This window comes from Gossypium hirsutum, chromosome D05 (genome assembly GCF_007990345.1).
Source record: "Gossypium hirsutum isolate 1008001.06 chromosome D05, Gossypium_hirsutum_v2.1, whole genome shotgun sequence".
NCBI classification, from domain to species: domain Eukaryota; kingdom Viridiplantae; phylum Streptophyta; class Magnoliopsida; order Malvales; family Malvaceae; genus Gossypium; species Gossypium hirsutum.
In genome coordinates, this window is record NC_053441.1 from 9,030,591 (window position 1) to 9,170,741 (window position 140,151).

Sequence of the window (140,151 nt, forward strand, 5' to 3'; positions counted from 1 at the left end):
TTTTCAATCTCAACAAAAATTTAAAATTTTGAAAATCAAGTCGGCCCATAGTATTTATGGTATATAACTCTTTTTTTTTCAAAAAGTACATGTGTTTTGCATAAGACGGATGTGTATCATTCTCGGTTTTCAACTGAATGACCTTATTTATCTAACTTCATAATTTCCATTCATTTTTGTTCATATAGGTTTACATGTAATTTATTTATGGTTTCAACGAGCTAGCAGATGAACCGATTAAACATATATAATTAAGGCTCAAATAATTTATAATTAAGTTTTAGATTTTTGCCTATTAGTTATAAACATAACTAGTCACGAAGTCATTCCACTATAGTATCGTGATTGAGCCCTCCCTAATTACACACCATTACGAAGGTCAATTACTATCAAATAGTAATCAAATCATTTATCACAAAGACAAACAACCAATGGCCACATTTAGTTTTCATCTATCATATAATGCCAATTAGAGAGTATGATTTACCCATTAGTTGGGTTATGAATTCCACTATTGTAAATTATGCTACATACTACAGATGTAGTATGCCCAACGCACCAACTTTTAGTTCATTATCTATTTGAATCAGGTTTTTACTTGCATAAAAGTATACACATCATGCATACATTGTCCATCATCCACTCAAGATTAAGGTATGCCACATTATGATTGCTATAAACGAATAAATCCATAAACGGATCTATTTTACTTGGATCTTGTCCAACGCATTGCCAATCCATTCAATCACATCTATATCTCTATTTTTTGGGAGCCATATGCTTTAATGCTCAAAATAAAACATCTCCCCAATTGGATTTGATAGACGACACATTAGTTTTTCAATAAGTTTGCTCATTTCCAATTAGACTAAGGACATATTTAGGTTCATCTATTAATACAAAATATTTTTTTGTATTACGATCTGACCACGTAATATCACTTAGTATTAGTTAAACATTAGATAACCAGTGAGTCAATATTTAGTTCTATTTTTATTTGTAATAAAAAATATCGAATATAATATATAAAGGGTATTAATTTATAGACTTACGATTTAGTGGAACCTGACTATAGCCAACAATCGCTTTTGTGGGATCGCCTTATGCTAGATCAACACTTCTCAATGGCAAGTCCCGCGCCATTTTATCTCTTTGGCTCGCCAACCTCTAACGCAGTAAACTAACGAATCGACTATGCAACATTCCCAAAACATACAAAGCGGCCGCCTTTACATACGTTGAAAAGCTTACTTGTTAAGGGACATAGATGGAAGCATCAGCCCCATAGTGCGGAGAAATGATGAATACTCGGCGAGGAGGCTAAGTACGGACTCTAAGCCTCAAGAACCCTTTTTGGTGAATATCAAAAACCTTTGGCTAGATGGATTTAGTAGCTCATAGTTGTGGTGGAAAAGAAAAAAAATAAAATAAAAATTGAGATTTTGTTGAAAGGAAATACGAGAAGAACAAAAACCCAGACTTTTGGGGAGAGAGTGTTTACAAAAAAAAGATGTATGCCTTTTGAGTCACTTCTCCCCCTATTTATAATACTAGGGGAGATAGTCTAATCCTACTTAAATTCCCAAAAGATAAATGCATTTAATTGAAGATAAATAAAATAAAATCCTAAAATTAAACAATCCTTAATAATTATCTTAATATTAATTATCCTAATATAATTAAAATAGAGTCTGATAGAATAAAATCTCTTCTTTTTGCATTTCAACCCTTGTTTCCTCCATGCTTGCACTTTTAGCACAAACTTTTTCTTGTGTCTCACATTGGCCCATTTTATCTCTAAATTCACGCTTTTGGCCCTTAATTTTGCTTTTGCCTCAAATTTAGTCCCTATGAGATAAAATAACATAAATAGCTCGAATTAACAAGATCATACTCAGAATAAATACATAATTAATACATAAAAATACGTTATTCTAGAGTGTTATCATTTCATTAAATGAAGCTATTCTTATCCAACAAGAGATAAAAGAATGGTCAAATTTAGCAAATTAAGCTTGTGTCATTTGCATCCGCGAAAGATTAATAATTTAGTGAATAGGAGCGAAGCTAGAAAATTTTTTTAGGTGGGGTCGAAATTAAATTGTAATTTTTACGATAGTAAAAATGTAATTTCATCATTTTAATAGCCTATATTTTTATAGTTTTTAACGGTTTAAATAAAAAATGTATCATTTTTAGAGGGGGCAAAGTACAATTTTACCATTATTAATTTAAATTTTTTTATAAAAAACTAAAGGGCTCAAAAAAAAAAATTCATTTCAGGGGGGCCGGGGCCTTGCCAACCCCCTAACTACGCTCCTGGTAGTCAACCGCATAAGGGACTTCAAACCTTCATAATTAACATTCAAATTTTGTTGATGTAATTCCTTCTCTTTTAATTTGTAATTTGATTTTGTATAAAGAAATACCATCTTAAGCTGAAGGTGGTATTAAGTGAATTTCTCGTAACAACAATTACTCTAAAAGTCAGATTCAATGTAAATGCTCAAAAAAAGAGAGAGTCTACTCTCACTTCTTCCAGTTAATTAAGTCTCCTTGAAAATTAGAAGACTACTATGGTAATGAGAAATTAAATGAGGTGTAGCATACTTGTGATATGTATGTATCCTTATAGCAATTGTCAGGCTTATGTCCTGTCTCGAATCCAAACTGCTACCAATCAATAAAAACTCAAATCATGTTTAGTTTTTCAAATGCTGATTGATCAAACCAACTAATTCCAAACAAACATTTCAATTGTTTATTGTTATCACAATGAACACATGTGCGTAGAGTTGACGACCTGTTCAACTCTTTAAGATAGGTAGATTCATAAATAGGATTGTGTAAAAAAAATTGGGAGGGATGCTGCAAGTCATTTTTTAAAAGCTTCGCTTCCTCCATAAAATTCCAAAACGTCCACCATCACCTTTTTATGTTTTTAAATACATGGGAAACAAGTTTCCAGCTTTAAAGTCTGACTTGGTTCAATAAAATAAGGTTCTTGGGCTTTCAATACTTTGGACAAACAGTGCCAGCAGAGAACCTAAAAAGATCCTACTGCCCTTCGTTGGAAGGATACAATTATTTTCTTGTTCAAGGATAATTAAATCACTGGCTAATGTCTTGAAAATCCACTAACAACATTGAATAAATTAAAAGCAGAAAACACAAAACAGTGCATGCTTGGGTTTATCTTGATATCAGAGATTTTGTGTGCTTCAACGATGATGCTTACTTTTCTAGCTTTCATAAACATTGATTTTCAATTGGGGGTTCCACTGACCGTACAACATTAACATCATCACCATCGCGTGTCTAAAAGAAAATTGCACAAAATAAAAAAGCTTAGTGCTTTACCATGTACTGTCAAAAGTAGAAATGTTTCATTTCATCAGAACACAAAACCCCAGAAACTGAAAGTCTTAAATCTGAATCTCTACACTGTCAATCCATCTCCCTCAGCTTTGCCCCTTACCCCATCAAAATCTTTCTGATTTTACACCTGCCGTCAGTCCATTCAGTAGTAGAAGTACATGACTTTCTCTTGTGTCTTGTTTTCATCAATGACGTTGTTGTTGCAGCAATTATTACTGCTAGAGCTAATCAGTCTCTTGAAATCTTCAAGATCATTTTCTAAATTGTACTCCCTTGGCTTCTCAGCCCATTGGTTAACATTTTTACCTCCATTATTGGTGCCAGGATTCAGCATGAAGTTGTGATTATCTTCATACCCATTAGTGGCACAAAAACCCTGAAAATAACTCATGTTTTCTTGCTTCATCTCTCTGCCAAAGCTGATGTGGCCGGAGCTACCGTCAGACGAGGTGCAGCTTGATTCGCTCCCAAACATGAGAAAATTTTCTTTCACCGGATAATACTGCATGTAATTCACCAAAGCCTCCGGGGTGTGAATAAGAGAAGAATTGGTAGCCAAGGTAGTGTTGTCATTGTTCAATAGGTCAGATTGAACCGATGACATTGGTTCAAAGGCTGTGAAAGATCTGGTTGGATCCTGATAAGTAGTGCAGTCTTTGTACAGAGATGATAAAGATGAAAATGAAACAGATGGAGTGTGATGAGAAGTTGGGAATGGTGGTGGTTTTCTATGGGGTTGAGAAGTCATGCTCATGGCCATGAGTTTCTTCTTAAGCTTGGTGTTCCAGTAGTTTTTGATATCGTTGTCTGTCCTTCCTGGTAACTGAGCAGCTATTATTGACCATCTGCAAGTTGCATGTTAGAAAAGAAAAAGTTCCATAAGAAGTAAATAGAATCCATGCTTTTTTGATACAGTTGTAAGTAGATGATGGTGTTGAATCCGAACTTGGTATGCAAGCAAAAGAATAAAGAATTATCTGCAAATGGCAAATTCTTGATGTAAAATGGTTCTTCAGTTTAAGTTTTTTCCTATAAAAACCCTTTCAAAAAATCTCTCTTTCTTTTTTTTGTTACCCTTTTAGGTAAATTTCATTAATCATCGCTCATCAAGGCAGCTGATAGTTTTGGTTAAAAGGAAATGAATTAAACACCCTTACAAATTTGGAGTGTTTCTATAGTACTTAAAATATTTTCCTTTGATATCATGACAAGTTAAGGAAAACCTACCTGCTTCCAATGCTGGCAAACAGGCTGCAGATAATCCTATCTTCCTCGTCAGTGAATTCACCATGTTTAATGTTGGGCCTGAGATAGTTTAACCATCTCAGTCTGCAGCTCTTCCCACATCTTTTCAGACCTAATTTAAAGACAACAAAATTAACTAATAAGAAACTACAAGAAAGAGAGAAAGAGGCGTATAGATCTGTGTTTGTGATTCTATATATATAGTTACCAGCTTTCTGTGGGAGAGCAATCCAATTCCCACCAGTTCCATATTTCTCTATGTACTCCCTGAGCTTTGAGTCTTCTTCAGTGGACCATGGCCCTTTCTTCACGTTTGCCTTGTCGCAGCAAGGAGCTCTCCCCATCTCTCTCTCTCTCTCTCTCTCTCTCTTTCAGTCTTCCTTATCTCTCTCCAACACGATCTCTTGGATATATACGCTGACCTCTTTAAGAAACCAAAGGATCTCTCTTTCTAAGTAAATTTTGGTGCATGGGAGATCTGGTGTGGTGCCTGCTGCCTTTTAATAACAAAGACTGGTTACAGTAGAAAAAATATATATATAAATGATTAAGTTATTGAGGGGTACATCGAAAGTCAAAATGATAGGCACCTTTTAATTAGCTAAGTTAATACAACTTTCAATCTCAAATTTTTGGTTCCCAGAACTTTCTTTATTTTTTAAAAAAGTATTGCTTTTCCTTCTTTTCCTCAAAGTATAATGCAAATCCCATGAAATAAAAGGTTTAGTATTAAGGCTAACTATTAGCAGTGGAGCATATATAGTATTAAACTTCGACTACATACGTCAATCATTCACATTCTTTCCTTGAAATCAGACCAGATAAAAGAATAAAAACTAGGATAAGTAATTAGACCTTCTTAATTTGATTTGATACAAGTGGGGTTATTATCATTAATTACCTTCTCTTAATTGTTTTATTCATTTATTAAATCCAATACCTTCTGGTTGAAATCATGTTTATTGCTGCAAATCTTATCAATGTAACCCATCAAACTACAAAATGAAACCTGTTTGTGGGAGGTTCATTAAATCCATTCGCATATGCCCAGTGACTTAAGGAGTTGAAAAAATTGACCAAAGAGGAGTTGATAATGAGCACAACAGTGAAACGAAGGGTCCCCATGGATCAGATTAATTGTCCGGAATTTCATCTCATCTGATCAGGTGTCTCCGACTGATTCATCGATGCTACCTTTCCAACTATTGAAGCATCATAAGCTATTGCTATAGCCGAGAAAGTAGATAAAAGTAGGGCCAACACTACTGATTTCCAAACTAGTTAGCCCATCTTGGTTGGAATAGAGCCCTTCCCCCTGGGAATTAATGATGACCCTGCAACTCAATATTTTGTATGTCATAATAAAAATTCAACTTAATTTTCCAATTGTGTAGTGCGGTAATTAGACTTCCTTGGGGATGTTCTAAAACCATCCTAGAATGATAATTACGTCTATACATTTTTAAAAATGTTTAAAATGGCTGAAACATTGTTTCTTTAATAACTTACGAGTTAATAATTGTTGTCGAATATATGCTTTAACATGATAATCTTGTCTTATTATGTTTGCATTCATACTTTTTAATTTTTTATTACTATACAACATACTTAGTGCCTTCACATTACAACATGTACTGTTATGTTTGTTTGTATGTATCAGCGTATATGCATGCAGATAAGGAAAAAGCATATGATTGAAAAACACCTAACCCCCCAATCTTACTTGTAACAAGATTCTAATCGATCTCAAATGAATTGTCTAGAAAAGGAGTAGTCCTTTTAGCTTTGTCTCTTGTTGTCAATGGAATCTTTGAATTTGTTTAAGAAACTGTAAAATGTTAGTAATCAATTTAAAAGAGATGGTTAATTAGTCAAATCAATATATGATTGGGTTAGTTAAAAGTAAGCATCGAATACAATAAACCCTAAAAAATGTGGAGTGTCATCCACTCATCATCAGCATTGACCCTTGGAAAAGATCACTCTCGTTTTTCTTGCCTTTCTCAACGGTTGGCAAACTATGGTAGAAAATTTTGCATGCTTTACCTGCTTCTTTATTATAATAATTTGGTTACTATCACCAATATTATGAACTAGTTATTGACTTTAATTTTTACATTTAATCATATTCAACTTTTGCACCGTTGCCCTCTTCGCTTCTAGAAGTTCCATATTTAGTATGCCCTATACGAAAGAGTAACTACGTCGTGCATATCTCACATATTGTCTTCATAATCAAATTTAATGACGACAATGTGGTCAAAGGTCTATAGATTATGAGCCCTTAATATTTTTTAAGTTTTTAAGATTTTGTAAATGGAATTTTTTGTTTGGAGTTCAAGACATTTTTTATACCGTAAATCTTAATTCTATGAATTTATTTAATTCTTTTTTAATTGATCCGTTTATTCATTTGGAAGAATATCATTTATTACACAAGGGATGTTAAAAATTTCCATTACTAATTTGTCAAATATTAATCATAAATACACTATGAGTCATTCATAACTTAAGATGCATTTTTAAAAATAATTTTATTTAATAAGAAATTCAACATTGTAATGCACGTAAGTTGAAAACAATTATAAATTGACATGTATACTAGTTATTAATCTATATAAGAAATGTACCTAAATCTTCTTAATTTACTCTTCTTTTCTTTTTATTTCATCCCAGAAGTTTGTAGGTTAAAAATAAAAGGAATAGTTAATACTAAGAATCTGACATTCAACCATTCAAAATTTGTAAACAAAGCATGGTATACAATGATGAAATTCGTTTTTTTAAAGACTTGAAATATTTTATTCTTTTTGGGTACATGAAATATGATCCCTTGGATTGCGTATACAGACGCAGCTTGAAAAGACTGGTGAAATCATGAAAATCTTGATTAAACGATATAGCTTGACGGAAATGGTTTACTTTTTGTGGCCCAAAATGCAAAAAATATATACGCAGAAATTCGACCAAATATTGGCATTACTTGACGATTTATCCTTTCCTCACATGTTTTTATTAACAAGTGGAATCTTCCTTTTTGGGCTTCAAACACTTAAAACGATAACCGAAAGTTCTTGCTTTATTGGGCTTTATATAAGTTCAATAGAAATGAAAACTTTATAAAGAGGTTAAAGCAGCAGCAGCGCATTACGAGCTAATGATGACTTAAATCAGGGTTAACCTACAGTTTGTGCTTCCTTTTATCATCCAAGTTGTTTTCCCAGAACTGGACCCCTTTCATTTCGAACACTTATTCTACTTGAATTGCGAATTATGTCCCCAACCTCTTTCACTTCCTCCATACAAACACAATCAAAGAAAATGAGCTTACCTTCCCTTTTTACCAACAACAACAACAACAACAACAAAAAAAGATCAAATTTTCCCTGCCTTCTTTTTCACTGATACCAAAACAGAGAAGTAAGTAGATTGTAAACTGTCATGTACATGATAAGAATAAAATGTATATATTATGTTATATTTTTAAAATCTTAATTTTCAAACACTACCTTATCTACTTCAGCAATAACAAGTTGGGATTGGAAGTTTGGAGCAGGGTTGATTTGGTTTTAAAGCCAAATCCTGTATTAAGGTGCTGGATTTGTTCAGCATACATAAATTTCAAACGTTTTAGGGTTTAGATTAGGTTGTTGGTTTGTCGGCAATGGAAGTAGGCCACAGCCGTCCAAGCACTCGAACTAGACAGTTTTGTCAACTTCTTCATGGTATTATAGTCTAAGAAAGAGGCAATCTCATATACGTGCCGAAAATTATTAGATACCCAAATTAATATATGAAATTGATATGATGTATCAATTAAAACAGTCGTAGAGTTTACTGCACAAAATGTAAATGCTTGTATTGAAAGTTTCATGTAACTTTCATTTTGATTTTGAATGATGTACAACACTGTCAATTTATTGATTCGTGGGAAATTTTTAACTACTATATCTTCGCCTTTAATTATTACCCTTTTCCCTTTCATCAGAAAACCTATATATATATCATAATTAGTATGGTTTCACGTTACGTTAATTATATGTTTATGTCAAATTACGAAGTAAATAATTTAAATATTAAGGTATGCTTCAAGTCTCTATACACTTTGTATATTTAGAATTTAGTTCCCTACTTTTATATTTGGAATATAATCTTTTATTTTTTAGATTTAAAAATTTAGATCTAATTAATACCATTATTAAAATTCTTTTATTAAATTATCTAGCGTGACATTTTGAAAATTAAAAAAATTCATTTGGTAACCATGTGACAAAAGATAATAACATTGAAATACCGATTATAATTTTTTCTTAAAATACCCATTCGATATCATCATCGTGATTTCTTTTTTATTAGAATATTGTTCTTAAGAAAAATTGAAGTTAGCATTTTGATTGAAATAATTAGCAATATTGACTATTTAGAATATTGTTCTTTAAGAAAAATTTGACCATTCTCTTGTAATATAAAAAAAGCAATGCAAATGTAAAAGAAATGGAAAGCCACGTGTTAGTCCCTAAGACTTAGGATATTCAAAATACATATAACCACATAATGTTTTAATCAAAAAGTTAATAATATTAACTATTTGGGCTAATTAATAACATTATAAAATTATAAAGACCAAATTGTGTTAGAAATTAAAGTATATAGATTAAATTTTAAATTAAGCATATTAGAGGGACCAAATCTAAAATTTAACCATATTGATCTGCCACGTGTAAGAAAGAAGAAAGTAGCTTCGTTTTATATATAGATGAGGGGACAGGGGTGATGGAAATGGATTACCCATACCAAAGCATATATAGTTTTTGCTCCATTGGAAACCCAAGTTAAAACTAGAAAAAGAGAATGGAGATATCCATACATCGTCGAGGGTGCTGTTACTTTTATTCCCCTAGCCTTGGGAAGGAGACCTGAGTTTTAAATTTATTAGGTGTTTTGTTATAATCGGTGTTTATTTCCTCTGATTATATGTTTTTGAGTGGTTGATGCTTCCAAGCAACCATGGTTATGGTTATGGTTATGGTTTTGCTTTCGCCGTCCAACCCGTCTTTTCGGGTAACATCGATCCCCTGGTGTACTCATCATATTCCGTTTATCTGTCAAACTTGACACTGCCGTTTTTATAGGGTAGGTTAGGTACTCTAATTACTTACATCTCTCTGTATATAATTAAGTATGAAAATGATACCCCTGTAGGAATCATCAAGACCGCCTAGCCATTCACACATGTAGTTCAACAAGTTTGAATTTTTTACATCGAAATATTGACAACCACTTTGTCCCCCGTTCTGTCCCCCCACAAAGTCCACCTCCACTTATTTTTCTTAATTTCAATGAACCTCCACTTGCATCACAAACTCTCGATTTCTGCTTCAGCAACCCCAAAACTTAAATTGACGGGGTTTTTCCTCACTGATAACACCTAGTGTCGGTACGGGACTTTTTGATCAACCGATATGTGATAGAAAATTAGGATGCGGCCAAGTCAATCTTCTTGCCAATGGAAAGTTGAAGCCATAATTAATCTAAAAATTAGCCAACAAATCAGACAAAGGGTGGGAAAATATGATACATAGGGCTGTAGCAGATAAGGGAGTTTGATGAAAACCTATCCAACCCTTCAATTTTGCACTAAAATGTTGACTATTTATGTATCAAGCTTCAAATTACAAAGCAAAGATTTAATATAACTCCAACGTGCTTTGTTGCTTCATCTTAATAAATAAAATTCTACTTTTCATGAGTGAAAATGTTGGTCATCGCAAATTTATATAATACAAAGTTTTCCACTGCGTAGGATAATTCTTTATTTAATTATCAAAAGTTAATCGCTCTGTCTTTCGAATGAACAGATTTGCTCTTTCTTGTAGGCCATAAAAAGTTACTTAAGTCAGCTTCACACCAACATGATTATATAATATTACAAGAATTCGGTAATTGAATCACTCCTTTAACATAAGTAATATAACATGAATAATCAGAGAATCAACCTCATCATGCCAACAATTCTACAACAGTTACAGATAACACTACAAGCGAAACGTTCAGATTCGATTGTATTCGTAATATAATCCAAGAATTCATTGATCATACATCCTCTGCATTTTTTGTTTACTTTACTTTCTACCTGAGCAAACAGACGTAGCAAATTTTCTCAGAAAAGCAAAAAGTACAATGTCACAAGATCAACGACGCATCTTAATTTCCTCATATTTTATCATCAGCTCCCCTCTCCCCCCTTTTATTTTCACCGTGTATAACTTCCCCATCAGGCATCAACCGACTTGTCACCTTACCTCTATGTTGGGTCCTTCAATCTGCTTATTTATACCCACATTATAGCCACATTTTTCCATACACAAACCTAATTTCAAAACCATCAACTTTTGGTCCCAATCTGCATTTAACCATACAGTCCTTTCTGCTTCATTACTGGTATAGACTGGTACTCAATGCCATCTCTTTTCTGTCTCCCCTTTATGGCTCCAGTTTTCTGTCTGCTTTTAGCTTTTTTCATGATTGCCTCAGGCAATGCTCAGGGTCCACCTTCCCCTGGATACTCCCCCAGCTCCAGGATTAGTTCTGTGACCTTTAACCAAGGGTTTAGAAATCTATGGGGTCCTCAGCATCAGAGAGTAGACCAGGGATCATTAACAATCTGGCTTGATAAAACCTCAGGTTTGTCTGCCACACTCCATTGTCCTTCTTATCTTCTTTTTCATGATGTTCTTCTCATGGTCCTGGACATGATCACTCATTAGAATTATGTGCTTATTCTTTGCATTCATGGTGAAAACAGGAAGTGGATTCAAGTCACTTGAGCCGTATCAATCTGGTTACTTTGGCGCTGCCATGAAGCTCCAACCCGGTTATACAGCAGGAGTTATTACATCTCTCTATGTATGATGTTCTAAAATTAATGAGCTAAAAATTGATTTAACTAATTAAATATGATGTTCTAAAATTTGAAAAATTGGCAGCTTTCAAACAATGAAGATCATCCTGGAAACCATGATGAAATTGATATAGAGTTCCTTGGAACAACACCAGATAAGCCCTATACTCTGCAGACCAATGTGTATATCAGAGGAACTGGGGATGGAAATTTAATTGGGAGGGAAATGAAGTTTCATCTATGGTTTGATCCTACAAAAGACTACCATAACTATGCAATTCTGTGGACACCAAGTGAGATTATGTAAGTGTATCACCTAATTTTCGATATTCTTCTCAACACTTTAGCGGTAAATTTCCATTATTTACACACACGCAAAAAAAAAGAAAGAAAAAACACTTCTTTTTTCCTTCTAGCTTTTCATTAGCTTCTTCATTGGCAGTTTGGTGCAAAAGATTGAAGATATATATATTTTTTGATAATTTCGATTATATAAAAATTAAAATTTTAACGTAGATTCATATTTTGTAATGATAAAAAAAAATTGTACTGTTTATAATCTTATGAGCAAAATTGCTATTTCTAAATTATGTGCTTTAGATAGTTGGGTCGCAACTTATTACCTTGATGGGTTATTATTTATGTTACTGTTGCTTGTGCATTTGTATAATTATGAAAAGCGATGTCCACATTTTGTAAGTTTCCCTAATAAAAATATATCCTAATAACGTAACCCACTAACACTGCCTATAAACATTTGGAGCAAACTTGTAATTTTGGTTATACCCTGCAAATCGTTTCATGAAGTTTTATATGGTTTATGACACAATGAACAGATTTTTGGTAGATGATGTGCCCATTAGGAGGTACACAAGGAAGAGTGACGCCACGTTTCCGACGAGACCAATGTGGGTGTACGGATCAGTATGGGATGCATCATCATGGGCCACCGAGAATGGAAAATACAAAGCGGATTATAGCTACCAACCTTTTGTTGGTAGGTATACAAACTTCAAAATAAGTGGTTGCACCGCCAATAGCCCAGCCTCATGCCGCCCGCCCTCTGCCTCTCCATCTGGCTCCGGCAGCCTCAGTCGACAGCAAGTGTCGGCCATGAATTGGGTGCAAAGGAACTATTTGGTGTATGACTATTGCCATGACCCTAAGAGGGATCATACTCAGACGCCTGAGTGCTAGTTAAGATTGCCATAAACTAGTCCACGAATTGGGGGGGGGGGGGAGGTTCTTCAGATGGGCCCTGCTTAGCGGCTGAAGCCTCTATGATTTGCTTCTCTGGTTGTGTTGTTAATTTGTATTGTTTGCATTGTTTGTTGGATTAAAATGATAAAAAAATGTGCTTTTTAATTTTATATTAGGAAAGAAAAGTGCGTGGGAGAAATTGAGATTGATATTAAAAGAACAAAAAAAAGGCCAAATGGGGCCTTCAATGAATGAATGTTGTTTGTATTAAGTTTGCTACTAAGTTTTTCACCTATAAGTTTGCTACTCTTAATGGCAATGGCAAGGGCTGTTTTTTTTTTTTAGTATAGAAAGAATGTGAATTTATTACCCCTTTTTGCCAAATCTGAAACAGTGAGGATAATAGTTTGTGTACTTTGGATTTTATCTTTTAAGTAATTTTAATGGGATAATGTGATATTTGGTACTTTAAAAATGTTCAATATGATATTTGAACTATTAGGTGAAGATTTGAGATGTAAAATTTTTTTTATTCAAATAATCAAGTACACAAAAACAATATAACATTAGGTGAAAAATTAAATAAAAACACAAATATGTTATTAATAAAAAAATAAATATTAAACTTACCAATTTGAAATGAAAAGGAATAATTTGAAATCTAAGATATCAATAAAATTGAAAGAAGTGAAGGTTACCAAAATAAGAGTTTTGGGTAAGAATTTTTTTAATTAAGAACTTGAACACAAATTTTTTATTAGTTTCCTTTTGAGTCGGTCAACAAAATAAAAAGCTTTTTGTAATTTGAAATATAATAAATAAAGAAGGAGAAGATCAACTTCATGCAAGTGGCTTTTGTTTGTCTGAACTTACAAGTTTACAGCCTACTCTTTTCTTTGAAAGAGTTCACAGCCCACTCATTTCTGTTTGGGCCATTATATACAAGTTAAATGCTAAGAAATGATTAATATGTCATTTTATGGTATTTTAATCTTTTTATTTTAAAAATATTAATAATATATATGGCAAGATTTAAATCCATATTGGTTGTAATGGTAAAACCTTAAATTTACTAACTCAGCCAAAATTTTATTATATTATTTGAGAGATTTTTTTTTTAAATTTTAACAACAATTTACTAACAGGTTTTAATCCATTTCCCTCCCTCTTCATATTCATGAACTGTTTGAGAAACATTTTCTTAACAAGACAATTAAATTTCTCAGGCTTGAGAGTGAAGAGCTACTTGGGTTCCATGCATGTTTCAAACTAAGCAAAGTCCTTCGATGCTTTTTCAACAAAACCCAGCATGGGAGTCAGCAGCTGCCGTAGATCATAAATAGAAAAATCAACGATCCGTCTTAGAACCGACCTTAGCTCAGTTGGTAGAGCGGAGGACTGTAGTGGGCTATACCCAGCTGATCATCCTTAGGTCACTGGTTCGAATCCGGTAGGTCGGAAACCTTTTTCCCCCACACTTGCTCTGAAAAGAATCTTTTAACATTCTCCAATTGCCAAATAGGATTTGGTTGCATCACCACCGCTCCCAGTATTTCCAATATGAATGACACACACTGTATTTTTACCACCAAATATGGTAGGAGGTAACGTGATTGGAGTCCAATGCCCGTCGTTCACTCAACAAGTGAAAGAGGAACCGTTGCAGCTGATACAGAAAGCCGCAAAGAGAGAAATCCGAAATTCAAAAACTCATCTGCTGCTAAGTGCTAACAACGGGGTGTTGGCCCCGCTAACCCCTCCATGGTTCTGTTGGATTGTTTTAGTGACACCCTCACCTCTGACTCCCCATCCCCTCATTATTCCATTTTAGTTCCCTCTCCAACAAATTCTGCTATCTACCCCCTTCTTTTCCCCATGACGTTTTCAATCATGTTCTTCGATTCAAGGTATATATACTCTCTTTTTTAATTTCCAAACATTACAGGATTTGAGCAGCTCAAAACTTGAACATGGATTCAAATTTAAATCACTTTTTCAAAAAAAGGAAAGTACAGAATACCAACTAAATGGTCATACAGATTGCCTTAACCAAAAATTATTCCATGTGTGTGTTATTTATCACGAATATTTGTTTCTCTTTCTCCGTTACGTTAGGTCATCTTGTATTAACCACAGTAGTTTGGGCAAATATTTAACAAATGAACAAAAAAATTTCTCATGCTTTTATGTAGGTCCAATGACCCACCGTATAGGATATAATTTCATCAAGCTTTCATTATATGACACCGGCGATCCAAGCAACCTCCACAGCCAGCTGTCCTCCATTCATGCACGGATGCACCCACATCCACGTTGCCAATTTTACCTCTCTAGCTGGCTACTCATCCGACCTGTCTTCTTTCTATTGGCTTGGAGCCCTTGACCTCCTGTACGACCGGTTCAGTTTTTTATAGAGCGAAGTTAAAATCTGCCACGTAGCATCCCCTCTTTGCATGTGATCATTGAACAGTAGGGCTCGCCTGACAGCGGGATCCCACAAGTTCTTCTGAATGGTAGACAAATTGGTCGCGGCTACGTGCTCCAGGATCTGCCCCAACTTCCCAACCTCCCTTTCCGCCACCGTGAGGGAAATCTCTGACCACTTCACAGCGGAGGAGAACGGCAACCTGATACCGTCTGCTATGATCACCGGTACACAGCCCAAAGCCACGGACTCAACAAGCCTTGGACTCCAGGGGGCCCATCCAAGTGGACACAAACAAAAAACAGACCGTGTAATTTCTGACTGGTAACCGGTAAATCTATGTCTTTGCAAGTAAAACCTCCTATCTCCTTTATACCTTCGCCAAATTTCCGTCCTCACCCTCCTAAAAGCAAAACAAAATGACATTAAACATGAATAAACACGTAATTCTACATGCAATGAACTTTGATTTTGGAGCTTACTTGCTATAAAATTTTCCACTAACGTTTTTGGGGTGGACTTCCATTTTTCCCCTGAAAAAGACCATGATGTCTCGATTCCCAGTCAACGGAGCCTTCTCGAGGGTCTTCCGTATACTTTCCGGCGATATATAAGGCGGTATAAGAACATTTTCAACGTCCTGACAAGGGTGCTTGTAATTAGCTCCGAATGTTTGTAATAGTATCGAGTTCATCAAAAACTCCGGAATCCCGTTATCGATGGCTCTATCCTCCTACAAAAAGAAACAAAATATAATATAAGACAGGTTAGAGATATTAATAAGGATTTTTTTTTTTGGAGGAACAATTTTTGCTTACCATGGCGTGAAAGCAGGCTCCATAATCATGGGAAGCAACGAAGATGTGGTCAAAACCTTGGGAGCGGTTCCAGAATGGGTAGTTTTTGGTGATAAATTGGATAGCCGAGAATAAAAGAGAGCGAGCATGGACAATGGTAGGGAAACCATTAACGGTACTGAAGTTGCAGGAGACATAAACAGGCACGAAAAATAAATCAGCTTCGTTAGGGTCAAATGTTCTAAAGTCGTCGGCGTTCAACAAGGCTCTATGAATGGCCACTTCCGAGGCAAACAAATGGTTGCTGCATCGCTTGTTGGAAAGCCAGTTTTCATTGTATTCCGATGGTAACTCGTAGATGAATATCTTCAAATCTTTGAACATCGCTGCCAGAGAGAGAAAATAAACCATTAATAACATTGGTTTTCAAAAGAAAAAAGAAAAGCTTGATGAAAGAGGCAAAGAAAAACCTGAGTTTTTGAGATAAGGTTGTTGACTAGTTTTGTTAACAGATTCAAACAGGACACGAGAAGGTAAGGATAATTTGGAACCAGAAGCACGAGGTTTAGACAAAGTGATTGGCTTGTTAGTAATGAAGAAAGAGGTGAGAAAATAGAGGGTAAAAGAAAACCAAAGAATCCATTGGTAGTATCTAAAAAAGAGGCTTTTCTCGGGTTGTCTGCCTTTGTGTAATATCCTCATCTTAACATAGAATCCTCTGTTTTTCTTGATGGGTTTTTGCAGTTCTGAAGCCATCATCTCATTTGAAATACATCGAAGAAACCAGAAGCTGCAAACAGAAGTGTTTTTTTTTTCCCTGATAAAGATCAAAGGACTTAGCTTGGTCCAAAACTAAAGCAGTTGAGATGGGGTTCTCAGTTTCTGGTTTTGACTAGGAAGTGGAATTTAAGATTTTCTGTTAGAAGATAGATGCATACAGGTTGGTTCACACTTCGCTTTTGCACCAAAAACAATTGAACGACTTTGTTGTTTATCTTAATAAATAACAATTCTGGTTAGTTCAGTTTTTATCACTGGAAAATTTTAGAGAAATGGAGAAAAACAAAAACTTTTACACACACACACACACACACACACACACAGGAAAAGATCACATGGCGGTGAAGAAGTATGGAACTCCGCTATGCTCTGTTTTTGGCCCCGTGAGGATTTTGACGTGTTTAATGACATGAATGGCCTTGGTCAGCTAGTATGAAAGTAGCATGTTGGGCCAGTTTTTTGGTAAAACAAAATGGTGGCCTTGAGAAGAAAATTAAACCTCTGGCTGCTTGGTTTTGATGAAATGCTAGTTTAGGTATGGTCAAGTTCTGTGGTGTTAGATTTTGTTTTTGATCAACGGTTGTGATGTTTTTTACTCAAGGTTGCCACTGCCAAGTTGGAGAGGGACGGCTTTGTGGTATTTATTAGGTTCTTAAATTTGGGAATTATAGTAGTCATACAATTTGTCTTATCGGTTTCCCAAACGACCCAAAACTTATTAATTTTTATCTCTTTATTCTTCAAGTACATTTAAAATTAAGGAGAAGGGGTTTTATATGATTTGAACTTGTAGAAAATATGTTAAAAATCTCACTTGTATCCAGTGAATACAAGCACAGGTATGCTTATAACCAACTATTCAAAGAAAGAGAAGCTTTAGAACTAGCCATTAAAACTTGAATCACAAATCCCAAAGCATTCAAAAGACGAGATCTTAAGCTTCATCAATTCTTCACCAGTTACAAATGAGAGAGTCTACAATATATGCCATCTTACCTACTGCTTGTTTGAAGCTTAAGTTTTTGCTCTTTACCAAATGTTAATATAATGTTTCATCATATCATACCTAAATATTTTGGGCATAAAAGTTCAGCAGCATGACCAATGCCATTGGGGAAGTTTTAAATATTCTTATTTTCTTTTTTCTCATCTTCGTTTTGAAAGGTTTTTTATTTAACAAAATACTACTTTCATAATTACATAATTAGCCTATGCTTTGACATATATATACAGGGGAGGGAATTGGTCCCTCTCGAGGATTAGATGCAAGAAAAGAAAACTTTGTTGAGTTTGAACAGTGTAGAAAAATTCAGCAAAAGTGAGAAAATGTGGATAAGATTAAGTTTGCAGAAATTGTCCACACACTATTTTACCTAATATTATGGGCAGCGCCCGCGGCCTGACTTGTGCTTCTTCATAGTCTGCGGGTCCTTTGTTTTTTTTAGTAACCTATACTAAGAAATCATGATGATCAACCAAATACTTCCTCCACAGGAAGACAATGAGAATGGGGCGGCTTTAATTTTCTTTTTTTCCCCTTTTTAAAATATACAAACAAAGACTAGTTGACAAAAATGAAGATCCTACCTTATCAACTTAACTAACATTCATAATTATTATCATTCTTCTTTTTAATTTTATAACCAAAGTAAATGGTAATTAATGCATTAGTTTCAATAGTCTTGCTCTAGGTGTGGCATCTAACTTTAAATTTTGTATCCCACAAATTGATTCTATAAGTTTTAGTTAAAGCAGATGGTTGTGAACTGAATTTGACCGAAACAAGTCATACAAATTCCCTAATTAACGTTGAATAAAAAGAAATGGTAATTTAATTGTGGGAGTGTCCAAAACAAGTTCTTCCACAAATGGGTCGGCGATTCTGCAGCTGTATAAACTGGAACTTGGGGGACCCAAAATGTTTTCAGATTGCGTTTCTTAATGTTAGTCAACCATTCCTTATCTCCACGCTCAAGTGAGGAGTAATCAGGATCATATTGTCTCTTTTCTATCTCTTGCTGCCAAACCAATGCCCGATGTCCATATTTCACAACGCCTTCCTTTACTTTTTCATATTTCTTTTTTAATTAAAGAAGCTGGCACCCATACTTTCTTCTGTCACAAAAGAAGAAATATCGAGAATTGGAATCTTAAACCTTGGAATTAAAAATTATACATTCAACTAACATAGCATATAGTTGTTGGGTATCTAATAAAGATTTGAATAGTATAACTCCATAACCAATAATCGGGAAGCAGTATGCCAAACATATATACATTTTTAAGGGTGTGTGATATCAAAAACAATTCAACGAACCCTGGAGGTAGGAAGCAATCACTTCAACTTGAAAGTTGAGATTCCAAATACAAGTCAAGGAATTACTTTAGCATACCACCTAAATAATGCCGTGACCCCTCCCCCACCCCCAAATAGATTCAGTCTTGATGAAGTTATGCCAATTTATCAGTTTCATTTCATCATCAAGAGTGTAATTATGGAGCTTTTGATTTAGACATATCATTATCATTGTGGTGGTCTTGAGTTAAATTTTGCTGGCATATATAAAGGTCTTTGAAATTAAACTACAAAAGAATGGATTCTCGATGAGTTTTATTTTTGTTTTGATAATATTATAGTATTAAATTCTTAACCATCTATTTTCAAACATTAGTCACATTACAATAAGCCATTTGAAGATGATAAGCACAATATGAAGCAGTGAAAAGGAAAGAAAGAAGAAAGACCAAAGCTTAAGGTGATTCGATCCAGGAGAAAATGTAGACATGGAACAAGAGGTTGCATTGCGACGAGTGGTCGTTGTGAACTTGTAAAGCCAGTGATGACACTTTTTAAAGTAATTAGTGATGACACTTCTAAAGTTGAAGATTTTGCATTCAAAAAATTATTCTTAAACAGAAGTTGATACACCTCAACAAAGCTTAATTGACCTACAGCTAGCACAACGTGGAAATGGTAGTTTATTCTATATTCATAATATAAACAAAATTTCCCTATCTTACATGATGAGATAGATGGATTGTTGTAGATTTCAGTCTTTTGCTCTGACATGATGGAGTTAGAACAGAGATGAATGGAGCTTCTGGTATATATGTAAATATATTATATATTTGTGCAACAGAAAATAAAAGAAAATTATGAAACAGATGAATTACCTTCTGAAGCGTGAAGGGCTAAAAGCCGTCATAGTATATTTGTATGAACCAAACTGTAATATCAAGGCAGATAGAGCAGTTCTAAGCTTGGATCTTTTCATATTATTGCTCTCACTGGACCCATCTTGGGACCATTGCTATTAACCTTAAAAAAAAGGTGGAAACATGGAGGCCCCCTCTACTGTTTATTTGGATCATATTCCTTTGTCGAATACTCTACAACTTGCATCCATCAAACAGCTTGAAATAGCTAGCCAATAATAACCTGTCAAATGCAGGGCTGCTCCCTGCCCTAAAAGTTATCAAGGCATTGGAGAAAGAGGCTTGAAAGGGTCCCCATTGGAAGACCATGAATATGAAGAGCTGAAACATTTTTGTGGGCGCTGACCATGAATCCTAAGCTTTGAAGTGTGAGTTGTCCATGCACATGCTAGGCCAAATGTTTGTATGGGAAACTGAAAAAGGAGTGTGGTAAACTATCGGTAACGGGGGAAAATTATAAGCATATTATCATGTTTCCTTTGCTCGTGTTAGGTAACAGTAAGGCTTGAAAATTTAAATGAAACAAGGAACTTGATCATCCATCCATGGCCCAATTGTTTGTTATGTTTGCCATTCTTTTCCTTCGCGACTTTGATGAATGAGTATGAGTGGGTCGTCTGCCAGTCTGGTATTTATTCATAGGCCCAACAGACCGTGCTGAAAGGCCGGGAGAATAGAACAAAGCCAACTCCTTTACCAACATCCATTAAACCACGAATCTTTATTAGAGTCGGTATGAATAGAAATGAAGGGCTCAATTTTATGGACCTTTGCACCTTTCTACACAACTAATTAATGGACCACCTTCCTCCTTAGCTCATACATACCCATGACCTACTGGAATTGCTAAAATCCTTTTATGTGATTCAGCAGGAATCACAGTTGATAGAAATGGACTTGACTAAATTTCTTTCTTAGTCTTTTTGACTACTATTTCATACCAAAAAGAAAAGAAAAAATTAATTTCTGATAATCTCAAGTAAACATATACATATATAAAAGAGAGTAGGAGTGAGCATTATTAAAAATAATGTGCCATCTTATGCTTTATTATTATAATACTCGAATTTCAATCGCAGGAGAAGAGAAGTTCAATCCTTAAAATCTAGGATTGGATATTAAGGTAACATCATAACTCAAACCTTTTATTCTATTATAACATCTTTTTAGAAATAGAGAGAGAGAGAGAGAGACATATAGTTTGTTACATGTCTTTACAAAAATAAAAACAAAAGCATAGACTGAAGAAAATATCCATAAGAATAGGGCATCCGTCTGAAACTGAACCGAAATCAAATGATAGGAACTCGGAATGGAAAAAGTTTCTACCCATGTCATTTTTACAGAATGCGGCCTTCCAAATATTATTGCAGCACACAACAGACATTTTCTTATTTGTATTCCTTTTCTATACAAAAAAAAAAAACCCCTGTGTATGGATATATATATCAATTTCCATAACCATAGCCTCAACAAATACATAAATTGGAAAATATGGATGACGATAAGGGGAGCATGTCGAACAGACAAGGGCCCGAAGGCAATGAATTGCTGCCTTTTACGGTACAGTTCCTGAGAGGCCGATGGTTTCAACTTTTTGCTTCTTTTCTAATCATGGCTGGAGCTGGTGCAACGTACTTATTTGGCACCTACTCCAGCGAGATCAAGACTACTCTTGGTTATGATCAGACAACAATCAATCTCTTAGGCTTCTCCAAGGATCTTGGTGGTAATATCGGGGTTCTTTCCGGGCTTGTTGCGGAGGTAACACCCACCTGGTTTGTGCTCCTACTTGGAGCTGCCCTCAATTTGGAGGTTATTTCATGATACGGTTAAAATCCCCAAGCCCAAGGTTTGGCAAATGTGCATTTACATCATTATAGGAGCTAATTCTCAAAACTTTGCCAACACAGGAGCACTCGTTGTCAGTGTTAAGAACTTCCCTGAAAGCAGGGGTTCATTGATAGGTCTGTTAAAGGGCCATGCAGGCTTAAGCGGAGCTATTGTGACACAAATTTACTTGGCTGTATATGGAAATGATTCCAAATCTCTCATACTTCTTATAGGATGGTTGCCAGCCGCGATTTCAATAGTATTTGTACACAATTCGACCTTTGAGGCCTGTTAAGCACCCCAATGAAGGGCGAGTGTTTCACCATTTCCTCCTAATCTCAATTGTTCTAGCAGTTTTTCTCATGGCAATCACTTTGACTGAGAAAGTCATTACTTTCTCCAAAGCAGCTTATGCTGGCATTACCACCGTGGCTTGTGTTCTTCTCTTCGCTCCTCTCTTTATTGCAATTAGAGAAGAACTACTGGTTTGGAAGCTTAAGAAACAACCAATCATTCCGCCACCAACCAAGACAACAATTAATACGCCAAAAGGAGAAGTAGATAAATCAAAACAAGAGGCTATGTTTGATGATAAATCCTGTTTCCTTACCTTGTGTGATAAGCCCAAGAAAGGAGAGGACTACACAATTTTGCAAGCACTAACAAGCATAGACATGTGCATTCTGTTTTTTGCAACATTTTGTGGACTCGGCTCAAGCTTAACTGCGGTAGACAACCTGGGCCAAATTGGTGAGTCGTTTGGATATCCAAATAAAACAGTAACTAGCTTTGTGTCGCTTGTTAGCATCTGGAATTTCCTTGGGAGGGGTTTTTCTGGATTTGTTTCCGAAATCCTGATTGTGAAATACAAGCTTCCACGCCCACTCATGATGGCGATAGTGTTTCTAATTTCATGCGTTGGCTACCTATTGGTTGCCTTTCCAGCCCCAGGTACACTCTATGTAGCATCCATCATAATTGGATTCTCGTTTGGCGCACAGCTGCCATTAATTTTCGCCATTATTTCTGAACTTTTTGGCCTCAAGTTCTTCTCTACATTGTTCAATTGTGGGCAAATGGCTAGTCCCCTTGGATCATACATACTGAATGTGAGACTTACAGGGCCTCTATACGATAGAGAGGCAATGAAAGATCTTACAGCAAAAGGTCTAACACGGTCGCAAGCGAAAGAGTTAACTTGCATTGGTCCTTGGTGTTACAGGCTACCTTTTATAATTTTGACTTCTGTTACATTCATTGGTGCCTTGAGTTCTCTGGTTTTAGTGGCCAGAACCCGCACGTTCTACAAAAGTGACATATACAAGAAGTTCAAAGAAAATACTGATAATATATAGCGAAGTTTTTATTTCAATTATAAAAAATCAACCCATCATCTCATGTAATATTAATATATTTTGAATATTTTTTCATTCTATTGATTTTTCCAAGAAGAATTGCTCGTGTTGCTCAAACAACAAGCAAGCCATTTCAAATCCATCCATCACGTACGTAATTAAATCATTCTTTGGATTGCACAATTGCAAAATCAACTGCCCTTGTATATATCAACCCTCAATTTTTGGACCCAGACTTTTTCTTTTCCTCGTACCAACCTACATAATAATTTTATTTATATTTTTAAGCACTAATTTATCGGATATTATCCGTGCACCAAATCAAACACAAAACCATTTCTATATATATAACACTAAATTAGAGTTACTACCATTTTTTTGAAAGTAGTGTTACTACCGATATATAGGGTATATTACATAAACAGTTATTCAACTATAAAAAAATTCTTATTTTAGGTATTTAAAATAAAAAAATTTGTGATTTAGACACCTACGTTACATAATATGTTCATTTGGTCAATCCTGTTAAAAAATCTAACGGACATTTAAAGTGAAAATATTTCTAAAATTTTGATTTTCTTAAAATAAAAAATTATCATTTTAATTCTCAATCTTTTAATATAAACGAGGGTTCGATCCTCACCCTGAGCATAGAGTAACATTAAAACTCATGACTAATGTCTACCGCTTAATGAGCTTTCCGAACGCAAAAGGTTAGTCATTGGGCTTGCTCCAGTGGATACCTTAGACAACCAAAAAAAAATATAAATGAGGTTTAGCCTTAATTTTTTTAAAAAAAAATCACATTCCCAATTTTCCATCACCAAGAAAAAAAAAACTCAAATCCATACATTTCTCTTTTGTGATCTGTTTTAATCTACTTAGCTAATACTATTGATTCATTTTTTCTCCCTTTCAAGTTTCAGTCTTGTTTGATTCGTAAACTTTTTGAAAAAATTCCTCTTAAAATAAATTGTTATTTTTTGTCTGCAAAAAGATTGTTTTTTTTTAAATAAAACTCTAGGTTTTCTCTGTTTGTTTCTTTAAACATTTGTTGTTGGAGAAAAAAAATGGGTTTAGAGAATTGAAATTGAAATTGAATTCTTACAAAAATAGGCCTAAAATTTCAATTGCAAATCTCTAATGGGTATTTTTTTTTCTTTAAATTTAAAGCAAAAACAAAAATTGATAGAAAAAAACGAATCAAGAAAAATTGAAGGAAAAAAAAATGAATGCTTCTTTTGGGCTGATCTAATTTCTACATAGCTTGTTGTGGATGAAGGTCATGTTTGAGATCACTTTTTTTTTAAGTTGTAAGTTAATATTTGAGGGAGGAGATGCATTTGAATTTATGGGGGTTTTCAACTATTTAATTATTTTTTTTATTTTGATTAATAATTAGTATTAGGCCAATTATATTTTAATCCTTTAAAGTAGCACGCAACACTTATGATGTGGTAAATTTGTCATGCGGCATCCAATAATTAGTCCATATATTAAAAAAATGTCATGTCAAATTTTTTTAGAGTTTTAATGGTAGTAACCAAAATAAACATGTAATGTGGGTGCTCAAATTGTAAAATTTTTATTTTAACAATCTAAAATGAGAATTATTTTATAGTTGAGTGATTATATGTGTAGTTTACCCTTCCTGACATTATAAATTTATCTTTAAAAATATTATTATAATAAAGTTTTAAATTTTTTTAATTTATTAGCATGCTAATAATAAAAATAAAGTTATCACTTATGTACTAAATTATATTAAAATTCGTATTACATAAATAAATAAAAAAAATTAGCTTATGAATAGTAGAAATCTCAAACTAGCATATAGTATAACATTACATGTAATATGCTTAAGCTACAAATATTTCTGACGAGGAGATAGACATTGACATGCATGCCTTCTGTTTATGCAATATTTGGGACACAAATCTTAATTATAGCTCAGTTAATATTTGGGACAAGAATTTTGTAGAGTAATACGTAAAAATATGTAGGTGACATAATTTATTGAATTTGTAAGTAAATTAAAAAAAATCTTTTGAAACAAAATATTTATCCAAACTTTAAATATTTTATATTATAAAAATATTTATCCAATTTATCTAATTTTAGTTTTATTTCGAACCTATAAATAATGACTATGCTATCTAGTATTAGTATGGGATAAAAATATGTTTAATATCATATTATTTGTATTCATATATATATTTTATCAAAATCCAATATTAATTAAAAAAAATATGGCGCATGTGATTATATAATGCTTACTAAATTATTTTAAACATGGATGGATGTAGATATAAATTGATTTAAAAGGTTTAATATTATCAATTTTTGAATGAAAGGATAAACACCAATTTAAATATATCGCAATTTTTACAAAAATCTCTTAAACCATAATTAATCTAATATAAAACATTTGAAGTTTGACATCAAATTACTTTCTCATAAACAAACTGTTTAATTAGAAATTGAACTTTGCTTTATATAAAATTCTTATGAACTAAAACTTTAATTTGTGACTTCCTTTCCCTTTATAATTTTCTCTTTGCTTTATGAATTTTTCTTCACTCATAATTTTCTCTAAGAAAGCATCGACAAGTAGGTATGACTGAAGAAGCAAAAGAAAGCATCTCTACAAAAAGAGGACTCAGACGCAACGAAATATTACCTTTTACATTAGAATTCCTCCGTGGTCGATGGTTTGCACTTTTTGCCTCTTTTCTGATCATGGCGAGTTCTGGTTCAGTCTATTTATTCGGAACCTACTCCAACGAGATCAAAACCACTCTTGGTTATGATCAGACAACCATCAATCTTTTAGGCTTCTCCAAGGATGTTGGTGCTAATGTTGGGATTCTTACTGGCCTTATTGCGGAGACCACACCCACTTGGTTTGTGCTACTACTTGGGGCTGCACTCAACTTTGGCGGCTATTTCATGATATGGTTAGCCGTGACAGGAAAAATAGCCAAACCCATGGTTTGGCAAATGTGCGTTTACATGGCTATTGGAGCCAATTCCCAGAATTTTGCCAATACAGTAGGCGTCGTTACCGCTGTCAAGAACTTCCCTGAAAGCAGGGGTTCTTTGATAGGTCTCTTGAAGGGCTACGCAGGGTTAAGTGGTGCTATTATAACACAGGTCTACTTGGCTGTATACGGTAACGATTCAAAGTCTCTCATCTTTCTTATCGCATGTCTTCCCAGTGCACTTTCACTAATATTTATATACACAATTCGGACAATGGGGCCCGTTAAGCATCCCAATGAACATCGAGTCTTCAACCAATTCCTGCTTCTCTCAATTGTTTTAGCACTTCTTCTTATGGTAAAAACTTTAATAGAGAGAAAAATCACATTCTCTAAAGGAACAAATGCTGTCATTACCACAGTGCTCTGTTTACTTCTCTTTGCCTCTCTTTATATTTCCATTAGAGAAGCGTTAGTAGTTTGGAACATCAAGAAACAGCCTCCAACTGCCATAACAATTGAGCAGTCTAAATCACAAGTAGTTGAATCAAGTGAAGAAACTTCAACGAAGCCTACTTCTTCAGAACAGGTTGATGAAAAGATAGAAAAATCATGTTTCCTTACCGTTTTCGATCAGCCGGAGAGAGGAATGGATTACACAATTTTGCAAGCACTCACCAGCATTGATATGTTAATTCTCCTTGTTACCACAATTTTCGGACTTGGGGCAAGCTTAACTGCAGTAGACAATTTGGGTCAAATTGGTGAGTCGCTTGGATATGACAATAGAACAGTGACTACTTTTGTATCAATTATTAGCATCTGGAATTTTTTCGGAAGAGTTTTTTCTGGATTTGTTTCCGAAATTCTGATGGTAAAGTACAAGCTTCCACGGCCACTCATGATGACGATGGTGCTTCTTTTTTCATGCATTGGCTATCTCTTGATTGCCTTTCCATTCCCAGGTGCACTGTATATGGCATCAGTTATAATTGGAATCACGTTCGGGGCACAACTACCATTAATATTTGCCATTATATCTGAGCTGTTTGGCTTGAAGTACTATGCTACATTGTTTAACTGTGCCCAAATTGCGAGTCCTCTTGGGTCATATATATTTAAAGTGAAGGTTACGGGGGCCATCTACGACACAGAAGCATTGAAGGATGTTGCAGCCAAAGGCTTAGCAGCGAAACAATTGACATGCATTGGCAGTCATTGTTACAGACTGTCGTTTATAATACTGGCTTCTGTTAGCTGCTTTGGAGCCTTGTGTTCTCTAATTCTGGTGATGAGAACCCGAAAGTTCTACCAAAGCGATATTTACCAGAAGTTTAGAGAAAATGCTGATACCTTATGAAACAAATGGTTGGAGTCTTTTCATAGTCATTATGTTATTTCTTTTATTATCATTGTATTTAATCAAAATAGTTATAACATGTTTCATGGATCCTTAATTTCCCCTTCAATAACTAAAACAATCCTTAATTTGTTGAAATCATTCAATTTTTTACAGTGATTACATTGTGCCTTCAATTCATTTTTGTTCTCGCATTCAAGCTTTGTAATTTCATCCCACACCTTTGAAGTGGTAGACTTTTGACGTTTGACAGCACTTTCGTACTCATTAAACACATCGTCCACAAGTAAAGGAGTGTTCGAACTAGCCATAGTCATAAAAATTTAAGTCCTGAAATTCAAAAATAATCTTATTTATAACTCGGTTACTGAATATATATATACAAATATTTTATTAAATAACTGAACATAAATATTGTACAACAGCCACGATTGAGCAACCAAGCATGAAGGAGAGCAAGGCAATAATATGAAATTTCGAGCACAACAATGTCATTATGCCAAACAAATAGGTTAAAACAAATAGGATGATGCAGCTACTCTAATTAATGTACCTGCATTTTATTTAGGGCAATGATTTTTCTTTCATTTACTTCATATTAAGAATCATTATTACCATTATATAAACAATAGGCTAATGTTTCATTTATAATTTTAAAAGGTTGAGCATAATATTTTATTTGCTTGCTTTTATAATATATAGAATTTTAAATTAATAACTCTTTAAACTACTAATTAACTTGCTGTTATATTAACAAAAAAAACACTACTCATCCACTTAGATGCATACTTTTATAATATATAGAATTTTAAATTAATAACTCTTTCATTTTTTTATTTGAACTCTTTAAAATAATAAAAATTAATTTAATCTTTTAAAAATTATAAATATATAATTTGTTATTAAATGTTTTTTTAATAAAATCCATACTAACTTTTGAAATAATTTTAAAAAGATATCATGGTCTACAAATGAAAACTAGATAAAATAGTTTAACTTTGAAAGTCCGTTACCGTTATGTGGAGGAAAACGCAAACAAAATTAAAATGCAAACAAAAAAGGAATAAGAATTGAATGGAACAAAAACATTTATTAGATTTCAAATTTATATATAAACAATAGGCAAATTATTAAATATATAATATAAACCTAAACTAGAAAACATCCTTTGCGTTTAAACAATTGAGATAGTCATACTTATTCTATAAGCTAAATTACATATATACCAAAAAAGAAATTAATGAAATTCAAACTGCATAAATCCAATCCAAAATCATAAATAGAAGCATCTCTATTTCTCAATCCCATTATTTTCCTACTAGTAGATAAGTAATTTTAGCTTACGGGAAAATCTGCTAATCTGCAAAATGTTGTACAAAGTAAAATAAAGGAAAATCAAATTAAATTAAATTTTAAAAAGAAAAATGTAAATGAAAGCTTATGGGAAAGGAAGCTAAGGTAAGCCAAATTGATTTCAATGTCGTTTGTTTTTGCAATAAAACAAAGAAAAAACAAAAAAAGATGAGATTAAATGAAGAAACTAAGCTTGTGATCTCAGTAAACATTATAATAAACTCATTAAACTCGAATCCCATGCAATTTCAAAATTTTGAGAACTTCATTTCCAGATATAAACATATAAACAAATGTTTACCGCTTAATTATTTGATTTAATCATAGATTAACAGAAAGCTAATTGACAAATTTCATTTCATAAAAGAAGAAGAAGAATAAGGAAATGAAGTTACCCGGATTAACCAGAAACAAACAGACAGAAAATGGAAAGGATCCATTGTTAATGATTTCTTAAAAAATTCAAACATTTTAATCACAAAAAAATTATCCCCCTCCCAAAAGCCTCTCTAGAGAACAGAGCACACCTGATAACTTATTTGTTCTTTCAGCAGACGCTCCGAAATTTAAGGCAGCTTTTCCACTACACAGCTGAAAATACACAAGAAAGGGATTAAGAATAATCCTGATAGGAGAAATGTACACCTCAAGGTTGCGTAGCACTGACCCGTTGTCTGGAGCTACCAGTGAGTTGTGGATACTTGAGTATGGTCCAGTCATACACAAAGTCAAACTGATATCCTGCAAATAAAACCACCTCAGGAATCAAACAAGGCCATATGCATTCCACCATCATCCAAAGAATTATTTGCAAATGATGTTTTCTCATGATATTACAGGCAAGCAAACATATCATGTTTCCAACATCTTGAAAGCAAGCTAGAAAAGAACGAGCCTCAGACACGTTATTCATATTGCTACAATGAACTGTGTTCACCACATGTTTCAAATGCATCAGAGCAGGAGTTCAGACACATCTCGTTTTGTCCACTTTCGTTACTAAATAAATCCTTGTTCAATTTCAAGGTTTGTAAGTTACATACAGATATTGGGTACATACAAATATGGCACAGCACCACCAATGTACATGCAGTTTATTATACAGTTAAATCACCCTAACACAAATGGAAGAAACCAGAAAGCAACCCAACTTTCAATTTCTTCCCACTATAATGCACAACACTTTATGGGTATTCAGTCATACTTTTGACAGTAACAGTCTTGTTTAGACCTACAGAGATTAGGCCATTCATAACTTTGAAAACATTATTACCCAAAAATCAAAATAATTAACATAAAAATTCATATAAAGTTATGAACAATTTAACATGAACGAATAAACAAACGGTTTACCTTAAATACGAATTTGTTGGGATTCGAGAATAAACAAACCCTTAAATGTTTGATTCTGGAATTGGGTAGAGGACCGGAGGTGGATCGGTGGAGGTCTTGACGGTGGAGGTGGATCGGTGATTCGGTGGTGGCCAAAAAAATTTTCCCTGAGGCCCGAAAACGGGCCTCATTTTTGTCCAATCTCATATTTCGGGCCTATATTTTTACTCGAACCCTCCCATATTTCGGGCCGAACTGGGCCGCCCAGCCCATGGACATATCTACTTTCCACTGGCTATGACAGCTAAGTTGATGAATGATATCTCTTCCTTCGTACGGATGGACTTAGAGACCCTATATGATGCTTGAGAGAGGTATAAGGATTTATTGAGAAAGTGCCTTCACCATGGGTTACCTTTATGGCTACAAGTTCAAACCTTCTACAACGGTTTAAATCCCTCAATTAGGCAGTTAATCGATGTAGCAGTCGGTGGTACTTTGAACAATAAAACATCTGAAGATGCTTATGAGTTTATAAAGGAGATGTCACTGAATAATTATCAATGGCAAGTCGTGAGGACGAAGCCGACAAAAGCAGTCAGTGTTTTTAACTTAGATGCGGTCACCATGTTATCGAATCAAGTAGAACTTTTAAATAAAAAATTGATGGTTTATGTGTTTCTGTGCAGGTACATTCGGTGATACAATGCGACGCTAATAGAGGTGAAATAAATAATTCAGAATATTTACCCTTCGGTCCTAGCATGGATGTAACACCCCTAACTCGAATCCGTTGCCAGAACAAGGTTACAGAGCATTACCAAAATTTACAAATTTATTTCCAGACATTTCATTTCATCTAGCATTCATATTTGAAACCAACCAAAATCAAAATATTAATGAGCCAACGTTGGCTAAATTAACTTATACATGCCATTATAACTAGAATCAAATCATCCAAAATTACCGATAAAACTAATGGATAGTGTGATATATCTCCGACAAGTTTCCAACCCAATCGAGCTTCCGATAATCTGTAGGGTAAATAAAAAAAACAAATACGTAAGCAATGAATACTTAGTAAGCTCGTGTAGTCTTTAATCATATTAGTTCTTTTAAAATATGAAATCTATACAAATCAAGGATAACCCAATATTGATACCACAATACCCATGAAGTTATATTCATCAACTTACAAGGTGAATAAATCCACAGTATCACTTAAACATATTATCCCAAGCTTAGTAGGATTTTATATAACTTTAACTCTTGATAATTTCTTTATTTTCATTTGCATTTCTTTACTTTCCACGCTTGTTCCATATGCATGTCACACAGGTCATAAACATATCATTCAACCATGGTCACAAGCTAGTGCATTTACCCAAAGCCTTTCCCGAACTGATCACATGATAAGTCATTTCATAAGAAAATTACTTAATTTAAACATTAATACTTTTTCATGAGCAGTAGCATATTTTCACTTAAATACTTACCAATTCAATGCATCATATAAATAATTATATTACCATTCAAGATAACTCCCGGTATTTTACCTTTCGAAGAAGAACTTACGGATATGAGTACATCATTTTCAGAAGCCCGAAGGCTGAACTTAAGCTTATAAGAGCTAAACAGATAGTAAACACGAAAGTCAGCAATAAATTCTGAACCTCGGTTTACTTGGGTAATTTGCCGTCAATTCATCCTTTACATTTGTAATGCCATAACCCAGTTATGGTCTTATCCGTCAATTCATCCTTTGGCACAGAACGATTGTACTCAATCCCGTGTTCAATCCAAACTGGGTATTAAATTCTATAATATATTTCCAATAATAATTCAATTCCATGTTTTCTATTACCCTTATTATTTTTCATATTTATCCCGTTGAATTTTTCAGAAATTTCGATGGATTTTCAGATGTACACTTTTAGTGTACAAATCATGGTCCGTTAATTCATATTCATGTGAGCACATTTCCATTTCAGAGAGCACACTCCCACGAATCTCATCCTTACAGTGGGATTACTAGTCCAGGCTAAATCCCCTGCAATGACAATTACTCTAATGAGCTTGGATAATTGAGTGGAGTTGCATGCAATCTTAGAAATAGGATGACATAAATCTACCGGATTAGAGTCAAATCTAATAGGGGAATCCATAGATCGAGTTAATGCGACAATAGGGGTTTTTAATTAGAAAGAGATTTCAATTAACCAACCTAGTGTCAGTTGTTCTTACTCTCGAAAGAGATATTAACATAATTTAGGAATTTCTACGGATTAAGACACAAGTGAATAAATCGTTTAATTCAGATTCAGAATAATAAGTGAAGTCTAGGTGGATTCTTTCCTTGGTATTGTCTTTTTCTTTGGTATCTTCGATTATTTCCTATTTCATTTTCTGTCGCGTTCTTAGTTAATTTAGATTAGTAAATTTAGATTAAAAACAATCATATCAATTTATCGGCTAAATAATAGAAAAACAGTAATTACTAGTACTTTTAGTCCTCGTGGATACGATATTCCTTACTCACCATAGCTATACTATTATTCGATAGATGCGATTGCTTTTGTCGTAATTATAGTTGGTTTAGTGACCATCAATCTTGAATATAGATTAATTATGAAAATGAAAAATACAGAATACAGAGTAAATTTAGATCCCCACATACACAACAATTAGGATGATAACAAATGTGGATTAGAGTAAAATAAATTTACAAAAAAAAATGACAATTTTTTAACTACTAACCCATGTTTGAAATCTTAAACTACAACCAAAATTAATTATTATAAATATTAAATTAAATAATTAACTTCTGATTTAACCTCGTAGAAACTTAGAACATCAGTGCTCCTGATTGCCATTCGATTCAAGTCTTTGTTAGTGGAAAAGTAGGCAAGAGAATAAGGTTCGGAAATTTAAAATTAGGTTCGGAGGAATGGGGAGCCACTAAACAGCCTTTCTAGGCTTTTTGGCGCTTTGCTTTGGTAAGCCGTTAGAGTTCTCATGCCGCCTATCGTATCTTCTTTTACTTAACCACTTTGCCTTTACTTCTTTGCTTTTTCTTTTGTTTTTCTCTTTATTTCCCTCTCCGTTCGTTTCATTTAATCTGTCCCTTATTCTCTGGGAATCCAATCTTTTGTCTCACATTCAAACTAGACTTCAAATTTTGCATCTTTATTCTTCATTCTAGAGAATAAAGTTGACCCGCTTCCTGGTTAAAACGCCCTTTTTTCGTTAAATTGGTCTTGTTTAACATAGCGAGTTTTAGGGGTTTCTGGGTTGCAGGATGGGGGGCGAAAGAATGGCGAAAAGATCATCTTTAGGGAGCTTAATGAGGAAGAGATTGTCTGATATCACCAATACACAGTCACAGCCAAAGCCTTCAAACCAAGAGGAAAAGCCTCAACAAATTCCCCCTGCTGCTGAAGACTACATTAATCAGTTAATTAAGGTATTTTCTTATCCGGGTCTTGTTTACTTTTTTATCTTCTTTTTACTCGTTGTGTAACGTTCGTTTAACTTTGGGTTACTCTTTTCTTTTTTCTTTAATGGAGTTGTTTACATTTGAACCAGGAAAAGATGACATTGATTGAACTCGTTGAGGAGAGAAAGTATCCTTTTTTATGTTCTACCAAGTCCTAAAGTTTTTTTCCCCAGTTTTCTGACATTAAATGATTGGTAGAAAACTTTTGTTTTCCTTCATTTTAATTTAACAGTAAGATTATTGAGCTAAGTGGAACTGAGTTGCAGAATCTGAGAACTAGTTTGCAAAAATTACAGCTACAGAATTGGAACCTTGCTCAATCCAATAGTCAAATATTAGCGGTCTGTTGCCTCTCTTGATTTTTCCAAGTATGATTTCATTTATCAAGTGTTTACTTGCTATATTATTAGTATTGATTTCCTTTTTCTGGTTTTTCAGGAGCTTAATTTAGGGAGAGATCGGGTACATTTGTTGGGAAAAAAAAACTGCTTTATGACTTGCAGGAGTATTGAACCTATTCATTTCAATCTGGATAATTGGGTTTCAATCTTTTTCAGGTGAAAGCGCTACAACATGAGCTTGTATGCAAGGATGCTTTACTTAAAGCTAAGAACCTGGAAAGAAAGGTGAAATTTAATCTTGCTATTATTTGTTAGAATTTGAGCCATTTTAGGCTCTAACGAAATTTACCCTTTTTTGAGAGCAGGGGAAAGCGGATATCAACGGTCAAAATACTGACCACGCTGCTGAGGACGATGACAAGGCTTGTACCCGCAACAGAAGGCGCAATGCTAGAAGTCAATGTAAGCTTTTAGCATTCTTAGATGATCGATCGGCTTGAAATTTCCCAATACTTGCATTTTTAATTTTAATCTAAAATCCGTTGGATTGTAGCTATGGGCCCTTCAACCACAAGCAGAAGAAGTGGAGATAAAGAGAAGGCTGAAAATAAAAGGTCAGCTAATAGTATTCACATGATGGATTAGGTTCCTACTTCAAACATAGAAAACCAAGTTTTGCTTAATCAATCTCATTTTCTACTTCATACGATGTAGGCGTTGTTTGAGACGTCGAACAGGTAGGTTTAAATCCCAAGAGGCAGAGAATCTATTTGAGATTGATGACCTCGACTATGTGGGCGCTCAACCTGATACTCCGATGCATGAATTAGCAGCTTCATCTCTTAGCATGGAAGAAGCTTGTAGTAACCCAAGAGCTGAAAACAGAAGTTCGATCGCTGCAAGGCCATTACCATTACGCAAAGCAGTCGAGAAAGTGCAGTCATACAAGGAAGTTCCACTTAATATCAAAATGCGGAGAAATGAGTGAACATCAACAACCAACCGCTTCATCCTTCTGATTTAATACTTGTAACCTATGTAGAACTTAATTCTGTCGTAATCTATCTATCCCTACATGCTGTTGTTGATATTCCAAACATCTAGTTGACTGCAGGATTGTAAAAGAAACAAAATGTGGCATTTTGAAGCAAGTTTTTGTAATCAATTTCTCCAAGGATCCGACAATCCTTTTTCACTCCATTTGGGATTTGTTTGTGTTTCTCCATTTTTGGATTTGATTAGCCCAGTTAGAAACCCATTCTCCATTGGGCTTCTGTTCAAATGCTTCTGGCTCCAATCTATTTCATTTTCTATATCAGATCAAGTTCAAATGAAATTTGGTTTTACTTCAATCTTTATTCTTTAATATGTTAGAATTTTTTATAGCAAGTAATAATTAGGTATAATAAAATATTTTAGAGAAAAAGATATATAACAATATTTTAAAGGTGATTGTGGAATAAAAAAAAATATAAGGAATGATTATTTTAGTTATTTATAAAGTGCAAGTATTTTTGGTGGGAGTGTGTAATTATTTTAAAAGTAGTGAAATCTTTAGAATAAAAATGGTTTAGCTTCTTTATAAATTATATAAAATACTAAAATAGGGATGATGTTTTATAAAATTAACTAATCCATATTTTTATACATGGGACAGACACCATATAAAATATTATATGTTTGTTGCACTACTTTATATTAATTTAAAAAATATACTATAAGTGGGTATTTACCAAATTCGTAATTGTGTATGGCATGTGATCCTCATTACATCACAAACTAATACTTGATACGATATTATAGAATAATAACAAAACCGTGTGGGACCCACACCTTTCTCTCTCTTTTTTTAAACATTTTTGGATCCCAATTTTGTCGATGGAACGCAACCCCATGTTACCATTCAATATAACCGTGGAAATTAAACATAGATTAATTGAAAAATATGCCCATTGAGAAGAACAAAAATAAATAAAAGTAACATACCACGTTGCACATTCCCATTCCTCATGATTATATTAGTTAATTAAGGCTACTTTGAAATGACATTCAGGTAAGGGGACAAAATGGGCCGTCGTTTTAATTAGACTTTTGAGACCCAAACCGCGTCACTTCACCCGACCGTTCGGACTTGTTTTTTGAAATAAAATCTCAGAAAATATTTTAATATGTTGTGAATAGAATTTTGAGAAAGTGTCCAATAAAACATGGATACGTAGTTTTTAGATTTTATTAAAATACTTTTTTTTAAACAGATACATGATAATTTTATAAGCTTACTTCTTAAATAAAATATTTGGTAATGTTTTTAGAGTTCGAGATTGACAAGTGTCTTATAAATGTATAGTAAAATATACAAACAAAAAATGTATGAACTCTTTTTAAAACTACTTAAGAATAAAATAAAGTACGTGATTAATGTATCAAATATTAACTCTGAAAATAACTATATAAAACACATAATAATTTTTTAAATTTACTTGTGAAATTAAAAAATTATACTATCAATTTAAATAAATCCTCACAAAAGTTATTTCTGCAACTTCTCTTGTTTTGGAAATTCGATATATTTAATACTTTACGTGACTTAATTTTCACTTGTCATTGTTTGATAATACGAATCAACTAGTATAAGTGGAATTTTAAATAATTCTCTATCTTTTTTTTATACAAGGGAGGAGGTTATTTAGATTTAATTTTTTTAAATATTAATCTCATTATAGGTTGTTATTATATTTATTATTTTTTATACTAGAAGTAGAACGAACTACTAATAGCCCCTCTCTAAACCTTAAATAGGAGAATAATGTGATTCAACGCACTCAAACCCACGTCTTACACTGGCAACAATATCAATGACAATCGAGCTAAAACTTAATCATTTAGGTTTAAATCTCTAATTTGGTTTCAATTGATTTCGATGAAGAATTCAAGAGAATAACAAATATATGAAGTAGGATATAGTTACGTGCATGAATGGTGTTGTAATATGAGTTGACTTCCTAATTCTGGTATAACTCTACTATGCTACTCTTACTTTTGACTTTCAGCCCAACACAGTGGCTACCGCTCACCAGGCGCACTGGCGAACCCCCAGCTCGTCAGGTCTACTGGTGATTACAGTTTGCTTAGTCTTCTGGCGAATACCAGCTCGTCCAGCCTTCTACCAAACACCAACTCACCATGTCTCGTGGTGAACTCCAACTCGCCAACCTTACAGGTGTACACTAGCTCGCCAAAACTAGGTTCGCCAAGCCTAAACTTCTAGACCCTACTGTGGAATGTTACAAAATTACATCACAGATCACTCTAAAATAACATTATTTTTTTGGCTCTCTAACTTTTTTTATCAATTTAGTCACTCTTATTAATATAATTGCTCAAATTACTCATTATCGTTAAAAATTATGTTAATCCACTAATAGATTGCTAATGTGATTTTTTATTTTTTACTTTTGATTAAGGCTAAGACTTTTCTATAATTAATCCAAAATATTTTTTTTATTTATAATATAAAAACCACCGATATTCTAACCTTATAAGTTTGTGAAATATCAAAACTTTGATTTAAGTTTGTTTTTCTAATAAGTTGTTATTTTATTTTTATTTTTGAAGTTTTTTTTTTAATTTTTGAAGAATGGTTGCAATTTTGTTTTCTGAATACGATCCTCCCAGCCTAACCCCCAAGTACACCATGGTCGGATAGGTGTTAAATAGACATAGATTGATTTTACAATTTTATAGAAATCTCACAATTGACAATACCCTAGATAATTCCCAAAACACCATCTCTTGTTCTTTTTGAAGATCCTCTCTGTGCGAATAAAATGAACATATTTAATTGATTCATAAATTAACATGACAATCTTTACGAGTTTTAAATTTAAAAATCACATCTTCTGAAAAATCTCAAATTAATTTTTAAATATCATGTCAACACTAAACTCCTCATCAATCACAACTATGTATCATTAATTTTCAATGATGCACAGAATCCAGGTTTTAAGTTATCATATTCACCTTTGTACTTATGGTTAGCTGATTATAAAATTTTTGATTTTCAAACAACTATGTTAAGGATAGATTTTTATTTTTATTTTACTTTCGGTTTTCAAAGGTGAAACGATAGTGACTAATTTAAAAAATTATATTGATTGAAATAACTAAATTAACAAAAAAAATTTTAAAATAATCAAAACAAAAACGATGTGACTTACACAATGAAATTTACAAACATACAAATTTTTCACCTCAAGCCAAGCAAGTCAACAACTAACAAATTAATATATAAGTGAAGGAAGTTGATATCAAATTTGAAATAAAAAGTTAAATATTTTAAGGTTTCTTTATTATGATTAAAATAAAGTATTGCTAGCAAATTTCTCCTTCTTTTAAAGAAAATGTTCCTCAAGAGTCAAAATATGAAATAATGAAATTAAGCATGTTCCATAAAATATAACACACAACGAAAAAGGAGACATGTTTCTTGACACAAAACAGAAGCTAGATAACTTTTGGAAATTCAGTTGGCGTATTAAAATATGAGTTATCACCTTTAATGGGGTGGCAAGTCACATTTTATGTCTAAATAAAAAAAAATTAAAGTTTAAATTTTAGAGATAATATTATTGAGAGCAATAGTCATATTTTTTTGTTTTTGTAAATTATAAGAGGAGGGCAAAGTCCTAATAGTAACGTGATTTAGCGCGACTCGAACTCAGATCACATTTAAAGCGATGAATACCTTGATCATCAAGCCAACACGCGGAATTCAAGTAGTCATAAATTTAAAAAAAAATTCAAGTTCAAATTTTAAAGATAATTTTATTAAGAAAATAAGCCGTAAATTAGGCCCAAAGAGTTGTTTAATTCTACTAAAAGAAATAGGTGTTATATTTCAAATTTGTTTAACAACTTGATTGAATAAAATTGGTTAAAATGCAATTATACTAACAGTAAAAGTAAAAGGAGAGTAAAATAGGCATAATAATTACAACATAAACTTGGGTTAGAGAGGTGGTTTTACTTTATAGCTTTTGCATAACGACCACTTGGGATTCCAAATATGCAGAGCAATGATATGATTTGAGATGGAATTGACGACCCACCTAAAGATTAAAGGGGCAAATCGCAAATGCAATCCCCCTATATATTATTATATTCATGTTTCATTTACAATCTTCCTGTTTGGCTAATGGGACCCCACACGTTTTAATCAAAAGGGTTGGCAACCATGATGTCCCCTGTGGCTCCCACCCGACAGGTAGTAGCCGTTGAGACCCCACTTCGGTACACCACCATCATCCATTTCAGACTATTCACAGGAAGGATGGTTATTTTATACATTGATAGGTGGAATTTTTTTAATTTCATAACTCACATTAAAAAACCAAAGATATTTAAAAATTAAAAATTAATAAGAGTATCAATTTATGATTATACATTAATATTCCACACCTTTTGATGTAATGAAACTCTCCTCTCTTTATTTTGTATTAGTAATATATACTTTAAAGTAATAAGTGTAAATTACATTTTTTTTTAAATTAAAACTTAAAAATAAAATTATCGAAAAAAAGAGTTGACGAATATCTTGGTTCTAAAATATAAATTTCCAAGTTTTCTTTTGTTGGTGTTGCTACAGTGAAATACTATCAAATTGATTCGATATGAAAATAAAATGTAGGTAATATGTTAAATCATAGTTATCCATGACACTCATTATAAATTCTCCATATATTTTGGCATGGAAGAAAATCTAGTGTCACATGCAAATATACAGAGCTTTAGTAGGAAGATAGATATAGCAACTGGATTTGGTGGTTGAGGCCGAACAGCTTCATACGTTAACAGAACTTTGGTTGTCACACTTCCAAAACAATAAATCAGGGCATCTGCAAATATACTTGGAAACTCCAGCATACGTAAATAGTAATTGAAATGAAAAAACACAGCATGACAAGGGATGGAACTTATTGCACACTCTTGGAACAATCCAAGATGAAGGTTTTATTTTGTTGTACAAAAAACATGCCTGAAAAAGTGACAGTCAAAGAAACATGAGTAACCTTTTGTTACTTACAAGATGATTAACAAAGTGATGGTCAAAGGAATAGCGTATATTTTAACAACTTAACTTTCCGTATAATTGATTCCTTCAACTGTCCCAAAAGGAATTCGTTATTCATTTTTCAAACTACCATACCCTTGGCCTTGATGAGTTCATTATAGCTTTATACTCACCTTGGTTGTGCGAAATGCACGCTTCTTTGTTTTGCTATTATATACAATGATACGGGTTTAGTTTATTATTATCGATAATGAAACCCTAATTTGGCAGACCAAATGTTTTTGCTTTGGTTTAGGCACTACAACAAAGACGATATTGTGGGGGCGAATGGCATATCTATGGTGTAAAAAAATGGGGCCCCCAGATTAGATTACATGGTAAGTATTGTGTATGAAAATTAATAATGGTATAAAGCATCATATTCTGTTGGTAAAGGTGATCCTATAATGATAAATCTGGTCTCCTCTTTGTGTATTTGAGTAAGACCTCTTTTTTTACATATCCTAGGAGCAACTAAAGGGGTAGGGTTTATTTAAGGATATATAACCATATCTTTCAAATTTATTCGGTTTATTAAAACAATAATTATGACTATCATGATTATTGGTATCTCATAACAAAGCACATGCCATAAGCAAAATGATACTTGGGAAGACATTTATGCAATTGGTGTGTGTTTAGGGGATTCCCTTTTGCATAATGAATCATCACAAGAAACAAGCTCCATTTTCAACTCCACTTGATTTCTATCTAAACCCCACTAAACATTGTTCGCTTGAATGTTGAAATGAAATCAGAATAATGCAAATCATAGATTCCTATATTAAAGAAAACCTCAAAGGCTAGCTATACCAGTTTAACCCAGTGATTGTTGTTTACCTTACAAAAAGGTTAAAATAATAATGGGCTAGCTGACTTTATTTATCCATTTTTTTTAAATGAAGTTACAATCAAGTCTAGTGTTAAATCTATACAAATCAAATACGCAACTAAGACATTTTCTGGAATCAGCCTTTGTTAGACACATCCAAAAGGGTACAGTTAGAAGTTAAAACTGTTGGAGCACTAAATAATCAATTTCCAGCTACTTTACATGCATATGGAGTCAACTTATTAATTATATATTTGCTAATGCATGATTGAAAGTTAAGGTATATGTATCGAGTATTGAGCCAATGTAACACAGAGTATATTGTAATAATTAAAAATGTATACAGAGAGAGAGAGAGAGAGAGAGATAACTATATAAGTCAAGTTCTCTTTCTTAAAATAAAAAATAAAAATCATCAATTACTATCCTATACAAGTTGATCAGCGTATAATTAATAAGTAAATCTTAAGGGCCAAAATTAAGAAAATGGAAGACAGAATCAGTGAGAAATAAAAGAAATAAGGGTAATGATTCACACACAAAAAACACAGTATTTGTGTGTCAAAGGAGGCAAAGGTGGTACGTGAATTGTGTTGTTGTGTCTGATGCTTGAGTTTGCCGTTTCCTAGGGCAAGCCCACATATGCAGGTTGATTTTCATAAAGTTAAAAACCATCCAATAATGCCCATTCATAAAGAGAATCACTCACCTTTAGATCATTAGATGGGACATAAAGGCAGCCGCGGCGCTCGTTTTATTCCCTAACCCCTTCTCATTTGGATTTTACTCCCTTGGATTTTCTCTTTCACCATTCTTTTTTCTCCTCCTTCAATTATTTACTTAATGCAAAACCATTTTAAGGCTTGTTTTTACTACTTTACGTTGCATCCTCTTTTAAGACTTTGTACCCAACATGTGTCTCCGATTACGACTGGTTTTTGCAATTAATAACTCATTATCAAGTGGCATGTTTATAAGAAATTCAAATGCTAATACCTACAACTTATCTTATCCCTAGCTTACAACTTCCTTTCTTCTTTTTTTTGTAAAAAAAATTAAATTTGTTTCCTGGCAAAAGGGTCATGAATTAGTCAAATGGAAGGCTTTCCACTTTACAACAATGACGACTTTTATCGTTCAAAATTGGGTCCATTAGCTTTCTCGGGAAAATATTGGTGAGAAAGTTTGGTTACCAGCTCCTTTTATAGACAATTGAAACAATGAACCATTGACTCCAAGTATATGAACATGATTGAGGGACAAAGACACAGGAAGAAAGAGAAATTTTAAGATAGGAATTGTCTTCATTTATAGTCTTCCAAAAATTGTAATCTATTCCCCCCCCCAAAAGAAAATATGCACATGCAAATATTGTTTAAGTCAAAAACGAGTTCCATGGAGATGTAACATTTTCCTTTGTTTGTTAATAAAGCCACACTGATTTTTGTTTCTTTTTTCTTTCTATAACTCGCCTATATGATTAGAATTTACAAAAATAAAAAATAAAAAATAAAAAAAGTTTCTTGGCTACCAACTCAACTCAGAACTCAGATTATTTATTTCAAGCCAATAAAACAAAAATCCATTCCAATTTCCTAAATTTAATTTACCATGACTTACTAATAAAATAAATGAATTTATAAACATATAATTGAAAACAAAACACCAAAAAGAGTAATGTTAAACAAAGGGCCATTACATCTTATTCTAACTATATTCAACTGCTTCTGACCTTTGGTAGATTTTATAATCTCTACACGTGTCAAACAATTACCCTCATGGTAAAAAGAATGATTTTTATTGACTTTACTCTTGGTTTTCAAAATCTAATCAAGAAAACATATAATTTACTTCATCATTTCAAAAAACTCAACTTAATCACCCAAATTAAGGGAACAATATTTTACATTTAATCTCTACATTCAAAATTGCATTTTTCCATGACCATGTACTAGTATATCTCAGAAGCTAGTACAAGAGTGTGTGTATTATCTCAAACCTTTTTTAATTTATCAAGGAAGGCAGAAGCCCCAAACAGAGAATCTCCCATGCTCTCAATCTGATTTGTCAAATCAAGGTTCAAAAGTAAAGATAAATTAACAAATCTTTCATTCATACAATTTTTAAGGTAACAAATTCGGTGGATTCCCCCCCCCCCAAGGTAAATTCATCTAGGTAAGGTTGCTAAAAGAGTAAAAGCGACATGGAAATGGTGATAGAACCAAAAGATATATGAAGTGTTATTGGTTAAAGTTAAAAATGGCAAGTTGTCAGTAAAAAGCATAGAGAGGAAGAGGGGACTGGCTTTTCTCGTATATGATGGGGATATATGATTGTTCACGCTACTTGGCTTTGGGTGCATGCCATGGTTTAACTGGACTGGAGTGACTTCAAAAGAACTGACCAACAATGGGAGAGGATATTAGAATTGGGTAATTGGTAGGCTTTTGGCCTTTTCTGCTTTTGTCCAACCCCTAGTTATTAAAATTAATAAATAAATAAAAAGCAACCGCAAAAGGGGCAGCAAGAAAAAGAAAACAGCAGTTGCTGTTGCTGCCCCCTTCTTATAAGACTGGGAGAAGCCACTCATAAACCCCACCTTTGTTTATCCTCTCTTATTCTCTTGTTATTCTCAATTCTTACACTTGAACAGCAAAAGAAATCACTTTCACTTTCAGTTCAGTTCTACTGAGGTTTCCATCTCTGAGGACATGGAGAGTCAGAGAGGTCCTCTTCTTAGCTGGGTTTACTTCTGTCAAGGAAAGGTAGGTAACACACACATTTCTTGTTTCTTTCCTTCAGCTTCATTTGGTTTTGTTTGAAATTTTCTTCCACTTGATTATACAAAATGGGCTCTCTCTTTTATTTTCAAGAAAAAAAAGGGACTTTTGGGCTAAATTGGGTGTTCTAACTACGCAGACAATGGAAGAGCTTAGGTATTCTCTTTTCTATACGACTATGGAGCTGGAACAGACAAGGATGGCAGTTCAGGAAGAGCTAAGAAAGAGAGATGATCAATTAATTCAACTCAAGGAGTTGCTAAGCAAGGCAATAAGAGAGAGGGATGAAGCACAGGAGAAATGCCAAAGACTTTTTCTTGAGAAACTCCTGCTTCATCAACTGCAGCAGCAACAACAAAAACAGCAAGTTTCTCCTCTCTCTGGAGTTTCTGGCGTTGAGGATGAACGCATAAAAGGAATAGACTCCAACAATGGCTTCTCATCATCTGACTGTGAGGGAAGCATCGTTTCATCCCCTGTTCTTGACCCAACTCAACCACCCCAACTGCCACCACAAGGACCACCACCTCAATCCATGCCACAAACAACCATGGAGCTCGTGCCTGATAAGCCATTGCCCGAAAAGGGAAAGCTTTTACAGGCAGTGATGAAAGCTGGCCCGCTCTTGCAAACCCTTCTTTTAGCTGGACCACTGCCTCAATGGCGACACCCACCACCACCACTGGAGTCATTTGAGATCCCACCTGTGACCATTCCTTCACCACCACCACCCCCACAACTCCTCCACCAAGACACCTTCCCCAGCATTAACGCTTGCAACTCTCTAAACACCTGTGGTAAAGTAAACAGGAAAAGGGGTCTCTATGATGGCCCTGATTCTCCTGCAGAAACCAAGTACCAACGATTAGTTCTCGATTGACTGCGACTACAAACAAGATAGTCTGAATGGTGCTACTAATTCCATAAAATTTACCATTTTTAAGCTTCTTAATTATAGGGTTAGTGAGGGTGAAGAAAATCAGCCTATCAGGGAAAGATGACTGATATCAGCATTTTTGTACAGTGGTTTGCTTCACAGAAGCAATCATCCAACTTCTAGTTTAACTCTTTGGAGAGAGCAAAAAGAAAAGCTTTGTTTCTTGGCTTTTTGCCAATGTTTTTAGGGTGAAGAATTTTGTTTCTCTCCTGTTTTCCTCCCTTTATTATTTTCCTTGATTTCTTCACATGTGGTTTTTGCTCCATGATGTGAAAGGGAGCTTTGAAATTGATTTGTCCAAAATAGCAATTGTTGTGGCATGTGAAAATTCAGTACTAGTGTTATAACTTTAGCTTCTATAATATAGTCTTAACTAAGAAGTGTGCTGTGCTGGTTTGTTTAGTGTGGAGTGTTTGAGAAAGGAAGAGATTAGATTAAAAAATAGAAGGATTTTTAAGCACAAGGGATTGGGTGTGTGGAGTTGTTGAAATGGGGAAAGATGGGTATGGCCAACAACCAAGAAGGTTTAAGGGGCTTGCTTGTCGGATGAGTGGATCCCACGAAATCAGAATCAGGATCTGCTACTTGTGTAATGATGTGTGATCATATTTATATTACTCTTTTTTTCTTTTTTGGTTGAGGGAAGCATCATCATTATTATTGTTTACATCTTATGTTTCGTCTCTCTCTCTCTCGATATATATATATTTCTATTCCAATTGCTAATATATTCATTAAAGCTTCTTTTATTTATCTATCTGCTCCCACTTAAACTTGTTTATTGCTATTTCATCTAAAAGCAAAACTAATGATGGTTTGTCCCTTTCCAGGCCCCTCCACATTGCAAGGATCTGGGAAACATTTTCCATTCGCTATTACTTGTTAAAAAAGCAACCTGAATGAGCCTTCTGCTCTAAATTAAATGGCAAATTCACAGGAGTAAATTGAAAGGCTACCAGAAATCATTTTAGCGGGCCTCAAAGCCCAATTATAAAATTCAAAACTCTGCTCAGGTCCATCAACTCGTGATTAGTTGAAAATGTATATATTGTAATCATGTTCACATGAGTGAAGTCAAGTCTACTGGGGTTGGCATAATTAAAACAAGAAATTGGTCATAATAATGTATTTACTATTTTTAAATTGTAATTATAAAAATATTAAAAAAATGGTTTCTAGAAGCTGGATGGATGGATTTAATCGATTAAGCCCCCGCATAAGCAATGGAATTGTTCCTAATCTAGCTTGACAAATCAACAGGTAAATTAAAGCAGCTCAAATTCTGGATGGATCACTTCAGAGAAATCATCAACACTGAACTTAGCAAAGCAAACTACTAGAAGCAGATTGGTTTTTTATGTGTTACAATCACTACTGACGAGGCCTAAAACAGAGGCAGATAACAATACATTTCAGTTGTTAAATCCGTGAGAGCAAAACAAACAGGAGAAGCCATGATTTTTTAGGGCAATATATTCCTGCGACCAGGCGGCAGTGAGGAAGGTGTTGCAGTCCACACGGCAGACAGTACTGGCTAGGAACTGAACAACGCTAGCAGTTTTACTTGACCAAAGACCTTCTTCCCACCTTCAATGAGTCGCACTTTGCTTTGACTCAGATTCTTTGCTTCCTGTTCTACTTCTATATATGGACTACTACACACTTGTAGGGTAGAGGCTATAAAAGGTTATCACATTCACAGCCCAAGAATAAGTAGTACAAGTCTCTAGATTTTCTGTTGCGTGTCAATTTTGGGTCAAGACTCGTTCCCCAGAAATTTGATAATTAGTACGCAATGATTCCACATCCAGTACACAATTTTCAGCTGCTGAAGAAATTAGTGCACTGCTTCCCTTCCCTGAAAAACAAAAATCAAAAGCAAACTTAATAAACAATTTAAAGCATCAATTCCTTTCCTGATTTTCAATGGTATAGGCAGGCAGCAAGCAATTTGCACGAATCATTTGTCAGCTTTTTAGTTGAGAAATTGACGCACAAATGAGGCCATCCGACTGAGTTAGACATCAGTCCTCTTCACATTTGGCATTAATGTTATTCACCAAGGAAAAGTACTCACACCCATACCCAGAATTCCTCAATCATCGCCACCACCATGCCAATAATTTGCTTCTCTTGGTTTAATTTTTCCCCCAATATACGTACAGTCAGAGGTACACCGGCTCACCCATTTACTACCCGGGTTGTGTTCATAAATGATGTGAGTGGCTTTATGGGACAACTTATTTGTTCTTCACCCGCTCAGACGAGGTGATGAAGCTCGCATCGCATGCTCTGGAATCTCATCTTCTCCTTCACCAACTAAACGTGGTAATCGGAGAGATACGCCCCTCTTTATTTTAACAATAACAACAAGGAACAGCAGTTGCAGCTGAGCTTCTAAACTGATGAGTCCGTGTAGAGTGGACAAGTGAAACCCAAACACTCTTTAAACACTGTATGGCATGTAATACGTAATGTATATCTGTTTACGTGTTTCTTCTTTGTATGGCTTTTTGGTCACTCCAACTCCTTTTTTGCCCTTCTGGCTCTTATTCAACCACTCTTTTGGCCTAATACAAGGAACATATTATTTAGCATTCAGATGTCAAAAATGGGGGATGAGAGTATTTCATCTCATATAAGGTCATTAATTATATTGTTTATTCATCCAATAATTCATTAAGTAGTCAAATATAGCGTTCCATTTTTATTCTTACTATTTAACAAGCTTCTTTTTTTAAGATGAATTTATTCTTGGACGTAAAATAATTATATTTAGTCTAATTTAACTGAATATTCTAAACAAAACCAAAATCTCCAAATGTAGCTGCGGGAGAATGGGGGTAACCTTGACTTTCAACACATTAAAGGACTGCCACAATGAGTCAAAGTCTGCGGTCAAAATTTCTGAAGTTAATACCAGAAGCCCTTTATATTCCCTCCTCCTCTCTCGCAGGCACAGCCAAACCTTAGCAAAAAAAGAAGAAAAACAAAGAAATTCGATCCCAGCGTTGTACAAAGAAAGTAGGAAATATAAGCTGCAAGACATAAACGCCATGTCCTGCTCCCTTGCCCTTGCCAACTCTCCTGCGGTTTCTCCGCCCATGTCTCTTTTCCGTGACAATTCTCCGATCATCTCTCCGTCGCCCGAAGCTTTGAATTTATCGTTGACTCACCTCAAACCTTCGTCGTCTCCTTCTTCCCCTTGTTCGCCTTTTAGGCTTCGCCTTCAAAAGCCTACGTCCGGGTCTCTATTATCTTCTTCTGTTTCAACGTCGGCGTCTTCATCGGATTCGGGTTCAACTGCGGGTCTTGGTACGCGATCGGCGTCGGCAATATTGAAGAGGAAGAGGCCAACGAGGCTGGATATACCAATGGCCACGACGGCGTTGCATTTTGGGGTTCCGGCGACGCCCTGTACAGTTATGATAGAGGTGGAGAGAGAGGGATGTGGATATTCTGTTTATTGTAAAAGGGGAAGGAGAGAGGTTATGGAAGATAGGTTTTCAGCTTCTGTTAAACTTCAAGGAGATTGCAAACAGGTAATTTTATGGTTCTTGATTCGGTTCATATTTAAATTTTAGGACGTTAGAGTTGTTTTATGTTTGGATGAAAGAAACGATATATAGCACAGTTTGAGAATTCGAAATTTTGCGAAGAAACTTAAGCTTGGGGTGAATTTATTAGAATAAAAAGAAAAGCGGTTCTCTTTTTAGAGAGGGGGAGGGCTGAGAATAGTTCGAAGGAAAAAATCCTCATGTTTGTTTATTCTACTTGATTGGTACGAATGTTCCCTTAGTATAATGAGGTTTTAAATAATGAAAAAGAAGGAAGATGGATAGTGTAATTGATTTATTTGGTTTTATATGATAATTGCAGGCATTTTTTGGTGTTTTTGATGGACATGGAGGTGCTAAAGCTGCTGAATTTGCAGCCCTGAAATTGGAGAAGAACATTTTAGATGAAGTTGTTGGGAGAAAAGACGAAACCATGGTAGAGGAAGCTGTCAAAGCAGGTTATTTGAAGACAGATGCTGAGTTTCTAAAGGAAGATGTCACCGGTGGAGCATGCTGTGTGACAGCTTTGATCCAAAATGGAAGCCTTGTTGTATCAAATGCTGGTGATTGTCGTGCTGTTTTGAGCAGGGATGGTGCTGCTGAAGCTCTCACCTCTGATCACCGACCTTCAAGGGAGGATGAAAGAAACAGAATTGAGACTTTGGTGAGTGGTTTCTCAAATAAATCAGTCTTGATCTTTTCTTGGTGTATATTGGGACTGTGACTGATGTATTATGTGATGTGTGTTTTTTCAGGGTGGCTATGTGGACTTATGCCGCGGTGTTTGGAGGATTCAGAGTTGCCTAGCCGTCTCCAGAGGGATTGGAGACCATCACCTTAAACAGTGGGTAATAGCTGAGCCAGAGACAAAGATCATTACTATCAAACCTGAATACGAGTTCTTAATATTAGCCTCTGACGGCTTGTGGGATAAGGTAGCTATTGAATTTTACTTTATGTATCTTTCTTTAATATACTTCATATCTTTACTGTCTTTAAGCTGGATGGTTATTCATGTTAATTTAAACAGCTTCTTCCTTTTCCAGGTTAGTAATCAAGAAGCAGTTGACATTGCTCGTCCTTCATGTGTTGGCATCAATAAGCAAAATCCATTGTCTGCATGTAAAAAGCTTGTCAACCTTTCTGTTTCACGAGGCTCATCTGATGATATTAGTGTGATGCTGGTTCAGCTGGGGCAGTTTTGATTTTGCTAGTATCTAAATGGTGGGCAACCAATTAAATTAACTCATAGAATTGACTCTGCCTCCTAGTTTACTGATCGTTTTAGGATGGGAGGAGAAGACAATTTCTCAATACAAGAGCTATTCGTTTAGAGCTAGTTATTGGAGGTGTTTTGAGACTCAAAAGCGATACCAGATGCAGTCAAGGTGGAAGTTGGGATATTTTTTGGTATGATTTAGACTTTACCTGACCATTCTTTGTGGGGATTTTTGTACCCACGGCAGTGACTCTGTTGTAACTTGTTTATATGTTTGATATTTGTTGACCTTGAGTTGTAAATTCAGGATATACTTTATAAACAATTCTCTGATAATTGTTCCTTCTAATGTTATTTGAACTAGTTTGTATCCATTGGGTAAGAACTAGTTCATTAGTTGGGATGATTTTGGGTAATTAGTTGTTGCCAAGCTTGATTCTGAGATTAACTTATAATCTACATTGCCTTCTTCCTGGCCTGTTTTGAAGATCTGACACCGAAGGTGAAAATACTAAGCATTTCGAAGAAGAGCATCATCTATTTTTATATTAGTGAAGCAATAGTAGATAAAGTTGGAAATTGAGCTAACTCAAAACTTGCCTAGTGGGGGATATTAGCTTGGATGGCATGCGTGATAGCCAATTTCTTACGGGTTATAGATTCGAGTATAACGTACTGTTGCTGATGAAGTAGTAATAATGAAGGTTGGTTGGGGAGTTAAGGGTAGAAAGTCAAAAACTAAATCATTTGTCAACCAACTGCATTCTATTATGCTTTTAAGCGTTGAATTCATATTCAGAACCGCAATCATGAAGCATCAGAAAATTTAACATGCCAAAAAACCCCACTACACGATGACCAAATCTTCATCACAAAACGGAAAGCAAATGTCCTGATGCCATACAGAAATTTACTAATTATTTCCCCCACTTTAGTTGGTTGGCGTTGGAGAAAGAATCATATTTTCATGTTTTGCGATCAGCTGTCTAAATAGGACCACCTTTCCCTAAATCTGACCCACAAAGAGCACATGAGAAAAAGACCAAATGTACAATTGCTTTTGTTACTTTTTCAATTTTCATACACCACGCATGTTCGCAGTCTTTCGCGCAACTTGGGTTGTTTGTTTGTTGGCTTGCATCATGTATCCATGTTCTTTGTTTTGAGCCTTCAAAACATATTGATGTGTGTCTACGCCAAATCACATGCAATGTGTTTGACCAGTTCTGCTACATTTTTCTCCTTGTCCTCGAGGATTCTTAATCTCTACTCATGGTCGACCAAAGTAGCTAAATCCTAAGGATCAAAGGATAACAAAATCCATTACTGCTTTGACTTTGGTAGAACTAGAAACAAGCTCACATTACAACAGTGAGCACCACAAATTAACCAAACTCCCCCAATCGCATTAGAAGCTTAACAATGAATATGAACATGAAGGAAAGTATCTGTTTATGTGATGTGTAACAACTGGCGATTGGAATTTGTATTTGGTTATGCATGAATCTCAAGGAAAAAGAGGGGCGAGGCGACATCAAATTGGGGGGAAATGAGATTTGCAAGTTGGTCGCACAGAATGGAAGAGTTAGGTGTTCATTCACGTCGAGACTGTCGACCACCCGATATAATGTTTTGCCCTTTTTTTCTTTTTTTGTCTTGCTTTGTCACGACAAATATTAACAGCCTTGCAACAAACCCCGCGCCTTTTCTGACTCGACAACAAACTTAGTCGGCTATTTGTTTCATAAGTAGTGCTGCAGACATTCAACTTTTCATCAATTGAATTTAACATTAGATAGTTCATTGCTACCTGGTAAACAGTAACGTTGTATTAATTGGAGTACAGGTTCTCACGACTTTGATTGATTAATAAGGGGTGTCTAACTTAGGATTAGAGTCAGTAAGTAGAAATAAAAGTTTACCCAAAATGTTGCAAATTTAAAAGAAGTTTTGGTAATATTATGAACATGAATGATGAAGATACAGGATGCTATCTAGTTCTCCCAATACACCATTGAACCACAAAATTAAAGGCCCTGTTGTAAATATTGTTCTTTTTTTTTTAGGGGGATAATGGTGGGCAACCCTTTCTTTCTTCCATTCCTTGAGTTTTTTTGTAGATTCAGATTTACGTGGACAACAATTGCTGGCTTTTTCCCTTCAAGTAAGGAAATTGTTCTAGCTTATCCAAAATTCGATGCCCTCGTTTATAGCCGGATTATAGTGGAATATTACTGTGCAGCCTTTTTGTATGCGATGATTGATGACAGATATAAACTGTTAATTTACTAACAAGCATCAGAAGACATGGCATATCCTCAGGCCCACTGACTTTGACAATTAAGTCAAGAGAATCAAAAAGAAAAAGGAAGAGGCACCTCCCTTGATGGCTGGCAGATGCTATTCATTTACATACACTTGGAAACATGAAATCAACACTGCAGGGCACAAACATGATCTACCGATGAGATCGCTTCTCACTACCATGAAAAATAGTCTGAAAGCTAAGACTTTACCAAACCATCTAATTAGTGGGAAGACAACGCGTATCCGCAATTTTGAGCGTGATTGTCTACTAAAATGACCCGAATCAGTATTAGTAGAAAGAAAGAGTTGAGCTTCATTGCCTAGACATAAAGGTTATCCCTTTTATTGTAATAATGATAATGATATGGTCATAAAATCTTATCCTATCCCACTTGATCCTTTATTTATCCAATTGATTCATTTATTGGAGGCTGGTGGTTTACGCACGCACGTCAAGTCAACATAATTCTACTCAAACTCTCCCTGCAACACAACAGCCTCAAAGTTCTTTCTGACTGTGACGTGTACCTTCTGGCCACCAACTTGGCAGTTGGCACCTCTCTAAAAAATAATTCCATGGTTTTTTACCCTTCTAAATTCTACTCCCTTACTTCTCAACCACGTCTAACTTGGTCCATAATCTTCCATCTTTTTTAGCTTAGCTACTCGATTTCTTAGGTAGAGATAATGTAGTGGCAATAGTCCCCTGTTTTAGGCAAATTGAATGGTATGCTGAAGTTTCTTATTACAATTTGTAAATCCATTACGTTGATGTTTGTGGATTTTGTTAACCAACACTTTCAAATACAAAATACTTGGACATAAATACTAGGGACACGTTTTAAGTGAGTGATTTTGGGTTTGGAAATATTCTATTGCTCACCTACAATTTTGCTCTCCATGAACCGTGTAAGCTATAACCATGACAACCACATGTCAAAAAACACCAAATCCCGACAGCACGACCAATCAAATGGCATTGGCAAGAACCAATCTTGCAAGTAAAAAACCCATTCCCAATCAGATCAACGGTTTTCATCAACTCCACGTGGCCGAGGTTAAGCATAAAACCCAGGATCTTCCTCCACGCCTCCATTCTTCCCTCTTTTTCTTTTACGTCAAATGGCATGCCTTTCTTGTTTCTAGCTCTAAAAAATAAATCGTGCCATTATCAAACCGTTTTCCGAATTATCCATTGACAATATCCACGTAAGACTAAATATAAGACGTATATAAATACCCATTTGGACCCTCAAGAAACACACGCCAAAAAGGAACATAAACGGAAGAAAGAAAAAATAAAGAAAAAGAGAGAGAGCTTTGAGTTTCAGAGATGGAGAGAAAGAGAAATAACCAGAAAGTTTCTTGGACTAGAGGGAAGTGTTTAGGCAAAGGCTCTTTTGGAACTGCAACATTGGCAACCAATGAATCCAACGGTGCCGTTTTCGCGGTTAAGTCCGTCGATTTGGCAACGTGTCTTCCTAGCCAGTTGGAGTCTTTGGAGAACGAAATTAGGATCCTCCGTTCGCTTTCCTCTCCATATGTCGTTGAGTATCTCGGCGATGATGTGACCAGGAATGAGTCCCCGACGACGTCTTACCGGAATCTTCACATGGAGTATATGGCAGGTGGTACCGTTGCGGACGAAGCGATTGTTAAGTCCCGGTTGGCTGACGTGGAGGAGAAGATTTTGCGGTGGCACACGCGGTGCTTAGTTTCGGCTTTGAAGTACGTACACAGTGAAGGCATTGTTCACTGCGATGTAAAAGGGAAAAATGTTCTGGTGGGCCATGATTTAACATCCGTAAAGCTCGCGGATTTCGGCTCAGCAATGATTGAGATTAAAAATGAAAGCTCGGGTGACAGGTGTAGGTCCGAGATATGGCCACGTGGAAGCCCTCTCTGGATGGCTCCGGAGGTGATTCGCGGTGAGTATCAAGGACAGGAGAGTGATGTTTGGTCTTTAGGCTGCACCATCATCGAGATGGTCACCGGGAAGCCAGCTTGGAAGGATCAAGGCTTCGATTCACTGAATCGAATTGCTAATTCAGAGGAATTGCCAGAATTTCCAGCTCAGCTATCTGAACTAGGTAAGGATTTCGTGGAGAAGTGTTTGAGAAGGGATCAGAATCAAAGGTGGAGTTGCGATCAGCTGCTGCAGCATCCATTTGTAGCATCAGCTTCAGCGCCTATTATGATCGGGGAATCATCTCCCCGCTGTGTGCTCGATTTCACCAGCACCCATTTCGAAAAGGCCGAAGATACGGAGAGTTTTGAAGCTTCGGCGAGGGAAAGGATTGGTGAATTAGCGACGGAAGGAGGGGCAATTTGGGAATCAGATCGATGGGTGGCGATAAGGGGTTACGCTCCTGAATCAGGTGCAATCTGTGATGAAGGGACAATCACGGAATATCCGGAATCGATGAGAACAGAGAAGGAAACGGAAGAGACTAGTTGGGTATATTCGGGGTCGATGGGGATTACTCAAGGAATTGGAAGCACGGGTTTGGTTTTGTTCGATTGTTTTGATAACACCGTTGTGTGGCAAAGTAGTAATTACGAGAGTGTGAAAGGGCTAAAATGGTCGTCAAGTAGTGCACCATGTTGCGATTCTTTGGCTGGTTCGTGCTGTCGGGATACGTCAGAAAAGGTGGAGTTAACGGCGGAGAAGGAAAAGTTGAGAGTCCACAGATTTTGTAATTTATTATTACAACTATTCTTGTGTATTTTAAGAATATTCAGATACAGCATATGGATGTTTTCTAATTACTCCTTCGCTACTATATTCTTTACATTTCATTCTCAGCCTCAAATTTTTTTTGGTCATGCGATCCCCATCGTTTCTTTTTCACCCTCACATCAAACCTTGTTTGAAAGTAAAAAGTTATTCTAAAATTTCTCGGTCAGTCATCACAAAGAAAGGCATTGCACAAAAATGGAAAAGCTTTGTCATAGGCCACTAATATCATTGATGCCACACATTCTTTGAACAACATTAAGGGTGTTGGAAGCTTGAAATTTTAGTCTCAATTTCTACTTTCATTGGGACTTTGTTTATCAAGAAATAGATATATACTAGTACTATTTTGCTTTTGGAAAGGATAAGTATAATACGGTAGCAATTTGAGGATATTGTTGGAGACTATATCTTTTTTGCACCGAAAGGGGCATCCAAGTCCTCTCCCTCTTCTACTTGTCTCCTAGTATTAACTATTATGGTGCTGATTTGTTGACCATTGGCCGTAGGGAAAAGGCACACCACAAGATTGGGTCGGTTCAACGCACAAGTTGCTGTGTGAGTGTGGGAATGGATAAACTTTCTATTTAACCTCAATCTACACTTCTTATCCTTTTAAGTTATATATGCTTAGATGACGGGAAACAGAGATTTATAGAAACCATATATAATTAAGACCTATTAGTCGATTAAGAAATGAAAGAGACTGATTCCCTGCTCTTCCCGGTAAAATGAAAATTTTATGTTTTAACTCCTCCTTTAAAATTCAAATATTTATAAATTAAAAGTTATAAAATTTTAGACTTACAATGATATTTACATTTTGATCTTTTAAAAAAATAATAATTTATCTTTTATTCTTCCAAAAAACAAATTTGTCTTCTCGATCATGAATCTGGGTTCATGGTACCTGTCAAGTCTTTGAGTAGTTTTCGGACTCCAATATTATACTTTGTCAACAAACAACAAGGGAACTTCCAGATATGAAATGGCAACTAGTTTACTATCGTACCATGCTTGATTCTTTTCCTTTCTTGTTCTGATGTTTTGTTGGCATCCAACATTTTTTTTAATATTTTATGAAAATTAAAAATGTTAGTTGAATTAAATAATATTGTTAAACTTTTTCATTAAAGTATTATTTTGAAAATAATCAGTTTAATAATTGATATTCCTGAGAAATCGATATTTCAATTATATATATATCACCAAATTTACCCCTTATAAAAAAAATATTAGTGTTTCTGCAACAAGGGTCAAAGTTATGAATTAAAATATAATAATTAAAAGGTTAAAATTTGTTGACTTGACAAAGAATAAACATGTTAAATTGATAAATTTTTACAGAAATTATCAATGAAAATAATGATTAAACTAAGATTTTTAAATCGAAAAAAGTAAAAGTATTTAATTTTTAACTTTTAAAGTAAATGAATCAAAGCCCATTCACTTATTAGTATGTGACATTTTTTTTGTTGACTATTGACTAAAGTTTAAGGATTAAAAGTTTTTGAGTAATTATAAAGAGGTTCTAAACTTTAGTCAACAGTCAATAAAAAAATGTAATGTAAATGTGCTAATATGATATATCAATAATTCATTAAAATAAATAAAAATTTTGATATCCATAATTAATTCACATAATTATTTTTTTTAATGTGACTAAATTAAATAGGATAAACTCTGTATTAAAATCATGAATATAACTACACATATTTTAAGCGGTTAAAAAAGGAAAAGGAACGCGCAGAATTGAAGAAGGTGTTAGTGCATGAGCGTAAGACCCAAATAAAATTCTTTATGTTGATAAAAGATAATGAAGGTTCTTTATGCATGAAATTTTTGGATTATTTTTTTATTTTATAACAAGTATACTATCGCATTCACATTAAAAGAAATGTTATAAGTTTAATCATCATTAATGTGAAACATGCTTTTTAATTATTTATTATTGACATGAAATTTTCCTAATATATATTTTGTTTTTCATTCTTAGAATAATATTTTTTAGGGATGACCCGAGAGTATAATCCATCGATCAAAGAGTTTAATGGTCAAAACATTTGAAGAAAAACTTCAACCATAATCATAAAATTTGTTAATATCATACACCTAAATCTAATGTAACTCATTAATAATTAATCTAGTTAAAATTATTCACACTATTATGCTAAAATTTGATTAGAGCCGTGGTAAGAGCTTTCGTCTATTATGATACAAAGAGGATAAAATATGCTTCAAGTTTTTCTATTCTTTGTACAGTTTGAGATTTAGTTCTTTTTCTTTTATTTTTAATAATTTAGTCTATCTATTTTTAAGATTTCAAATTCATGTTCAATTGTTGATATCATTAAGATTTTTTTGCTAGATACTTAAATTTATTGATGTGATATTTTAAAAATAAAAATAAAATCCTCACTTAGTAATCATGTAACAAAAAAATAACATTATAATAAATCTAAATTTAACAGAATAATTAATTTTAATGGTGCTAAAATTTGAAGACTAAATCCTTAGAATAAAAATAATTAAGCTAAATTTCAAAATTTAAAACATCTTTTAACCTAAAAAATTATCCAAAATATTTAATGAGACCTAATTCTTTAAATTCACAATGGAATAAGATCCATTAAATACGAGGCAGATTACACAAAATCTAGAGAGCCATCTAATACTGTTAGGGAAGCCTATTTTACAAAAGCCCAATTCGGTCCATATTGTTCTGTAAGTCCGATTAACTTATTTTCATCAAGGCAATCAAACTGTGGGGACTATATGTTGTTATTATTTGGCTTAATTTAATAACCAACCCTCAAACTATACAATTTTTCCAATTAGGTATTTAGATTTGTTTTTGTCAAACCATATACTTAATCTATAATTTTGTAACCAATATGACCCTACTGTTATCTTTGTTAAAAAAACACTTCAATCAGAACTCCCCACGTGTAATTTTTTTCGATATAATCATTTACATGAAATTAGAAATATATATTAAAATTAAATTATTTTTTATTTTCGTTCTCTCTCTCCATCACTCTTCTTCAAACGCACATGTCTTTTTTCATTTCTACTCTCTTCCCCCAAATTTTCATATTCTTCTTTTCTTTTTCATCAAATTCAAGGTTTTTCACATTCTTCTTCAGCAACAAATTTTATTTTGTTATTTTTTTTTTCTATTTTTACATTTACTCTAAATCCCCTCCACTTCTATTTTTACTTATGCGAATAAAGAGAGAAGTGAACATGAAAGGATGGAAGATGGAAGGGGAAAGGAGAAAAATATAATATTAAATAATAATCTAATATTATTATTCCTAATAAAACTAATATATATGTCCGCATTTGTAAATTTCACTCTTGCAAGTAGCCCCAAAAAATTTCCTCCTCGTTTAAATTGGGAACTGATTTGTTTAAATAGTATATTAAGTATTCATATATTTGGGAAAATTATGAATACCATAAATTCTTATCACATTTGTGTGCTTGTAAAAATTACGGATTTAGAAATCAAATGTGTGTTTAAAAATAACATACAAAAAAATAATAAAACGTATAGTTTAAAACTAATTAATCACAACAACACATGAAATAATATAGAAAACAAATTAAAATGAATTTTTCGTTGAGTACTATAATTAAGATATCGTCAATATAATAATTGGAGTGTGTTCAAATTTCACTTTATGCATGTTTTTAATAATATTTTTAAAAGTAAAAAAAAAATAAAAACTAAAATACCCTCGGATAATGTAATTTATTCTAATTACAGAAAGATATTTTTATAATTTTTCTAACCAAATGAATACTTGATTAACTCGCGACACCAACTTAATTAAAATATTTATTAATAATATATATTTTTAAATATTTGAACCAAAATAAATTCCAATATAAAATCTATAGTTTATTTTCATTAGGTTAGCTAAAAACTATTCTTTCCTATATCAACCATTGAAATACATGTTTTGATATATCCATGGACTCAAAATAACTTACGAAAGCTAGTAAAGTTTGTATTAATTATTAAAATTATATACATTTACCATATTTATATGTATGCTGTCATAATAATTTGTGGATGATTTGAAAAGAAGGTGACAATGAGTATAACAAAACAAATATAAATTTTAAAAAAAAATATTTTTCCTTGGTTTTTTTTTAAATTTTTATTGATGAATCCAATTGAATCATTTATTTATGTTGTTTCTCGATTTCTTTCAATAATTTTAAAATGCTATTTTTTCTTTCAACTATTTTCAAATTAAATTAATTATTATTATAAATTAGATTAATTCCCATTTGCTTAATAAATTATTCATGTAAATTTATAATAAATTAAGTAGTCGTAAAAACCCTGACTAATATACATTCTGCGTAAACCTCACGCCTCCAACAGATAAAACAAGCACTACTTCCCTCACACTTGCTCTTCCGTACTCCTCGTTTTATAAAAACCCTAAACCGCCTGATATTTATCTCTTAGAACGAAAAACCCCAAACGCCTCACTCTTAAGAAAAAAACAGTTATGGCAAGCAAAGAACCCGAACACGAGCACAGAGAAGATCAAGAAGCTCCTGCCGCCGAGGATGAAGACACTGGAGCTCAAGTCGCCCCTATTGTCAAGTTAGAGGAAGTCGCTGTCAGTACAGGCGAGGAAAACGAAGATCCGATCCTTGATCTGTAAGTATTCTATTTTTTTATTATTTCCGATTCAAATATTCGTTGTTTTATCTAGATATCCGAATGATACGAATATGTATACTTTTATTTACTAGGAAGTCGAAGCTGTATCGATTTGATAAAGAAGGGAATCAATGGAAAGAGAGAGGTGCTGGTACTGTGAAGCTGTTGAAGCACAAAGAGACAGGAAAAGTTCGCCTTGTTATGAGGCAATCTAAGACTCTCAAGATCTGCGCCAATCATCTAGGTATATTCCATTCTTTCTTTTTCTCCTCAGTTCCATTTATGCTTACTTATTTTAATTTCTGATTTCATAATCTGTAAATTATATATATGTTTCTGCAGTGTTGCCGACAATGACGGTGCAAGAGCACGCTGGGAATGATAAATCGTGCTTATGGCACGCCTCTGATTATGCAGATGGTGAATTGAAAGATGAACTTTTCTGCATTCGTTTTGCATCAGTGGAAAGTAAGTATATTTTACTCTCGATCACTTTGCTACTTCTCTATATGAAATTGAATCAATGTTATTTCAATTCTTTATTTAAACTGCGATCTGGACCGGCACATTAGGGCTTAGTATCTAAACAGAATTTCATAGAGTGGACTAGTCGAGCATTGGTATTTTCTTTAAGTAGTTAGTGACTAGCATTTCATTTTCTAGTTCTGACATTTTACTTAAATTTTCTTCTGCTAGGAACTGTTTGAACTGAAATTTCAATTTTTGTCATTCTGTACGAGCTACTATCAGTTTCAAATAAGTGTTAGGTTAAAAATGATTATATTTACTAAATTATAGCATGAAGTGGCAAACAACTTCCGCACTTAAATGTTGAGTATGGCTATAGTCCTCTTTCCTTAAGGCTTTGCAATTGAGGGGTGGAAAACTAGAAGGATGGAAAATATAAAATTTCTTTCCATAGGTGTGCTTGGTAGGAAAGATGGAAAAATAGAAGAAAAAGCAATTTTCATTCCCTCCATTGCTTAGTAGAGTTGAAAAGTGAAAGGAAAGAACAGAAAACAATTGAAAAATATATAATTTGAACTAACATACACTTATTTCCCATTTTCTCTCCTCTCATTCCAATTTGGAAGGATTGGTTTTTATCCATTAGGATGGAAAATGATCACCCTCTATCTTCTTTCCTCTCACTTTTGTTCCCAACCAAACACACTCAAAATTTATTTTCTTTCCACTTTTTCACCCAACCAAGCACGCCCTAAAAGTTGCAGTTGACTTCAGTTTTTTTCTTTTCACCCTGCTTGGGTAGCCCATGTTGACTTTGAAGGAAACATGTTAACTTCAGTGTTTTTCTTGGGTTCGATATTTCCATTCTTGGAGAACAAATAAGATGTTATGAGGTTAAATTTAAATTCATATTGCTGACAATTGTCATTTGAATAAGATATATTCTCTAGGATGTCCAATTGAATAAATTTAAAATTTAACTGTTGCTTGTGTATGAGTGATATGCTTTGAATGATTTTTTTGAACTCTTGAACTCTTGCTGTAATTCTGCATGATTGAATGCTTGAGCCGAATATATAAGTCTTTTAGTCATGTTAAAATTAGTTTTATGTATTATTTGTTTCTTTAATGTAATAACTAGGCTTGAGAGTTTGTGATATGCCATGAAAAATGTTTGGTTGGAAATGTTAGAATCGTCTTTTATTGGTTCTTTTGTGTGGAAAGTGTTCCAGTTAAAAGAGATGGGTTTAGATTGTGGTTATATATATATGACTTGCGATGGTTTTTTAATCTGGCTTCTTTTTTGTTTTATGAGGGAATAAAGTTTTCTGGTTTTTAATGATTTTACATTTAAAAAAAATAGATTGCAAAACCTTTATGCAAATGTTCCAAGAAGTTGCTGAATCACAAAAACCAAAAGAGGAAAACAAGGATGCATCTGATGCTGCTGGACAACTTGAGAAGTTGAGCTTTCAAGAGAAAGCTGGAGAGGAGAAGGCTGTTGCTAAGAAGGAAGAGAAGGAAACAAAAGTGGATACAGAAAAATCAGATACAGAGAAGAAAGATGGGGAGCCAGCTTCCTCCACTTGAAAAGAGTTTGGCTCTGTTCTTCATGCCATTGGCTTTTGGCGAATATGGTGAGATTAGTCAGCTGATCAACCTCCTCACCCATGTCTAGGATATTTCTACGGGTGAAACTAGATGGGTAGTCTATGGGTTGGAATGGTCGAGGTCGTTTGTGTCCTTAGGTTTGGGTGTTTGTCAAGGGTTGGTCTACCCCGAGTCATGTCAGTTATGTTTGCATGGTTAGAGTTGCGTTTGGGATTTGAGTAGTGTCAGACATGGTTCATTTGATTGCGTTTTTCCTGGCAGTAACCACTGTGTTGAAGTTATCTTGCTGCTCAGCCCATGCATTGAAAGAGTTCTTGTTATAGACAAGCTTCTTTTTTTTTTTTTACTTGGGGTTTAAATTTTTTTGTATTTGGTATCTTTATGTTTCAAGGGAAGAAGGTTTGGGTGAAAAGGAAGTTGGTTTTGCCAGATTTGGCTATATAATTCAGATAGGCTAGTTTTAACTGAACGCCCATTCTATTTCTATGGTAGTAAGAAATGATTCCATAAAGGCAAAATTTTTAATGAAAGCAATTATCTGTTTTATGTGGTATGATCGTTGATGCTTGTAAAAGCGATATCGGTAAGGGAATTGGCTTATACGTTGTTAGAAAATCGCATGCCATGTGTAGACGAGGCAACATCATAAAGGCAAGGCGAGGGAAAAGCAGGGAAAGCATGGCGCATTTCTCGGAGCAAATGCCTGTGCATTTGGAAACAAGGTGAGAGATTGCAATTTAAATATTCGGGTGAAGGGAGGGAATGACAGGTAAACTAAGAAAATAACATAAACCCCGAGATTTACAGATTTTGTGCAAATTTTAGTTTCAATAACAATTAATAGATGGACATATTCTTGTGAAAACCTTCTCATCGCGACTTTATTCCACGGTCTTTAAATATATATTTTCTTTTGTTCCATTTTACCCCGAGATTGATAAAAGAATCCATCCAGTTAATTATTTCATGCATTTGGTATTTACTCCTTTTAGATAGTTCATTGAGGCTGTTTCCAATTTCCAAATGAGAATTGCTTCGACTTCATTATCAAATTGATTTTAATTTTTGAGTATGATGATTTTGTACACATGATTCCTTAAGAATCTGCGAAATCTGCCACATCACACTCACATTAAGCTTGGTTAGATGGAAAGAGGTCGGAAAAAAAATTGAAGGCGTAAGAAATTAGAAAGTAAAAAATGAGTTCTCGTTTGGTGTGTTGTCAGGAAAGATGAAAAGATTGAATGAAATTTTTATTTGTTTTCTCATTCACTCCTTGACATGGTTGAAAAGGAGAGGAAGAAAACGAAAAGTTCAAAATATATCTGATTTTGAATATTTATGCTAAAAAAAAATACCCATCTTTTCTATTTAATTTTTCTTGTATGCGCTTGGCTAAATGTCTGAATTAAAGTCAAAAATTTCAATATTGCTTATATAAAAGCAACTTTTTTTAATGTGTTGATGCATTTTTATTTTATTTCGTAGTATAAAATCACATGGATGTTTATGTTTTGAAATAAAATACATAGTAAATACGATACTATTTTTAAAAATAAAAACATAAAATTTTGGAAAATCTTAGATTTAAGCTCTCTCAAAAAAGTTTATTCCGTATATGATTAGGTTTAAAAGTTTGTGTCTTATATAAGCAATCCATAAAAGATATTGATTCTAATACGTATTCATAGCAAGGATAAAACTATATGCAGGGGGGAAAGGAGTGCCCTTGACCCTTGAAAAAAAAGATTGTTTAAATAATTTTTTTAGTTTTGAAGAAGTCAGAAGTTAATATAATATTAAAATTACACTTTGGTTTACAATATTCCTTTTGGCCCTAAACAAATTTCTTGAGTTTGTCCTTGACTATATGTACGCTAATAAACCAAAAATCTAACTTCAACTAATAATTGATATTTTTATTAAATAAAATATGACAATCCTTCCACATGCTTCTGTCGAAACATATCCCAACAGTAGAGGACCTTTTGGGAAAAACTGGAAATACAGTGGTAGAGAAACCAATTAGAAACAATGGCCAAAAACTGGGCAAGTAAATGATGGGACAGATTAAAAAGCAAAATGAAGAAGGGTGAAGGGTTGAAGTTACAGAGAATGGTGGAAGAAGGTGAAATGGAAAGGGTTATTTTTGAATTGATCAGCTTCCACCGCATCTCACTTATTTGTTGGGCATGGGAAGTAAAATCGCAGACTCCCGACTTCACTATATACGGAACTTTTGAGATAACTAGGTAAGTCCTGTATATATGGCACAAGTTTGCTGTGATCATGTTAGTCGCGTGGCCAGGGGAAGGCAATAGTTGGAAATATCTTTTTCAACCCAAAGATGTGGCGACAGAAATGATAAAAGCTATTTCATAAAGGTATACAATATTTATCACAACTTAAAGCTACTTTTTTTTTATAATTCAAACTCTAAATATAATAGATATAATTTCGGGCCACAGAATATATATACGGTGACTTGTTGGGTGAGTAGTCTAATTAATTAAAATGATATCTAGTTGGCACGGGCTGAATCATAAACATACAAGTAATTTCTCTAATGGTTTGCAATGCATAAAATGGGGGAAGGGAGAAGCAAAAGGGTGGTCGTTGATCTTAGCAAATCCCAGTACGAATAAAAATTGAGGGTTGTCGATATTTATGTTTTTCCAAATTGTGAATAATAATAATTTATTTAAAAAACCATACTAATTCAAGCCGCACCGCCATGGTAAGTTAGAAAGCTACTACAAACCTTATGTTTCTGCTGTTTCTCCTGTTTTGACTCTTTTTCATTGCAGTTTCTCGACGGCATTAGTTTTTGGCTAATACATGCCATTTGTCTGGTTAGATGGCACTGCCATAGTCATCCGGCACATAATTCAACGCCTCCTTGATTATTATTTTTAACTCATTTGTTCAATTTTAATCTCAATTTATCATGCAATATAATACAGTTGAAAATGTCCCCTATTATATATAGGCTTCCCATTAATTGGGGTCAATTTTTTATTTAAAAATATTATTCTTTTTTTTTTTAATTTTGATTAAAAAATGGTGATCGTCAATTCAATAATAATTAATTAAGAATAATACATTAATAATGAGGTAAGAAGAAGGATGTGAGTTTTGACTTTGTTGCATGCCCATGTGAACATTGATGGATATTAAAAACACCTGCTTTGCCCATTCCATTCCCAGGTCTCTCGACAGCTCCACAGTCTCTCTCTCTCTCTCTCATTCTCTTTCATGGAAAATTAAGGGACAAACACATAAAAGAGATTCAGGGAGTTGTCCAAAGCTCTCTGCCCTTTTTCTCTGTAAGTTGTATCCTTTCATTTTCCTGCAAATCTTCTTCTTTTAACTTCTGCTACTAGTATTTTTGTTCCTCAAAGATTCGATTACCGATTTGGAATAATTTTCTGGGTTTTGGGTTTGAGGTCGGCCTCTTTTTTATTTTTATTATTATTAAATTTCTACCCGCATTTTTTGTCTAATGATTTAGAGATTTGTGCTCCTTCATTATATTATGATTTAGAAATCTATCAGATTTTCTTCTATTCTATTATTTCTATCGACTTCTTTGATTAAAGGTATAAAATCAATACGTTTTGGATGGAACTATTTCTATTTGATTTTGGGTTTCTTCTGGTTACCCATTTCTGTTCCAAAAAATTGTCTTTCTTTGCGTGTAAAGTTTTTTTGGTTTTTTGCGAGTAAATTAGTCTTAGAATGACGAAACGCGTCAGAATAGCTGGATGTCTGGTTCTGCAAGTTGTATTAATAATGGAATTATTAATAGTAACAGTGTTAGTTTTGTCTTTGAAGTCCGGGTACAGCTTAGGTCATGCTAATAATTCCAGTTGCCTCACCTTCTCATATAGTATGGGCTATTGCTAGAGTGTAATGGAACAAATCGATTGAACCTTTCATTTTACCTGCTATATATGCATATGTACAAGTACAATTATATTGTTATGTAGGTTGAATATGCGGAGGTTATGCTACTGATTTGCACTGTTTCTCTGAACCCAGCTTTTTATACCTGATCCTGATCAACTTTCTTCAACAAGCTTCCAAGATGGCAAATTCTTCAGTAAGAAATTAGCCCGTTCCTTTATCTAAACATACTTCTTTCATTAGCTTACACTACTATATTCACAACTATATATGTCTACGTTCTTTTACCCTTTGTTTGATTGCAAGCTTTTTCCACTAATGAAATTTCTAGTTACACTGTGTATACTTTCCTGTGCTTTTAGGCTAATAACCCAAAATCAATTTAAGTATCTACTTAATTCATGTTATGTATCTAGTCAAGCATTGTTGTAGGAATCAATAATACAAAATGTGCTTGAATTGCATTCTGAAGTCACCAATGAATTCATTTTTGTTTATCAAAGATGTACTACAGTCTATATCTGAAGCAGTAGAGAGATTTTTCTGGAGTTTTTTTGTTTGAATAACTATTGAAATAGAGCACAGTGAACAAAACTACTTTCATGGTTAACACTCATTCAACCAAATATATTTATATTGATGAACTACCGACTTCATTCTACCAGCTTATGTTATAGCATTATCAGTTGTGCAGTGAAGATCTATATTTCTTAATTTTGCTTTCTTCTCATTTTAGGGTCAATTAACTAAAAGTGTGAAGAGACTAGAATCCAGAAAGTCACATTCATGGTGGTGGGATAGCCACATCAGTCCCAAGAATTCAAGATGGCTAGCAGAAAATCTCGAGGGTAAGCTTTCTCTCTCTCTCCACTTACAAAGGATTTTGATCAAAGAACATACTTTCAACATGCCTTTTCTTGTTTAGTTTGTTGCATATGAAATCAGATGTGATGCTATAGGTGGTTCAAATCTTATTTTTCTCCTGTGTTTGCCAAGTGGTGTTTCCTTTCCTTTCTTGTATGCACATAAAAGCTATATGTCCTAATAGTATACGTCTTGTCGAGCTGAATGGTTTGTTACAAGGTTTTGGGACTTGATCTCTCTTTTGATTGAAGTGGCATGCTTACATTCTAGAAGAAGCAAAAGTAATGCATGAGAAAGCAGGGTAGTATACTATTAGCTGCTTCTGCTGCCGTTCCTCTTATCACACTTCTGGTGCCATAGATATTACCGAACCCTACCTGTCTAGCTTCTAAGAGGGGACTAGACTTCTTCTCTATTGCATCTTTACTGAATCAAGAATTTTGTTTCTGAAATCATTTAAATTCTTAAAATGTCAAACAAGAAAATAACATTAAGATTGTTGACTGCAGAAATGGATCGTAGCGTCAAGCACATGCTGAAGCTCATTGAAGAAGATGGAGAGTCATTTATGAAAAAGGCTGAGATGTATTATCAGAAGAGGCCAGAACTTGTATCTCATGTTGAGGAGTTCTACCGTGTGTATCGTTCTTTGGCAGAGCGTTATGATCACCTGACAGGAGAATTGAGGAAGAATATTCCATCAGACCTCCAATCTCAGGGTTCCGACGTCTCTGACATTGCCTCTGATCTACCCCCTATTTGGCCATCCTCAGACCAAAGGCTGAGTCGTCGTAAATCTGGCCCCCGAGCTGCTGGCTTCAGTGTCTTCCTTGGTTCTGGTGGGAGTGGCTCTGATATGTACCAGAAAGAAGAGGATGAGTCATCTACTCGAACAGATTATGAATCAGAATCTGATGATTCTTCAGTCAATAATTACTCAGTTTTGTCAGGGAATGGGAGTGATCAAGGGGCTAGCAGGAAAATGGTTGAGTTGGAGCTTGAACTTCATGAAATGAAACAGAAGCTACGGATGCTGGAGGAAGAAAATACAGATGGTTCAGTAAGAGGAGCAAAAAGTAATAATTCCGAACTTCTTGCTAGAATTAGGGAGTATGAGGAAAAACTCGAATTTTCCAACAGAAGAATACAGCTCTCTGAAGAAAAAATCACCTGGTTGAGGACCGAGCTCCAAAAATATAAACCACTAGAGGCAGCTGACCTGGAATCTTCTGAAGAAGAAAGTGTCAAAATGCACAAGACTGAGCAGATTGAGGTAAATCAGGCATTGGATCTTCAAAACAAGATTGGTATAATGGAGAAAGAAAATGAACATGCAGATGGCAAGATGCAGGCACTGGTGGAAGAATTAAGTATTACCAAAGAAATGCTCCAGGCTTCTGAGAAAGAAATTGCTAGTTTGAAGTTTGAGAAGAAGCAATCTTCTGAAAAAATTCAAAAGTTGCAGGGTCAGCTTGATACGGCTCAAAGAGAGATAATCACATGGAAATCCAAACTGAATACAGAGAGAAGAGAGGTCTCCAAGCTGCAGGAAAGAATTGCAATGTTGAAGAATAGTTTATCAGACAGGGATCATGAGATCCGGGATTTAAAGATAGCTGTATCTGATGCTGAGCAGAAGATTTTTCCTGAAAAAGCTCATATCAAAGCTGAAATATCAAAATTGTTGGAAGGACGAATTTTTTTGGAACAACAGCTCAGGGACTGGGAAGCACGTGGCCGGTCCTTGGAGGAGGAGATCAGAAAAGCTGTGAATGAAAAAAGAGAATCAGAGGAGAGGCTTCATAGTGAAATTGAGCATTTGAGGTTGGAGATTGCTGAGAGAAGTGATTGCATTAAAGTTTTAAATGAGAACCTTGAGACATTAAAATCGGAAAGGGATGAGCTTAAGATCAAAATCAATTCACTCAAAGCAGAGATTAGTTGTAGGGATAATCAGATTGTTCAAATGGACAAGCATCTCCAGGACTTACATATGGAGCATGTGAAGCTAATTGCTAGTGCTGAAGAAGCTCATAAATCGGTGGAGGAACTCCAATCAAAAGCTAAGGAGCTAGAGGATGTGATTGAGAGGCAAAGAATCATGATACTGGAGGGAGCAGAAGAGAAACGAGAAGCTATAAGGCAGCTTTGCTTCTCCCTGGATCATTACCGAGATGGGTATCATTGGCTTCGGCAAGCATTTATGGGGCAAAAGAGAGTTCCAGTTTTGACTACATGAATATGCGATGCTACATAATGTCTCCTTTTACTTGGTTGCTTGGATATTTTGTGTTGAGTCCCCATATTATCTCAGTAGTCCCTGCAGGTGGCTTTGTCATCTCCTGCTTGTTTAATGAGAATACAGAAAACAGAAGTTGCATTTTAGACAGAATATGATAGTTTTGCTCACAAATACTAGCGCCAAGATGATGCGCTTGGAATGTTGGGATCCAGGTGCATTTTAGACAGAGAATATGACAGTTTTGCATTTTAACATTTGGTTGTCCAATATGCTTTGAGACTTCCCGGTCAATCAATCTGCTCCTCGCTTGCCATGCTCAAACTCCTGTGGTTTCGTTGATGAATGGTTGAAGAGGAATAAGTCGGTTAGTCTTGGTAGTCCTTGGTCTCAGTTTCATCCTGTTTGTCTGTAATTCTGTTGACGTGAGTGTGCTACCTTGTCTTGTTTATGCGCCCCCTACTGTCGAGTTTGAATGGTATGTGTTGGCTTAAGTTTCACTTTGTTGTTGTATACTGCTGCTCGTGTTATGTGCTGAGTCAAAATAATTAATTGAATAATATATATATAGAGTGGTGAGAGAGTTAATTTTCATTGGTGTAGTATTCCATCCACCTTCACTTAGCATCTACAGGGATATGTATTTTCCTGTTGTTTCCGGAAATTGATGGGACTGCTAAACATGTTTTACCAAATGATGTCTATTTTTTCATACAGAAATTTCGGCTTGATTCTCCATTTATTTCTGTTGTATACATGGATAATAATCTAAATGCGTAAATGTGTATGTCATCGTTCATCAGTTTGGACCCAAGACTTGTGTTAGTTCTTGTTCCATACTATTTGACCAGAATATATCCCTAGTATTTATTTTTCTTTGCTATCTTAATTCCCCACTATAGATTAAAAAATAATTGAAGAATAATATAATAAACTATTCTTTAGAAACAAGCCTTTTTTTACAATTACACATGGTAGGGTATAATTGTGCCAGGTCTAAGGGGAACTATCTAAATAAAGGTCTTTCACTTTCTTTGAAGGCTCGAACTCGGATGAATTTTATGATTGAACATCCTTAATTATTAAGCCAATTACGAGAGGTCTTTAAAAATAAGTCTTAAATGTACCATTCTCTTATAACTATGGTATGATTAAGGCATAATATATTTTTATCTTTTTTCCTCACATCAATGGTTCAAGGCAGTATTAAATGATTTGGTTAAAATTGTTTACAGGCAGAACTAAATTACGCACCGTGGTTTTTTTATTTTTAAAAAATATTTAACCATACAATACTTATATTAAATTAAAGAAATTATATGTTAATTCTATTCTTTTGTGTAAATGTCATTTTGATTAATAATTAGTGATATGACATGGTAATATAAAGGCACAATACTTCATTATTAGAATCTAAACACATTCAAAATTCACTGATTTACCATTTTTGTCCATCAAATCCAAGGAGTGAGTGAAATTTAGAACATGTCTTGTACACAATATATGTATGTTATCTTTCACTTTAGATAGATTTGGGAGTCACAACAGTCACCACATTCAGTTTCCAATGCCTTTAAACTCTCTGAAGAAATATCCTCAACTGCAAGGAGAAGGGTTCAACTAGTACCAATGCCCTGAACTCTGAAGTTAAAAGCATTGGACCCTCCACTCTCATCAGATACATCATGTGATATGCTTTTTTGCTACCAATATGGGCCGTTGGATCCTAAAATATTATTCTCATCCGGTGGACCCCCAGCTGCCACATATAGGCTCCATCTGCTTTGGGATTTTTGCCAACATCACGATTCTGTTATGATCTTAGTTTCTTTGGTAAAAATCATGATTTTTACATGTAAACAAACAAAAAAACACAGTACGCAGGACACGCACACGAGCTTGAAGTTGGCCAACCGGTAACTCTTAAAGAAAAAAGTTATGTTGGAGGGTCTTTGTCTCAAAGCATTTTTTGTTTGCTCACTCAATCCTCTAGTTTAGCCTTAGCCATTACAGTTAGCTCAAACTTATACCTCTCTCTCAACCAACTTCACCTTTTCCTTTTCTTTTCTTTTTTTTTTGTGTGTGTGTAGTGAGTTCATTTTCTGACTATGAAAAGATTATCATCTTCAAAAAGGGTCGTGAGCAATGAGGTTAAAGGGGACATAGAGTGGGAGCTTAGGCCTGGTGGAATGCTTGTTCAGAAAAGGAACATGGCGGATGCTGCTTCTGCTCCTATGATTAAGATCAAAGTTTCTCATGGTTCTTATCACCGTGATATAGCTGTGCCTGCTCAATCCACTTTTGGTAACCATTTCAATATATTTTTCCTGCCTGATGCCTATCTTAGTTGAAATTTTGTGGAAGATTAGTAATTGGTTTTTGTTTTGCGAAGGGTTAAATATCAGCAGTTTGCATGTTACTTTTCTGTTTTTAGCAACATTTGATTTCCATTTTCAGTATTTCATTAAAGTGGATTATTGTCATCTCCACTCCATTGCGTCGGTTTCTGAAATTTAATTCCTTCGTTATAAAGTGGTATATTAATTTGAGGATAAGTTTTCATCTTTGTTCCCGTACATATACTTTTTGGCCTTGACATTCGCAGTTCATCATATGATTCACTGGATGTCATATTTAGTGTTGAAGCACAGTTACTGCTCTGTCATTATGTGTCTGTGTTTCTATATTTCCTCTTTCTATCTCGTGTATGCTTTGGTTCTTCCCTGGATTATTGTACATAGGTAACTGTTTTGGTGGCAACTGGAATGTACAAAGTCTGATATGGTTACATTGTTGTCCGATATGCAATCGGTAATAAATGACCGAGTTTGGTTCAAATTGAAGGGGATTTGAAAAGGGTTCTTGCACAAGAAACCGGTTTGGAGCCAAAGGAGCAGAGACTCTTGTTCCAAGGGAAAGAGAAGGATGATGAAGAATGTTTGCATATGGTAGGAGTAAAAGACATGTCAAAGGTGGTACTTTTAGAGGACCCAGCTAGCAAAGAGAGGAAGCTTGTGGAGATGAATAGCAACCAAAGTGTGCTAAAAGCCTGTGAAGAGGTTGCTAAGGTCAGGTCAGAGGTTGATAAACTCTCTGAGAAGGTTAGCATCCACTCAAAACAGAATTTAAAATTCATTTTTCATGTGACCACGTGAACACTTTTCAACCTACAAAAATTTTGTAGGTTATTGCAGTGGAGGCAAATGTCCGAGCAGGTACCAAGGTTGCAGAAAACGAATTCCTTGTCTTGACGGAGTTACTTATGGTGCGATTGCTCCAATTAGATACAATTGAGGCTGATGGTGAAGCCAAAGACCAGAGGCGGGTTGAGGTTAGTGATTATTTGGTTATGCTTGCTTTCTTACTAGACTTTTGTAAATATATTACTGTGTGTTGGACATGAGTATGCTCAAATTCTTTTCTATGATTTTTCTACTTACAAAGTTAGGAAGTTTCTGTTGGCTTAGAGGAGATTGTTTGCTTTCTACGTGTTGCAAAAGTCCAACTTAGCTACTGTACGTTTTAAGTTGCATACCAACAAAATGTTGCTGGAAAGTGAGATCCTTTTTGTTTGAAATGATTGAGAACTTGACATCAATGACATGCATATATGAGTTGGAGCCCACACCAGCCATCGGTGACCTGGAAATTTTCAGTGAGTTGTGCACAGGAATCCAGCAAAGATGGATTCTTGATCCTTCTATGCTCTAATTATATACCCTTTCTCTTTTGGTACAAATAATTGTGCTTGGTCCTGTTGATTACATATTTGGTGGCTTTCTGCTTAAGAAAAGAAGTGGAGTGCGCTGTCCTCAGCATGGTGGTGTTAATTCTGGAGGTGCTTGAGATGAAAAAAGAGAACCCATTTTTCTTGGAAATGGAAACAGTTGGTTAATTATGTCACATGCGCACCTCCTTGTATTAGACCCGACCTGATAGTAACAAGAAAAGAAGGGGCAAAGTAAGTAATTAAAGTAGCGAAAAAACAGGTGGAACTTATCATTGATCCATCTGGTTGCTTTCAACCATTCTTCTGCTTGAATTAGAGGAGAGATCTCAGATGTGTTTTATGTTAGGAGTATAATGTGGTTACTAGAATGATAATAAAAAAGATTGGATTTTGAAATATGGGTATGGTGCACAGGTTCGTCGAGTTCAAGGTCTAGTGGACACCCTAGACCACTTGAAGGCTAGAAACTCCAATCCCTTCAGCAGTAGTTGCAATGCAGTGCCAACGAGTACCAAATGGGAGGCATTTGAGTTATCATCTACAAGAATAACTCAAGATTGGGAGGTATTTGATTAAGCTCAACTTCACATCTATCGCTAGGTAATGTACTAGACTAGTAGTTTACAACAAAGCCTGTCTGCTCTGCTGTTGTCGGATTGAAACTTCTAATAGGGAACTGTTCATTTTGCTGGTTCTGATTTGCAGTCAAATGGAATCTTACTTCATTTTGCTTCATTGTTGGCTGGCATATGTAATCAAAGCGTTAGGTGATGCAAGATATGCATACACGATCAGAACTTTGCAAGTGTCTTTTTTCTTTGTTATTGTTAACTTTTTGGAACCTTCTACCACAAGGAAATGCACAACTCCATTAACTACAACCTTTTCCCCTTAATTTTTTTTTTAAAAAAAAGCAATCGTGTGTACATGAATATATATAAATTATCGTAAGATATAAGCAGTAAAACTATCTAATGATAACCGTGGAAGTGGAAGAAGCCTAATTTTACTATGTTTTAGAAGTATGCATGCATACATACATACTAGTTTTCTATGATGGTAAAAAGATAAACAATCAACGATTTACTCTCAACCCATTTGTCAAAAACTCAAAAAACTGTTTTCAAGATAAATAACTCAAGCACCAATTTCCACATCTGAAAGATTAATATAAATATTTTCTAGAAAAAACGAAGTCAAGTAACACTAAATCACAACTCAGATGATGTTGTCCATCATGATGAATGGGTGGATGACAGCTTCAAGGCTCGCCATATTGTCCTAAGAACTCTCAATGACAACCTCTGCATACATTACAACTTCAAGACTCGCCACATTATCCTAAGAACTCTCAATGACAACCTCTACATAACATATCATTAGCACTTGGTATTTAGATGTGCTAGGTATGATACAAAACTATCCTTCAAAAGCATGGGGCAACAAAATTCCATATATAATCTAACACTCTGACTTTTTAATATTTTAATAAAGTTAGAATATGAAAGGTAATTTGTTAAAATATATTGTTAGTTTTTATATTTTGATAAAATTTGAGATTTAATCATTATACTTAAAAAGATAAAAATTAAAATTTACTTTTGTTATTTATCATCAACACTTGGTATTTGGATGTACTAAGTATGACATCAAACTAAAATTTAAAATTAAGATCTTAGCTCATTCAAAAGCTTGGGGCAACCAAATCCATACATAATCCAACACTCTTCGATTTTCCAAAATTTAAATGAAGTTAGAATATAAAATGTAATTTGTTAAAATATATTGTTTTTATATTTTATATTTTGACAAAATTTGAAATTTAATCATTATAGTTAAAATTTATTTTTATTATTTAAAAATCTCAATCTAGTAATTAAAATTATAAATATTGTCCATCAAAATTTGTCAGCTCCATCATATAAAGTTACATATAATTAACAGAAAATAAACATATTATATTATCAAATTTTGATAAAAACTATGATTGGACTAAAATCTTTAAAACAGACTAACTTTCATATTCTGAATTTAAAATTTTAAAATATAGGACTAAGTTTTAATTTTTAAAATCTGTCATAAACGGTAATTTTCATCAACAATGTCAATTTTGTTGTAGTCTAGATGGTTAGGATATTCGGCTCTCCCCCGAAATTAAAAGCTATTTTTTTCCTTCCGCCTCCCGTCGTTATTTCTTCTTACATTCAGGCCTCACTTCCCCCGTCTCGTAACTATTTCTTCTTACATTCTGGCCTCTGATTTCCACTCAAGTATGGACTATCCGTATCCCAATTTAACGACCCAGTTCACCTAGACAATGTTAAAATATTCCCATCCCATTCTGAAACTGATGTGGAGAAAGCCAGAAACCTATTTTAACCAAGCGAAAAATACAGGTTGCTCATGCTGAGGTCCATGACATGTTTACTGCCTTTGCTCAAGTTTGTTTCATGGCTCCTCCTTTGTTCCATTTGAATGTTCCTCACCTCCTACACCAACTGTACCATTTGGTAACTGATTCATGCTGGTAGAATTCAAAAATGAAGAATACGTGGAAACAGGGCTGCCTCGTGAATACCGGTTTGGCATAGCTGTGCTACTCCTAGTAACCTTTCAACGAGCCTTTCTACCCTGTTGCAGAATATATATATAAGGAACATTAACGAGGTTAATGGAATGGTACATAAAAGATCGCTGCACTAATCGCCATCAGAACTTATCCTCATGGATAAGGCCAGAAAATCAGATTATATTAAAGAAAGATCCATAGGGCAGGATATTTAGGATAACAATCACCTTTCCCATGCATTTCTCTGAGTGAGGAGCAAACCTGCCAGCAGCAATTGATCTCCCACAATTCATGCAGTCAAATATCACACTGGCTACAGAAGGGTGACTCTATCCAAATATGTCCACAACATACTTGTTATTTGTTTCTCCACTGTTACTAGGATCGGCTAAACTCACTCATGCTTGTGCTGACAAATTGACTTCTTCCTCCTCTTCCTCCAATTTAGGATCAAGGCCCAACTTTGCTATCCGGTGAGACTCAGATGCAACATCAACAATTATAGAATCCAGGAGATCCCCAAAAATAAGCAATGAAAGCTGCAAACACGATTCATCCAAACTAAGTTGGACTATAATCAAGCATCCTCAATCTTCTAATTGAACTCAGGGAATAGAAAAAAATACATTCCATAAGTCTTGTTCATCTCCTGTTAATTGTGATAAATAAAATCATGAATTAACGACTTTTTACGGATAGGTTCTTCAGTTCTTCGTTTAAAAGAGGAAAAGAGTTAACTAAGTGAACGGAGGCACCTGAGTACTCTCTTCGTTTGGTCCAGACATGAATCACTTATAAAAGATAACTTCAGCTCAATAATAGCTTCCAGTTCTAGCTTGACCAGTTGGTCACACTGCAAACAGATATCATACATGAATTAGTGAAAAATGAAGTGATAAAATTAATGACAAATTTCATAAATAAAGGAATATCAAATATACTATATCAATAGCTATAATTAAAATGAATCGACATAAACACAAAATCATAAAAAGAGAATCATCAAGCGACAATGATAGTTAAACTTAATAAATCATCGGCAATCATTCATCAAAGTTCATCCGCCGATTATTTATCACAAATATAATCTCTCCAAGCTTGATAAATGCAGATTGAATTCGAAAATATTCAAGCATATTCAGATTAATTTTACTAAATAATTACTTCGACCAATCCACAGTACAAAATCACATTAATTCGCAGATTAAAGTATTTGCGCTTAATCATGAATGAAAATTCTCCGCTTAATATTTGAGAGAGAGAGAGAGAGAGAGAGAGAGAGAGCGCTTACCTGATGGAAGTCGATTCTACTCGGAAGAGAGGTTATTTTTTTCATGTGAATCGAGAGCCCCTTAAGAAGGAGGAGAGAGGTTAGAATCCAGTGACCAGTGCAACTTTTTACTTTTGTGCGCATCCGCGTGGAGGAAATCAGTTTTTGATACACGAATATTTACAATCACAGCCCAAAGGGAGTGGGCTGTATGAAGAAAGAGATTGTCTGTTTAGTAGGCCATTGAAGGCCTACTTTTTCATTTTACTTTTAAGACTGATGGCAGACATAATATTAGTCTTCTAACAAATGGTAAAGTCAGGCCCATGGAAGAATTGTTTTCTAGGCTTGCTAAAAAATTTGGCAGTAAAAAAGAACACAAAAGGAATAGCAGTGTAGAGTTCAAGAGTTTTTGGTTCACATTATGCAATTAAAGGCATCTGTTTGATACGATGAAGGAAGATGTAAAATCATGGAGCCAGATGGAGTCGATTTCACCATCAATGGAGCCTTCAAGCTTACCACCACCAGCTGAGCTTAATTTCTTGCACGACACCCACTTTGCTTTGCATGGCGAAATATGGTTAGTCACGGTCGTTCTTATTTTTGCTCTCTTCTTTGCGTTCGTCGTTTTTCTTCCTCGCCTTAGATTGGGTCGAAGAAGCTCGGAGTCACAAGCTTCAGATTCTGATGATAACATTACACGGAGGAGGAACTGTCCTTTGACGTCTTCCAGGAAGCCGAGGAGATTCGATAACGATGAAGCAGATCAAGAGCAACAATACTCGAATCGAATCAACCACAAATTTCCGTTGTAACCAACGTGTTCGCTGTTGACGAGTTTTGAAGAGGATTGCTAACTTGTGGCTGTGATGTGAGTTCCTCCTTGCTTTCTTTCTTTGTCCTAGTAATCAATTTCTTCTGGTATTTTCCCCATGTAAAATATACTATATCTAATACTAACATATAGTCTCGCTTACTATAATTAAGAAATTTAACACATTTTTTAATATTCTCTGAGATAAGAATTTAGAACTTATTAGTAGAAGATTATTAATAGATATGTGATTCTACTTGGTCAATAGCAAAGGATTGGATTGGGAATTGATTAACGTATTGAATTGAAGTTGATTTAGTAATTGGTAGTTGAATTAAACAAAAAAAAATTGATTAAATTGGAGGTTAATCAGATTTTGAATATATATTTTTTATTTTTATGAACTGATATAATTGAACCAAATGAACTGGTGAATTAGTACCAGTTCTAACCTACCAAATGAATGTCAATGTGGAGGAGAAAAAGGTAGGATTTGAGTGTCTAGAATTTAACAAAATTTTTTTTAATGTTAGGCATTGTGAAATAAAGCTTTGTTTAGTATTGTTTTTACGAAACACTTTTAAAATAAAAAATATTTCTAGACAAAATTTTTTTTAGGAAAAAAGTAATTTTGCCAAGTTCAAAATAGGCTTAAAAAACATTTTTTTTTTGAAGTTAAAAATTTTAACTACTTTCTAAAAAGTATTTGTTTGTTTCAAAAAAACACTTTTATGCCTAAGTAGGAGTGGCTATGAGATATTTAGAACTTGATAATGAAATAAGTGGAAGTGCCTATGAGATAAGAAATTAGAATTTTTGCAACAATATTGTGAAAGTAGAGTCTGCACACAACCTAACCGATCTCATACGGAATGGAAGGTAGAGTGTGTCACCATGTAAGGCAAAAACATTAAGCACCCTGTCCACCAATTGAGGCCATTCATGTTGACTTATTACTTTCAAATATGTTTCCGGACGACCGTATGACACAAAAGACAAAAGTCTTCACTGCAACCACTGATTTCTAAGCAATTACGACCTCGAGAACGACAGTTTACCGCAAAAGGCAAGCCAAAATATTAGTGGATAAGAATGACACCCAAGGATGTAACGCTGTTGCCATTATAAACACCGCTTAATTTATAATGCCGTTTGGGACTTTAAATCAGTTTCATCATTGCCTGCATCCCAAGCATATCGTGTTACACTGAATTATAACATTTGTTTATGGTAATTTTGGCTGCCCCTTAAAATAAACAATTCTCCTGAAACTCGCCTCTCCCATGCCCATGCCCATGCCCCTGTTTACAACAAGTAACTGGAATGTTCGTCTCCAGCACCTTTAATTTCAGACAACCAGAAAAGAAAATGATAAAATCCAAAAACACTTCATTACAATATAATTCTACCCCTGCCCTGCCTTGTTCCAAAACCGCCTATCTTATGTTATCTAGAATGGTACACAAATTCCCTTTTCAGACGGTCGGATAACAGGACCTTATTTGGAAACTTGTTTTTTAGAGTTTAGATTTGAATTTTAAAAATAGTGTAGTAGTAAATTATTTATAAATGTAATATTGATGATGATTTCTTAAATTTAAGGATTTGTTAGATACTTGTTTATTAATGAATTAAAATTTTTTAAAATATTATTTTACTTGATAAATCAATGTTTTCACCTTTTTCTAAAATATATGATACTGAATGTCAACTCATTTGTTAATAGCATATACATTCTATTTTTACCATTTATTCTTAGGATGTTGGTTGTTAAAATTGTTATTATTATCGATCATTGAAACTTATATATTTAGATTAACCAATTGTTTAAATAAATTTACAATGATATTTTAATTGACCGTTAAAACAAATTAAATTAATAATATAAATGTATAATCATATTTTAAAAAATGTTTTTTATCGATAACTAAAGTTATTTACAACAAAATGTACTGTGATAAATTAATTAACCATTAAAACTGTTATTATCGTCGATCACTAAAACTAATATATATTTTGATTAATCGATTGTTTAAATAGATTCACAATGATATTCTACTTGACCGTTAAAATAGTTTTTTTTTTCAATAATAAAATGTACATCTTTAAATAACAATAGTTAACAATTACTATTATTATCCATAATTAAAACCAGCATTTTCAAGTATTTTTAATATTTTAAAAATAAAAATATATATATTTTGATCCATTTTTAAATCCAAAATATAACTTCAAAATATTCATCAATGTTTTCCATAAAGGATCAGTAGTGCCATAAAGTTCACCACCCTTCATGATTTCACAAGCACAACTTCATTCGCTTTAACACATCAAATTCCAATTTCTTTGAGAAAATGAAGTATGCATCTCATATTGTTTGGCGTTTCAATGACCACATGTCAAATACCCTTTTCTTTTTCCTTATATGATCGAAAACATCTTTGTTTGAAACCTTTTGGTAGCAACATCCCTATCTGCCTTTCAAATAGATTTAAGTAACTCAACAAACATTGGGTGATTTTGCCAAGCAGCAGTAAACCTAAAAGGGTGGGGGACTTACTCCATTTTTATTTCGAGCACCCCCTTACAGTCACATAGCTCAATTATTGAGTTGATCCCAGAATTGTTTAATTTGACAGCATTTGGTTTATCGAGAAAAATCATAATATTTCTTGTGATTCTATAATGAACATATGCACATATTAACTTGCAACATCGAGTATCTTAATTTCTACATCAATATTCCATAATACCTAAATTTCACTGGAATTCTTAAGTCTCTACTCTAAATGAATTGTCAAAGCTTTCCAACAAAGTGCCCGCAATGGGCTTATTAGACAACAAAAGATTCTTCAAAATTCTCCCAAGTTTAGGACTAATCTCTCCTTGGCAATTTCAAAACAAAAATATATACATGGATAAAAAAATAGATAAAGAATCATTATGCTGATTGGTCATCCTCCATTATGTCAGTAACCAGGTATCGTTAACAGACACCTCATTTTCAACCTTTGCTTCCCCTAAAGAACAGACTTTAACTGCACTCTTTTTTCATTGTCACTTGCATGTACTTCACTAGCATCAACTAATGATACTATATTTTAATTTCATACTTTGATCCCTTGCTATGCTTACATCTGGGATTTAATATGTATATTTAATTCAATAGATTTTGGTCGGTATTAGTTAATTTAAATAGTTAATATATTTTTTAATAAAATTGGTCTCGTTTAGAATAAAAAAGTTGATATTCTTAACTATTTCGATCAAAATATAAATGTGAATTTTTCTTTAATACACCTTTCTAATGCATTAAAGAAAATCTATTTTAACATACTAAGTTGGCACGGATGTATGAAGAAAAATTCCGCCTCTACATTTTAACTAGAGTTACTAAGAGTTTGACCATTTTGAATAAATAATGATCTTATAAAAGTCGGTGAATTATATTTATATTACATTAAAGAAAGGATACTAAATTATAAATTTAAACATAGATAAAAATTTATTATTTTATTTAATAAAAAATTGATGATTTCCTTTTGTTTTTAACTGGATTTTTAATCAATAAAAAAATGTCAATTATTATAATTACTTCAAAAAAATGTATTAAAATTTTAATAAATAATTATAATAATATTAAAGTTGTATAAGAAAATTTGAAATCCTGCTTGTGATCAATAAAAGTTTGGGCTGTCACCTGCAGGTGCACGTGTGATTCCATTCCTAGTGTTAATGCCCCTTCACTACTTTGTTGGTGCTTTGGTTCAGTGGTGAAGAAGGGAGTTGATGCTTCTTCATTGTTGGTATTTAGAAGGAGCTCCTTCTATTCTGTATAAAGGAATGCAAAACTCTTGTTTTGGTGTTTTGTATTGTTGGGTTTGTTAGTAGAAGTCGTTTTTAGGCGACGTTGTGCATTTCCTTTTTGCTTGACTGACCTTCTGGTTAGGTTTTCTTTTTGGTTTAATAAATTTGAACTTGGCTGAGAAAAAAAAATCATCTCAAGCTTATAAACAAATGAATTTCATGGCGTAGCAATTTAATAAAATTCATTTCCCATTTTCAAAAAAAAAAAATCATTTCCCTATAATTCCATAATATTCATGCAGTATTTTGGTAATAGATTGGCACTTTGATAATAATTAATTATACAAATACTTTGCAATTTCAAAAATATAAACTTTGAAGATCGCAATTTTTGGGAGGAATAATAAAATATTCTCAACATAAAATCAACTTGAAAAGTACCAAAAAAATATAATAATAAAAAACTTTAACCCGAGAAATGCCTAAATAAAATTAGATTTATGATATAAATGCATAATCATATTTTAACAATCATTACAATCATTATTATTATCGATCACTAAAAATAATATATATTTGACCACGGTAATTAAAATTATCTACAACAAAATATATAAGGATATTTTAGTTGGCCGTTAAAACCGTTATCACTCTCACTCACTAAAATAAACGCATATCTTGATCGATAAATTGTTTGAATAAATTCACAATTATATTTTAATTGATCATTAAAATAAATTAGATTTAACGATCATTAAAATCATCATTATTATCTATCACTAAAAATAATATATATTTGGCCACAATAATTAAAATCATCTATAACAAAATATAGTAAGGATATTTTAGTTTGCCGTTAAAACCTTTATTACTCTCACTCACTAAAATAAACACATATTTTGATCGATAAATTGTTTAAATAAATTCACAATTATATTTTAATTAACCGTTAAAACAAATTAGATTTATAAGATAAATGCATAATGACATTTTAACAATCATTAAAATCATTATTATTATCTATCACTAAAAATAATATATATCTACAACAAAATATATAAGAATATTTTAGTTGACCGTTTAAACCGTTATTACTATCTATCACTAAAATAAACACATATTTTTATCGATAAATTGTTTAAATAAGTTCACAATTATATTTTAATTGAAAATGCATTATGATATTTTAACGAACATTAAAATCATTATTATTTTCAATAAAAAAATATTTTTTATCCATAATTATTTACAACAAAATCTATAATAATATTTTAATTGACCGTTAAAACCGTTATTATCATTGATCACTAAAACTAACATATATTTTTATCGACCGATTGTTTAAATAAATTCACAATGATATATATTTTGATACATTTCTAAATCCAAACAACAATATAACTTCAAATTATTCAATAAAAAAATTAAGTAGAGCTTATATGGAAGTATCCGTGGCATGATTTAGGTAACTAATTGCTTTAATTATTAGGGTTTGAGGAGTTTCAAGTGACAGAACATTGTTTTTCCACTTATGGACTGTGCCTTTATTACATTAAATTAGAAAGGTATTATTTACCTTTTTTAGAGATATGAATGACTCAACTTCATGAATTGAAAGTTTTTTAGAATTACCAAATTATCCAATAGTCGACTGGTTTTATGAGGGTAATTTGGTGTTTTCAGTGGGTTAAGGTTCGGCAAAGGGCATATTAAACTTGAGTTTTGCTTAAAACTACCAAAAAGCCAGTAACGGCTGGAACAACAATGAGAACTCCATATATGGTAATTAACATGGTTTTTCAGTATAAATAGACAGCTAAGGAAGCCTCTTAATCACACACAAGTTAAATCATTACAGGGTTAGTTTGAGTAGGTATTAGTGCAAGTCTTCTTGTAAGGTTTCAATTCCCCACTAATAAACTGATGGTTTTTTGTTTTGCAGGTGGATAGTAACCTTAGCGTGTTGAAAGCATGAACGGAAAGAACAAAATGATTGAACAGCAAAAACCTGCTGCTGGCTCTGGCTCTGGCTCAAGCTCAGCCTCAGCATGGCCAAAATATTCCATCGGTGCCAGTGCTATTCCTACCCGTTTCAGCTTCATGAAGCCAGCAAATCTTCCTATCTGCCCTACTTCATTTAACGGTGTGAACCCAAAACCCTATTCCATGAATCAGGTTGGTGGTGCCAGTTCCAGTGCTGGGGCAAGTAGCAGTGCAACTAAGACCAGTTTCTTCCAAGGGTGCCATTCCTTTGCCGTGGGAGGTGAAAAAAACAACACAGATAAACCCCCAATGCCTCCAGTGGAGAACTCTGCCAGAACTGAGGCGGCCAATGTGGATGTTGCTCAGGTTCGTGGGGGTCATCACCCGGAACAAAACATGGACCCCAAAAAGCTTAAACGGTCAGTTCTTTTCTTTAACCTACCTATATACTTCCTTTTACTCTAATTTTTGTCGAACAAGCATTTACTACTCCTCTTTTGTTTTGTTGTATAGGGTCATTTCAAATCGTCTCTCTGCTCAGAGATCAAGAATCAGGAAGATTCAGCGTCTCTGTGACATGGAAAAGAAGGTGCAGTCTTTAGAGGTAAACTTCATCTCTCTCTACCTTCCCTCCATATCTAATTATTTTCTTCCATCCATCAACATCTTAAACATTTTCAGACACTAGTTGCTGTGCTCTCCTCTAAAGTTCAACGAGAAAAAGACAAGCATTTCTTGCTGCGAATCGAGCAACGAGAATTGCGGGAACGAATTGAAGCTTTCGCTAACCGCGAAACTATGGTGGATGGTAAAGCATTTCAAGTCTCCTCATTTCACTGTCAAAACTTTTGTCTTCAACTAAAAAAGATGGAACAACATCAATTGTTAAAGAAATAATAATTGACGACAATGATTAAATTAAATAAATATAAATCGTGTACAATTGTATAATATGAAACTAAATTGATTTTATGTTGGTGTAATTGGATCTGTCTTCCTACATATAAAAATCACTCTTACAAGCATCTGATATAAGTATTGGGTTTTTTTTTTTTTTGGGAATGCAGCTCGAATCGAAAAGAGAAGAGCGGAAGTAGAAAGCCTGAGGCAACCGCAGTTCCCTCCACAACAACAACAAATGCAGGTGCAGACAAGGCCTGTTTGGGAACAAGGACTGCCGACTGAGCAGAAGATGAATCCTTGTCCGAATAACTCCGGATTCGGACAAGCCGTGTATGCTAATTCAAATCAAGGTAAAAAAGAATTCGGCTGATAATATAAACCCACGTATTATTTTCACCATCAATATATTAAAAAAAATTTAAAATGGTTAATAAAAAAATCACAAAAAAAAAACCGAAGGCGAAATGAAAACCTTAAAAGCATCGCTGGCCAATATATTAGCATCGTAAACATTTGAGGAGTCAAAGTGTCACGCATGCTTGGAGGTTTTTGTCAGAGGAAATGATTGATATATCTTTCCATGCAGTTACCTCCGTTTTGTTTGTTTCTCTGCAAATTATTCCTACTCTTTTTTCCCTTTAATTTTTAATTTACATTTCATCTCAATTCCTATCTGCCTAATTCACATAAAATTTAAGATATTAAGATCGTTTATTTATCTTGAATCAGTCATTTTTACAAATTATTTTTATCATATATACCATCTAAATAATTATCTCTGTCAATTAATTTTACTTTCATACTTTATCTCAATTTGTCATCCCTAAATTTCATGTAGAATCAATAATTGTTTCTCTCTCCACTTTATCAACACATTTTCATATTTAATTGTACAATCATACTTAACTTTTTGATTAGTTTTTAGGGATTCATTCCAAATGATCTTATATAATTTTATATATAAAGTTTTAATTTAATTTAATTTTCATAAATTATTAACATAATTTTTTATATATCATCATTTTGACATACACAAATAATCATACCTATTGAATATAATTTATCTAATATGAAAATAAGTTAACCTGTTCATTTTTGTAATGAGAAGGCAAATATATACATGCAAATGGAGGGCTATATTTTAACATGAACAAATATGTATGTATATATATTTGTTGTGCAGGTGGTGGTGGAGACGGAGACTACATGGGGATGGAGATCAACAGGCTGAACCAACTTAGCTTGCATCAGAAAAATCCTGGGGATGTTATGATGCCTGATCGGCAAACCAGCGGAGGACAGCTCCCAAATGTGGGGTTGGACCAATATGGAGTGGGAGAGCTGCAAAATCCATCCCTCTGTGAACCAAACCCACAGCAGGATGGAAGCTATGACTCGGACATAGAAGAGATAGAGCAGATCCTCAACTTCGATCCTCGCAATGGCCTCTTGTGAACTCATGCTTCTTTCAATTGCATGCCAGCCCTTTTCTCCGCAATCCTTTCGTTAATTTCCTGTTGCATGTCTGTCTGTTTTTCTTTATTTCAATTTTTGTTTTGTTAGGAAAAAGAATCTCATGAACTTTTATATGATTTTAATAGTGAATACCTATATCATCGTTGATTTCCTTTAAATTTTGCTTCTATGGATGCCATAAGTATTAATCTTGAATGTGAATGTAGGATGTATATATTTTGTAAACTTTTCTCATCACATCATTTATGATTCCTTTCCAATTATTTATTGACATTTCAGTAATTTTTTTTCATGTCATTGACATAAAATTTCGATAATTTTTTTCCTTTAAACCTCAAATTCTAAACCTAAACCCTTAAATTTTGAACCTTGAACTCGAATCCTAAACCCTAAATTTGGAGTTTGGGGTTAAAATTTTAGATTCTAGGGTTTATTTATTTATTTAATATTTGCTCTAGAGAATAACTTATATTAAGATGATTTTAAAAATTTTAACTTTTAGATATCAATAAATAATGATACCTCATTAATTTTTCAAAGATATAAAATTAGTATTATTCACTCCTCTATATTTAATATATTCTCCGATCCAATTTAATTTTAGTTAAAACAAATAATTCAAATTATTAAAAATAATGTTGTATGTTAGTAGTATTTGTTTTTATTTTAAGTTTCTTGATCTATTTTATAATTTTTTCCCAAATTTAAAATTTTAAAATTTTAAAAAATAAAAAAATAAACCTAACCTATCGAAATTGAAAAAGAAGAAACTGAAGCTCTTAGTAGCCATTTTACCACTAGTTTCTTCTTTTCCAATTTTAATAGATTCGTTTTAGTTTTTTTCCAAAAAAAAGGAATCAATGTTTCGATAGGTTGGGAGAAGAAATTTATCAAGAAACCAAAAGTGAAAAGAAGTACTGCTAATGCCTTTTTTCTTCAATACATTCAAATTTTTTAAAAATAATTTGGATTACTTGTTTTAATAAAAATTAAATTGAATTAGAGAAATATATTAAATATTGTCCGTTAAATATGACTAATTGTATAAGTTTTAAAAATTAATGATTATTTTATTGATGTTATTTCCTTCCTATAATTGTGTTCCTTCCAATCTGTATTATACGACCATTCTAGGGTTTACTTTTATATATCTGATTGCTCTACGTTTCTTCCAAGCCATAATTTACTAAATAACCAAAAGGTTACTAGCTAGACGAGTAATGTGTTGGTTTTTTCCTCCCAATATAGCTGGGAAAAAACAAAGACTGATGGTGCTCAAGAGTATCATGGAAAACAGAGAACAATAAAATACTTAGATAAAACTTGGCCTCCGAGTAAAGGCAATTCAAATTTTATTGCAAAATTTTAATGAGCATGGAAAATAGACTGCATAAATCATGAATATTATATTAACCTTTCGCCTTACCTCTTACTGTCAGACACCAATCTAAGCCTTAATTTAGATATGCAGTGTGTGTTTTTTTCGGTCAGAACAAAAAATAACTATTAAGAATATAATAGAAATTTTTAAAATTAATTTATTTTTACGAAATTATGTATAAATTTATTTAATAAAATATTAAAATTATTTACCATGTTTATTAAAATATTTATTTTTAATTAATCAATATTGATTTTATAATCATAAAATATATATAACTCCTACTTTATAATAATAATAAAGAACAATCCATGTCTTACATGTGTATATATCATCAACACAAAATAAAAGATTAAAATTGTAAAAATAAAATAAAAACAGTTTGACTGGGGTAGTTTCTTTTTCATTCCAGTACAAAATTGGAGTTGCCAAACGTGTCTTGTTGAGTGTTTTTGTCCAAACACTCAAAAACTCCACTAAAAACATTCACACATATTAATTGTTGATAAAAGGGAGCTAAGAAGAAGATAAAATATTTTCCTGTACAAGTACCAACAAGATCTGACTAGAATTCTCTGGAGTTCATATAGTCAGACCAAGGGTACTCGCCAGTTTAAGATACCTTGTAGAATCATGACCTTCCTTCAAGTTGCTCCTCTTTGAGACCATGTTTACATTCAAAGAATACATTTCAGTCTTTGAAGGAGAAGATAAAGACAAAGACAAATTGCTATTTGCAGCTTCTTCCTCATTGCAAGTCTTTCTCCTAACTTCTTGCCCCATCTTTGTGCTCAGTGACAGGCTCAAATCAAGGTCCTCATCATCGACTGCTTTTCTTTTGGCTACCCTAACTTGTCTTTCTGCTCCTCTTCCGAGCCATTTGTTTGGAAAAGAGGGAAGAATCAGTATTGGCTGCACTTCTGCACAATCATCAATTATATCTTGAAACCCTTCTATTTCCCTAACAGGTTGCTGACTGAAGATGGGGTTATTATTCATGTAGAAAACCTCATTCCTTGCTTTTGAACCAACTTCTTTAGTCATGTCTGAACGGCAGAAACCGGCTCTCCTTCTACAATTTATGCGATTTCCAGCAAATGCACTCCATGAAATATCACTATATATAGATATTAATGACAGAGATGTTAGCCATTAGGCTTTAAAAAGAGCTAAAAGCTCAATCTCTCGAAGCAACACTAGTCAGGTAATTTAATACATTCTATACCTGATCACTCTTTGATCTTGAAGCATGGACTGGTACCGAAGATTTTGAGAACAGTAATTTACACTTCCCAAAAGATGCCTGTTGTTTACAACTGTCATACTCATACATACAATGGAAGATAGGTCAAGTATTAGAAATTGAAGAAATTAACCCAAAATATAAATTTTGCATTTTGTATGACCAAGACTTGTACCTTGACCCTTATCATCAATCTTCTTGCTCCGATACATCTATATGCTCAGTCACCAAAATTGTAGAACAGTTAGAATTATTTACTATCTTCTGTTAATGAATTTAATGTTTTATGTTTTAACACATACCTGCAAATGACTCTTGACATGAGCAATACTAAGACCCTCGATGTTCATTAGTTGCAAGACCAGTTTTGGAGTTGCTCCTACACCAAAGATCATATCAAAATAATTAATGGGTAAGTAGGATCTTAACTAAAGGTATGAAATCAATCTCCCCCAACCACCCCCCCGGAAAAAAAAACAGAGAAATTCAATGATCTTACTCTCTTGACCGCCAAGTCTCTCCACGGCTCGAACAAAACAAAGATGAAGTTCAGGGGTCCATCGCAGCCTAGGCGTCTTTGATCTTACATATGGCCGCACCCCACTTGAAGCACTTGCCTTCTTCTCACTGCTGTTGCTTGGGCTTGCACTATTTATAGTCTTACTTATTCCATCATCAGCTTCCTCATCTTCATCCAAGTTTAGTGGATTAATCTTGTGCATGATTGATCTTTCAAGATGGATGCCTTGTGAAAGAAATACTAAGACAATTCAAGTACAAGTGATCAAACAGGTTTTAGTAATTCCTCCACTTGTTTCGTCTCCAAACGGCCGTATTCTGAAAAAGAAGGTTCCATAGCGTTGAAGAGTGTAGAGCTGGTTTTCCAAACTCATCCAAATAGAAAGTACAAACCCTAACACTCAGCCTTGGTGGAAATGTATTTTTCTATATACACAGTGGACCCATATCTTATTCTCTGGATGATTATGACCCATATATGCATGTCATGTCATGCATATCCATGGATGCGGTCATGACCGAGAGTAGTACTAGGCTACTAGCTAGATGAAATTATATGGGGGTAAAGAAAAAGTTTTTAAAATCAGGCAAACAAGAAGAAAAATATTCATGAAGTAATTATATAGTAACTAGTAAATGCAAGATAAGCTACATATAATTTTTATCTGTAGAAAACTATTGCTAGTGTGACAGGAAATTTATTTATTTTTGCTTTATTTTTACAATTCCTTGATGAAAGGTAAAGCTTTGTTTTTGTGACAGATTTAGGCACTGTAATTTGGTGTTTCTTAGCTTTGTAGTAACAGCCAGTTCTCTCCCTCTTTTATCTTTAATAAAACCTCTTTAGCCGAGCTAAAAGAACCCTGTACAGAGACTAGAAATGGTAAGGGTGTTAAGGAAGACTGTGCTGTCGATTCTTGCTGTCGGTAGTCGCGGATCTGTGTTTGTCCCTTACCAATGACCGCTCCTAATAAGAACAAATTAAGTTTGTATTTTTTTATATTTTTGTCTTCTCCAGAGATTCTTTAGTCTTTCCTAGAAGATAATAATTTGTAGTATATGATATATGATGGTTTTCGCTCTACATTGGACTCAATGCTTTTCAATGTTCTTATCAATTGTATTGGAGGACATCACAGCTTCCATGATCGCTCTTCTATGACCACCACGAAACTTTTGATGGTTTTTATGTGACGATTCTGTTTCTCTTTTTTCTTTTTAACTTCTTCCATGAAGAATTCTGATTTTTGAGGAGATTCTTCTTCAAAAGTTTTCACATGGCATAATGGCCAACAGATACCGGAGGAGACAAGATAACCAACTGGAAGCTGACTATGATTCGATGAGCAACTATACTAAAAATATATATATAAATGAAATTGCATAAAGTTATGCAAAAAATATTATTGCAAATGATGCATATATATATATCCATAGATAAGAAATGAAAGATACTTTGCTTGGATTAAAAAAAAATTCCAGAAAACGTTCAAAGTTGAGAGGGTCTGTTTTTAGGGGGTGGGGAGACAAATGGAGGTCTCCAGACCTGCATGTGAAGATCAAAAAAGGACAAGCCAGAAATCATAGTTTGATGTGCTTATTGAGATTGAGAAGCTTAGATCAGCGGAACTGTAGTAAGCAAGGGTCAACTCCTACTGATCTCTCCCCTTATTTTAATCCATGGGGCATGGCAGGCAGGATGTCAGCTACAGTACACATAATATACTACATGGGAATACATAACTCTTTTTATGCGGATCAAACCAATATCATGGGATGAGTGTGTTTGTCTTTTCTCTACCCATCACCTTCCCAATTCCCATGCATGCCATGTATGCAACCATGACCATGATTAATGCACAAAATATTTGCTGGACCCAGCCTAAAATGCTTTAAATACCCAGCTCAAGTTTTTTGCTTTGTAAATCCTGTCCAACGGGTAGCATGCAAAGACCCAAAATCCATTTATGTGAGGGGAGAGTCAAAATCAGCCTAACAAGTGACCCAAAAAAATCAGGTTAAAAGAGATAAAAAAGCGAAAAGGACTATTGGCCTCTAATCCAAACCTAGAGGCAAATCCATAAAAATTGAAAATTGAAGTGATGATTACAAAATTCGCTGATAAGTCCATGTTCGGAGTTGGGACACGTCTCCCGCTGTAAACACTAAAAAATTCGACCAAAGTCACTTCCTTTGTAGCGTTCTGCCCCTCTCTGCTGGAGTTGGTGAGTCGAGTTGCGGCCTTGAAAAAGAAAAACACTATTGCCCTTTTCATACACCAACACCACCCAATTCCCACACCTCTTCTCTTCATCGCAATTTATTTCCCCCTTCAATTGAGCTCCACACCGTCTTTTCCCCTTTCATGGATTCCTCTTTGGTTTTCGTTTTCCCTTCAGCTTCTCCGTCTGTAACTACCCTGGGTTTCTGCTTGGATGCTGAGAAAGCGTAGGAAAATATAAGAAAAGAGGAATCTTTTGACTCCGGCAGTTTGAAAAGTTTTGTGTCTCTACCACTTTCTTCAATTCAATTATCTACGCAACCTGACGGTTCGCATACCCCACCGATGGCTTTTGCTCGTGGGTTCACCTCGTTGACTGAATTATCTCTACCTTTTCATCGGCACCGCTTTCTGCCTCCTCAGTTTTATCAAACTTTCTTTTCTAAACATAGTCTTGGAAGAATTTCAACTAGGATCTGTAACCACCAAAACCCGAACTTTGTTCTTAGAAAAAGAAAACCAAAATTTAGGAATTTCACGTCGGTGGAGTTGGACCAATATGTAACGAGTGATGATGAAGATGAAATGAGTGAAGGCTTCTTTGAGGCAATTGAAGAATTAGAGAGGATGACAAGGGAGCCCTCTGATATTCTTGAAGAAATGAATGATAAGTTGTCGTCGAGAGAGTTGCAGTTAGTTCTAGTTTACTTTTCTCAAGAAGGGAGAGATTCTTGGTGTGCACTTGAAGTATTTGAGTGGCTCAAAAAGGAGAATAAGGTTGATAATGAAACAATGGAACTCATGGTTTCAATTATGTGCAGTTGGGTCAAGAAGCTGATTGAAGGAGAGGGTGATGTGGATGATGTGGTTGATCTCCTTGTGGACATGGACTGCGTGGGGTTGAAACCGGGTTTTAGTATGATTGAGAAGGTGATTTCGATGTACTGGGAAATGGATAAAAGGGATGGGGCTGTTGTGTTTGTGGAGGAAGTTTTGAAACGGGGAATTTCATATGAAGATGATGATGGTGAAGGACAGAAGGGAGGGCCGGCTGGTTATCTTGCTTGGAAGATCATGGTATGCTATCTTAAGCTTTGATTATTAGTATATAGTTATACTAGTTTGTAAGTTAGAGATTGAATTTGCTGTTCCTTTAGTGTAATAGGCAAATGATTGAATCAAATTTGCTTGTTATTTGCTGATTGAATTGTTTTTCTTCGTTGCTACTATTGTTGTTAGCTTTTTTATTTTCCCTTCTTATTCTTGTAAATAATGGTCACGGCTGTTTATGCTTAATCATTTGTTAGTATTTCTAGTTCTTGTTGGTTGCCTGTATGTATGGTTTACAATCGGGTTGGAAAGCAAAACTATACTTTAACCACCATGTTCTTTGGTCGGGGCATTATTCTTTTTGTGTGCTGAAACCATACAGCTGAATGTTGTGGTTTCTTAATTGGGCACCATCGTTCTTCATTTTACCCTGCACTGAAAGAAAATTCTCAATTTCTCACAGTTTTTTGCTATTCCATATGTATCTCGTACTGTAGGATTTTTTTTGGATTCTATGTCAATAATCAATTTACCTCTGTTCTGCCAGGTTGAGGGTAACTACGTGGATGCCATCAAATTGGTGATCAACCTTAGGGAATCTGGGTTAAAGCCTGAGGTTTACAGCTACCTCATTGCAATGACAGCAATAGTCAAAGAGCTTAATGAATTCGCAAAAGCCCTGCGGAAGTTGAAGGGTTTTGCAGGGTCTGGCTTGGTTGCTGAACTTGATGTGGAAAATATAGAGCTTATAGAAAAGTATCAATCTGATCTTCTTGCTGATGGAATAAAATTGTCTAATTGGGCAATTCAAGAAGGAAGTTCTTCAATTAATGGGTTGATTCATGAGAGGCTTCTTGCTATGTATATTTGCGCCGGTCGTGGACTTGAAGCCGAAAGACAGCTGTGGGAAATGAAGCTTGTTGGTAAAGAAGCTGATGGGGACCTTTATGACATTGTTTTAGCTATCTGCGCTTCGCAAAAGGAGACTAGCGCGATATCGCGGTTGCTTACTAGAATGGAAGTTTCAAGCTCTCCACGTAGGAGGAAAATTTTATCCTGGTTATTAAGAGGTTATATTAAAGGAGGGCACATTGGCGATGCTGCAGAAACATTGGTTAAAATGCTTGATTTGGGTTTATATCCAGAGTATTTAGACAGGGTAGCTGTTCTGCAGGAACTGAGGAAAAGGATCCACCTGCCTGGAAACATTGTAACTTATATTAATCTCAGCAAACGACTATATGATGTGAGTTTGATTGGACCTTGCCTTCTATATCTGTATATAAAGAAATATAAGCTTTGGGTTATAAGAATGCTTTGAAAGCTGAGGAATGGAATTTTTATTATACTTTTGAGTGTCATGTATTTACTGGAAAAGCATAGGAGTTTTATGAACCTGAATTTTAGATAGCAGTATAAGGGTGCTCAGATATGCAGACCAACTCTGAACACTAGAAATACATGGTGAGCATTTTGTTCTTTGGGTCATTTAAATACTTGTATAGATTGTGCCTACTGTATGCGTAATGAATTATTTCCTCTTAATGTAAGTAATGAGACCGCCTAGTGCTACAAGTATGTTATTGTATTAAGCTTCTTCCTTTTATCCCTTGAATGTACACGTACATATTCGCTATTACATTACCCTACATGTTATTTATCATCAGCTTATGATCTGTTCTGTTGTAGTCTAACCATTTTATCTTTACCTTAATTCTTTGGTAGTTGTTACAGCTCTTGCTAGAACAAGCTGTGTTTCACGTTAAAACAGCTACGTCCATAGCATTCTAATGGAACTATTTTACCACAACCACGCCCTCGGGAGCTTCTCGTTATTTACTTAATAATGTTTTGTTTGGTTATTAAATGTTCTTCTAGTAGAGATTACTGCTGTGGCGTGAAATTTGCCGTCAGCTAAGCTCCAACTTAAGCGATGCAATAAGTGGGGTTGTTCAGGATTATTGACAGTGTGGCTCACCTACATGAATATGTTACTCTTTCTATCTTTGGCCTATGAGATCCTTTTTTTTTTACCGTACGAGCAGTTCTGGAATCTAGAGTTGTGGATTTACTAATTTTTCTCTTCTGAAGATTAGAATGAATCAACCAGACAACTGGTTGGCGGGTGTTAGCCAGAGACAGCGATGACTGAAATTACAGTAAAACATTGAACTGGTAACATCATCGTGTGGCTTCACTTTGGAATTTATCAACCATGTTGCTAAGAGGGGAGGTTTGGTTTCAGGCTTTCCTCTACAGAACTTAACAAGTTCTATGCCAAGGTTCCTATAACATCTTAATTTAACAGTTCAGGATTGATGCAGATATCTCAGATTGGGAATACAGGAGACAGAGGGTAGAGAGGTAGAGAATCAGCCTTTATTCATCTCCCAAGTTGCCACTGGAAATTATACAACCCACTTTAGCATATGAATGAACCAATGAGGAAAACGAAAGAACAAAAAGAATGGGGAAGTAGCAACAAACCAAGGCTCACTCGCAACTCTTCATCTCTCTCAATTATATACAAGGAAAAAAAAAATCATTTCTCTTACCAGGCATTGGATTAGAGAAACTTGAACCTACCGGAACTCCACTGCTTCGAAGCCCAACAACTAAAAGGGAAGGGGAAAAGTTAACTTTATTCAGGTTTCAACTTGCTTCTGTCGACAGGATTTCAAGCTCAGCCCACCAAAGGGGAGATAGTTTTGGCGTTGCTCCCTCAGGTCCCACTGCTGTTATCTCTTTTAAATTAGCTGCGATTTCTCTCATTGTTGGTCTCTCTTTTGGATCAGGATTAACACAAGTTTTAATCACTTCAAACAATTTCTCCACCTCATCTTCCTGGAAATATTTAAGAGTTAGATCCACCATTTCTTTCAAGGGTTTATCCATTTTCAAGTAGTCTGATGCCCAATCTGCAACACAGCCATTGTCTACTGAATATGGGATCCTACCGGTTATCATTTCAAACAATATTACCCCAAAGCTGTAAATGTTGCTTTCTGCATCTGCTGATTGGGATTCTAAGAGCTCCATGGTAGCCAATCCCGCCTTGGCTGCGGTAGCATTACTCAAGAAGCTGAAATCAGATATTTTGGCAGCATAGTCTTCAGTCAGATACACAGAGCCAGACCGCAGGTTTCTATGGGCAATAGGAGGAGTTAGCTGATGCATGTGCTCGAGGCAGTATGCTATTCCCATGGCTATTCTTAGTCGCATTCCCCAGTCCAAGTGCTCGGCTTCTTGTACTGCATGAAATCCAAAATTCAGCATCTTCCTGGCCATACCTCATTTGGAGCATACTCGTCTTATGATATAGATTTAAGTTAAAAGTACTTACTGTGTAGATGCTCAAAGAGTGTTCCATTAGGAGCATATTCAAAAACCATCATCCTTGTGAAAGGCACATTTTCTTCGCAATAGCCTATGAGGTTCACAAAATTCTTGTGGTTCACTTTAGACAAAGCGTCTATCTGAAAGAATGAAAATGAATTTGACATTCAGAAATGATCTAAAAGATGTTCAACACTAGAGTGACTAACAATACTGCAGTACCTTGTTTCTAAAGTCTGTTTCTAAATTCTTTGACCAATCTTCACGAGATGCAACTGCTGTCGATGTTACGGCTACTTCAACCCCACTTGATAAAGTCCCCTTGTAGACTGTACCGTCAGAAAAGGTACCAATTATATTGCTAAAATCCTCACAAGCTGCTTCAAGTTCTGATCGCTTCAGTTTCGGCACACCTGAAATACAGACGTTAATACAAGAGAAATGCAGATCTATAGACTATGCTGATAGAGAGATGTTGGAAAACTCCAACCTTGTTTCACCAAAGGAGAAGTCCAATCCAAAATTTTGTACCAAAAGGTGAAAATATTAGTTTCTTTTTGCATAAGATTTCAATATAAATTGCTTACAAGAATGCTATGTTGATCTACAGAAAGTTTCAGAAATTTTTACTAGGTCCACAGACACTTAGAAAGCATGGAGAGAGATTATAGAAGAAAGAAAAAAGAAATGCATGGAGAGTAGTCTGCTAAAAAGGAAAGATACCTGTGACAAATGCCTTCCGCAGCTGACCACTCAATTCTGTGGCCCAAGGTTTGACAGTAACCACCTTACTGCTTCGGAAGAGGAATATGCCAAGGAACAAAACCAAAACAAACAAGGATCCCCCAATGCTTGCAATCAACATTATAACCATATGATGTTCTGAATCAGACCTCTCATCTTCTATTTGGCTTGGAGTTGAAGCAGGGGAATTGGCTGGGGCACCGTGTGATTGTGGTGGTTCTGAGATAAATACTGGTGGTTCTGCTGGAAGTGGTAAAGCTGGAGCCGGTGCTACTGCAGGTGAGAGTGATGGTGAAGGTGAAGGTGAAGGTGGAGTAATAAAGTCACTGGAGGGTGATGCTGATGGAGGTAAGAATGGTGCCCCCAAAGGAGATAGAAATGGAGACAATGGTAATGGTGAAGGGGACGTTGAAGGCAAAGAGACGTGATTATGTGCAAGTGAAGGTGGCACAGACGGCTGGGAACCTCTTTTGTTGGCCTTGTGTGCCTTGGAGGGATCTAGCAACTGCTGCAGCCGCCTCCAGAGAGCTACATGTCTTGGCTGGGCGATGTTCCTAAGAATGAGAAGATATCATGAAGCAAATGGGTAATAATAAATAAGGAAATGAGAGTTTGCTTAAACTTGAGAATTGGAGCCATGAAAGATATAAAGAAATACAAAGAATGAGAAGATATCATGAAGCAAATGGGTAATAATAAATAAGGAAATGAGAGTTTGCTTAAACTTGAGAATTGGAGCCATGAAAGATATAAAGAAATACAAAGAGACAGATCCTATAAGCCTCAAAAACTCTTAGACTTCTTTCTCTGCATATAGTTCTTCAAAACTCGAGAATCTTAATGGAGATTGATTGTTTTCATGTACCATGTAAAATGAATTATGGTTAGCTTTGAATAGTTCCACGGATGAAGGGATATTTTTATAAATACGCAATTTTTCAGGAAAGCATTCTTTGCCTGGATACCTGTTGTTTTTTACCTTGTAAAAAGAATGAGACAAGTCTAGACAAGACCCAAGGTAATTTTCTTCCAAAGGTTAATAAAGATGCAATGTCGTTTGAAAATAATTTTCTTGAGTTAGATCTCTAAGCTTCTGAATAGTTGCACTTATTTAGAACACTAATAACTTGTTTCTCTTACAAAGTTTTAAGATGGATGGTGATGCATCACACGCTTAAAGGAAATGGAAAATTTCATGTCAATGTTTAATTGCTCACCGGTGAGGAAAATCTCTGCTTTCACAAGACGGTCTAGCAGCTGCATTATTAATTAGCTGATTCTCATCTACTTGAAATTTAGAAAGCATCTTAACCTCAGCTGCCAGGCTGCCAAGAAACTCATTGTTGTCGAGTAAGCTGCAAGAAATTGGAGAAATGAGGAGTAAATAAAAGCTCCAATAAATAAAATCTGAATGGAAACAATCCGAAAAGAGGATCTTACAGTGTTCCCAAGGAAAGGTTATTGCAAAAATCACGTGGAAATGGTCCACTGAAGTTATTGCATCCTAAATCCAACACCTCCAGCTCCTTCAATTTCCCAACTTCTTTAGGAATGCTTCCAGAGAAAGAATTGTTGCGCAATATACTGCAATAGAAAGTAGAACTAAGAAAATGAGCGTGATACAGGTGATTTATCCAACTATATATTGATCAACGAGGGAGGCTTACATAGATTTTAAGTACACAAGCTTCCCAACTTCGGGTCCCAGGCTCCCAACAAGGCAAAGATCTTTCAAATTTCTGCAAGAAGCATATATCCGAGTTCAGGACAGAAATCATTCATAGTTTACAAATTTCAGTGGTGACAATTATCCCGAACATTAACAAGGGAGACAAAGAAAGAGCCCTCTCATTTGTGATTATATGACAAATGTGAACCTATTGCTTTCTGGATTTGCAGAGCACAACACTTCGAACAAACGAAAACAAAGAGTGAGGAAATGTGAGAGAGAAGAGAATAACTGATTAACTCACAAAATGACTACTTTTCCATGGGAGCACTTCACCCCGAACCAAGAACACGGATCAATTTCTCCATCATTTTCCTTCCAGTTTGATAAAGCGCCAAAAGGGTCGCTCACCACTCTCTCTCTCAACCTCAGCAGAGCCAGGCCTACAAATTAGTATAGAGATGAAACTCTGTTTAAGGCTTTAAGAAACTGTGCTTACAGGCAAAGCTCTAGCCATGGGATATATTCTCTATATATAAATATATACCTTCACCGTTCAAAGACGAGGAAACGCTCATATTCTGATCAAACAGTGATAAAACCAGCATGAACATCATCCTGAACTTGAGCCTCTTAAACCCCCACTGTCCGTCCATGTCCAAAAGATTCTTCGAGCTTTTTCTATCAATCTTTGACAGGGAAAAAGGAATATAAGACATAAGATAAGAGGGCTTCTTGGAGTCTGCTGGCTGCTAGCAAATTTGGACAAGAACAGAAGAAAGCGCGTATACATACATAGCGGTGATCAATTAATAAATTTTATTAAAGCCGGGCAAGTAGTTTTTGTAAGTTAAAACCGACATCACTTTTTGTTAATTTTCCCCCACGTACATGAAAAGAAAGAAGAGAAGAACAATTTATGGAGATCAAAGTCACGGTTCTAACAGCGAGAGAGAGAAAAAGAAGAAAGAAAATGGAAGTTTGGAATTCACTGAATTATCGTCTTGTTGGTGGATTGACTCTCCATGCGTTCTATATTTATAACGCCGTCCTACGAAACCTTAATCTTCCCATGTGCCATGTGCTTCACATATGCTCAATATTCTTCTTTTTTCCTTTTCTTACTCCTACACCTAAACCTTCTTGTGGTTTGTTTTATAACTTACAAGTCTCTGAAAGGTATTGATACTGAGACAAGAAAAGAATTGACAGCCATAAAATTCAGGAAATGTTAGAAACCATGATCTCCTCCTCTGTCTGCGCTGCTGTCTGAAATCTGAACCAACTTCATTCACCCTGATCTCAGGACTGGTGGTACAAAAAGGGCCAACCTTAATGGATCAGTTTTCATCGTGTCTGTCAGCTGTTGACCTGGTCATTTTCATTACAAGCGTAACACCATTTCAAATTTCAATATCCGGCCTGCACAGCACAAACCGTTCGAACATAATATAAAAATCAATAATTCAACCAAAAGTCCTCAAGTATTGCAAGGTGGTGCGTCACCATATAATATTTATGTATACAATATATGTATACCCCTCTTGTATATATATTGCCAGATAGATCAAATAAAGTAGTCAACTCCCAAGATATTAGATGAAAAAGAGTAGTAAACAGTTAGATATGCACATGTGAAACACTAATTTAATGCACCATGATAGGAGTAGTGATTGGAGTGTGGAGAACATGACTTTGAAGCCAAGTTCCAAGGGGCGTGAAGGGGTATTGTCTTCCTAGTATGAAAGATGAGAGACAGAAAATGATGTTTAAGCTTCTATGAAGATGAAATTTGATTTTTCTGAGGCTAAGTTTTACTTTTGCGATTGTCATTAACGTGCTTTTCTTCTGATGATGATTGTAACTTTTAATTTGTTTGATAATGATGAGGAGATCATAGATCACAAGCATGCTTCTTACCCTTCATCTCTACATTTTGTTTGGAATTTGAAAAAAAAAATGCAGCTACTTGGGCTGTAGCAATTTTGTTTCTTTCTATACGGTCAAGTTTGAACCAGAACGTCAACTTAGTATTTGAGCTTTAAAAATCATTTTACCACTAAACAGTAGTTTAGTTTCGAGTTCGACTATGATAAATGCTAAATGCAGTAAGAAAACCAAATCAGGAAATTGATTTTTTTTTGTTAGGTTTTTTAGCTTTGTTTGTTCTAAGATTTGGAATGTTTCTTTAATACTCTGGTTAGTACTAAAAAGAGGTTTTAAAATGGTTACTTTATGAGATGTAATTTGGAAATTTTAAGGCAAAATACCCTTTAAGAAGCATTTGGTGCACCACCCACTGTGGAGGACACTTAAACGAGGCAAGAAACTGACATTCCACCGTACAAAAACTAAGAATGATGTTTTTGTTTATGTTAGGGAGGAGGTGCTGAGGGAGTAGCATACATTTGCAAAGGGCTTGTAGCATGGTCTGAATGTTGGACCATAATAACATTAATTACTTAAACTTGAATGCTGCTTCTAGTCTAGGTGTTGGCTTATGAGTAATGCTTCTAGTCCTAGGTGTTGGCTTATGAGTAGAGTCGGAGGCATCATCCTTTTTGTTTACCTTCTAAAAGAGACCCTGGACCAAAAGAATACCCAACTACCTTTCAAGCTCTGACCCTTCCTGTTTCACGTGAAATTGAATTTGTGATGACAATTTTTTACAGTTTCCTAATAGGCAAGCATAAATAATTAGCAAAAGACCAAGACGACTGGAAGGCCTGACCCAAATTTTAAGCAGATACGAAATGGGCTTTCTTAACACACTTGAAGTAATTTCCAACATCACAAGTCATGATGATTTTGGTTTGGAGGCAATTCAGCCAGCCATTGGCACTTGCGGGTAAATCTAGTCCATTCGCTCAACTTCCATGATTCATTCTGTAAGCATTCAACCCCTTTTCCTCTGGGTATTTATGAACCAAAGCCTTGGACTATTCCTTGGAAAAGACCATTTGAGGATGTCAGGTCAGGACTATTCTTTAGCTTTGCCAACTGTATACACTTGTGCATATGGTCTACATGATTTTTCCTTTATATTTTTTTATGGCAAATTGGTGGTTATTTTATCCCAATAATACAAAAATATTTACCAAACTAATATATGTTTTACAATACTTACCAAATTAGTATAAATTTTGTTGGAGGAGAGAGAAATCGGTTTGGTCAAACCGATTTTGACCTTTTTAATTCAATAAAAAATAGATCTTTTTATGAATGTGATAGATAGACTGATTGATGGATGTGTCCAATTTTTTTTCTTTTTTTTACAAAAGTTTTTTAATATTTTTGTAAAACTATTATTTCTAATATTATAATATTATCTATAAATAACTTATAATTTATAACGTTATGTATTTAAGACAATATAATTTAATTCAATAATATTACAAATTTTAAAAATTATAAATTTAGAATATTAAATTTACTTAAATAATTAAAAATAAAACATACTTCAATAATATTATGAACGAAAATATCATTATAAATCAATATTTTAAATATTTTAAAATAACTAAAACATGATAAGTAAATATAAACTAACATGAAATAATATTATAAAAAGGATGTCATTTTAAACAAAAAAAAAACATACTTCAATTTATAAAAATTATAATATTAAACGTCTATATTTTGTTTATAGTATCTTAATTTAAACAAAAAAAAAACATATAACAACCGTGGCTACGACTTACGAGCAATTAATTCATGTAAGTTCGTATTTTCTTATCATGTTTTAGTTATTCAAAATATTTAATATTTTTATTTATAACGATATCTTTGTTCATAATATTGTTGAAGCATGTTTTATTCTTAATTTTATAACTTACTTAAGTAAATTTAATATTCTAAATTTATAATTTTTAAATTTTATAATATTATTGAATTAAATTATATTGTCTTAAATACATAATGTTATAAATTATAAGTTATTGATAAAAATATTAAAAAGCTATTGGGTGAAAAAGGAAAAAAAAATTGGACATATCCATCAGTTAGTCCATCTATCACATTCATCAAAAAATCTATTTTTTTATTGAATTAAAAAAATTCCTCCAACAAAAGTGGTTTGAGGATAGTTGGGATAATTTTTAAAAATTGTTGGGATAAACTAACCCAGATTGGTTTGAGGATAGTTTTTACTGGAATGGTCAGGATTTCAGGTTTGGGTTGGGTGCCTAGGATTCATTGGTTGATGAAACAGCTTGAAAATGCAGTAACGATGGCAAACATTTGGAATGGATTGGATAGCTTGTCATGTCTCTTTTCCTTTACCCTGCAAAGCATGCGAGTTACACAATCGTTTTATTTGTTTATTTGTATTTTTGTCAAAAAAGCCTAGTCTCCCATCCAAGAATTTTTTTTATTAAGATGGAATTTTCTTCTTTAGAAATAGGTGTATCTAGGGTATAGCACTATAGAAATTTAAAACTCGACCATTGATTCTATTTATCTTCTCCTGCTTTGTCATTAGGAAGAAGGGTTTTTCTTTTAAGAAAATAGTGATTTTAGTTTAATTTCACATGTTGGTATTTTTAATAAGTAGGTTAACATCCTTAACTTTTACATTGCTAATTATGTATAACCATTTTCAAGTTTAGTGATTTTGACGATTTCTTTAACTATTTCCAAATTTAAGTTCTAATTAAATATAAATTTCTAAGTTTACCTTTTTCTTCACTGACAACCCTTACATCAATCATCATTTCCATCCTTTTATTCTTCATTAATGTTTTCCTCAACCATATTTGGGATTCGTTCCATTTTCCTATTAGTATTTGTCCGCTCTCTTGCTTTTAGCTTCTATTAAACGGTGTAGCGTATATCCAATTGTCATAGATCGGATGCTGATTTTTCTCCCTTATGGGCCCAATAGTTCGCCATAGTCTGCCCTAAGCTTCCGTGATCGCATAACATAAATCTGGCAACTGTTCATCCTTCAACACCACAATAATTGGCCTTTTCTCATGTTTTTTAAGTTTATATCATGATTTAATACATAAATAATCAAAATACAAATGTCTAGGATCTCAATTTTTGAATGGTGATTAAATATAATCGTACATAAAAAAAAATAGTGGATGTGGATGGGAGCCAAACCCTTTGAGTTTCAACCCTCATGGCGAAGGATTCTCCACTCTCACAATGACTTTAAGTCTGATAACTCCCCCGCCCCCCCGCCCCCCGCCCCAGCTTATATTGTCATTTTTTTCCCTACTGCATCAATAATGATGGGCTTTTTAGCAATTTTCAACATATTCTCATTTGTTCTTTGATAGATTAACATGTTATAGACTTGGACCCAAAATTTATATAACAAAATCGATGCCCTCTGAATTCCCATTAAGTGATTGTTTTTTAACATAAGGTGACAAATCACTATTGACCATGAAGAGTTGCTAAGGATCTATCTTATACTTTTCATCCGTGAAAATTGTGCACTTTTGAGCTCTTTTTCAATTGGCTATGCTCTTTTAACAATGGCATAAAGAAGGCTGAAAGAAATTACCTTAACGAAAGTAACCTTCTCCGTTAAGGAGAATTCACATAATCTTTCGTTGATAACAACATAAGACTCAATGTAACACCTCAAACCCGGTTTAAACGTTATGACTGAATCTAGCGATGTCACATTGTAACACCCCTTACCCGTATTTGACGCCGGAATAGGGTACGAGGCATTACTAGAACACATACACTTGTAAACGTATTTAACCGAGTTATAAAACTTCATCTAAATTAAAACTTTCAAATTATTAACATGATTTTATAATTTTTCATAATATATCCTCAAAATATTATATTCATAATAAATAGGACCTACGAGGCCCGATACATATTCATGCAATTCACAAATCTTAACAAGTCAATGCTTCATTTCCATTTCATTCAATTCACAAATTTCTAATGTTCACAATTCAAATCATTAAGTTCAATACTAATACGTATTTATCATTTAACTCAACGTTTATTGATTATACCATTCATTAGCACATTTATGAAATTCTCAATTTTTGCAATGAAAATATCACTTTAGCTTATATAACAACATCAATTCAACTCATCATCCTGGTATAAATTCACTACCACTTATCCATTTACTATAATTCTTTTGGGCCCATTTGTCACTTACCATCCTTAATAAAATTAGGGAACGGTTACGGAAAATTGAGTACTTCACTTCCATTTTGTCATAGTATAACTATGGTCTTGCGTATGATCACTTAGCACTTTTTGAACCCATAGTCCTGCCATGGTCTTACACGGATCACATTTATCACTTGTCACTTGTCACTGATCAGATAAGTGCAGCTAAAGCTACCACTTATCACTTGTCACTGATCAGAAGTACTCAAACCCGACGTTCCGCTCAATTTGATCATTTATTCGGTTTTCGTATTGTTATTTTATTCTCAATTCATTAACAAATATATGTCATCATACATTATATAATTCATGAAATTAACATGTAATCTTTAAATTTCAGCCATATAAACTTACTATTTCATTATCTTTCCACACTCGTTTCCTATGCACATCACACAAGATATAAACATATCATTCAACCATAGTCGCAAGCTAGTGTATTTAAACATAACTCTTTTTGGAACTAACCACATGATAAACCATTTCACTAGAGATTACATGATCACAACTAAATATGCTACCATTTCAACCACTACTTGGCCAAAGCCTAAGCATGTACGCCAAATATGTTAGCCAAATACACATAAAGCATAAACATTATAAGCATGGATGAGCACAACATTTATTCATGTATCACACTTACCAACATATGTTAATTCATAAACCATTCATGACATTACTTCATGCCAAATCATAAACCGAATATACCATACACACATTCTATGAAACTTTATTTTCACACATGAGCTTAGACCATGACCAATAATGCACAAATATAAGCATCATTTCTATTTCATCATTTATCAATTATAATCAAGCAAATGACCAATTATACACAAATCATTCATATATTTCCCAATTTTCCTCCTCCTCCTCTCCATTCCACATCCTAAATGTGTATAACACATTAAAACAACATTATCCATACTATCACTATTTTCCTCTATGTCAATTCAAACTATCTGTCTGAGTCTGAGTCACTAATTTATTTATATCTCGAGCTACAGAGCTCCAAATAACACATTGAAACAACATTATCCATACTATCATTATTTTCCTGTATGTCAATTCAAGTTGTCTGTCTGAGTCAGAGTCACTAATTTATTTATATCTCGAGCTACAGAGCTCCAAATTAAGATCCGTTAATTTTCCCTGAAACTAGACTCACATATCTTCTCACCATAAAATTTTCAGAATTTTTGGTTCAACCAATAAGTATATTTTATTCTTTAAAGTTTCTCATATTTCACTATTCAATAGTTCCGACCCCTCTTCACTAAAAATTAATTATCTCTTTCTATAGAATTCAGATGATGTCTCCGTTTATTTCTATTGAAAATAGACTCATTAAGAATTTTAAATATATAAATTATAACCCATAATTATTTTTATACAATTTTTAATGATTTTTACAAGTCAAAACAGGGGAACCCAAATTCATTCTGACCTTATCTAACAAAATTCATTATATCTCATGATTTACAATTCCATTAATTACACCGTTTCTTCTATGAGAAACTAGACTCAATAAGATTTAATTCCATATTTTTTTCCATCCTCTAATTCAATTTTCAAGATTTATGGTGATTTTTCAAAGTTAACCTACTGCTGCTGTCTAAAATTGTTTTAGTGCAAGATATTGATAATCAAATTTATAACACCCTCCTTTCCTTTCTCTACAATATTTTCTATCAATTCCTCTTGTTTCCCTTCACTAACATATCAAGAACATAGAACCTTATATAATAAAACCCGACATTAACACTAATTTCATACTTTTTCAATAATATCAAACTTAAAAATATATTGAAACCTTGATGTTTTTACCTTGCTCTATTGATTTCAATCTTTAACTTGATTTTCTCTCTCCCCCAGCTTCTATTTCTCGAATCTAACTTGATATTTTAGCTCCCCATAGTCTCCTTAACATTTTTCTCTCTTGGTAGCTATGGAAATTCTTTTGATTTCTAGGTGAAAATGGTAAATTTTTTGTGGAAGGACCAAATTGTAAAGAAAGCAAAACTTTCTTTCTTCTCTTCTCTTCTAACGTGAAATGCATGGGAAAGGAAGATGATTCTTCATCTTTTCTTCCACATATATATATATACTAAATAAAATAAAAATAAAATGATAAAATGTCATTTAAAAATCAAATTAAAATATTAATAAACTAATATTTATTTATTTAATCTAAAATATCTCCAACATCTTCATTATTTTCTAGATTTCTCTTTCTTCTAATTGACCATTTTTCCCTTTAGATCTTTTAAAATTTCATCCTTAAGTCATCACTTAATTTGGTAAAATTACGATTTAGTCTCTCATAATTCTTCATCTATTCAATTTGGTCCCAATTCGTCCATTTTCCTTAGTTTCTAGATTATTCCACCCTTAAAATATTTACACTATTGGTCCTTTAATTTTTTATATTTACACTTTAACCCCTCAAATTTTGAGTATTTACGCTTGGATAACAAAACTTTTCTCACTTTTGCAATTTAATCATTTCTTTAATTAATATGTCATAATATACTTCCCAATGTTGTCATAACTCAAAATTCTCCTTTTTGTCACTTTATTTCCTTACTCTATCAAAGATAATATCTTACTGTAAAAATTTTCGGGGTATTACACTCAAAGTCCAACATTTCAAGTTCAAGCTCTCTATTACCCTTCGACAACATGTTTTTATCCAACTCATCCTCATCTTTGATAATCATGAAAATTTATTTAACACACATCATTCACAAATAAACATGATGAAGAGAAACGAAAAAAGCTTTGAAACCATGAAATAAATTCTAATCAGCAAGTGTTGAGTATAATGATAAGCCCACATTGTTTTTTTAACAGGAGATATAGGTTCGAAATATTAGAGACAAAATTATTGAGAATGAAAGTTATAAATCCTAAACATTAATCATAAAACATAGAGAATACTAAAAAATTTAAATAAACTCTAACTTACTAAAACATACTAAATAACCGACTTAAAAGGTCCAATCAACATAGATGCATGTGAAAATCAATAAAAACAAATTCAAGGAAACGAAAGCACACACAAAAACAATACTTTAATGTTATGTATGGTAGGAGTAATGTATGGTAGGAGAATTATTTTTATGCATGTTTTAATATACGAGTTAGCAATAAATTAATTCAATTGATAATATCTAGTCATTCCCAGGACTAGTAATGTTTGTGAGTTCAGGTCGGGTCTAAGCATGATACTAATATACTTTATGCTTGTCCAAGCCCGACGCCTAAAATCTCGCCCAACCTCACCCTATTTGTAAATAGCTAACCCAAACCTATTTTAGACCCACCAATATTATTTTTAAAATTTTTAAATATATATTTATATTATTTTTAATTTAATATTTAATGATTTTATGTTTATTTATTAAAAATTTATATGTAGTTATGTTAACATTTTTTAATTTTTACATTATAGTAGTATTATATGTTAATATATATTTAATTTTTATGTGTTATAAATTATATAATATATAAAAAAATAATATAATATAATATAAAACATGACAAACTTAAAAGCAGGTCAAGCTGAGTTCGGGCCTTAAATGTTCAAGCCCAAGCTTGGCTTATATTTTAAACAGACCTAATTTTTTTGCCCAAACTCATTTTTGGGGCTTAATATTTTTGTCGAAACCTTATCAAATTTTGGTTGAGCATTTGGGTTTGGACGGATAGTGCGACCCATGAATAGGTCTACCCATGACTTATTTTTAGCAAAGAGAGAATTTTTTTGCTTATTTTGAAGAGAGATGATTTTTTTTTATAAAAAAATTTACTCCACTTTTTAAGTTCAAGTATAAAATTGTACTAACTATTCTCTTTTTTTATTATTATCTAATTATTGTAATACAAATGTAATTAATAATTTTTTTTCCAACGAAATGAGTATTAATTGTAGAAGCTCTTACTTGAGGAAAGTAAAATTTTTCGACTTTATTGAGAAAGAAGAAGAATATAGTGAATTAATTGTTTGGCAATGATGATGATTATGCAATAATAGGCTTTGTTTAGCGCATTCTTAATAAAAATAGTTAAGTTTAATAAACAAAATTTTATTTTTATTTTATTTATTTAGGTTTAATGGTTACATATGAAAAATATGAAACTGACAAATTAGTGTCAGTCCCTTACCTACCAAATTTGAATGGAGACAATTTTCATATTAAGGTGTTGGCAATTTATTAAAATAATTTTTTGGGCTAAATTAATTATATGGATGATATGAAAATTTATATAATTTGGGGAATCATATATTGGTAATTGGATTTAATAAGATTATCTTTATCTTATCCCTTGAATCAAGGAATCATATATTAAGGTGAGGAAAATTGTGACGGAGTGTGATAGATTAAAATCACTTATTATAATTGTTGAAGAGAGTGATATTTCTCATTGAGCTAAGCTCTGTAGATATAGAAAAATAAGAAAATCGAACTGTATAAATAATTTTCTTATGTTTTGTCATTTGGTGCTTGAAAAAATGCCCACCATCTCGACACCAATTCAATAGTAAAAATTACTTTTTGTGCTAACATATTGCTTTAATAACGATTTACATACTTAAATTGAGTTAGAGTTATAAAACCATGATCTCACTAATCTCTCGTCATTAGAACATATGTATATACAGATTTTGATTTGAGTCTTGCATATCAAAATCTTCTCGAGTTTCTTTTGATTCATAATTAAAAATAAATGATAGGATTTAATATAGTTCTAAAGGATTTATCCAAAAAAAGTCATAGTCAAGTATTCTGAACCCTTTTTTATGGCCCTTTCATGGTTTTGTTCTTGGCGTGCGAACGATATTATTCTTGATCCTCATAATCGTTGTTTTTGTTCTGAGCTCATAGCATTTATTTTAATTTTTTCTTTTATTAGACTGATAAAGTTATCCATTCTTTAATAAATGTGATTTTATCTCAAATAAATTACTCTAAATTTGTTATTTATCCTCCATATTTTAATTTCGGATTATATCGGTAAAAGTTAAGATCAAGTTTATTAACTTGGAAGTAATTTCTTGACTTTATTGTCTCTTTTTAAGGATTAATATTTTGATAAAAAAAAAAAAACTTTTGGGTCAACATCAGGAGAAAATAGACCCTACATCAGAATCGGAATACGATAGGTATGATTGTGGGTGGTGGATACTAAATAAAACCAAGGCCTCTCTCTTTGCCCCCCTTCTCTCTCTCATTACAAATTCCCAAGCTCAGTATAATGTTTATACATTTATTCATAGCCATAGTATATAACCATCAATGCTTTCGATCACTACAGTGGAGGTTTGTCTGCCTCACTCTTATTCTAATCGAATTTAAACAAATATTTTTTTATTGCACTAGTTTGAATTGAAATTATATTTAAATTTAATTATAAATATATCATTATTTTTTAAATAGTGAAATTCGGTATTTGAATGGTCGGGGGACCTATTTTCTTTTCTTTTTTTTCTAAAAAAATGAAACCGGGACCTAGTCAGTATTTACTAATGAACACTTTTACTATTAACCAGTGATGAAGCTGGTGGTAAATTTTTTATAATTTATAAAATTTTAAATTAATTATAATAAAATTTCATTTTAACTCCCAAAAAATAATAATAATTTAATTTAATTTTTTTAAATTTATAAAAATATAAACTATAAAAATGTAAAAATGTACCCTTTAAAAAGACTTTGTCTATAATAACCACCTGTAAAATTGGTAGCGCCAATCAGTCTGCCATGTGAGTGGTAGAGCAGTATAATTTTTTTTCTCATCATTCAGTGCATGACTATCCACCGAAAAGCACATATACAGTTGGAATAAGGGAAATTTAAAAAACACTATTAGAATACCTATTTTCTTATTCTGTTAGCTAATTAAAGCATAATACAGGTTTCTTTTTTCTTTTTTTCGTAGGGAAAATAAATGGATAACGTAGGCAACCAAATTGTGATTAAAACTAAACTCATCAGATAAGAATGCATTTTAGGGGTAGAAAGTAGGTCTAAGAAACAAAGAAATAATTTTATGTAGGATATTGATATATAATGGAGTAATTCCTAACAGAAGAAGTTCAACTAAAGAAAATACTAAGATGTACAATCTATATCAATTATCAACTAGTAATAGTTTATGAATTAGTGTCAGTTATTGGCTGAGCATCTTAAAAAAGGTATATATTCTAGGTGGCACCAACACCACGCAAGCAGCAATGAATAGGCAATAAAAGAAGTGGAAATTATGATAATATATATTCAAGAGGAGTAGCGAGTAGGATTTAATATTTAAGGATATGATTGAGATCATTAGGTAGCTAAGTAGCTTGCTTGAGGATGGAATGTGATTGCAATTTTATAAACAAGCGCTGATGGCCTCAATCTACGTATTAATAGAATCTAGAGCTCCCCACAATTACAATGATTGGAAAGCTAAATTTTCAAAACAAGGTTGATTATTTCCACATACATACCACTACCTTTTTAGCATAAAATAATATATCATCTTCACTTCAATTTCCAAAACACCCTTTACCATTTAGAAAGTAGTTTGCTTTAGACTTAAATTTATTATTTATATCATCTACACTTTAATTTTTTTTTAAAAGTGCAAATTCAAATAAAAAATCAAAAACCTGTTTCAGGGATTCACTACTTGTCACCTGTTTTAAGACTTGAATTCATGGATGCCATGTGGGTTGCCTGCCAAGGGCCTCTATAGACGTGAGCTTATTTTTTCGAGTTGTGTGGTCTGTGTAGCAGCATTGTAGCTTCTTCAACTTTGCTTATACTCAGATTCTTGTGTCAAACCAATGTGGCTTACTTGAATGAAAGTTTACTCCCATTGATTTTTTTATATTTTTTCTTAAAAAAAATCAAAATCAAAGTTCAAATGTTGACATATAATTTAAAAAATTCATATTCATGCATCATCTTTTAAATATTAGCTTTTTATTTTTTAGATTAAATTAAAAGCAAAAAATTGACATATGCTCTCTCTCTATATTTTATATATAAATGAAAAGGCAAGAAAAGATGATACGTTCTTTTCTTTATGGGTAAACAAGGTAACTTTCTTAATATTAGCATTTAATTTTTTTCTTTCTTTTACGTGTTTTTGCTTGGAGAATGGTGACAAGAGTTCTTGGTGGTGGTGTAGGACGACTATATATCTGCCACGATTCATGACGGTACAAAGTTAATTCGGGAGTCAAATTTCTGTGATATATATAGCTCATAGTGGCATGTGCTACTGCTTATTTACTGTATTGACATTTCAAGCTTACATATTTTATTATTTATGTCTCTTTGTAAATCTTCATTTTTAGCGCATAATGATCTCATCAAACCAAGTCTTCCATTTTTTTTTTCTTTTTGTTTTGGATTAGCTAACCAACAATTAATGATTGGGTTATACTTCAGCATATCCTATTAGTAAAATCCAATATGTCATCATTGAAACCATCATCGCAGAATATGAAACCTTCAATAGTGTTTCAGTGGAATTACCATATTTTTCTCATAAAGATATATATAAAAAAAGTAATCTGAAAGTTTTGTTAATTTTTAAAAATTGTAATGAAGCTAAGCGACCAGGCACAGAAGACGGTAAAATTAACGGGGAAAAAGACTTTGTCCCTTGCCTTCCCCACCACATTAACTTACCTCTGATAACATTTTTATTTCTACTGAATCTGACAGGACATCTAGAATCCCACTGCCACCCTCTCAACCACCCCTTACCCAGCCAATCAATGAACCCCCGGCCCCCACTCTTTCATTTTTCACCTCATCACACCCCTTCTACATTATCTAGCCATTATTAATGTTGGTTTTAACTTGAAAGATTTAAACATGCAAATGGATTAGCAAGTGTACGTAAGCTGATTTTTTCCTTATTTTGGACGAATTAACAACTATATCTTGTCTAGTTGAGGTGTAGGGTTTTCCATATCGTGAGTAAATTATGTATGTATCACGAGACTTGATAAACTTAAGCAGCAGCTCACTTGTTTCTTTGTCTTTTCTCGGTTTTCATGTTGTGTAACTTGTGTTTTGTGTCTCTGTTTTGTGGGAGAAAAAAAGAAAGGAATCACGGAAATAATTAAGCACCTCACTCCTCAAGCTCCAACCCAATCTTTCCTTGTTTTTAAATATTAAAAAAAAACTTATAGGTCATGAAACAGTATCGCTACTTAATCAAATTTGGTAGTAATCAATTTGTACACCCGACTTGTTATTATAAATGAGTTAAAGTTAATTAATTTTAATTAAATTCAATAATGGATTTTGTTATTATATCTCTGCTTAATATATTAGAAATGTCGAGTATTTTTGTGTATTCTTTAGGTGGGTGGAGTTGTGCATTTAAATGATATAAATATTGTTTATTGATATGATATTTAGGTAGGCTTTATGTATGCCAACACGTATCCTACTCTAGTTTTAACACATGTTTATACGGTCCCATGTGCGATCTCACATATGATATCGTAGAAGAGTGTAAGTGCCCCTCCTACGAACACTCAATATCATGCGTATCTTACTTTAGGCTTAACACGTATTTATGCGGTCCCATGTGTGGTCTCACAGGAGGGTGTAAGTACCCCTCCTTTGAACACTCAATATTATGCGAGCTCGATATACGAACCGCATATAATTCGACTTGATCCATTCAAGTTGTGAATCAGTAATAATAAAGACCATAGCAAAAAATGTGATGAATAAAGTTTTTAATTATTATATTTAATGAAATGTTATTGGTATAAATAAAGACTAGCTAACTTTAAAGAATAATTTAAATAAACATGTTAACATAATCAATAATTATATAAGATAGGCAAAGACCTACTTCTACAAGAAAAAGAGAGGACTAAATTTTGTTTGTTGAACTTGAATTAAAATATGATTTTCTAAGATTAATTGATAAGTTTATTTTCACATCTCCCTTGTTTAATTATGACCACCTACACATTAATAAGTTATATAATTCCTAAGATAATTAAAAATATAATTTTTAAAAAATATATACATGACAAGAAAAATAACCTCATGTTTTAAATTACTATTGTGAAGTTGATTTGTGACTAACCTGTATTAATTCATATTGCTGAATCATGTTTTTCCCCTTAACTCATCAGTAATTTTCAGAAATGAAATGTGCACACATCCCCCAAATTATTTCAAAAGAATGTTGTAAAATGTCTGTATTGTAAACAGTTTATTCACATCACAGGATGAAAAACCTGCCATTCATAGTCTTATTCCTTTATAATTATCTCTTTCCTTTGGACCCAAGGTTTATATTGTGGGTCAATTTTGTCCATAACTTGCGCAAAGGGAAGCAAGACAAAACTACCATTTCTCCAGAACAGTAAAAAAATGAAACATTATTAATTGGACCCACCTTGTCTTAAAAATGTAGAAATCCAATAATCCAAAAGGAAAAACAAGAAATGTGTATATCCCACCCATTCCAATGAAGGGTTTCTTTCTCAGCATTGCTGCTCCCAAAAGTACAAACGTTAGGAGGGGAATATTATAGCCCAGTCGCCGTGGCCTTCACGAATACATATCTCTTGATATTTACATTTACCGATTTGCTATATTTATGTCGCAAACTAAATATCTCTATATTTAACCTTGGTCAATACAATCGAGTATTAGTAGGAGACACTTTAATGTTTTTCTATTCAGAATATTGAATTTTTTTTAATTCTAGAATCAGACAAAAATTTTATCCTACTTTACTCACGTTATCATAATTTCTTATTTAACAGATGAATATGAGAAATAATTTTTAAATAAATAATAAATTAAAATTAAATTAAAGGTGAATTTAAATAAATGATGTATTTATTGGGCAAATGACCAAAAAAAGCCATTTTTTCAAAATTTATCGAAATGGGTCGATTTTTTGATTATTTACCGAAATGGGTCATTTTCCGCGAAATCGCGTCCACGTCAGCGTGATTTGCTTACGTGGACACAAATCGCGCCTACGAGGACGCGATTTGTTGACGTGGATGAACAATTTGTGTTTTTAAGCTTGGAAAACTTTGAAAGGCCATAATTTTTCACTCGGTTGTCCGATTGAGACGATTTTTTTTATTTCGAATAACTTTTCGAGATCTACGCGCTGACAAACTCCAAAGGCGGTTTGCCGCAGTTTTCGTCGAAAAAGATCCTTTTTTGCCCATAACTTTTGATTTTTTCGGTTTAAAATTGAATTTTGAAACATTCAAATCATTATTTTCCTTACTTATTTGAAGTAAACACCGGATCTTTTTTTACAGAATTGTCTTATATCATCCTGTTATAGGTATAAGTCAGCTCATTCCACTTTTGAGAAGTTCCCTAAAATTTTCCATTTTATTCAATTTAGTCCCTAAAACCTAAATAGTCATATTTTCAAATCTAAGATTCGTTTTTCAATTCAAATTTAATTTCATCCTTCCATAACATTCAAATATTCTTAAATACAAAAATTTCATGCTAATTTTGAAATAATTACACTTTAGTCCCTATACTCGTAACTAACAAATTATACTTTACAAATTAGTCCCTATTCATATCTAAGCAGTTTGTCAGCGCGTATATCTCGAAAAGTTATTCGAAATAAAAAAAATCGTCACAATCGGACAACCGAGCTAAAAGTTATGGCCTTTCAAAGTTTTTCAAGCTAAAAAACATAAATTGTTTATGCCACGTCAGCAAATCGCGTCCTCGTAGGCGCGATTTGTGTCCCCGTAAACAAATCGCGCTGACGTGGACACGATTTCCTGGCAAGTACCTTGACATCGCGCTGATGTGACAGCGATTTCGCGGAAATGACCCATTCCTATAAATAATTAAAAATGTGACCCATTTCGATAAATTAAAAAAAAAAGATTTTTTTTGATAAAATGACCGTATTTATTTATATTTGGCATAAAAAAACAGTGAGAGGAGAATTAGATATTGTAATAATTATATAACATTAAATAAAAAATAAAGATAAATGCACTGCTTACCTTAAAACCCACCCATGTTAAGTAGTAATCAGATATCTAATTAACTATTACCTTTTTTACGGTCATCATTTCATCAAGTCAAATCTGTCAATCAAAGAAAGGACATTTATTGGAATATTATACAATGCAAACTTTCCTGATATGGTATGCTCCAGACCTCTTTTGTTTAATGGGTTTTTCATACTTGCGGCCAACGTTTATTTTAATGCCTCTACTCTAGCTGAGACAGCCTAGACTAGATGTGCAATTATTCATTCAGGGTTTTAAAATTTTGAATTTGGAACATTTTGTAACAAAAATGAATGACGTAAGTCAGTCAGACAAATCTTTTAATATATCTGAAAATGCTATTGTTTTAAGTCAAATTATTGTAAAGCATCTCAAGACTAGTTTTCAGTAAGTAGTTGAACATTGTTACACGGTTGAAATTCGATGTTGTTAAAGTTGTAAACTCATATGTAAGTGGGCCGGGGCAAAATGGAACTAGGCTCAGACAAGGATGTTAATGGTGCTTGTGTTTGTGAACCGGAATTACTAACTTCTCAAATTCACTATTTGATCCTTCTCCGAAATCAAACTCATTGATATTCGTAATTTTATAAATATATTTTAATACACTGGTAAATGTGTGTAATACAAAGTTAAGGGGATAGAGATGCAGATTGTGAGTAAAATATGTGAGCTACGTGGCAATTCAGAAATAAAAGTTTTGAGGGAGAACAGATGCACTACACTAGTAGCATGTGGAAAAAAACAAGCAGCCACCTTAAACCGGCAACTGTGAGCGCACAGCGGGAACCTATTAACTGCACCCCGACCATCGCGCACTCTCAAACCCCCCCTCGTGCTTCACACGCTATCCCTTTTGTTTTGTTTGTACGGACGAGTAGAGTCAGGTATCGTGGAATTGGCATTCATATTAACCCTTTTTCCCCATTACCGACGTTACACATTTTTAACTATATAATATTTAGGTTGATAAATTCAACTTTCCGTATAATATATTATTTATTTGTATCATATGATGGTATGAACGTCTAAAATAAATCTCATTCCCATGATGAATAAAAAGGAGAGTGGCGGGGCCGCCCGGGGAAGTGAATTGTGTGAATAGTGAATCATTGAGTGCCGGGCCACCACAGTGATATATCATATATTCCCATTTTCTCTGTATGAAACCAAATAATACTCTACTCAACATTAGATTTCTCAATCCAATTCTTTATCTACAGTAGAATACAATAGACTCCCCCCCCCCATTTTTTTCCTAGTGTGATTTCTTGTATTTGGACGTCCCATCATCCATTTGATTTTGGTTTTCCTTTGTCTTTTTGGTTCTTTTTCTTCCTTCAAAATCTTCTATTATCGACTCTGACGATCACAAATAAAGGAAAACAGAAGCAAATCTTTTCCGTGAAAAGATTCACAGGGCCGGGGACGGGGAAGAGAGCCAGCAGTTCTTGGGATGAACCCTAAACACCTTCCACCGTAGTACTATTACTGTTTACCTGATCAAACACAAGCCATGGCTACAAAGAGATTGTAATCTGTTAATGAAAGATTTAGATAGCTTAGAATTTAGATAGTTTAGGCAGAGCCCTCCCTTCGGCCTTGGTTCTACTCTCCGGCACTTGAAATCCAGACAAAAACAAAGTCCAAGTTGAAAAAAGAAAATCCCACAGAGATAACCAAAACACCAACCCTTGTTTTCATTTTTGTTTTGTTAATGGATTCTGCTTCTGTAGGGGGTGCTGCAACCGATCCGAATAGCGTCAACGAGGGTCCATCATCTGCTGTAGTTACAGCTTCAGCAACGCCGCCCACGGTTCCACAACAAGGTGGAGCTGGTGAGTCGTCTTCTTCCCCAGCTCCACCGAGTCGCTACGAGTCACAAAAGCGTCGAGACTGGAACACTTTCTTGCAGTACTTGAAGAACCATAAGCCCCCATTAACACTAGCTCGTTGCAGTGGTGCCCACGTCATTGAGTTCTTGAAATACCTTGACCAGTTTGGCAAAACTAAGGTTCACATAACGGGTTGTCCTTATTTCGGACATCCAAACCCACCTGCTCCTTGCTCTTGCCCACTCAAGCAAGCATGGGGTAGCCTCGACGCGCTGATCGGACGGCTTAGAGCTGCTTATGAAGAAAACGGTGGACGTCCAGAATCAAATCCTTTTGCCGCGAGGGCTGTGAGGATTTATTTGAGGGAGGTGAGAGAAGGGCAGGCTAAAGCTAGAGGGATTCCTTACGAGAAGAAGAAGCGAAAAAGGTCTACAGTCAACACTACTGCTGTTGGGGTCAATTTCTCGGTGGCTGCCACTCAATCTATTGATGGTGGTGGGGGTAGCGGAGGTGGCGGAGATTATATTGCCGGTGGAACTGCTGCTAATGTTGCTACTGCCACCACCGCTGCTGCTACTGCTACCACAACTAACGTATAGTTTTTTTTTTATTTACGTTTTACTGATTTTATTCTTTTCCTTTTCTTCTTTTAATAGCTCTTTTATATATATGATTATGAGGTATATATCTGGTGGTTCTCTCTGAATATTGGATTGATATCCCATGAACCAAATTTAGTTGAAAATCGAGTTTTCAATCTCTTGCAAACGATACTCTCATATTTTATTTCCCTGTTTGGTAAGACTTTTTATCTTCTTTAATTTCTTGTTGTGCATGAACTTTACTACTTCTGCAACTAGTTACAAAAGCATACATATGAAAGGTGAAATACAACACATGAAGTTCTAATCCATTTGGTATGTTTCGTCTGAGCGGTTTTGATGGGTTGAATTTAGGAAGAACTGCAAGTAGCCTTGAAAAAGAAAAGAAAAGAAAAGGCCTTTTTTATTATATTTTTGTCTGTGTATCTATCTATCTTCTCTCTCAACATGAAGCAAATGGGTAACTTTGCATTCCTACCATGCCTCCTAGTAAGCTCCAACTACTTGCATGCATTTGTATGGAATTCAATACATAGAAGAAATCTATATTTTTGAAAGGAAAAAGAATTGGTTTATTCTTCTCCCTTCCCATTATGGCCATACATTACACAATGTAGAAGGAATCCACCATTAAATCTTCAACAATTGCGTATCTTTTTTTTTAACTAAAAAAATAATAATTGGGCATGTTTTTATTGTTTGGGTTTACCACGAGTGTAGGGCTAAGATTGGATTGTAGCAAAAGGCAAACTTCAAAGTGCGGGGACGGGAGAGTGGAAGCAAGAAGAGGAGGGTTGTTGGGAAGGAAGGTAACACTCACAACACAAACACTTGTAGGCTTTTGCTACAAAAATATTTCTACTTAGCCCAGCCCCAGCTCAAAGGCCTATTTCAGTGCTGTTGTAAATGTAACATATAAACCACACGTGCTCCTCACTGAAATATTTACATCTTTGCACTTTCAGTTTCAGTGTCAGGTGCTGGAGCCTTTATATCTTGATCTAAGAATTTGGGTGGGCATTGAGTTCTGTTTTCTTTTTCTCTTGATTTACCCGTTTTTCTCTCGGGTCCTCTCAAGCTCGATTTCTCACATTCTGGTTCTCTCTCTCTCTCTCTGATGCCTATGAAAACAACATTTCTTTCTGTGATAACAACAACAAAAAGATATATGGCTGAAAGCATCAATGAATATTTAAAATAATCCTAGTGATTGCTGCCCTTATTATTTTATTTGGGTAACCACCACTCAGGCTCAGTGTGAAAGGACCTCTAGCCAACCATTTTTTCTTTCTTCCACCCTATTGCGTTGCTTAACCATATATCATCTTATTATTAATTATATCTGATTTCACACCCAATTTGTATAATATTCTGCTTTGCTATAATAACCTAGACAGACCCACCAGTCACTCTCCAACATAAACCCCATTTCTGGACTCCATCTTATCCAATTAGATTATTGCTACATTTATTGCCCTTTTCTCATCATCATATCTTTATTTCAAATTGAATTCTATTGTTGATTTGTTTTTGGTTCTTGTTCATCCTTTTTCTTTTTGGCTCTTTTCCTTTTTCTTCTTTTCATCAACCATTTTGATCCCTCCCTCTTCAAATAATTGAAGGGAACTTTCTAATTTCTTTCTTTCCATGGCTTAAGCTATTTATTTGTAGTATTATTTTGTATATAGTAAATCTCTCTTTTTTTTTTTTAAACAAAATAAGTTTCTGTATTAACTTTAAGTACCCTATTGGTTCCACATATGAAGTCAAAAAGGAAGCTAGTAGATCCCTTTTGTCTTTAAATCTAATCATCTAAATGCCTCCTCTTTCTTCTTCTTCTCCTAGCCTCCGCTCCGTCCTCCTAACTAATTCAAATTCTTATGATTTACATAATATACTGAACCAAGAATTTGGAAAACACGTCCAATTAAATCCCTTTGTGGTTATGTATCTTACATGTTACTAGGGTACCAAGTGGGGTAGGAGTTTTCTGAGTTAAAGTGCTAAAAGGGCAATGTCACTGAGTTCATTGTTTGAAAGGGAAAGCCCTTCATGGCTCTGCTAAAGTACTTATTTCAGTTGCCGCTACTAAGGGTTTTTCATAGTTAGTTTGGTTGGGGCCAACGTCCTAGGGTCCTTGATTTAATTTTAAGAGAGAAAGTGGGTGGGCCGTGGGGTTGTCTAGAGGCACCTGCCTCGACTAGTCTTGTCTACCGCCACCGCCAAGTGTTATTATTGAGGAATGAATCATTGAAAGGAATATACATAATTAATTTATTTTATGGCTCACCATTTGCATCCAAAGAAGGAACCGAATGCCCCGTTTTATATGCGCAAAATTGAACGGACAACACCTTAACACATGGTGGGGGGAGGGGGTTAATGCCAATGGCTTGATCACGATTTAGCTGACAGACCAAATTTCGAGAGGGCCTCAACGAACCCCTTCCTGCGCTTTGCAGTTTGCTGTTACCGGCTCTTCAATTCATGTCTTTGGTTTGGCGATCTAACTAGGAGAGTGTGTTCGTCGCAGATCATCTCTGTAGCATTGGGATACAGTAGAGGGCCTGAAAACCTTGCCTGGGTTTTTGTACACAAGTTACACGGTAATGTTTCGGGACAGCGATAATTTGTCTTCCAGTTAAATAAGTTTGTCGAGTTCCAGATATGGTGCAATTGACATGCTTTGAAGCGAAGCATGTAAGAAATCAAAGTAATGGAGTAATAAAGGCATGAAAAAGCATGCATGTGAAACATCCAAGTGCCACTCGGATAAAGTTGACTGGGCACTTGGTCGGCACCAAATGGATGGAGCAACCTTGAGAAAAGGTATAATCCATTAACTAAGTAATAATACACGTACATGATGCTGGCATGTTGTTAAATTAAAATAAATAGAATACTGGTGAAATTTCAGTTGCCAATCGAGGTGGTCATTTAAATAATTCTTGTCATTTTTGTTTCTGTCTTGTATAATAATATATGTTAATTTAAATTTGTTTTCTACCTCTTATAGTACATCAGAATCACATGCTTGTTCATTTGAAAGGAGTAAACCATTTAGATTCTAGCACATGGAATTTGTAAATACATATTATATATTAAGGATTTTTTCAAATATATTCAAAAACATAATGTTACTCTTTAATTAATTTTTATTATAGCTATTAGATATATATTGAGTTTCAGCATACACCTGCAGGATTAATGGCATGCTTGCATACTATTTTTATGTCATGGACCTCACTCTCTCTGATGCAGCCATTACAAACAATATAATGCTCTACTTAGTTCGTTTTTAAGTATGAAGAAACTGCCCCATGCGATTTTTATGTTCTTTTTCCTTTCTTTTAGGGCCAAGCTAAAATTTCATTTTAAGAGATTGAAATTAAATTATAATTTTTACGATAATAAAAATATAATATTATTATTTTAATAGTCTATATCTTTATAATTTTTAAAGGGTTAAATTAATTTTTTATTATTTTTAAGGGTTTAAATGAACAATTTTACTTTTATTAATTTAAAATTTTAAAATAATCTAAATAATTTTTTTTTTTATTTTAGTGGGAAAGCGCTCTTGCTTTCTTTTTCTTTATTTTTTTTTATTTATAAGGGAAAAAAGCAGGAAAAACTAGATTGAGCAGAAGAAACTAAACCATTTAGCTACACAAAACTAAAAAGTGGGACAAAGTTAGTGGTAATACCGATTTTGGAAAAAGAAAAATTGAAGATTAAGTCTGGTTTCTGTTATTATTTAATGGAGTAGGCCGATTTTTATGAGATAACTATGGAGTTGAAAGTGTGCATTATAGCATTTTTTTTTAATCTTAAACATTTAACTTTTAAATTTTTTTAAATTCGGATAGTTGGATTGACACATGAATAAGTTTTAGATGAATATGATGATTTTAAAAGGTTGTATTTTTCAATTATTTCGAGAATCTTGGGCATAACTTTTCAGTAACACATTTTCAACAGGAAGTATTTCTAAAATCTGTGAAGTTATGTCAGATTTTATTTGTCAAAAGAAAATGTTTGAATTATTTTCCTAACATTTCTAAATGTGTTTTATGTCTGGTAGTAGAGGCTTGTTATATAGGAGCATTTTTTAAATCCATATCCGGTAGTAAAGTTTTTCAGAGTTTAAATAGACTTTATGGAGAAAATTTGCATATTGATGAGAAGAGCATTGATGTTAGTTGTTTTTAAGTCAATTAAATGTAGGAGCCACATCAAATTGCCATCTGTTCAAGATTTATTTAGCATTAGAAGAACCTAATCAACCTCGGTATATATGTTCATGCGAATTGCTGCCTTTCCAACTCAATAGAATGTTTATTGAAGTGCTTGAAATTTTCTTCTAACCATATGATTCTTATCCAACCACCACTAAACTTGTTGAGCTGATCCATCCATTGAAAAATCGAGTTGTAACACCACATCTTCGAGTTTAATCGTACACTTACCATATGATAAAAGTGTCACTTACAGGGTGTTCTTTTGTCACGATAGATTTTAACTCAGCAAAAACGAACTATTTCTCTAATTAATCGAATAATTGGTCTATTTTTAATTTATCTTTTCAAAATCAACCTTTTTTCACTAATTTTGTCAAAATGTGGCGATGAATTTGAAGTTGAATCTCAACGGGAGGACTAACTGAAACAATTTGTACCAAATAAATTTCTCTTGTGATAAATATAATGTGTTAACTTTACATGAAAATAGTAAAAAATAATAATTTATACCTAACCTACAAATTGACACTTAATTAATATTAAATTTTCATCTTGATATCTAAATTTTTTTTCCGCCTGACCATCATAATCTTGTAAAGTTTTTATTATCTACTTGCATTGATTATACTATAAGGACTAAGGAGTTGGCAGACTTTTTACCTTTTATCTATTATGACCGTTTAGCGGTAAAAATTACGATACAAAAAGACTATTTAATAACACACAAGAAGAGAATTTAAGCCTATCAAAGTGATGATTGATAGTTAGGATCCAAAGAAATTTGTCAGCATGCATGTCAATGGCTTTTTTTTTCGTAAGCAAATATTAGATACTGTAAAAATTCATTTAACATAAATGTATAATATTAATAAATATTAGATACAATGATAAATCATATTGTATTTTTTAAATGAAAAAATCATATAAGAAATAAGAAAGATATATTAATTCTAAAAGAAAAGAAAAGGGGAAGGGATGATGATGACTGGACCCATAATAATTGGCGAGAGAGAGAGAGAGAAATACAAGCAATAAAGCGAAAGTCCAAGATAGACTGAAAAAATTAAAGAAAAAAGGAAGTAGAAATGAGATGAAAACGGGGGTGGAGTGGAGTGGGTCCTTTCCTGCTTTGAAAAACTTCTTGTTAAGGTCGCCGACAGCATATCTTGGGTGTAGATTTCTCTAACAAACGCAAAGGTGCATTCATCATCACTATATATGTAATGTAATGTAATGTAATGTATGTAGGTATAATATGCTTTTGCTCGCTTTTTTTTTTTTATCTCCTTTCAAATGTAGACGTAGTCCTTTGACATGGGATTCCACCCGTGCTGTAGAGGTAACTCATTATTTTTTAGGTGAAATTATGACGATATGGATATTTTTCTTAGTAAGAATTATTGTAGTAAGGCAATGATTGGGAGAATTTAAAAGGTATTATGACATTAAAATTTTTAAGGTTTAGTCAAGGATTAACTTAAGACCCCACTATTCATCTTATTTGATTTGCTACCCTGCATGTAGGCACTTGAGAATCGAGGATACATGTGGGATGTCCTGGGCTTGGGTCTTGGCCTGGGGTAGCCCAAATAGCATGAGGTCCGTATTTTATTTCAAGAAATACCCAAACCTAAAGCCCCAAAAGCAATGCCTTGGGCTTCAAACTAAACAGTTGATGCAATTGTATTATTTTATATGCCTGCGGTGGAAGAATTAAATGGAAAACGACCTTTATTTATATATTTTTCACTTCACACACACTACATATCATTGCACCGTAGTTCTGTTTCGCTCCGTGAGGGATAAGATTAAGAATACCAAAAAGCCTACTTACATCTTTAAAGGATTTATGTACGGTCAGGACGGAGGTCAAGTTGCCCATCCTTACGGTGGTGGTGGTGGTGGTGGTGGTGGTGGAAATAGCGGTTATGTTGGCGGCCGAGGAGGAGGTGGGGGATACGGTCCTAGTTCTAAAAATCGCGGTAAATTTCTTTGTGCTTATTAATTTTATTCTGTTGATTTATGGGTTAGTGTTGTTAACCCTAATTTTCTAGCACTTGTCTTGTCGGGTCATACAAGATCGATCCGGTTTTCACCGTTCTTATTTTCAATACAATGTACACGGATTATACAGGAGGTGCTGGAGGTTATCAAGGAGGAGACAGTGGAAGAGGTGGTGGCCGTGGTGGAGGAGGCAGAGACGGTGGTTGGCTTTGCCCGAATCCCAGGTAAATTTATCTGTTCTCTGCTTTTGATTTTTAGTTGAGGAGGCAGGGTACTTGTACGGTTTGTCTTAAACAGCTAAATTTTAGTTTGTTGATATTTCAATGTTACTATTAGTTGCCTGGATTTGTGAAATTTAAACTGGTATGTCTATGAAGTTGTGGGAATTTGAACTTTACAAGAAGAGTTGAGTGTAACAAATGCGGTGCATCCTCACCTGTGGGTTCTGGTGATCGTGGTAGTAATGGTTATAACAGAGGTAGCACTGGGGGATATGGTGGTAACCGTGGAGGTAGAGGAGATGGGGCTAGAGGTGGATATGATAGTGGGAGGAATAACAACTATGCAGGCAGAGGTGGAAATTATGATAATAGAAGTGGTGGGTATGGTCATGTTCCTCCTCCATCACCCAGTGCTTATAGTGGCAGTGCTAGTGGAAATTATCCACCTGCTCCTAATGCATATGATGGGAATACAAATTATGGAATGGATGCAGTTCCTCCTCCTGCAAGCTATACTGGTGGACCCACATCATACCCACCATCTTATGGTGGCCCTGCAGGTGGTTATGGTGGCGAGGGTTTGAGTGATGTGAGAAGTGGTGGCCGGGGTGGTCATGCTAGTGGATATGACAGTGGGTATGGGCCTGGTGGTCCTTGTCATCAGGGAGGTGGTTATGGAGGTCATTCGGCCGATGCACCATTTAAGATCAAGCAGTGTGATGACACCTGTGGGGATTCTTGTGACAACACAAGAATCTACATATCAAATTTGCCGACCGATATTACTATTGAAGAATTAAGGGACCTTTTTGGCGGCATTGGACAAGTAATGGTCATTTCTTATATTTTAAATCAATGTGTTGTCTGATGGGTATTATGTCATCTACTTCGTATTGTTTTTTTTTTTTTAATTTCCGGAGCTGGTATCATGTTTGTTTAATGTAATTGTTCTTTTGATATTTGTTTTATTCTCTGGTTCCATGTTTTGATGGAGTCTCTTCTTGTTTAGGTAGGAAGAATTAAACAGAAGCGCGGCTATAAAGATCAGTGGCCATGGAATATTAAAATATACGAGGATGAGAAAGGAAACCAGAAAGGTGATGCAGTTTTGACATATGAAGATCCTCAAGCAGCACTCTCTGCTGGCAGTTTCTCTAACAGTATGCAGCTGAACTTCTCTTCATTTAGTTTTTCACCTTCAATGTTTGTCCTCACCCTTGTGGAATTTTTTCTCTCAGATCATGTCATGAGAGGCTATACAATTAATGTGGCTATGGCAGAGAAGACTGCACCTAAAGTATATGATCATGTGTATCATTTTAACCCTTAGATGAACTTACTTATAACATGTTCCATTTAGATGCACTTTCCTGACAGGAAGTAATTCAGATGTCCCCTTGGCCTTTTCTTCAGTTCATATGTATATATTTGATTTAGATGATTTGTTTCAACATGCAGTTTATTAACTTATGATGCTTAGCTAGCATTTTTCTCATTCTATTGTATTGTATTTTGCCATGTTGAGTTCCTTCTTTTAGGCTTTGCTTTTTTAAATTTACTTTTGAAACCAAATTCTCAAATGATCACCTTTATCTACTGTTAACAGCTTTCCTTAACAACTACTGTATGGTTTGCATGTGATAGTATATGTTCTCAAATGATCCCTTATTTCTTTGTCACTGTGGAGTAAACAATAGAAAGATCACCAAACTTATCTTCACTTTTTTTTTTTTTTCATAGTGAAATTGTTCTTGGCTTAACTAAATTGTTTTGATTGAAACTGCATTATTGAATGTTGTTATGTATCAGAGGCAGGAAAGGTGGCTATGGGGACAGGCGCAGGGATAATTACAGAGGTGGAGGATCTGGGCCAGATAGACATCACTATGGTGGAAACCGTTCACGCCCATACTGAGGGATATTCAGCTTCAACTATTTTATGTACTAAGGATTAGGAACTGAGGGATGTAGTTGTGTTCCATTCACTGGGTTATTCTTGAACAGGAGACCGAGAGGTAGGTTGTTCACTTATTTGGGCAATACCCTTTTGTCCTTCCTCCTTTATCTTCTATTAGCTTGGGGGGGGGGGTATGCTAAGCGTTGGATTGATTAGATATGTGAATCTTTTTATAGACGCAAGTGGATCAACTTCAAATTGCTTGCTACCAAGGTAGGTTGATAATTTCAGGTGGGTGCTGCTCTTTCAAATCACAAACTTATACTCTTTTATTTGGGAACAACCCCTTGGCGGGGGACTTAATTTTGTTGCTCATCGTTTAATGTGGTGGAACGATCTTGTGAATTATATGCATGCATGGGTACCCTTAGAGTTTAGATTGAAAAATGTGCTTGCTATTAAAGACGATAGGATTTAGCCTCCCATCATAGAACTAGATTCCATTAGTGAGTCTCCAAGTAGTTAAGAAAATTCAATTTCGATTCTGATCCTTGTATGGCTCCATATCCATACTGTTCACAATTCTTTAATGTTGGCTAATAGGTATCTGTTTCGGCCTTGAATTGTAGTAAAAATGATAGTAGTTTTATATGCTGAATGCAATTGTATGTTGGTGTGTGTTGTGTTATTTTTTTTTAACTAAATAAATAGTTGGTTGGGCACGGTAAGTTGTCGGCATTTGATGATGATGAATTTATGCATGGCGTGGCTGCTGTCACTTTCCTCAAGTATGAGAAGAAAGTTGCAGAACAGTGGGTGGCGAGTTTCAAGAGCTTTGTTTCTTTATGATCTTATTGTGGCTGGGAGTTGAACGTCACCTTCGGTTTTTCTTCCAAGGAGTAAACGTGAATTGAAATTCAATCCTGACTGGTGCGCTAATAATTATTTGTAACGTCCATGGTAATATGGTATAGGCAGCACCATAGCAGATGCTAAGAAAGAAATACCTTGAATGTTTCTTGATCGATAATTCATTTAAACCCATTCCTTGTTCCAATGATTTCATTTGATATATGCCTCTCATTTTTGCTTAATTATTTATATATATTTACATACATTTTAGAAGGTGATTTAAATTACTGTAAATGCTACATATGAATTAGTTGATCTCACGACTAGTTATATATATTATACAATCTGCGGTTGTGAAAGCACTGGCAAATGCGCGTTTTTCCAGGCCTATTGCGGTTGCAAAGAAATATAAGCCCATTTGGGTGGGAAAAATTTTCAAATTCAGGACTAGAATTTTATATACGAGTTTAAAATGGCTATAGCTGAACAACCTGGTTTTCAAAAGGAACATTAGACACGGATTGTAAACCAGTTTGATTGACATTAGGTGTATGAGACCCTTGACCCTCTAAAGTAACAGGGGGCATCGTCCCCGCCCCAGCTCCAGGCACAAATTGCGGGCATGCCACACCAGCCTGAAATCAATTATTAAGCATTTCTCAGTTACCGACTCTTGAACGCGAATAAATTACAAGTACAAATCAATCAATCATCCTTCCACATTTTTAATAAAATTAAATCCATGTCCGGTTGCTTTCTTAAATTCCATCTTGTCTACCATCTCCACGACTCCACCTATGTACCCGATTGCAAGTCTAATGTGAAATAGGAAATGGTTTTTTGTATTTGTATACACGAAACATACCTGAGGCATGGAATAGCTTCCTCCATACTTGGCATCAATATTTCCATAGTTTCCATTGTATGTGGGGACTAAACGCAAAACAATATTAAAGGTCAAGGATTGATCTAAGGAAGTAAAAGATTATACTTGGGAGAGAACAAGACGAGAACAGATCATTACTTGAGTTGGCTGTTGCTGTCGCTGTTGTTGGTGCAGCTGCTTCCCTTGCTCTCTTCTCTGCATTAGCAAGTTCACGTTGTGCTTGAAGTTTTTCTAATTCCCGAGCCACAAGGACCATATTTTTCTCCAAGATTTGACGTTGTTCAAGGTTACTAGCACGTGTCTTCTTTTCAAGTTCAATAGCAGTCCTATTACAAACAAACAAAAACATAGTTTCACAAGGTAACATCGATTAGCGTGTTACTACCAACTTACTAGTTGATTATCTCTTGCATCAACTACATCCATATATAAAAACCACTACTTAATATGTAGGGAAGATATAATCTTTCAACAGTGAGTTCTTATTTGCCATCTTGTGCTTAAATTTAAATGGAGGTTCTCATTGACACAGATTAAACACCTTCATTGGAATAAATAGGAGTCAGCAGTTGGTTGAATTCAAATTAGGAAATGGGTATACGAGCATCCACTCCAAGGCAAATACTGCATTTTGAGGTAATACTAGTCATCCTCATCCGTTACCATGCGTAATGATAGGATAGGGGTTAAATGGAGCTAGAACTCTCAAATCTCAACACACTTTTTAGGGCCAATTGTATATCTAATACTAATGATTTCAATCTTGAACTAGTGCATAATCAAACATACTCGTTCGTTTACTTTATTTGAACTTAGCCTCTCGACCCATGTATCAAATTACAATAGATTTATAGTAGACGTGAAATTGATGACTTGCTTTCCAATCCCCTGCATTCCCAATCTTGTAATTACCAAACCAATTTCCTCACTATTCTTTCCATTAGGAGCATAAAAGAAATTATATTCAATAATTCACGAATTTCCATTCGAAATCCGGAGAAAAGCCATCAACTTTTTGTCCAAAAGGGAGAAAGTTTGCAGAGCATTACCTTCCTTTATGGATTTCTTTCCGTACAGCTTCCATATCCACCATAAGTACGGGAACTTGCTTCACCTCCATTCTTGCCTTGGCTAGCTCATCATTAACAGCCTCCAATTCCGCAGTTAGCTCCTTGTTATCCGCCATAAACTTCTTCACATCAGCCCGTACACAAGCCAGCTCAGCGGTCATAGCATCCACGGCGCGCGCTTCGGCGTCCATCTTCAATGACCTCTCGTAGACCTCCCTCACCTCCGCGTCCCTCTCGGATTTTACGTTGGCAGAGGCTGCCGTTAAATGACGAGTTTCTTGCTGGGCGAGTGCAAGATCCTGCTTAAGAGCCACATGGGCGGCGGCGAGGCGTTGGTTGTCGAGGAGGAGGGTTTGGATCTCGCGGTGTTGGATGGCGATTCGGTCTTCGAGGTGGTCGTGCTGATGAATGATGTGGCGTTCGGTGATGGAGCGGGTGAATGATGACGGCGGTGTAAGGTGGTTACGACCGGCCATATTCGCCGTCGATACAACAATCCTTGTTGCTCTTTGTTTAATATGCTGTCAAACTTCCTTATGCATTTTTGTAATTCATTATCCTTTTTCAATATTTTCCCTTTGTGGGCTTTCAGGCCCAAAATAAAGGTCATTTAAAGCAATCCCTTGCCCGCCCAATTCCCTCCTTCGTTCTGCTTGTCAGCCTTTGATTTGGTTACTTTTTTTAACTAATCAATATGGTAAATTTTGAAGGTTATAATATACTTTTAAGATTTGTATTCTTTGGGATTTAATTTTTATATTTTCATTTTAATATTTTTTTGAATTTAAAATAAGTTCATTTTTTGTCACCATTAAATTCTTTTGACATTTTGAAATAAAAAAAATTATTTACTTGGTAATTATGGAAAAAAAATGACGTTACAGTAGACTTGAATTTAACAAATAAAATTAATTGTGTTAACAACTCTTAAAAATCACATTAGCATTTTTAATAAAAAAAAAGGTATTTGGCTTATGTAATGATATTAAAAAAGTTGAAGTTAAAAAATTAAATCTTAAATTTAAGCATAATACAAAGATCAAAATTGAAGTTCCATCGTTATTATATAATTTATAAAAAGAAAATACAATGCCATACCATTTTTTCATGTTAATAATTTTTTTTTTCTCAAAAAAAATCTACAAATAACCTCTCTTTTTTCTATTCTTAAACATTTGTCAACATATAAAATCACAGAGAACCTTAAAATTAAAACATATATTTGGAATAGGGATTAAATTGTGAAACTATCAATATTCAAAGAATTTATGAAGCAAACAAGCCAGGACAAAGCCAACAATTCATTATTGCTGGGGGACAAAATAAAATTTTAGATTTGGGGGGGTCAAAGTTTAAATTTTTGTTCTTAAATTGAATACTTCATAACTAAAAGGGATATATTATGCCCTTTAGTTAAGGGAGTACCAAGGCGACTTCCTACCCCCTCTAGCTACACCCCTGAAAATAAGTCCAAAAGGGTATGAACATATGTCAAGATTATGTTTGATAAACTAAAAAATTATGTGTCGAAAAATAAATAGTAAAAAAAGTCAAGTGCTGACTTTAGGTTATAAAAGTTGTTTAGTATATTACTTAAAATTAAATATGGAGTACAATTAGATTGTTTGATAAAGGATTGTAACATCCTGATTTTTAGTGGTGTCGAAAAATAGTGGTTCGAGACCACTAAATCTGACAAGTGAGCTCGTAAATTTTATTATATAGTGTTTATGAGTCGATTGTGAACTTAGGAAGGCTTATGAATTAGTGAATTATGCTTTAGAAATATTTATTAGATTAATTAATTTTAAAAACGAGGTATCGAGACCTTAATTTTATAAACCGAGCTATAAATATTTTTATAAATATTTATGGAGTGTCATTAAGGTAGTATTAAAGTTTCGTTAGAAAATTTTAACGTTTCGATAGTTAATTAACTAAAAAGGACTAAATCGAAAAAGGTAGTAAAAAAAATTTCGGAATAATATTTTATTTAGTGTCAGTGTATAAATCTTATGCACCATTAGTGAATAATAACATGATACATTATTAAATTAAACAAAAAATATGGAGGACCAAGGGCAATGTCAAAAAAAATTGAGGAGGAGCCGAAATGAAATTGTATTTTTTATGAGATCTAAAATACAAATTTACTATTTTAAGACCTTATATATTTCTAATTTTTAAAGGATTAAATTAAGATTTCATCATTTTTGGAGGGTCAAAGTGTAATTTTACTATTTATTAACTTAAAATTATATAAAATTTAAGGAGCTAAAAATTACATTTTACACTTTAGGGGGACGGAACCCCTGCCAGTCCCCCTCGTTCCGCTCTTGTGGAGGACTTATAGATAAATATTAGTAATTTTATTTAAACATTAATAGTAACTATAATAAAGAAATATTAATAAGTCTTAGATTTATGATCTTGAGTTTAAGGGTTTATGATTTAGGTTTCAAGGTTTTAATATTTATTTATAATTAATTGCTATTTAATTACGTTTAAATAAAGTTATTAGTATTTATTTATAAATCCTCCGCTATTTTTTTTGTTTTATTTAATGATGAGATGCCATATTTTTATTCAGTGATGGTGTATTGGTAATGTATGGAATATTGTCTTAAAAAATTTTATCCACTAATTTCCATTGTGGATTACCAAATGTATTATGAATAAATTGTTAATTATTAATGCAGGATAGAAATTATAAGAAACTCAAAAAATAACCTAAAACTTAATATTTTACTATACTCAGTTGGATACAACGTTTAAAAGATGCATGTAAAATAAGGAAAAATCAGACATGTGCATTCGTTCATTCATTCCACATTAGGCGAGCACCGCAACTGAACCATTATAAATAACCATTTTAATCTCCGTTCTCCCCAACACTAATTTCTATTCCCAAGCAATAATTTGTACGTCAAACAAAAGATTCGTGTCTACGATTGGATACTTTGGTTATTTATTTCTGTTTAGAGATAAAAGAGTCATGAGAAGTTGTTCACCATGTGCAGCCTGCAAATTCCTCAGGCGTCGCTGCGCCGAAGATTGCATCTTTGCCCCTTACTTCCCTTCTCAGGACCCTCACAGGTTTGCTATTGTTCACAAAGTCTTCGGCGCTAGCAATATCAGCAAAGCGTTGCAGGCTAGTCCCTTTCTTCATTTACACCTCATTTGATTTTTATTTATTTATTTGGGAGCATGCACAAATGTTTCTATTGCATCTCAATTGGGTAATTTGCAGGTATCATTGATAATCAATATCAAATACATATAACTAAGAAAAGCCTTTTGATTTGTTTGAAATAATCTTGTAGGAGCTTCCTGTAGACCAGAGAGGCGACGCTGCGAGTAGCATGGTTTACGAAGCAAATGCAAGAGTGAGAGATCCTGTTTATGGATGTGTTGGGGCCATATCCTACCTTCAAAATCAAGTTTCGCAGTTGCAGATGCAGCTTACCGTGGCTCAGACTGAGTTACTTCGCATTAAGATGCAACAAGATTTGCCTTCGCCGCCTTACCTTGCACCCACTAATAACTTCAATAACATTGATTCTCAGCCTGAATACCTCAACTTCCCTTCTTCTACCAATGTAATCCAAGACTCATCTCTCAAAACTGAATCTATTTGGACTTAACTGTAATTCACTCCGATTTTATTTTTGCCTTTCTCAAATGAATTTTCATTTTAAGTAATTTGTTGGGTATGTATGTTTGTTGGCGCCTGCAAGAAACAAGAGAACCATCCTCCATTGTTAATTTGAGCAAACTGGGAGAAAAAAACCTCATTATAGACTTATGAGGCTTAATCTCTATATTTTAACCCACACACTGGTCGACTTCTACCCTACTTAATTTCTTTTTATCTAATTAGAATTTTGGAAATTTGATAAACTATCAAAAACTTTTAGTAATCACTTGAAACTTAATATTTTATTTTTAAATATGTTTAATAAAAATTACTTCTCAAAAAAAATGGAAAATGATAATTAAATAGATACTTATTTATCACGAATACATTCAATTCTTTTTTATTTATCTTTGGATATTCTTTAAACATTTTTTACATTTCTCACACTTTTTTCTTCAATTTATTCTTTTTTCAATAAAATTCTAAGATATAATATTGTTTACAAGATTTTATATTTAATAGTATAATTTATTACAAATATTTCATATTTATAGTAAAATTTCATTATTTAAAATTTAAGTCAATACTTTTTTTAGCTATCTTATTAATGCGATTAATTTTTATATTGACAACTAGTGACACATGCTATGAAATTTTTATAAAAATATATTTAATATAAATTTTACAGCTTGTAGGATTTTTTTTTTCTTTTTCATAATGATTAAACTCAAACGAATTAGGATGTGTATTTATGTAGATTAATTCTGAGGGTGTATTTTTACTAATTATATCTTTTAGTTTGAGGATAACTATATAACTTCATAAGAATAAAATATAGAAACCTCATATTTTTGGAAAATTACTACGTATTTTTGCAAATCTTAGAACTTTTATAGTTTTTTTTTATTTTAAAAAATACTTGCAGCTTTGTGTTATCAGCTAATAGTGCCAAATGATTAAAATAATTATTTTCAAAAAATACATGCCGGCTAGCACATGGAATTGTGTTATTGGCAAATGTTGCCAAATGATTAATAATTTGACGAAATTAATTTAGATGCTAATAAGAAAATATGAACTACTAAATGCGGGCCAGTTCTTCATTACTGTCAAAAAGTGTTTTTGAGAAATAAAATGTCCATTTTAAATATGTTATTATCAAGTAACAAATATGCATTTAAATAATATTTAAATTAGTTAATATTATTATATTTTAGTAAGAATATAAAAAAATTATTATAACTTGTTGTTAATATTTTAATATATGAAATATAAATTTTAAATATTTTTAAGCAATAAATATTAATTATTTATAAAATTTACTTAAAATATATAAACTATATTTTAAATATTTAAATATAACCATTAAATATTTGTAATTAGTATTTTAAAAAATATTTTTTTTATTTTTAATTAATGATTTTAACACAATTGTAATTAAACACCAAGAAAAAAATAAAAATACCATGTTATTGGAGGGGTAAAAAAGTAATTAAGTACCAAAAGTGCTTTTGGGAAATGAAAAGCTAAAATTTTTAGCTTCTTCTTTTCAGCTCATTTCCAGCCAAAAGCAGCTTGTTCTTCACAGCTTTTCTTTCAAAAGTACTTTTGGAATCAAAAGTATTTTTTTTTAAGTAATGAAGAACTGGCCCTAAAAAGGAAAAAGGATAACATCTGCATCTAAATACTATATATGAACCCATTTTATAATCCTGATTTGTGGGTCAAACCCTGCATGTGAGGCATAGAGAATATTAAGGTTTAGACATTGGAAACTTTCCCTTTCTTGATTATAAAACAAAAGCTTTTCATCACTGGCCCCCAAAATGTAAGTTCCATCCTGTTGTAAACTCAACCTTCTTAGTTAAATGAATCTAATCAGGTTTAATAATTAATACTACCAAACTTAGCGCATTGTTTTTTTGCAGTTGAATTAGTTGGGTTCAGGGAAACAGCCTACGTACAGTTATCAACTGCTCATAATGCTTACGTATGTATATTTAATAATAATACTAAGGTACTTTATACATATATAGGGGGAATCTATATCCATATAAAACTTTCCTTGTAACAATTCTAACTCTCATACTCATTTTATAGATATCATTTGTATCATAAATTATAAAAAAAATTCTAACTATACATTTTGTTAAAAAAAACTTTCTAACTACTACATATAATCAATATAGATAATATTTTAGATTGGTATGATAGAGGTATCAGATCGATTCAAAATTTTAAATGCATGACAAGTATTAACATATTAATAAGTTTAATGGTCGAATTGTCAAAATATTAATCACATAAAAAGTTATGAAATGATATAAAACCACTTAAATTTTACGTCGATGTAAGTGAATCTCTCCCATATATATTATAAAGTTGAATACATATTATGTACTAGTGTCACGGGGTTAGAACTTTAGTCGCAATTCGTGCAACTTTATGCGATTGTTTGATTTCAAATCCGCGTAAGTCAGCTTTAAGGCACTGAAAATAAAACGGAAGTAACTCAAAACGAAAGAGCAACGGAAGAATAAAAATTGCTACAAAAAAGCAATGCATACAAGGTGTTTGAGTAAATGCAGGGGCGAAGCCAGAAATTTTTTTTAGAAGAGTTGAAATTAAATTGTAATTTTTACGATAGTAAAATTTTTTTATAATTTTTAAAGGATGAAATCAAATTTTTATCATTTTTAGGGGGACAAAGTGCAAATTTACCTTTACTAATTTAAAATTTAAAAATTTTTAAAGGACCTAAATAGAAAATTTTCTATTTTAGGGGACTGGGGATTGCTAGTCTCCCTGGATACGCCCTTAAGTAAATGCACTGAAAGTTTACCTATTACTTTGAAAGATTACAACTGAGTGATTACAAATGGGGGGAAAAACTTTTATTTATAGTTGAGCTCCCCTAAAATCAACGAGTAAAAATTGAGTTACATCGATGATCAATATTAGAGTTTATCTTTAAGATTACAAAATCAAATTTTTTAAGATTACTTTTTATATTTATCAATGTAGCCCTAATTTTCCTTAATGCTTCATTGAGCTACCAATGTTTCAAGGAAATGAGCTTCTCCACATGTTCTGCGAATCTGATCAGTTCAAGTGGATTAAATGAGCTTCATTTAATCGATTGACCTCTATGAGACACTCTTTATGCATTTATTAAGGGATTTGATCCGCAACGTGACACCACAACATTCATGCAAAACAGAGAATGGATAATTAAAATAAACAAAGCAGCATTTTCCTTTATTTATGCATGCAGAACTCAGATTTAGAAGCTGTCTCTGTCTTGATGATTGACTTCACTAATTTATCTTAATTGCTCTTTGTTTACTGGCAAGAAATGCCACAGACCTAGGGACATTTTTGTTGGTAAAACCTAGCTATTTGAATCCTTAGAGCGTTAACCTTTTCAGGGATTGATTAATAAGAATCTCACCTATACATACCAATCAACTGGTATCATGCCTAGCTAGTTGAATTATTAAGAGAAATAGGGTAGCCACAGCACGATAATAGGCTTTAAAAAGTCCAAATAGCATATGCATTTTCATCGTTCACTTCGTTGACTTTGAAGAATCCAATCTGAAATTAACTCTCTGCGCCTTTGCCTTGCTCTTTCTTCCCCGATTCTGCCCTTAAACTTTCTACTATTACTGCTCTGTCACCCACAAAGTCTCGTTAACGTGCTCTTGTTGTACTCCTACTTGTAGCCTTTAACTTCTTCCAAGTTTAGTATTCATTAAGTTAAGTTGAAGTTCAAGTTTTGTGGGCGAAAAGATATATCTTGAGGAAGCTTGCTCCTGTCTAAACTTAACTCTACATTTAGGGCCAGTTTGGCAATGTTTTTGAAAAGTGCTGTAGAAAAGTATTTTTGAGAAGTGCTTTTGAAATGTTTAGTTTAAAATTTGAGTGCTTAGCATTGCTATCAAAAAGTACTTTTGAAAAATAAAATGTCCATTTTAGACATGTTATTATCAAGTAACAAATAGAGGTGCTCATGGGCCAGGCTCATAAAAAATTTTGGCTCGGCCTGAAATATGGGCCTGAAATTTTGCCCAGGCCCAACCCGGAAAAAAATCATAAGCCCGAGCCCGGCCCGGTTCGGCCTATTTTTTTAATAAATACCAAAAATTTATTTTAAAAATTAAAAAAAGTATTTTAAAAATATTTTAAAATTAAAAAATAATAAAAAATTATTTTAAAATATTTTAAAATTTAAAAAATTTAAAAAATAAATATATTTATTATATCGGGTCGGGCCGGGCCGGGCCAAAAAAGTGGTGCTCGAGGCCCGACCAATTTTCTAAATGGGCCTCTTTTTTTGCCCAAGCCCATATTTCGGGCCTATATTTTTACCCAAACCCTCCCATATTTCGGGCGGGCCATCGGGCCGGGCCGGGTCGCCTGACCCATGAGCACCTCTAGTAACAAATATGCATTTAAATTAGTTAATATTATTATATTTTAATAAGAATATAAAAAATTATTATAACTTGTTCTTAAAATTTTAATATATGAAATATAAATTTTAAATATTTTTAAATAATAAATATTAATTATTTATAAAATTTAATTAGAATATATAAACTATATTTTAAATATTTAAATATAACCATTAAATATTTAAAATTAGTATTTTAAAAAATATTTTTTATTTTTAATTAATGATTTTAACACATTTGTAATTAAGCACCAAGAAAAAAAAAGAAAGTACTATGTTATTGGAGAGGTGAAAAAGTAATTAAGCACCAAAAATATTCTTAGGAGAGGAAAAAATTAAAATTTTTAGCTTCTCTTTTACTTTTGAAAAACATTCTGAAAAGTTAAAAATTTCAGCCAAAAGTAACTTGTTCTGCACAGCTTTTTTTTAAAGTTTTGGAGTCAAAAATACTTTTTTTAAGTAATGAAGAACTGACTTTAATCTAACTCGATATAATTATTGTATATAAAATATTTCAGAACAAAAATAAGTAGCATGGAATGGAAATAAACTTTCTTTTAATCACGTGCTTCTTGATATGATGAACATAAATATTTTCCTTCTTTTTCCATTGGAGAGAGAGAGACAAGTTGATTAGTTGATATTTCAATTTTCAATTTCCAACAATTAAAAGAAAAGTGGTCCCGATATGAAGCAAAAAGGTTCAAAAGGCCCCATTGTCTTATTCCAAGCTGGAACCCCACAGCCAATGGGGAAAATGTATAGGGGGAATGGACCAATAGAAAGAGGATAAGGTGGCACGTAGGATAAAAAGAGAAAGGAATAGTAGATGTTAAGTTGAAACAGGGGTGCACAATAAATAAAAAGGGGGTAAAAGTAGAGTAGAGGGACAAGAGCAAAACTAAGATGGGGTACAATTCAATGTTAAAGACCCCCAAGAAGGAAGAACAACAAGTTCCAGATGCGAGTACCGCTTCTGAATTCGACGATACCAAAGGAAGCTATGCACATGGAGAGATTGATATTATTGAAGAACTGGAAGGTATTTTGGGGGTTGAAAATGAAGATTTGTCAGGGGATAAGGTACATGCTCATCTCACTTGGGACTTCATGGACTGGGAAACAGGGTTCCAGAATGCGGAAGAAGAAGAAGGTGAAGAAGAGGAGGGAGACCGGAAATACTTTGAAGAGTATAACCAGGCTGTAAAGACGGAGCATCTTGGTTTCTGGGAAGTAGATGATGAGAAAAGGGTTTCTTTGAACTTGAACTTGAATTATCAAGATGTCTTGGATGCATGGTCCGATCGTGGTCCTCTATGGGCAGATGATTATTCCATTTCAACCGCCACCAATGGCAATGCCTACTATGTTAGTATTCCCCTTTCCTCTGCTAATTCTTGTACGTTTCTGTTGAATATGTCTCTCTCTCTTTTCTTTTTTTTCCTTCTCAATGTTGAATATGTATTTAGGAAGGGAAAAACAGAGGATTCTGCATTCTAGGCTTAGATTTCTGTCAGAGGGCTTCCTTTAATTTTGGATTTTGATGGATAAGAAATGGTAGAATAATTATGAGTAATCTAAGTGTTGATAATGATATATATAATTGAGTTTAACAATTACAAGTGTGTGTAGATGGGAGAAGTGCCAATGATGGAATTAGAAGAAAGAACAAGAAGGGAAGCTAGTGTTCTAAGATACAAAGAGAAGCGTCAGTCTAGACTGTTCTGCAAGAAGATAAGGTATCAAGTCCGCAAACTCAATGCAGATAAAAGACCCAGGCTCAAGGTTTGTCCTCTTTCTCTATTATAAATTATAATTACAAAATACATGCAATGCATTCAAATTTGGATATTAAGAATGCCGCTGCTTTTTGGTTGCTACAGGGCCGGTTCGTGAAGAGAGTTTCCTAAAGAGAAGATAACCCAAACGTTGTTTCAAATATCTGATAAAATATCTTTTACTCTGTGGACTTTTTCATGCATAATCTGCCTTTTTTTTGTTTGTCTCAATGAAAAAAGAAAATATCTTTTCCGAGTCTCGCCCAAAATTTATAAATGTGATTCACCAAATATCTTTTCATCCCAAGCTTTGTGGGCACTTCCTAATGGGGTGGCTTTCTGTCGTGGACCAAACCTCCATTATGCACATAAATTGACCCTGCCATTCAGTATCATAAATCATAATCACACCCAAAGAAGAAGGATGGTGTATTTGTGGCATTTTGTGATGGGCTGCATCTGCGACTGCATGGCATCATCAACAACAATGCACAAAGCCTAGGAAAAAGGTTTTCATTGTATATTAGAAAACAAAAGGTCAAATGTCAGTGAATTACTATAAATCAAGTTCCTGTGGATACTAGGCCAGTGGTCCTTTTGTATGCTCATGGTTGATGGGTTTTATCTCGGGTCTTCCCTCTTTATGGATCCCCCCCCCCTTTTTTTTATGTCTGTCTACTGTCGTTTTCTGATAAGAGAGAGGCCTGGAAGGAGACTGCCAATGCCATTGATTATTGATATAATTGGAGTAAAATCCACAAATATTGTGCTGTTTTAACTTTGTCAAAAACTAGCGAGTGTGCTTGTTTGTCAAACTGCAGACTATCATTTGCCGATTCAAGATTACGTATCTTAGCAAGCATTTATCGTTGTAATTAACCACAGAAGATTCATATAAATATTATATTCTTCCCATCTTCTTTCCTACTTTCAATTCCAGAAAAGGAAAAAAAAAACGAAATCTGAAACTCATTATCTAGTTAGTGTAATTTTGATTCGTTAAAGAACATTGATCTCTGATGGCAATTTGCAAAATAATTAAAATTAGACGTTTTCAACCACCAATTATGAGATCCGTTGGAGGCAAAATAATTAAAACAATTTGCACAATGTCCTTTCCTTTTTTTTTTGGAGGACATTGGATTAGATAGTTCCTAGCATGATATCCGTCGTCATTTATCAGCTTCATAAAAATATTATTTTAGTATTTAGATTTTAAATTTGTGTTATTTGTTAAATCATCTCAAAATTTAATTTTGCTAAATCAACAATTAATTAATTTTTTACAATTTAAAAAATTAAATTTTTTAATTTTAAAAAATTAATTAATTACTTATGCGGCATCCACGTGGTAATTTCTGTGTATATCACATTAGCAAAGTTAAGAGATATTAATTTTTCCATCCATAGTTGTACTTGGTAGAAATGATGAAAAATGGAAAAAAAAAATTTCTTTCTATCAATTACTTGATAGAATTAAAAAATTAAATAAATAAAAATAAAACATTTGAAATATATATAATTTTAAACTAATATTTATTTCTCTTATTTTCTCTCCTCTCATCTTTTCTATGAAGTATTTATTTTTATAGAATTGGAGTACAAAATAATGCCTTATGGTTTCCCTAATTTGGAGTGGTCCTCGCTCAAGGACAAAGAATGAGGCGACTGTCTGCTCGTTTCCTTCTCTTTTAGTCCCCATTCTTGTCCACGATGCATCTCACTAGTACTCAAAATTATATAGGTCTAATAGCTAATTTAGATTGTAAATTATAGTTAACATATTAATTCGATAGTTTTGTAATTTATTTAAGGGTAAAGTAATTATTTAACTATTAAAAAATTTCTTTTTTAGTGATTAAATAATGAAAAATTATAAAAGGATTATCCAATTATTTGATTTTTTTAGTCACTTGTTACAAAATTATAAATGGGAAGATGATATAGCGGCTTATAGAATAACAAATTTAACCTTTAATATTTACACATTGTGTCAATTTAATTTTAATTTTTAAAATTTAACTTTTAATACTACACATTACCTAATTTTATCCTATATTTTACATGGAAACATAATACAATACACATGTGTAAGTTAAAATAAAAACAAAAAAATATATTTTTTAAAAATTCGTTATTATTAAACTAGACAATTCTCAAATATATTGCTTTCTTTATATGTCAAATGTCTAAGAACTTGATATCTTTTAATGATAATTAATTAATTTTTTATTAGCTTGAACTAATCACCATTGATGAAGCAAATCAAAGCTTACTCTTTTTTTTTAACCTGTTAAACTTACAATAGGTTGAATTAATGAGGTGAATATTTTTTTAAGCAATTGAATTGACCATTTCTTAAATTTAGGTTATTTTGCTTCTTGTTGTTATTCATTTTTCCATCGTATCAAACGTATAAATGTCAAAAAGGGTCATAAAAAAAGAAACAAAACTACAAAAGAATCAAATTATATGATGTGTAAATATTGATGATTCAATTTTTTAAATTAA

General features: G+C 33.8%; 20 protein-coding genes, 2 non-coding genes and 2 pseudogenes across 28 annotated transcripts; 17 read left to right on the forward strand and 7 right to left on the reverse strand.

Moving 5' to 3' along the window:
* Positions 1-3,520: 3,520 nt before the first annotated feature.
* LOC107906272 (transcription factor RAX2-like) lies at positions 3,521-4,967 on the reverse strand. The gene is given in 3 exon segments (NM_001326972.1): positions 3,521-4,223; positions 4,606-4,735; positions 4,832-4,967. Coding segments are annotated over 3 exon segments (969 nt in total).
* Positions 4,968-10,963: 5,996 nt separating this feature from the next.
* On the forward strand, positions 10,964-13,043 carry LOC107902739 (xyloglucan endotransglucosylase/hydrolase protein 31). Its single transcript, XM_016828865.2, has 4 exons — positions 10,964-11,307; positions 11,429-11,529; positions 11,610-11,827; positions 12,361-13,043. The coding sequence occupies exons 1-4, from the start codon at positions 11,082-11,084 to the stop codon at positions 12,719-12,721; spliced, it is 906 nt and encodes a 301-aa protein (XP_016684354.2). The 5' UTR covers positions 10,964-11,081; the 3' UTR covers positions 12,722-13,043.
* A 1,048-nt stretch (positions 13,044-14,091) lies between these two features.
* On the forward strand, positions 14,092-14,184 carry TRNAY-GUA (transfer RNA tyrosine (anticodon GUA)). The gene is made up of 2 exons: positions 14,092-14,128; positions 14,149-14,184. It is a non-coding gene; the product is annotated as a tRNA-Tyr (tRNA).
* A 515-nt stretch (positions 14,185-14,699) lies between these two features.
* LOC107906273 (probable glucuronoxylan glucuronosyltransferase IRX7) lies at positions 14,700-17,204 on the reverse strand. Its single transcript, XM_016833231.2, has 4 exons — positions 16,417-17,204; positions 15,968-16,332; positions 15,632-15,882; positions 14,700-15,552 (listed from the first exon to the last, which is right to left on the reverse strand). The coding sequence occupies exons 1-4, from the start codon at positions 16,703-16,705 to the stop codon at positions 15,087-15,089; spliced, it is 1,371 nt and encodes a 456-aa protein (XP_016688720.1). The 5' UTR covers positions 16,706-17,204; the 3' UTR covers positions 14,700-15,086.
* A 4,232-nt stretch (positions 17,205-21,436) lies between these two features.
* LOC107902740 (protein NUCLEAR FUSION DEFECTIVE 4-like) lies at positions 21,437-23,130 on the forward strand (annotated as a pseudogene).
* Positions 23,131-25,587: 2,457 nt separating this feature from the next.
* On the forward strand, positions 25,588-27,580 carry LOC107906274 (uncharacterized). The gene has a single exon (XM_016833232.2). The coding sequence runs from the start codon at positions 25,747-25,749 to the stop codon at positions 27,469-27,471; it is 1,725 nt and encodes a 574-aa protein (XP_016688721.2). The 5' UTR covers positions 25,588-25,746; the 3' UTR covers positions 27,472-27,580.
* Positions 27,581-30,462: 2,882 nt separating this feature from the next.
* Positions 30,463-30,569, reverse strand: LOC121217996 (small nucleolar RNA R71). The gene has a single exon (XR_005914269.1). It is a non-coding gene; the product is annotated as a small nucleolar RNA R71 (small nucleolar RNA).
* Positions 30,570-33,151: 2,582 nt separating this feature from the next.
* On the forward strand, positions 33,152-35,193 carry LOC107906276 (shugoshin-1). 2 transcript variants are annotated; one of them, XM_041093566.1, is made up of 9 exons: positions 33,157-33,619; positions 33,742-33,779; positions 33,885-33,993; positions 34,091-34,114; positions 34,210-34,278; positions 34,359-34,455; positions 34,547-34,607; positions 34,708-34,730; positions 34,827-35,193. In XM_041093566.1, the coding sequence occupies exons 1-9, from the start codon at positions 33,455-33,457 to the stop codon at positions 34,979-34,981; spliced, it is 741 nt and encodes a 246-aa protein (XP_040949500.1). In that variant the 5' UTR covers positions 33,157-33,454; the 3' UTR covers positions 34,982-35,193. The 2 variants fall into 2 exon arrangements, with proteins under 2 accessions (XP_016688722.1, XP_040949500.1); XM_016833233.2 differs by having other exon boundaries at positions 33,152-33,619; positions 34,708-35,193.
* An 8,257-nt stretch (positions 35,194-43,450) lies between these two features.
* Positions 43,451-45,289, forward strand: LOC107906279 (arp2/3 complex-activating protein rickA). Of its 2 annotated transcripts, none has more exons than XM_016833236.2 (2): positions 43,451-43,699; positions 43,854-45,289. In XM_016833236.2, the coding sequence occupies exons 1-2, from the start codon at positions 43,646-43,648 to the stop codon at positions 44,592-44,594; spliced, it is 795 nt and encodes a 264-aa protein (XP_016688725.1). In that variant the 5' UTR covers positions 43,451-43,645; the 3' UTR covers positions 44,595-45,289. The 2 variants fall into 2 exon arrangements, with proteins under 2 accessions (XP_016688725.1, XP_040949501.1); XM_041093567.1 differs by having other exon boundaries at positions 43,457-43,703.
* Positions 45,290-47,517: 2,228 nt separating this feature from the next.
* On the forward strand, positions 47,518-49,843 carry LOC107906278 (probable protein phosphatase 2C 25). The gene is made up of 4 exons (XM_016833235.2): positions 47,518-48,193; positions 48,531-48,872; positions 48,964-49,143; positions 49,255-49,843. The coding sequence occupies exons 1-4, from the start codon at positions 47,708-47,710 to the stop codon at positions 49,411-49,413; spliced, it is 1,167 nt and encodes a 388-aa protein (XP_016688724.2). The 5' UTR covers positions 47,518-47,707; the 3' UTR covers positions 49,414-49,843.
* Positions 49,844-52,411: 2,568 nt separating this feature from the next.
* LOC107906277 (mitogen-activated protein kinase kinase kinase 18) lies at positions 52,412-55,188 on the forward strand. The gene has a single exon (XM_016833234.2). The coding sequence runs from the start codon at positions 53,068-53,070 to the stop codon at positions 54,625-54,627; it is 1,560 nt and encodes a 519-aa protein (XP_016688723.1). The 5' UTR covers positions 52,412-53,067; the 3' UTR covers positions 54,628-55,188.
* A 3,642-nt stretch (positions 55,189-58,830) lies between these two features.
* On the forward strand, positions 58,831-61,790 carry LOC107906283 (ran-binding protein 1 homolog a). Its single transcript, XM_016833241.2, has 4 exons — positions 58,831-59,155; positions 59,251-59,402; positions 59,501-59,626; positions 60,990-61,790. The coding sequence occupies exons 1-4, from the start codon at positions 59,001-59,003 to the stop codon at positions 61,214-61,216; spliced, it is 660 nt and encodes a 219-aa protein (XP_016688730.1). The 5' UTR covers positions 58,831-59,000; the 3' UTR covers positions 61,217-61,790.
* A 2,615-nt stretch (positions 61,791-64,405) lies between these two features.
* LOC107906280 (protein NETWORKED 4A) lies at positions 64,406-68,840 on the forward strand. 3 transcript variants are annotated; one of them, XM_041093568.1, is made up of 4 exons: positions 64,406-64,563; positions 65,227-65,339; positions 65,880-65,991; positions 66,517-68,840. In XM_041093568.1, exons 2-4 carry the CDS (start codon positions 65,325-65,327, stop codon positions 68,244-68,246), a joined length of 1,857 nt encoding a protein of 618 aa, XP_040949502.1. In that variant the 5' UTR covers positions 64,406-64,563; positions 65,227-65,324; the 3' UTR covers positions 68,247-68,840. The 3 variants fall into 3 exon arrangements, with proteins under 3 accessions (XP_040949502.1, XP_016688726.2, XP_016688727.2); XM_016833237.2 differs by having other exon boundaries at positions 65,279-65,339; XM_016833238.2 differs by having other exon boundaries at positions 64,547-64,683; positions 65,279-65,339.
* Positions 68,841-70,104: 1,264 nt separating this feature from the next.
* LOC107906281 (BAG family molecular chaperone regulator 4) lies at positions 70,105-72,857 on the forward strand. Of its 2 annotated transcripts, XM_016833239.2 has the most exons (5): positions 70,105-70,550; positions 71,091-71,347; positions 71,431-71,577; positions 72,391-72,576; positions 72,682-72,857. In XM_016833239.2, exons 1-4 carry the CDS (start codon positions 70,355-70,357, stop codon positions 72,550-72,552), a joined length of 762 nt encoding a protein of 253 aa, XP_016688728.2. In that variant the 5' UTR covers positions 70,105-70,354; the 3' UTR covers positions 72,553-72,576; positions 72,682-72,857. The 2 variants fall into 2 exon arrangements, with proteins under 2 accessions (XP_016688728.2, XP_040949503.1); XM_041093569.1 differs by having other exon boundaries at positions 70,204-70,550; positions 72,391-72,857.
* A 1,145-nt stretch (positions 72,858-74,002) lies between these two features.
* On the reverse strand, positions 74,003-76,870 carry LOC107906284 (SAGA-associated factor 11-like; annotated as a pseudogene).
* Positions 76,871-82,386: 5,516 nt separating this feature from the next.
* Positions 82,387-83,221, forward strand: LOC107902741 (basic leucine zipper 34). Its single transcript, XM_041093570.1, has 2 exons — positions 82,387-82,841; positions 82,936-83,221. The coding sequence occupies exons 1-2, from the start codon at positions 82,411-82,413 to the stop codon at positions 83,108-83,110; spliced, it is 606 nt and encodes a 201-aa protein (XP_040949504.1). The 5' UTR covers positions 82,387-82,410; the 3' UTR covers positions 83,111-83,221.
* Positions 83,222-86,574: 3,353 nt separating this feature from the next.
* LOC107903224 (uncharacterized) lies at positions 86,575-88,570 on the reverse strand. The gene is made up of 5 exons (XM_016829265.2): positions 87,925-88,570; positions 87,728-87,804; positions 87,601-87,637; positions 87,408-87,498; positions 86,575-87,299 (listed from the first exon to the last, which is right to left on the reverse strand). Exons 1-5 carry the CDS (start codon positions 88,145-88,147, stop codon positions 86,765-86,767), a joined length of 963 nt encoding a protein of 320 aa, XP_016684754.1. The 5' UTR covers positions 88,148-88,570; the 3' UTR covers positions 86,575-86,764.
* A 1,426-nt stretch (positions 88,571-89,996) lies between these two features.
* On the forward strand, positions 89,997-92,854 carry LOC107906286 (pentatricopeptide repeat-containing protein At2g30100, chloroplastic). The gene is made up of 2 exons (XM_016833243.2): positions 89,997-91,242; positions 91,763-92,854. Exons 1-2 carry the CDS (start codon positions 90,511-90,513, stop codon positions 92,534-92,536), a joined length of 1,506 nt encoding a protein of 501 aa, XP_016688732.1. The 5' UTR covers positions 89,997-90,510; the 3' UTR covers positions 92,537-92,854.
* A 726-nt stretch (positions 92,855-93,580) lies between these two features.
* On the reverse strand, positions 93,581-98,341 carry LOC107906285 (inactive receptor-like serine/threonine-protein kinase At2g40270). The gene is made up of 9 exons (XM_016833242.2): positions 97,512-98,341; positions 97,269-97,407; positions 96,963-97,034; positions 96,736-96,879; positions 96,513-96,650; positions 95,275-95,849; positions 94,774-94,964; positions 94,559-94,691; positions 93,581-94,466 (listed from the first exon to the last, which is right to left on the reverse strand). The coding sequence occupies exons 1-9, from the start codon at positions 97,681-97,683 to the stop codon at positions 93,868-93,870; spliced, it is 2,163 nt and encodes a 720-aa protein (XP_016688731.1). The 5' UTR covers positions 97,684-98,341; the 3' UTR covers positions 93,581-93,867.
* A 16,882-nt stretch (positions 98,342-115,223) lies between these two features.
* On the forward strand, positions 115,224-117,626 carry LOC107906287 (protein LIGHT-DEPENDENT SHORT HYPOCOTYLS 6). Its single transcript, XM_016833244.2, has 2 exons — positions 115,224-116,589; positions 117,319-117,626. The coding sequence occupies exons 1-2, from the start codon at positions 115,879-115,881 to the stop codon at positions 117,322-117,324; spliced, it is 717 nt and encodes a 238-aa protein (XP_016688733.1). The 5' UTR covers positions 115,224-115,878; the 3' UTR covers positions 117,325-117,626.
* Positions 117,627-122,563: 4,937 nt separating this feature from the next.
* On the forward strand, positions 122,564-126,018 carry LOC107906289 (transcription initiation factor TFIID subunit 15b). 2 transcript variants are annotated; one of them, XM_016833247.2, is made up of 7 exons: positions 122,564-122,821; positions 122,974-123,067; positions 123,221-123,890; positions 124,074-124,224; positions 124,303-124,375; positions 124,874-125,079; positions 125,198-126,018. In XM_016833247.2, the coding sequence occupies exons 1-6, from the start codon at positions 122,689-122,691 to the stop codon at positions 124,977-124,979; spliced, it is 1,227 nt and encodes a 408-aa protein (XP_016688736.2). In that variant the 5' UTR covers positions 122,564-122,688; the 3' UTR covers positions 124,980-125,079; positions 125,198-126,018. The 2 variants fall into 2 exon arrangements, with proteins under 2 accessions (XP_016688736.2, XP_016688737.2); XM_016833248.2 differs by having other exon boundaries at positions 124,303-124,361.
* On the reverse strand, positions 125,144-128,376 carry LOC107906291 (protein FLC EXPRESSOR). The gene is made up of 4 exons (XM_016833250.2): positions 127,749-128,376; positions 126,838-127,025; positions 126,679-126,746; positions 125,144-126,448 (listed from the first exon to the last, which is right to left on the reverse strand). Exons 1-4 carry the CDS (start codon positions 128,243-128,245, stop codon positions 126,290-126,292), a joined length of 912 nt encoding a protein of 303 aa, XP_016688739.2. The 5' UTR covers positions 128,246-128,376; the 3' UTR covers positions 125,144-126,289.
* Positions 128,377-130,684: 2,308 nt separating this feature from the next.
* On the forward strand, positions 130,685-131,509 carry LOC107903225 (LOB domain-containing protein 12). The gene is made up of 2 exons (XM_016829266.2): positions 130,685-130,920; positions 131,093-131,509. Exons 1-2 carry the CDS (start codon positions 130,765-130,767, stop codon positions 131,411-131,413), a joined length of 477 nt encoding a protein of 158 aa, XP_016684755.1. The 5' UTR covers positions 130,685-130,764; the 3' UTR covers positions 131,414-131,509.
* A 5,187-nt stretch (positions 131,510-136,696) lies between these two features.
* Positions 136,697-138,574, forward strand: LOC107906292 (protein CHLOROPLAST IMPORT APPARATUS 2). Its single transcript, XM_016833251.2, has 3 exons — positions 136,697-137,230; positions 137,495-137,647; positions 137,746-138,574. Exons 1-3 carry the CDS (start codon positions 136,769-136,771, stop codon positions 137,770-137,772), a joined length of 642 nt encoding a protein of 213 aa, XP_016688740.1. The 5' UTR covers positions 136,697-136,768; the 3' UTR covers positions 137,773-138,574.
* The last annotated feature ends 1,577 nt before the right edge of the window (positions 138,575-140,151 follow it).

Coding starts and splice junctions, on each gene's coding strand:
- LOC107902739 (XM_016828865.2), top strand. CDS start 11,082: ATGCCATCTCTTTTCTGTCTCCCCTTTATGGCTCCAGTTTTCTGTCTG. Junction 11,308..11,428: donor CTGGCTTGATAAAACCTCAG/GTTTGTCTGCCA, acceptor TGGTGAAAACAG/GAAGTGGATTCAAGTCACTT. Junction 11,530..11,609: donor GAGTTATTACATCTCTCTAT/GTATGATGTTCT, acceptor AAAAATTGGCAG/CTTTCAAACAATGAAGATCA.
- LOC107906273 (XM_016833231.2), bottom strand. CDS start 16,705: ATGATGGCTTCAGAACTGCAAAAACCCATCAAGAAAAACAGAGGATTC. Junction 16,333..16,416: donor ACCTTATCTCAAAAACTCAG/GTTTTTCTTTGC, acceptor TCTCTCTGGCAG/CGATGTTCAAAGATTTGAAG. Junction 15,553..15,631: donor AGTGGAAAATTTTATAGCAA/GTAAGCTCCAAA, acceptor TTTTGCTTTTAG/GAGGGTGAGGACGGAAATTT.
- LOC107906274 (XM_016833232.2), top strand. CDS start 25,747: ATGACTGAAGAAGCAAAAGAAAGCATCTCTACAAAAAGAGGACTCAGA.
- LOC107906276 (XM_016833233.2), top strand. CDS start 33,455: ATGGGGGGCGAAAGAATGGCGAAAAGATCATCTTTAGGGAGCTTAATG. Junction 33,620..33,741: donor ACATTAATCAGTTAATTAAG/GTATTTTCTTAT, acceptor CATTTGAACCAG/GAAAAGATGACATTGATTGA. Junction 34,279..34,358: donor CTAAGAACCTGGAAAGAAAG/GTGAAATTTAAT, acceptor TTTTGAGAGCAG/GGGAAAGCGGATATCAACGG.
- LOC107906279 (XM_016833236.2), top strand. CDS start 43,646: ATGGAGAGTCAGAGAGGTCCTCTTCTTAGCTGGGTTTACTTCTGTCAA. Junction 43,700..43,853: donor TTTACTTCTGTCAAGGAAAG/GTAGGTAACACA, acceptor CTAACTACGCAG/ACAATGGAAGAGCTTAGGTA.
- LOC107906278 (XM_016833235.2), top strand. CDS start 47,708: ATGTCCTGCTCCCTTGCCCTTGCCAACTCTCCTGCGGTTTCTCCGCCC. Junction 48,873..48,963: donor GAAACAGAATTGAGACTTTG/GTGAGTGGTTTC, acceptor GTGTTTTTTCAG/GGTGGCTATGTGGACTTATG. Junction 49,144..49,254: donor CTGACGGCTTGTGGGATAAG/GTAGCTATTGAA, acceptor TTCCTTTTCCAG/GTTAGTAATCAAGAAGCAGT.
- LOC107906277 (XM_016833234.2), top strand. CDS start 53,068: ATGGAGAGAAAGAGAAATAACCAGAAAGTTTCTTGGACTAGAGGGAAG.
- LOC107906283 (XM_016833241.2), top strand. CDS start 59,001: ATGGCAAGCAAAGAACCCGAACACGAGCACAGAGAAGATCAAGAAGCT. Junction 59,403..59,500: donor GATCTGCGCCAATCATCTAG/GTATATTCCATT, acceptor ATGTTTCTGCAG/TGTTGCCGACAATGACGGTG. Junction 59,627..60,989: donor TCGTTTTGCATCAGTGGAAA/GTAAGTATATTT, acceptor TAAAAAAAATAG/ATTGCAAAACCTTTATGCAA.
- LOC107906280 (XM_041093568.1), top strand. Junction 65,992..66,516: donor GCTAGCAGAAAATCTCGAGG/GTAAGCTTTCTC, acceptor TGTTGACTGCAG/AAATGGATCGTAGCGTCAAG.
- LOC107906281 (XM_016833239.2), top strand. CDS start 70,355: ATGAAAAGATTATCATCTTCAAAAAGGGTCGTGAGCAATGAGGTTAAA. Junction 70,551..71,090: donor GCCTGCTCAATCCACTTTTG/GTAACCATTTCA, acceptor TTCAAATTGAAG/GGGATTTGAAAAGGGTTCTT. Junction 71,348..71,430: donor TTGATAAACTCTCTGAGAAG/GTTAGCATCCAC, acceptor AAAATTTTGTAG/GTTATTGCAGTGGAGGCAAA.
- LOC107902741 (XM_041093570.1), top strand. CDS start 82,411: ATGAACGGAAAGAACAAAATGATTGAACAGCAAAAACCTGCTGCTGGC. Junction 82,842..82,935: donor GACCCCAAAAAGCTTAAACG/GTCAGTTCTTTT, acceptor TTTGTTGTATAG/GGTCATTTCAAATCGTCTCT.
- LOC107903224 (XM_016829265.2), bottom strand. CDS start 88,147: ATGCACAAGATTAATCCACTAAACTTGGATGAAGATGAGGAAGCTGAT. Junction 87,805..87,924: donor GAGACTTGGCGGTCAAGAGA/GTAAGATCATTG, acceptor TCTTTGGTGTAG/GAGCAACTCCAAAACTGGTC. Junction 87,499..87,600: donor GATTGATGATAAGGGTCAAG/GTACAAGTCTTG, acceptor TGAGTATGACAG/TTGTAAACAACAGGCATCTT.
- LOC107906286 (XM_016833243.2), top strand. CDS start 90,511: ATGGCTTTTGCTCGTGGGTTCACCTCGTTGACTGAATTATCTCTACCT. Junction 91,243..91,762: donor ATCTTGCTTGGAAGATCATG/GTATGCTATCTT, acceptor CTGTTCTGCCAG/GTTGAGGGTAACTACGTGGA.
- LOC107906285 (XM_016833242.2), bottom strand. CDS start 97,683: ATGTCTTATATTCCTTTTTCCCTGTCAAAGATTGATAGAAAAAGCTCG. Junction 97,035..97,268: donor CATGGAAAAGTAGTCATTTT/GTGAGTTAATCA, acceptor TGCTTCTTGCAG/AAATTTGAAAGATCTTTGCC. Junction 94,467..94,558: donor ACTCTTTGAGCATCTACACA/GTAAGTACTTTT, acceptor GATTTCATGCAG/TACAAGAAGCCGAGCACTTG.
- LOC107906287 (XM_016833244.2), top strand. CDS start 115,879: ATGGATTCTGCTTCTGTAGGGGGTGCTGCAACCGATCCGAATAGCGTC.
- LOC107906289 (XM_016833247.2), top strand. CDS start 122,689: ATGTACGGTCAGGACGGAGGTCAAGTTGCCCATCCTTACGGTGGTGGT. Junction 122,822..122,973: donor TCCTAGTTCTAAAAATCGCG/GTAAATTTCTTT, acceptor CGGATTATACAG/GAGGTGCTGGAGGTTATCAA. Junction 124,225..124,302: donor TGCTGGCAGTTTCTCTAACA/GTATGCAGCTGA, acceptor TTTTTCTCTCAG/ATCATGTCATGAGAGGCTAT.
- LOC107906291 (XM_016833250.2), bottom strand. CDS start 128,245: ATGGCCGGTCGTAACCACCTTACACCGCCGTCATCATTCACCCGCTCC. Junction 127,026..127,748: donor AAAGAAATCCATAAAGGAAG/GTAATGCTCTGC, acceptor TGTTTGTAATAG/GACTGCTATTGAACTTGAAA. Junction 126,449..126,678: donor GAAGCTATTCCATGCCTCAG/GTATGTTTCGTG, acceptor AATTGATTTCAG/GCTGGTGTGGCATGCCCGCA.
- LOC107903225 (XM_016829266.2), top strand. CDS start 130,765: ATGAGAAGTTGTTCACCATGTGCAGCCTGCAAATTCCTCAGGCGTCGC. Junction 130,921..131,092: donor ATATCAGCAAAGCGTTGCAG/GCTAGTCCCTTT, acceptor ATAATCTTGTAG/GAGCTTCCTGTAGACCAGAG.
- LOC107906292 (XM_016833251.2), top strand. CDS start 136,769: ATGGGGTACAATTCAATGTTAAAGACCCCCAAGAAGGAAGAACAACAA. Junction 137,231..137,494: donor CCAATGGCAATGCCTACTAT/GTTAGTATTCCC, acceptor AAGTGTGTGTAG/ATGGGAGAAGTGCCAATGAT. Junction 137,648..137,745: donor ATAAAAGACCCAGGCTCAAG/GTTTGTCCTCTT, acceptor TGGTTGCTACAG/GGCCGGTTCGTGAAGAGAGT.